This window comes from Primulina tabacum, chromosome 6, assembly GCF_025594145.1.
Source record: "Primulina tabacum isolate GXHZ01 chromosome 6, ASM2559414v2, whole genome shotgun sequence".
Lineage (NCBI taxonomy): Eukaryota > Viridiplantae > Streptophyta > Magnoliopsida > Lamiales > Gesneriaceae > Primulina > Primulina tabacum.
This window is the reverse complement of record NC_134555.1, coordinates 34,515,914-34,660,092: the sequence shown is the minus strand read 5'-3', so window position 1 is coordinate 34,660,092 and position 144,179 is coordinate 34,515,914. Positions and strand designations below refer to the sequence as shown.

The following is a 144,179-nucleotide window of genomic DNA, read 5'->3' as shown; positions in this document are numbered from 1 at the left end:
AATGGCATGACCATAAACTCATAGTGCCCATATCTCGTACGAAATGATGTCTTGTGCATATCCGACTCTTTAACTTTCAATTGATGGTATCCAGATCGCAGATCAATCTTGGAAAATATCGATGTTCCTTGTAACTGGTCAAATAAATCTTCAATTTTTGGCAGTTGATACTTATTCTTGATAGTGACCCTATTAAACTCTCGATAATCAATGCAAAGACGCATACTACCATCCTTCTTTTTCACAAATAATACCGGTACGCCCCACGGAGAGTAACTAGGGCGAATAAAACATGTGCAGTAGTGACACATGCTAGAAAAGCTTGGCATCCATGCTTAATAAGTTTCCTCGCACATAGACAAGAGATGATGTGCGGCATTTGTTTGTTTCTCGCCGTCTCAAAGACAAAAGATTTACCACTAGGCGGTCGAATAGATACTGATCGCTGACTAAAATCAATCAAAGCTCCATTTGCTGATATCCAATCCATCCCAAGTATGATATCAAATTCGGGCATATGAAGCACAATAAGATCTGCCCGAACCACATCTTTGCGTAAACGAAGCTCAAGATTTTTGACAATTCTGGATGTGAGCATTTGATCATCGGAAGGAATAGAAACTTTGAAATCCAAACCCATATCTTGAGGAGTAATATTCAGTCTTTTGATGAAGGTTTCAGATAAGAATGAATGTGTAGCTCCTGAATCTAACAAAGCATAGGTAGCTACTCCTTGAATGAAAATCCTCCATGCGGCGAAAACGTCTTTTAAATCTTTTCGTGTTGAAGCTTAAGGATTTACTACCATTATTCTCCCAAAGTTAGATGAAGATTTCGTGTTGAACTTAAGCATTTTTCGAAAGTTTGCGTCTTAGGCCCTTAAATTTTCGATTTATTGCAATTTACCCCTTGTGTTTTTCAAAACTTTTACATTTTGGTCCCTTGATTTCGAAAATTTCATTTAGATCCTTTAATGATTTCGAACTCTTAACAACCCTTAAATTATGATTTTTCTTTAATTTTGGCCCTAAAGCTTTCATTGGAGATATTGCATCCTTCATATAAATCTAAGGCACAAAATTTTAATGCCAATTTCTATGGTTGCTAAAATCATATCTTAAATTCCAAATAAGGTAGAACATGCAACCTAATTTCCACTAGGTTAAAACATAATCCCAATTCAATTCTAATAACCAATTTAACATTTCATGCAATAATAAGCAATATAAAAATGTTAAATGACTAGCTTACCCGTGATAAGAGTAGTGTCTGCCTCCTCAGCTTCCTCTGCATTCATAGCATAAGCTCGTCCAACAGTAGGTGCATTCTTCTTTGAGCAATCAGCAGCTTTGTGTCCCTCTTCTTTGCATATGAAGCACTTAGTAGTACCCCACACGCACGGTCCATAATGTAGTAGGTTGCACTTCTTGCATGGTGGTGCCTCTGCAGGTTTTGGTGCTGCAAGTGGTGGCTTCTGCTGTCCTTGCTTCTTAACTTGACCTTGGGGCTTTTGAGGCCCTTGAGGTCTAGGAGGACCCGTATATGGCTTCTTATTAGGCTGATTATTATTCTGATTTTGCTGCCTCTTGCGTTGTAACTCAAACTTCATGTCCTTCAAGGATTGCTCAGACTGGTATGTATAAGTAACGGCAGTAGCATAATCCAAAGGACGCATCACCATAACATTATTCCATATGGTAGGTCGTAGACCATCCATGAAGTGTCTATCTAAGCTTTTCTTCAGCATCCCTGGCAATAAGGGGGACAAAGTGACAACCCCCATCAAACTTCTTCACAAAATCAGCAACAGTAGCGTCTCTCTGACGGAGAGTCATAAATTCCCTCTTTAATCGCCCTCTGACATCAGCATTAAAATATTTCTCATAGAATATCGTCTTGAATTGAGCCCAAGTGAGTGTAGCCAGGTTAAGACCATGCTCGGCTCCTTCCCACCACAAAGAAGCGTCATCCCTAAACAGATAAGTGGTGCACCTAACACGGTCAGCATCTCCCATATCCAGATAGCGAAAGTGTACCTCCAGTGAACGAATCCAACTCTCAGCAGCAAAAGGATCGGTAGTGCCAGAAAATTCCTTCGGCCCTAGCCTCCGGAACTGATCATATATATCATGATGTGGCCTAGGTGCCTGCTGCATCTACTGTAACAGTTGCTGTAAGTGCTGCTGCTGTAACTGTTGCTATTGTATCTGCTGTTGGAAGAGACGAGCCATCCCCTCTAAAGCACGAGTAGCAGCATCCCCTGGAGGAGGTGGTGGTGGTACATTCCCTTGACGATTCACGCTGTTCTCGGCTTGATTCTCATTAACAGGGGCACGTCTAGGAGGAATTTCATCTGAATGTTTTCCAAATTCCAACGTAACCAACATGCATTTAAATCTAGGTTTTCTAGCCATGTGACATATCCTTATTCATTTTAGCAATTTAAGCATGCAAAGCATAAATACTCAAAAAGCTAGTAAACATGTAATGTAAACATAATATTCATGTCATCATGTAGGTAACATCATATCAAATCATATAAAGCATGTAAAACTTACAGATTGAGGCTTGATGACTGATCTTTCTGGCGCTGATGGTAGAACAACCCTTTACAGGACCTTTGCTCTGATACCAACTGAAACGTCTGCTTATTCGTTTTCTTAAAAAGTACTAGAATTTTTTTTTAAAAAAAAACTCTCACATTTTTGGTCATTGCCTATACATATACATAAAAATACTTTCTGCACTATTTTAAAATAAAACATCCAACTAGTACTTGAACATCCAAATGGAATAGTCAAACATGAAATCGTAAAACGTTTTACCAAACCTAAAAAGCAATAAATGTTAAAAAGTATAGCACATAATAAACCTCTAAAAAATGTCTCAAAAGAATAAATAAATTGTCGTGAAAATCTTTAACGTAAAATCATAAACATAAATGCGAAAAATAGAAGCGCTGGTCCTCGGGTTATGTCCACCGACAGTCCAATAAACCACCCATCAAGGCCTCCAATATCATAGTTATTAATATCACCTGCATCATACACACCTAGTGAGTCTAAAAACTCAACACATCATATCCTTGATAACAAGTAATGCGTAATACAGTTCACATACAACAGTGAAAAATACTTGTACTAAAAAAATCATTTTCATAATAATGCATAAACTTTAAACTTAAACATTTTCATAAACAAAATCATATAAACATATTCATATTCATATTCATGTACATATTCGTATCCATATTCATATTCATATACATGTTCGTGTTTGTTGAATTCAGATCGTGATTGTGACTCGTATTCTTGATCGTATTGGGCGATGGATTCATCTACATAAAACCACAGTACTGGGCGGCAGGGGACACCAGCAACACTCTCACCGGTCAACTGGACCCTGGCCAACGTATTAACATATTCGTATTCGTATCCGTATCCAAGGAAACACGATCGTCGGGCTCCCACTGAGACCATAACCCTCACGATATTTCCAACATATCACATATTTAGTCACAATCCCTTCACGTCCTTCAACATGTCGTATTTCCATCACTTAATAAAAACATGCATATAATATCATTTTATTTTGAAATCAAGCACGTAACATATTTTTTAAATGTTCAATTTAAACCTTAATAATTCATGAACGTAAAAAATCATATTTCAACATATAAAAATTTCTAAACATGTGAAATAATCATATTATCATATAAAACAACAATTAGAGCAGTGCCATGATGTTTACTAATTTTCCGGTGTAAAAAGACCGTTTTACCACTGGACGTAACATTTATCATTTTTGACTTTTTCTTGATTTCTTTGACTCTAACATGCCCCCAAATAATTATTTAAGCTTAAATAAAATTTCCATAATTTTATTTAGTTTAAAAACTAGGCTTTTTAATTAATTCGTAATTAGACGTTTTGAAGGCGTTTTAATTCCGAAAAATCTCAAACTTTAATATAAAATTCCTCAATTCAAAATTTAGTCTTTTTATATTATTTTATCTCTCATGAACTACAACTCGACCCCCGTGAGCCGTTTTTCAATTTATTTAAGTTTAGAAACCCTAATATGACCTATAAACTTCGACCCCGAGCCATCTTTCGATTTTCTCGAGCCGCCATCGAACCATGTTGATCCAAACTCTGACCAACTCATTAGAGCACCCTACTGGACCCTTTTATCCCTTAGAAACCTCCCCAAATCAAAAACCGAAGACCCAGCCCCAACCCCATGCGTGGCCGAGAACCCTCATTGTTTTATGACTCTTTGTTCTAGTTTCCAGAACCATGCCAGCGAGCCCAACCTTTGAACCAACATGTTCTACACTCACTTAGGACCCTTGGGACGCACTCTAGCCCATCCTTTGAACCCCAGGCCAAGCCCCAGACCCCTGCGCAAGCGTTGAACCCTGCGCGCAACTCCCATACCTCTCGGGTAGGAGTCCTTGTTAGCAAGGATTCCTCCCAGCCCACTTAGCTCGAGTCCTAGCATGGCTAGGACTCTATCCTGGACTCACCTACGGACATGTCTAGCCCCTGGTCCCAGCCGAACCAAGCCCAGCCCTCAACACGCCCAAAATCGTGAGCCAAGAAGCACACCAGTCCAAGTATAATTCCAGTTTGATTGCACCATGCTTTATGACGTTTTTAGTGTGTTCCTGGACTCTATATTTTGTGTAGAACCATGCTTATTCATAACCTATATCATGGCAGTCCTTAAACCATACAAAAACATGATTTGGGAATCAAAAACTTTGCTTGAAATTTCATGAGACACACAAAAACGAAAATACAGAAAGTGTCACTTGTTTTCCATATTTTTTTCATGCATAAAAATATATTATGGTGTGATGATGAGTAAAAAAAGAATAGGGAGTGCCTTTGCTTTTTGAATGCACGATTATTCGTTGACGATTGGCGAAGAACGGAGCAAGACCTTGGCTTGAACTTCTACCTTGAGTTATCCTCGATTCTTTCTCCCAAATTTTTGTGTGTCTCTTTGTGTATTTGGTGGGGTTTTTGGGAGAGAATTTTAAAAGAGAGGCGTGTAGAAAGTCTAGGGTTTAGGGAGGGTTTACATAATATATAGTTAAATAATTTACTAACACGGCTTTAGGCCTATTAGGCATAATTTAGGCCCATTAAAGCTTAATTGGAATTTAATTAAAATATTTCAAATAGCCTTGTTTAAATAAGTTTGTGAGTTTATTAGCCGGGTTGCCAAAAAGTTCGTGTTTTTGTTGAAAAACCAACACCGATAAAATTTACGTCCCGATGTATAAAATCACCTCAAAACCCCTTATTTTCAAAAACATGAAAAACCATCAACCATATTTTAAACAATTAAAAATAATTATTTAATAAAAACATTTTACGTTTTTCCGCCCTCGATCTCCGTTCTTCGATCGTGACTTGAATAATCTTTAAAAATACAGTTTTATGCACAATGACAATAAAATCCTATTTAACATATAATCATGTATGTCACATAATCAATTAAGCAATTAAATCGATAAATTACTTATATTTCATATTTCTTAGATTTGCATGTAGTTGGGTTACGTCGTCTTAATTTTTGGACCTTACAGTTTGGTTGCGAGGGGGCTGTTGTGTGGCTTGCTGACAGGGTTCCTTTACTCGAGGGTAGGTTGTCTTCGGGTTGGTGACGAGCTGTAGGGGTGTACGCTAGAAACCGTGAAGGTAGCAAGGGGTTTTGTTTCGGTTTAAGGGAGATCGTGTACAGGGGTTGGGCCAGCAAACGCCAGGACCAATCCGAGCCACGTATCAGACCCTGGTGGATCTGAGACAAGGTTTGGAGGAGTTCAGCTTGTGCTGGAACCAGCCCAAGCGCGTTTGATCGAGGGTTGTAGGAGTTGGCTTCGGGTTGGCGTTTTGTGAGAATCATGATAGTGGGGGAGCTGCGGTTTGCATGGTGGGGCAGCCATGGGTTAGGTTGGTTCATGAGGGTCCAGTTGAGGTCTAGTAGGGTCTGGTAGAGCTCGGGGTTGGTCGGGTTTGGAGGGAGGCCGAGATATTTTGGCTTGAAAGTCAACTAGAGTTTCGAATTCTTGGTACAAAAATCCAGCAGCATACCAGCAAACTTTTAAGGGTTCAAAGTGGTTCGAATTGAGTGGATTTAGGTCTGGTATGGTGTTGTTAAGTCATGTTTTAAGATTGGTAAAATTTGGGGAAGTTTCGGTTCGATTCAGATTAAAACCAGGACCCCGATCCAAGTTTTAAAATGAATCATTTAAAGTTTTGTATTGGGCTCGAGTTTACATCTAGAAATGCTTATAAATATGTTTTGGGACATTTTAAGGAGTTTGATAAGTTTTGGGCCAATTTTAGAGGTCCAGGGGTGAAATGATAATTTTTGGGTTTCCAAGGGGAAAAATAGTCATTTTGCACCCGGGATGAGATTTTGGTCCTGGCAGCGCCCTGAGCACAAATTTACCATATTTTAAATATTTATGCATTATGTTCAAGATTTTTAAGATTTTATGAAATTATACGTTGCATGCTTGGATTTAAAGAAAAATGCATTTGTGCATGATTTTTATAAGTGATGTAAATGATGATGTTTTGAATGATGAGAATTAATTGTGGCTATCGAAGTATATGTAAATGTTTAAGATGTATATGTAAATACTGATGATGAGGCCTAGGCACAGTTGATGGGTAATCTTGTCACTGATGTCCGACAGCCGCCGGATACCGTGGTTCTATGTATGATGGATCCATAGTAAATGATGATGTACGATAGTCATCTATAATGAACTGAATTCACCAATGGAAATGATGAATGATGATTAACGATGAGCTGTTTTGACACGTCATGATTTTACACGACACATTCATATTAGGCTTTTAAACGTTCATGAAGGATATGTTTAGTATGTTATTTTTCACTGTTGGATGCCATGTATATGTATTTGTTATTTATGGTACATGTGTGTTGAGTCTTTAGACTCACTAGGCGTGTGTGATGCAGGTGAGTTCGATGTCGAGGGGACTGGAGGTGCTGGACTCTAAGTCGACAGACCTGGTGGGCAACACGACCCCAGGACCTTATGATTTTTTTTACACATTTATGATTTTATGTTATTGAGAGGATATGAGTATTTTATACGCTATTTATTTTGCTGCTTGATGTTAGGATTTTACTCTTTTTTTTTACTCCGCTATATTTTAGTGGTAATTGTTTATGATAATTTTTAAATGATGTTTTTAAGTAGGATTGCATGCATGCTATTTATTTAAATGTTTATTTCAAAATGAGAGCTTTAAAAAAAAATTCTGCACTTTTAAAACGATAGACGTTTCAACTGAACTGATGTAATCCCGAACTGATGCCACTTATTTTAGTTATTCAGCTTAAACACAAGCTAAAAGATTTAAACTGTTCAGTCTTCTTAAAGAAAGATTATTTCGAGTAACTTCCACTTGGTTTAAAAACCGAACTCGATTTAATTTATCGGTGTATTCATTCTTAAAACACAAGCTATTGAAGCTTATGGAGAACATTGTATTTGAAGCACTTTCATAGATGTCAAAATCGATCCTTCACTACTTTAGTTGATAATTCGACTAATGAATTCCAACATGGAATTAAGAAATTAGTCTTAATTTCTAGGCATCACAATTTGGTAAGTTTCTAAAGATCATATATCTAACTTCTATTTTTATTTTTATTTTTTTATTTAGATGTATTACACCTCAATTTTCAGAACATTTTTATTTAGATGTATTACACATCAATTTTCAGAACAAAATATAAGTACTTTATTTTGTAAGAATATTTAAACAATAATTTTCATATGGATTTCTTAATCATCATTTCACTAAAAGTTATTTAATGGTTTGAATGCGTTAGCTTGTCCTTGGTTGAATGTATTATTCATCCATATTTATGCAAGAAATCCATCGGTGTTTGTTAAGATTGGAACTTGAACCTAACTCAATCCCAAAAGCTAGTTCGATAAGGAAGAATTGTTCAAGCTCATATATACAATTCCCAGGTTATTTATCCAACTGATGTGAGACAATTAACACACCCCTCTCACGCTCAGGAATGAACATCTGGAGCGTGGAGTTTACAAAATGACCCAATTATGGGCAGAACGGGTTGCTTAATTATAGGCAGTCCAACACATAACGGTGGAACCCGTGCTCTGATACCATGTTAAGATTGGAACTTGGACCTAACTCAACCCCCAAAAGCTAGCTCAAGAAGGGAGGATTGCCCAAGCTCATATATACAACTCTGAGGTTATTTATCCAACCGATGTGGGACAATTAACGGTGTTCATTTAAATTGGTATATAATTTAAACCAAAATAGCAAAAAGTGGTAAAATTTAAAATAACCGATAATTTACTTTGAATCCCTGTTTTAGATACCACTTAATGATGAAGAAATATAATTCAATAAATTATATGATGTAATAATTTCACAAAAATCAAACAATCGGTCAAAGCCAAATTCTTTCGACAAAAATCCAACCTAACGTTCCCTTTAAATCTTCTTCTGTAAAGAACAATAAGTTTAATTTGCATTTGTTGATCACTCAGAGCTTTGAAAAATGGCAGCTGCTCGTGGAAACAAAATTATTCAAGCCAAGCTGGTGGGTATGTCTGAACTTTCTTGAATATTTACGTACTTCGATTTCTTCCTTTTATTATTGTTTACGAAGGGATCGAACTATTTGCCATTTTGATTGGTTGGCAAGATTTAATTTTGTTTTATTGGTGGACCTAGAGATTTATTTGGCTCTGGTATACGTAATCAATTAGCAAAAGTTCGATTCAAGGGAATTAAATTAGTACTATAAATCTGTATGCTTCGATTCGGTTATGTTAATTTTTTCTGCAGAAAAAAGAATTTGATTAGCTCTGGTTCACTTGCATCCTGTTATGATATTTTATTTTAAATTGACGCAGTCTATGAATTCAAAATACACGAACTTATAATTGAATTTTGTATAAGGTTCTTTTGGGAGACATGGGAACTGGGAAAACTAGTGTTGCACTAAGATTTGTGAAGGGTCAATTTTCTGAACACCAGGTAACTCTTCCAAACACTAACATGTTCATTTTCTTGCTACCTATGATGTCCAACATAAGATACATGAGTGCGTGTGTACGCGCGTGTGTTTGTATAGGAAGCAACGATAGGGGCAGCATTTTTCACTCAGATACTGTCCTTACCAGAAGCAACTGTCAAATTTGATATATGGGACACAGCGGGGCAGGAAAGGTACCACAGCTTAGCTCCAATGTACTACCGCGGTGCAGGGGCAGCGATAGTTGTTTACGATGTAACGAACATGGTATGCAATTTTGTTGTTCTCCAGTCTTACGTAGGTTGTCACTTCAAATGCACGAAATTTGAAAATAGCTGTTTGGTTACTGATTCATGTCATTTTTCGAGTTCAATTAGATATGTTGGTTTTGGTTTGTAATATGAATGTTTTATGTCTGTCTGAAATTCAGGACACTTTTATGAGAGCCAAAAAATGGGTCGAAGAGCTCAAAAGAAAAGGTGATTCTGTTATTTCCTGTATTGCAAGTTAAAAGTCAAAAAAGTAATGTGTTGTATGGTTTGGGGCTTTGTTAGTATCAACCCGGCCCGACTTGTTATACATGGGACATGAAACTGATGCATCGGATTTTATACGAGTGCAAAATATAGTATGCTTGAAAATAATATTTAGTCCAAATTCTCTTCCATTGTCACTCGTTTTTCAGCTTCTCCAAATCTGGTGATGGCTTTGGTGGCTAACAAATGTGACTTGGAATCAAGAAGAGAGGTCAAGAATGAAGTATGATTATCCCTTTTTTTCATCTTCTGAATCCGAAGTGCTGCCGCCTTTAACCTTTACTGTTTTATTTTTTTCTGCACGATCCTAAATCTGTTTATATGCTGTGCATTCACGAAAGCATGATTTTGCACCCTCTAAAACTTTTGAACTTCGAAGTTTTAATTTTGTCCCTTCATGCGAAAATCCTGGCTTTGCTAGCTGTTAAGTCTTAATCAAGTTAACATTCAACTGAACAGATTACAAGTTCTGATTCGGAACTAACTTTTGTTGTGGAGTTTCACGCAGGACGGGGAGAAATTTTCGGACGAAAATGGGATGTTCTTCATGGAGACATCCGCAAAAACTGCCTTCAACATCAACGAGCTCTTCTTTGAAACAGGTAGAGTTACTTAAATCAGGTAAAAAGTAACTTGAATATTTATATAACTTGTTCTTTCTTCCCCCCACTCTCCATGTGCAGCAAATAGACTGACAAAAGTTAGTCCCCCGCAACAAATTGGAATGAATTTGTCGAATGAAGGGCGAAGAACATTTTCGTGTTGTTTAGGATGAATGAATATACATTTGTATGTTACCAATGCTTAAGGTACAACAAAAAAAGAGACACGGTCCAAGTGAGAACTGAATGAACCGAACCACCTTTGATTTTAAAATACTGTCTCTGCATTTTATATTTTCTTTATGTGCCAATTAGATGGAATATTTATGCAATTGCTGTACAAAAGATCTAGTGGGAGCCAAGTACAAATGTGTGCTCACACAATATAAAAGAATGTCATTGTCCCACGAGCATAACGTGTCGGTAAAAACAAGTCGGGATAATGTAAGGGGGCGTTTGGTAGGGGTAATTAGGTGGGTTTATTTTTTTTAACCCACCTAATCACATGTTTGGTACGGGTGATTATTTAACCAAGTCTATCCCTCCTATGAATGATTAGGTTATATTAGGTATGTTAAAATAATACATCCTCACCGCCTAGGATTATTTATTCCACTCTTAATCCATCATATTTTTTCAATTTTACCCTTCTCCTAAATTCAGACTCACCACCACTTCCTTCCACCGACCGCCTACCGCCAACCCCTGCCGTGGGCCGACCGCCACCGCCGGCCGCCGCCGCCGCCTCCGACCGCCGCCTCCTCCTCCGGCCAACCGCCACCGTCGGCCGACCGACGGCCGCCGCCGCCGCCTCCGACCGCCGCCTCCTCCTCCGGCCAACCGCCGCCTCCGCCACTTCTGGCCGACCACCACCGTTGCCGCCGGCCGACCGCCGCCCCCCACCGACACACAATTAGAAGGGCAGTTTTGTCAATTCATCGAAAAATTATTAATTATCACATTCTTATCCATCATACCAAACATAATATTATTTTATCATTATATATTATATTTCTAATTCAATCATTTTTTTTATCATTTCTCTCTTAATCATTTCATTATCCTATCCTCCAAACCAAACGCAGCCTAAGAGTCACAAGTTTAAACCATGAGAGTCAGCTCCAAATATATATAAGCTACGATCGTATACGGATTTATTTAAGATACAAAATTGATCACTAATACTAAAAAAGAAAGGTGAAAAATACATGAAATATCACTTACTATAAACCTAAACTAATCAAACTGCTAGTTGGCGTTGATTAGTAGATCCAGCAGCGTCTTCATTATTACTAATCCCATAAAAATGGAGCTTATTATTATTATTATTATGATTATCATTCTCTGAAGAAGTAAGCCTTGGTGGTATATTCAATGGTGGGAATTGAAGCACCATTTCCCTCTGGAGAAAACAGCAATATGTGTGAAAAGTTGAGGGCGACACATTTAATTCGAATCCTAAACCGAACAAGAAATCCATTTCAAGAAGATTCATCTCCACTGTGTTTACTCCTCCTACTTTGGCATAGTAGGCATTGTTGTAGAATCTGTGAAATTCAGATTTAAAAACAAGGATGTCATGAATCATTCATACCAAATGGTGTACGCAATTTAATCCAACTTATACTATAAACATAAATCACATTACAGTTCCTAGCTCGATCGCTCATTCAAACCGTGTTAACTCTCAACAAGGTTAACGAAACGATACAATCACTCGAATTTGCTCCGGTCGCGATGTAGCTTAACACTAACCATTAGCTAACATAGAAACCAGGGTGAAAAAATGGGGCATTTCATTTCTCTATTGAGAATAAATATGTTCAAAGAATGTGTTCAGAAACATTTTGAGTATACTAATGAAGGATTTAATAAGTGGATTAATTATTTTGTTTTCTTGATTTCTAATTTGTTGAAAAGTCATTGTTTATTGTAGATTAGCGCAGGCAGAATGTTCCTACATTTTGTACTTAATATTATAGGAAATAGTAATTAGTTTGAATTTGTTAATTTATAAACAAGGGAAGTTCCTTTGGATGCACACAAAGGGACACCAAATCTTAGGTGGCTGTGTCTGTCATACATTAAGGATTTCACATGCTTAATTATTAATAGCTCTTACTCTATTTTTTTCCCTTTTTTTTTTAATACTTTACTTAAACTCATCATATATCAAGAAACTTTGGAACTTAAACATTGTATCTTGTCAAAAATAGAACATGGTATGAATTCTGCTTAGATCTTTGCTTTCAAATATAATTTTAATTTAAATTACGAGAATATTTTATTTTAAATTTTTTAAATAATATAAAAAATTTCAATAGCTATTAATTTGAGGATGGTCAAATGTCCGTTTCACCCCTTAGTGTACACCATGGATATCAATGGAATGGAGAAATTATTGCCTCACCAATAGCTCATTCCAAGAATAGTAACATTAGTTAACAACAAAGAAAAACACAATTAATTGAAGTTAAATTGTTTTTTTTTTTAAATACTGTTCTTTGAAGAAGAAGAAGAATAAAATATTTAATTTTCATAGCAAAGAAAACTGTGTGTGTGTGTGTGTATAATGATTCAAAAATCTTGATCATAACTGTTACATTTTAAGTCTAATAATTCATAAACAATGACCAATGACGTCTTATTCATAATATTTGTGGTGAGAATGCTGATATAAATAAGCTAAGCATCAAGATTCAAGAGATTAACTTACATGTCATCCATGAACTTTGCAGAAACCAACACACTGGCAATGAGCAGCCGATGCACATTGTAAGAATTAATCGGCAGAAACGGCTGCTTCATCGCGAATCGATCCAAATAAATATATGCCACGATGAAGCAACTAGGGCTGCAGTTTGCATACTTGAATATCCTCTCCAGGTAGCATTGTACCGAGATAGTTGGCCTAGTCAAGCCATGAAAAATCGATATTTTCTGCGTACTTAAATCCCAAAAGACGTCATTTGTCTCCGCGGCTCTTTGGATAAGGGAAGACAGGAACTTTATGACCTTTTGCATCACCTGAAAGCTCTCAAATTCTGCCATTGATAGAGTATTTGCGGAAACTTGATGGGTTTTTTTTTTGAGTAAATTTTTGCTTTATATATAAGTAATTAACTATTAATAGTGGGAATTAAATAAGTAAATGTAATGGTGTAGCTAGCTTCGTGTCTGAACATGATGAAGAAGTGAGGAGAGTGTTTGTGGTTTGGTGTTTATATAGTAAGAATATGTATATATGGGATTCACGCGGAAATAGGGTTGGAAATGAGCTGGTCTTGTTGACCAATTTAATCCACTGATGAACTTTTTTTAAATTTTTTTTACATCTTCTAATGAGGAAATAAAATGAAAAAAATATATATATATTTGGGATTCATTGTTCTAAAATTTTATTTTGTTTCATATAATTATAATATATATGTATATTTATTTTATATTTGAAGGACGTGTATAATTTATTTATATTTATGTGGTCTGTTATAGGTACGTTTTGATGTACCAACTGATAATTCGTCATTTTCTCGAATGGTTCTAATTAGTTCGGCTTTGATTTTTTAAAAATTTTGTTTTATTTAAGAATATAATCTTGTTAAACCATGTAATATAATGTTTATTTAACTTAACACCTTAATTACTAGCTAGGTTATTTTTACGAGTGGGAAAAAATATCTAATATTCGGTAAAATAATGATATGAAATTTGAAAATGTTTGGTATCTACGGGAGTACTGAAATAATATTTAAATTAAAAATAATATAATATTTTTAAATAATAAAGTTAAATTTTTAAAAAAATATAAGATATTTTTCGGTATAAAATAGTATATATCGATAACGTATTGAAATCTCGGTACACCGAAACGTTTCGATATAATCGTTATACTAATTAGACATATCGAAAAGTTTGGTATACCGAAATATTCGGTACTATATTGATATCGGTATAAATATTTTTAATACCATAATTTTCGGAATGCATTTTTTGATACGACATGATGTACCACCCTAATTTATTTTTACTGACTGCTCGTGTAATTGAAGCTTCCAAATCTTCAAACTTGTTCTATAAATGACCAAAACATTTCAAATATTCAACTCAAAGATAATACATTATGTTAACTAATAATAAAATTATTGAAAATGTTTTCATTTTCGCAAAGTAACTCAGAGTACTGAGTAGAATTAATGAGATTTTGTTTGAATTTGTTATCTTCTTGAGAAAAAGAAAGAGATAAATTAAACAATGGATCGACTCGTAGATATGATATAATAAATGATTTATAATATATACATATAGGGATGGTAAATAGAAATCTTGGGATAACCCAATTATTTTTAACTTCAATTGTTGTAGAATTTGAGTAAGATATTATTTGAAACAAGGCTATCACGAAATCTTATCATTCATACCAAATGTCGTCTTAATATCAGTTATGAAATATACAGATTATCATAATAATATGAAATTTTTTATTCACCTTTTTACAGTGGCGGAACCAGAAATATTGCTCTGTCCGGGCTAAAATTTTAAATTCTATAATGTTTTAATATTTTAAATTGATCTACCCGGACTAATATCACATTATTCCAAAATTATACAAAATTTACATATAAATTTTTTTTAAAAAAATTTGACCACCCGGAATGTGGCTCCGCCACTGCCTTTTTACAACTACATGAATTTTAAGTTGAAGAAAAATAATACCTAAAAGGGTGATATTAGTCCATATTAATGCAAGGTGAATTGGTCTATAATGGAATCAAAAAATTCCAAATTTTGTACATAATTTTTCTAAATTATAAATTTATGGTCCACTAAATTTTATCCATAGGAAATTATGGTTAACGTATTTATAATATAAAATAGATTTTGTCCTTGTGAATTTTTCAATACATCTACACATGGCTTAGCTTGGATTAGTTATCTAACAATGGTAACTTGTGCTTGCAACGAAGGGTTCAATAATGGCGACATGGTTATCAAACAATGATGCATGGGAAATGATTCGTCTACATATTGTCAAGGCATTAATCATGGTCTTGCTTAGGACATCACTCAAGAAATCAGAAACAAAATATATTGCTATGTGAAGTTGAAAAAATATAATCTTTTTTTTTAATATAACATTGAAGAGAATAATCTCATTAATTTTTATTATGTGTATTATTAAAAAAATATATGTATCATAAAAAAAAATTAAAAGAAATATGATCTGTCTAACAACAAACAATAATTTAATTTTTATGGGTTTTTGTATTGTGCGACTATCAACTTAATACATTATTGACTTCGGTCTCTCAATAGAGACCACAATATAAAATCGATCGCTATTTAGGAATCTCACTTTTGCCACTAGTCACAAAAAGCAAATAAATAACTTTTTAAAGAAAGTCAACCAGTTAGCGACCGACATTACTAAATTCGGTCTCAAATCAGAGACCGGTATTACTTTCGGTCTTGTAGTGATTAATCTTCTTCCATTAGTTGTCCCACTTTTAAAAAAAATTCTGAAATTTGCATTTATATATTCTTGTTTAAGATTTTTTATATAAATCCATTGGGACTATTGCTGCACCCAATGTGAGCCTCCAATAGAGGCATCTCAAATTCTACATAACAAATACTAAAAGCGTATAAAATATGGTCTTCCTTTCACATAATTAATGTCAATAATTTGAAAGACAAGATATGAACGTACCAATGAATTTTCCGGTGGGATATTTGATTTAATTTAGCACAAATTGTGAATTATGTCATCTATGTTTATTTATTTATTTTTTGCAATTTTAATAATTTATTTTATCAAAATTGAGTTTTAGTTAATGTATTTTTCAATTTTATATAATTTTGGACATTTTTCATCAACAGAGGTTATGTGAAACCGAATACATTAGCACCACATTGATGTCACATCAAAGTGAAGTCGAAAACTGAAATTTTCACAACGTCGGATACCAAATTTACTAAGATATAGATTTACATTACTTTAGAAGTTTAACTTTATTTTTATGGTGGATGTGTTAAGTGTTAAAAGGAGTATCATGCCAGCTGTCAGTTATTTGGATAGGTAGTTACGAGCTTACATATAAATAGGGGAGCTTGCACTGCCTTGTATAGTTTTTGAACTCTTTTTTTACTGAAATAAGATTCTTCATTTTTCTCTCTTCATTTCTTCGTGTGAAGTTCTGCACAATTCCATGGAGTATTGATGCAGGTTGAAGATTCTCTAACATGGTATCAGAGCTAAAATAGCTTCCGCAATTTTCACCGTCTTCGTTAATGGCGGCGAATCCTCTCAACATTAGCTTCAATGATCCTCTCTACTTGCATCCCTCGGATACTCCCGGAGTCTCTCTAGTGCTTGATCCGTTGATCGGTTTTGAAAATTACGGTGTATGGAGTCGCGCTATATTGCTTGCATTGCGTGCCAAAAACAAGCTTGGATTCATCACTGGATCTACTCAAAAACCAGCAGAAAATCATCCTACATTGCATCAATTGGAACGATGCAATGCTATCGTTTTATCCTGGATCATGAGCTCCGTTTCCAAGGAAATTTTCAGCGGTATCATATATTGTACAGAGGCTGCTGGTGTTTGGGCAGATTTGAAGGAGAGATTTGATAAAATTTGTGGATCTTGCATCGATACTCTTCATCGAGAGATTGCACTTTCTTCACAGAGTTCTTCCACCATTTCTGTATATTTTTCGCATCTGAAGAAGCTATGGGATGAATACGCTTCACTTGTTACTCTACCATCGTGCAGCTGTGACACTGCCAGAGCATATATTGAACATGATCAACACCAACACCTTCTTCAGTTTCTCATGGGATTGAATGAAAGCTATGGACACATTCGGAGTCAAATCCTGATGATGAATCCATTACCATCGGTCAATCAAGCCTATTCCATTCTCAGTCAAGAGGAATCACATAGACATGTTCTTTCCTCCTCATCGACTAGTAATGTGCCAACGGTAGCCTTTTACTCCTCATTGAGTAAAGGAAGTGATTCAATAAAATGTGAGAATTGCAATGTCCCTGGACACACGAAGGATCAGTGTTTTCGATTAATAAAATGTGAGAATTGCAATGTTCTTGGCCACACGAAGGATCAGTGCTTTTGCCTAATCGGTTATCCTCCTGGTCACAAGTTATACAAGAAATTTCCTCAAAATAAGAACCAAAAATTTAGCCATGTGTCACAGCAAAAACCTTTTAGGGCATCCGTGAACCACACTGATTCTACTACTGCAGCTAGTGGAGTGCCTCATGAATGCTCCAAGGGAGGCCCTAATATGGCTCATGCATTCACTGATAATCAATATCTTCAACTATTGCGGCTGCTGGATCATTTTCATGTGCCTACAGATCATGCAACCACCAATGGAGGTAACTTTACCAGTTTAATGACAAATGCTAAGTCTAATGAATGGATTTTGGATAGTGGTGCGAATGCTCACATTACAGGTACTTCAAGTGTTCTGCAAAATCCTAAGCATGCGGTTCATCTACTGATTCTGTCAGATTGCCAAATGGTAAAGCCATCAGCATCCTTTCTACTGGTTCTGTTCAGATCTCACCTTCTTGTGTCCTGCCAAATGTTTTACATGTCCCTGATTTTAGCTTCAATCTTATATCAATCTCTCAGTTCACCAAAGACCATCAATGCTTTGTTGTTTTCTACCCAAATTTTTGCTTATTTCAGGACCTCTTAACTGGGAAGATCATGTGGATTGGTAAAGAAAGGCATGGATTATACGATCTTGAACGAATTCCAACCATTCCAGTCACTTAGCCTCTGCTGATCACTCAATCATAAGGCCCTGTCTTAGCTTTTATAGTAATTCTTTTTTGTCAAACCCTTGTAGTCTTTCTACTTGTAAGAATGAAGATGTTGATATATGGCATAAGAGATTTGGTCATTTGTCTATCTCGCGTTTGCAATACTTACCTTTTATTAAGAACAAGTTTTTGAAGATGCACTGTCCCATTTGTCCACTAGCAAAACAAACCAGAAACCCCTTCCCTACTCATGAAAGATCAGCTTCTACTCGTATATTTCAGTTACTTCATGTTGATATATGGGGTCCTTATAGAACTCCAACTCACAATGGTGCAGGTTTTTTCCTTACCATGGTCGATGACTTCTCTAGGTGCACATGGGTTTTTCTCATGCAATTTAAATCTGATACACTGCAGATTTTAAAAAGCTTCATGGCTTTTGTTTCGACACAATTTAACAAGCAAGTTCAGATCCTTAGGACTGATAACGCATTAGACTTCTTTAACAATGATTGTAACTCCTTCCTTACATCCTTGGGAATCATTCATCAAAGCTCTTGCTTGTATACTCCCCAGCAAAATGGCTTAGTTGAGCGAAAACATCGCCATATTCTAAACATAGCTCGTGCCATCAAATTTCAAGCTTCAGTGTCTGATCCTTATTGGGGTGAGTGTGTTTTGCATGCTGCATATTTGATTAATCGAATTCCCACTCCGTTGATAGGTAATAGAACCCCTTTTGAGGTATTATTCAAAAAGCCTCCTTCATTTGGGCACCTCAAGATATTTGGATGTCTTTGTTATGCTACTAACCTTAAACCAATTAACAAGTTTGATACTCGTGCGAAGCCATGTGTCTTTCTTGGCTATCCCCTTCACCAAAAAGGATATAAGCTCTTGGATATATCGACCAAGCAGTTCATTGTGTCTCGAGATGTCATCTTCCATGAGGATATTTTCCCTTTTTCACTTGCACCTTCATCTCTCAGCAATGTTTCCCAATCTCTATTTTCTGATCATGAAGATTTGTTTATGCCTTCATCATCTAGCACTCCTAATGATATCGACCCTCCTTCTATTTTCATTCCATATTCAACTTCCCAAGTTGAAATTCCACCTTTAAGACAGTCCACTCGAATCAGAAAACCTCCCCTTTGGAGCAATGACTATGTCTGCTCCATTATCTCCTCGAACACACATTCTTCCACCGCTCATAGCATCTTTAACTATCTCTCTTACAAAAAGCTATCCCCGTCATACCAATCTTTCTTGACCTCTGTCTCCACTCTTACTGAACCACAATCCTACCATGAGGCTGCTTCTGATCCGAATTGGCGTGAAGCCATGGCTAAAGAGATTGCAGCCTTGGAGACCAACCATACATAGGAAGTAGTCCCTCTGCCCCCTGGAAAAAAACTGATTGGTTGTATATGGGTTTATAAAATTAAATACAAAGCCAATGGGAGCATCGAACGTTTTAAAGTCTGACTTGCTTCCAAAGGCTACACTCAACAATACGAAATTGATTATGAGGATACATTTTCCCCTGTGGCAAAGATTGTTACTGTTAAATGTCTTCTCACTGTGGCAGCAGCAAAACAGTGGGATTTGCATCAAATGGATGTGACAAATGCGTTTCTACAAGGTGATTTGGACGAAGAGATATACATGTCCATTCCTCAAGGATTTGTTAGAACGCGAGAGAATGTTACTTGCAAACTTCGTAAATCGCCAGGCAATGGAATTCAAAATTTTCTCAAGCACTGATCCACGGTGGTTTTAGCCAATCCATGCATGATAATCAACTCTTTGTTAAGCAGCAAGGGCAGTTGATCACTATACTTTTGGTTTATGTTGATGACATAGTCATTACTGGAAATGATGAGGATGCCATCAAAGACCTTAAAGGTTATCTCCATGTTACCTTTGACATCAAAGATCTTGGACCCCTGAAATTTTTTTGGGTATTGAGGTAGCTCGCTTTAAAGCTGGAATTTGTATAAATCAGCGCAAGTATGCTTTGGAATTGTTGTCAGATGTAGGCATGGTTGGATGCAAGCCTTTTGACACGCCTATGGAGCACAAATTGACCAAACTTGAGTTTGATCAATCTATAAACTCTGCGGGATCTTCGTCTGAATCTGATCCACTACTATCTAATCCCTCGAGTTATCAGCGCTTAATTGGTTGCCTCATCTACCTCACCATCACTAGACCTGATATTTGTTATGATGTGCAAGTTCTTAGTCAGTTTATGCACTCACCGAAGATGTCTCATTTAACTGCTGCCTATTGCATTGTTGGCTATATAAAGAAGACCCCTGGTTTTGGCCTTTTCCTATCCTCCACGAATGATCTTCAATTATCTTCATTTTGTGATTCTAATTGGGCTTCTTGTCCTATCAGCCGCAAATCCACTACTGGCTATGTTGTCAAACTTGGATCTTCCATTGTTTCTTGGAAGACAAAGAAGCAACACACGGTTTCCCGTTCATCAGCTGAAGCGGAGTATCGATCCATGGCCATGACAACATGCGAAATTATTTGGCTTCGAGGCCTTCTTGGTGACTTTGGCATTTCCCTTGACGCAGCCACACCTCTTCATTGTGACAACCAATCTGCTCTCCATCTTGCTGCAAACCCAATATTTCATGAAAGATCAAAGCATATTGAAGTTGATTGTCACTTCATTCGGGAAAAGATCAAGACTAACGTGATTCGTATTGCTCACATCTCCACATGAGTTCAGCCGGCTGATGTCTTTACCAAAGCATTGGCCTCCGACCAGCATCAATTTTTAATCTCCAAGCTTGAGGGGGGCTGTTAAGTGTTAAGTGTTGAAAGGAGTGTCATGCCAGCTGTCAGTTAATTGGATAGGTAGTTACGAGCATACATATAAATAGGGGAGATTGCACTGCCTTGTATAGTTTTTGAACTCTTTTTTACTAAAATAAGATTCTTCATTTTTCTCTCTTCATTTCTTCGTGTGAAGTTCTTCACAATTCCATGGAGTATTGATGCATGTTGAAGATTATCTAACATGATGCAAAATAATAATGTTTAGAATGTCTAATATTCGTTTTCCCATTTGACGGCAAGTGTACCAGTGAACGGTCACAATCATATGGCTCAACCGATAACAGAAAAAGTCTCGTTGCTCATGAGATAATGATTTTCATATATTTGAAATTCATATTATATCCATTTATACTTTATGATACTCACGGAAAATTTAGGGTCCGATTCCAGCAAGTTTCACTAGTCCAGACGCAGGCTTTGAAATTATCCTGAGCCTGAAATCACAAATAAGATCGTTAGGAGGGGGCCAGGAGGGTGTCCTGGCGTAGCCCCTCCGACGCTCAAGTCAGAGACTGAGGATATATTGGGAGAGCAGCTAAGGGTGCTGCCGAAAACAGTATAGTGAATGCATAATCATACGCTCAAACCTGATATTTATAGGAGAATACATGGGCTTGTCATGGGCCATTCACCTGTAGGCCTTAGAGATGGTCCGGGAGTTTGGGCCCGATCTTGATGGGTTCATCTCTGGGGTATCACCAGTCTCCCCCTCCCGAGTCGAACTGAATCGTAGGTTCAAAGTTCGATTAATTGCGTTGTTCTCGGTTTACAACACGTGAGTTGTGTGTCCTTCTCGCCATTTGTCAGTCTCCAAAAATTTGAAAACAAATCAAGTCGCAATCCTGCAGCGTCGCCCCCTCCCCAAGCTCGCCCACGCTTGCCCCAAGCCTCGCCTGGTCGCCCACGCCGAGCCCTCGCCGTGCGCGTCTACTCGCCTAGCCGAGCACACACTCGAGATCTCACCTGCTTGCCCGCGCCGTGTACCGCGCTCGCCCCTCGCCTGAGTGCTCGCCCCACGCCGTGTGCTCGCCAACGCCGTGCCACGCTCGCCCCTCGCCGTATGACGTGCTCGTCCGAGCGCCCGAGTGCTCGACCCTCGCCTGATCGCCCACGCCGTGCCACGCTCGCCCCTCGCCCGAGCGCCCGAGTGCTCGCCCCACGCCATGCCACGCTCGCCCGAGCGCCCCGAGCGCCACGCTCACCCCTCGCCTGCTTGCCCGAGCGCCCGAGTGCTCGACCCTCGCCTGCTCGTCCACGCCGTGCCACGCTCGCCCCTCGCTCGAGCCCTCGCATCGCTCATCCTCGTCCAGTATGTTGAAAATTTTGATATATTCTCCGTAATTTTCGCAACGGCAAACATCGTTCGTTATTGATAAACCGAATAAATTTTTCTAACACGGAATGTCCTCGACGCCTCCATCTTCAAGGACCTCTACTAAGCTTTTTAAGGAAAATGATTTCCACTTCCCCGCACCGTTAACTCATCTGCTAAAATAGTCCTTAGCAGAAAAAGATAAAAATTCTCCACCCTCACACTCTAACTCCTCTGCTAGGTGAAGTCCTAGCAGGAAAATAAAAATTCTTCAACCTCACCTTCTAACTCCTCTGTTAGGCGAGGCCTTAGCAGGGAAATAAAAATTTCACCTCGTCACCCTCTAACTCCTATGCTAGGCGACACCTTAGCAGGAAAATTAAAATTTCACCTCGTCACCCTCTAACTCCTATGCCAGACGATGCCTTAGCAGGAAAATAAAAATTATCCACAATCACCCTCTAACTCCTCTGCTAGACGACGCCTTAGCAGGAAAATAAAAATTTCACCTCGTCACCCTCTAACTCCTCTGCCAGACGACGCCTTAGCAGGAAAATAAAAATTCTCCACCCTCACCCTCTAACTCCTCTGCTAGGCGACACCTTAGCAGGAAAATAAAAATTTCACCTTGTCACCCTCTAACTCCTCTGCTAGACGACGCCTTAGCAGGAAAATAAATATTTTCCACCCTCACCCTCTAACTCCTCTGCCAGGCGACACCTTAGCAGGAAAATAAAGACTCTCCACCCTCACCCTTTACCTCCTCTGCTAGGCGACGCCTTAGCAGGAAAATAAAGATTATACACCCTCACCTTCTAACTCCTCTGCTAGGTGACGCCTTAGCAGGAAAATAAAAATTTCACCTCATCACCCTCTAACTCCTCTGCCATGCGACGCCTTAGCAGAAAAATAAAGATTCTCCACCCTCACCCTCTAACTCCTCTGCTAGGCGATGCCTTAGCAGGAAAATAAAATTTTTCTCCTTCCTCACTCTGCTCCTCTGCCAGGCGATGCCTTAGCAGGAAAATAGAATTTTTCTCCTCCCCACTCTGCTCCTCTGCTAGGAGATGCCATAGCAGGAAGATAAAATTTTTCTCCTCCCTAACTCTGCTCCTTTGCTAGGCGGTGCCTTAGCAGGAAAATAAATTTTTCTCTTTCCCAACTCTGCTCCTCTGCTAGGCGATGCTTTAGCAGGAAAATTAAGACTCTCCACCCTCACCCTCTAACTCCTCTGTTAGGCGATGCCATAGTAGGAAGATAAAATTTTTCTCCTCCCTAACTCTGCTCCTCTACTAGGCGATGCCTTAGTAGGAAAATAAAATTCTTCTCCTCCACTCTCCTCCTCTGCTAGGCGACGTCTTAGCAGGAAAATTTAATTTTTCTCCTGACAAATTCTGCTCCTCTACTAGGCGATGCCTTAGCAGGAAAATTTAATTCATTTTATCCTCACAATACAACAACATCCACGAACTTAATGTAAGAAGTTGGCTTTATTAAATTTCAACTGATAACATAAGACAAATTCAGAAACGAAATACAGCAAAATTTAAGTCAAGATTAATATTCTCTAAAGTGGTAATGTTCCCGAGCCTCTCTAGAGGTTTGCCCAGCGCATTCTCCAACTTTCATCTCTGCTCCTCTTGTACCTCCACAGGACAAATTTACCCACTTCTTCCTTTCCTAATCATGTTAAGCTCCACACACACTCTTTTTCCCTCCTCCCTCACTACCTCTTCAAAACACCGACGCACGATTTTTTGGTCTCCGCATAAGACTCCAACTCCTTTTCCCACATGAAACTTAAGCTTCTGATGATAAGTGGAAGCTATGGCTCTAAAATCCTTCAGGGCTGGCCGTCCTAGAATTCCATTATACGCTGAAAGGGTATCCACCACAATGAACTCTATCATTTTTGTTACCCGCCGAGGATCAGTCCCCAAGGATAGGGGAAGCACAATCTGACCCAAAGGCGGGATGACGTGTCCTGCAAACCCATACAGCGGGGTGGAGACCAGCTCAAACTCAAATCATTCCACCTTCATTTGATCCAACGTGCTCTTAAACAAGACATTCACAGAGCTTCCATTATCAATAAGTATCCTTGCCACATCATAATTGGCAATGGTGGCCGTCACCACCAGGGCATCGTTATGTGGAGTCACAACGCCTCGGAGGTCTTCCGGCCCAAAGCTGATGATAGGGTCTTGTGGTAAGTCTGCACCCCTAGATATCTCAAAGTTCTCCAACCTTCTCCCATGTGCTTTCCGAGCTCGCCCAGAGTCTTCATCAGTAGCACCGCCCGAGATCATATGAATCATTCCTCTCGCAGGGTGGTTATTCTCATTCGTTCCCCTCCTTGACTCGACGGGCTCCTGAAGGACAATTTGACCTCGACCTTCCCCTCTATGCTCCCCAACCCTCTGATTTATCCATGGAGGACCTTAACCACGCTTGGGGGACGGGCGAGACCTCGGTCGACTCCCGGATGCGGATCCTTCTCGTCTGTCCCGCGAAGGCAATTGAGCACCGCTCTCAACCCTTTGCGACTTCTCCCACCTTCCCTCGGGCTCCCTCACCTCCATCACCTTCTCACGACTCCTATCCAGGGGAACATGGGATGAGAATTGTTTTCTGTCCCTAGCTTTATCCTCCTCCTTCTCGCTCGCACCTCTCTTCCTACCTCCTCTTTCCGCTCCCTCAACTCTACTTCCCCCATGCCGCTGCTCCATCTTCTTCTGTCGCTGGGCATCTTTTAGATTTACATATTTTTCCATCCGAGATAACAGATCATCATAACTTGGTGGAGGTTTCTTGACCAATGATTTAAAGAACTCTCCTCCCCTCAGTCCTTGGGTAAAGGCACTTATCATGATGTCAGGGGAAGCATCCGGTATATCCAGCGCTGCATCGTTGAAACGCCGAATAAATTCTCGCAGAGTTTCAGTTTCTTGCTGCTTCATCACAAACAAGCTCAAATAATTTCTTTGGTGCCTCTTGCTGCTAGTGAATCTGTGCAAGAAAGCAACAGAAAAATCCTCGAAAGATCGTATAGAGTTGGGCTGCAAGGTGTTAAACTATTGCTGGGCTGACCTCACCAACGTGCCCAGAAACACCTTACACTTAACTCCACCTGAATACTGATGCAACAGAGCTGTGTTCTCAAACCTTCCCAAATGTTCTTCTGGGTCAGTACGACCATCGTACTCTCCCACATTTGATTGTCGGAAACTTGGAGGAAGCCCTTCCTCCAAAATGGCGGGGGAAAAAGGACTCTCCTTCTTGGACACTGGAGCTCTGTTTCCCAATTGTTGCCTCAACATTCTTATCTCCTTCCATATCTCCTCTATCTCGGGATTCTCCCCACCTTGGAGGGGTTGCATCTCTTCAACCCTGCTCTGATAACCCTCAGCATTCTCCTCTCGCTCCTGGCGAGTGGCTTGTCCTTCAGCAAACATAGACTCTTTATTCCTCTTCATGGCCTCGTTCACTGTCCGGGTAATAAATTGACCCAACTGCTCCAGGGTCAAGTTCCCCACATTTTCATTAGGACGGGGTTGCTCGACCCTGTTCTCTTGACGAGGTTGTTCTGTTCCCGCCTCCTGATGGGGTCGTTCCTGCCTTGCCCCAGCATGAGACTGTTCGGGTCCCCTCTGAGGATGCAATGATGCTGAGGTAGCTCTTCTACTTCCTCTCTTCCCTACCATCTCTACGTCTCAACTCAAATATTCCCACAGACGGCGCCAAGTGATACTCACGAAAAATTTAGGGTCCGATTCCAGCAAGTGTCACTAGTCCAGACGCAGGCTTTGAAATTATCCTGAGCCTGAAATCACAAATAAGATCGTTAGGGGGGCCAGGAGGGTGTCCTGGCGTAGCCCCTCTGACGCTCAAGTCAGAGACTGAGGATATATGGGGGGAGCAGCTAAGGGTGCTGCCAAACAATATAGTGAATGCATAATCATACGCTCAAACCTGGTATTTATAGGAGAATACCTAGGCTTGTCATGGGCCATTCACTTGTGGGCTTTAGAGATGGGCCGGGAGTTTAGGCTGGATCTTCATGGGTTTATCCCTGGGATATCACTTTATATTAAATTAAATACATTCCACCCACATTGTATAAATTTTTATCGGCTAATATATATATTGTAAAATATGAATAATGATCGGACACATATCTGTTATTTCATGGAGTAATTTATTAATTAATTGTGAACACAAATGGTGGTGAAGATGTTTCTTGAATTGGTGGTGCACACGTTGGTGAGGTATGGGAACCTCTTTGATACTACATGGAAGGGGATTATATGTCTTGGTTGTTAAATATTTGAGATGAGATTATTTTGGTATGCTGAAAATTTTAAAGAAATTGTAATTAATGGTATATCCATTACATGTTTTTTTTGAAATATGTCTCTAATATTTTATTATAATGAGCGCACGTCTTACGTGAAATATTTGGAGCATCGCCTATCTCGATCTAATCACAGATTTGCTGTGAGGAGTCTTCACTTCATTCATTTGAGTATCCGAGGATTCTATACACATGACTCGATTTCGACCATGGCTCTGATACCACTTGTTGTACAATGAAACTCACATATCTCCACAATGATATGATATTGTCCGCTCTGGACATAAACTCTCGTGGATTTGTTTTTGAACTTTATCTAGAAAACCTCATATCCATTTCGGTCATTTTTATAAAAATAATGTAATTAAATTACTAATATTACCGTTAAATTTTTATGATTAGATGGTTAGAAAATTTATCTATGACATGCACATATGTTTAACAATATAATTATAAAAATTTAACAATAATATTACCCATTTAATTTTATAATTATGAGGAGAACGATAAATTGATTATCGTGACATAGTCAAGGGACAATAATTGTTTCAACAAAAAATAAAATATCACAACACGAAAAATTTATATTTTTCCTTATCAATAACTTACTATATTTCTTAAAGAAAAATGTGAAATAAAATTAATTTACTGCGTATTTTCTTATTTAATTTAAGAATCCAATATTTTCCTTCGAGGTCTGGGCACATAAACCATTCAAGTTAAGCCCAAGGCCCAAACACTAGTAATTCTCTAAACTTCCTTGGGTCTTTGATATGATGAGCTATTATTGTAAGTATCTATGTGAGCATCGATTGAGATGATACTCGTTTATTGATTGTACATGACCTCATCTCAATAGTGCTCATATAAATGTTCATGGTGAGTGTTAACTATATCAAAACTATATATAGAATTTTGATATGTTATCCACTAACCGTGTGTGGATATATAATTTTGATATGATTTATCGTGTCCAATAAGTGAGTGTCACATCAACGATGAATACAGATTTGTACACAGTTACTGAACAACATATCAAAATTACGTATATATAATTTCTTGCATATGAGTCTTTCTGGTAGTAAACACTTCTTTATGGCATACACGGGTACATAATACAAGACCAATAAATATGACTTATTTTATTAAGTGATCCATAATATAGATACATATAATTTATAGTTAGGCCATGGTATTCAAAGTAAAAGATACTCCGTCCTATCATTCCTTATTTAGCCATCAGCCATGTTTATTTTTGCCGTTGGGAAGCGATGTTGAATGGTGATCATGGTCATCAGAGCCTCTACTTCCACCGCCAGCACCGCCCCCATTTCCACCGGAACCCCCACCACTCCTGTGACCACCCCCAAGAGCTCCACCGCTTCCATAGCCATACCCAAACCCCGTCCCAGTCCCATAACCAAACCCAGAACCCGAACCCTTCCCAAATCCATTAGGCGACTTGCCCGAACCCGACCCGTAACCCCATCCAGATGTTGGGCTCGAGCCCCACCCCCAACTATAGTCCCAATTCGGACCATGGGCTGACCCGCTACCGCCATCAGGCTTATCTATCACGGCGCTAGGCATCGTGGGCTCCTTTGAAGCACCCATCCTCCACGCACCACCACCTCCGCCATGGAGCTTAACCGCCGCCGAACCGATGGCAATCAAGAAAACAAGAACAAGAGTGCACTGGATAGCCAAAGACCTCATTTTTTCAAGTATGTATACTACAAAGAGTTGATAGTTCAAATAGCAAGAGGTGGCTATCTAGACTTTTGGTGAACTCCATATATATAGTGGTGGGAAGTTATCCCTCGTTTCTTATAGTTAATATTTATTCAATGTTCCTTGTGGTAATATTTAAAGAATATAAGTTAATTAAGTAGTAAGGAGTTTAATGTTGACACTAAAGACCTTAGGGTGCACTTTTCGGGAATTGGGTGATTTTTCCCCACAATGCGCATCTCCACCACCACCTTACCCAAAATCTACTTCACAAACTATGATTGGGTTTAAAATTGATGTCAACTTTAATCATTTGCACAAGACAAAAACTTGTGTGAGACGGATCTCTTATTTGGGTTATCAATGAAAAAGTATTATTTTTTATGCTAAGAATATTACTTTTTATTGTGAATATCGGTAGGGTTGACCCGTCTCACAGATAAAGATTTGTGAGACCGTCTCACAAGAGACTTACTCTTTGCACAATTATATGATATATATGTTCTATAAATATCATCTTTGTTAATGGAACACTACCATATTAGCTCCTACTAGTCATTGTTTTCATTATTTAATTTCACTCAACACAATTAAAATTAGATTAATAAACTATGGCAAATCGCATCAGTAATCGTGTAATTCAAAAGGCGAAAAAACTATGTTTAAAATTAATCGATATCAAAATATTACCATCAACACAAATAAATTATTAATATCAGCATCAATTAATCTAATAATACAACAATAAATAAACACAACTCACACTTGGTGGGACTAGAGCCCAAGACCATGTGGTTTTGTGGTAAGGTTTTTGTGAGACAGTCTCACCGATTTTTTATTCGTGAGACATGTCAACTATGTTCATATTTATAATATTAAGTAATATTTTTTATATAAAAAGTAATAATTTTTTATTATTGACTCAAATAAGAAATTTGTCTCATAAAATTAAATCTTGAGACCGCCTCACACAAATTTTGTGATGATTTTTGGAAATTTCACCTTTGGTTACTGCAAGGCCAATGGATCCTTGACCCAAAATTATTGATATTGAGACCAGAGTGAGGGGAGATATGTGGTATTAGTCCATTATTCCATACATTTTGGGGTGGTTGTGAACTTTCAATTTTCGGTCTGATATTTTTCCTTAGACCCTTGTTTGTTTTTCAAGAGTAAGTCTCTTGTGAGATGGTCTCACGAATATTTATATGTGAGACGGGTAAACCCTACCTATATTTACAATAAAAAGTAATACTCTTAGCATAAAAATTAATACTTTTTTCATGGAGGACCCAAATAAGAGTTCTGTCTCACAAAATACAACCTGTGAGACCGTCTCACAAAAATTTTTGCCGCTTTTTAAAATTTTTTATTTGGAAAAAAAATCATTTTAGCTACATTATATATATTCATTTATGCAAATTACATTTACACAAGACCTGACAAATAAATCTAGATAAATAAATTAAGAAAACTACTCGCAATCAGTGATATTCGAACATGAGATCAACAAGTCTCGAGACCTCAAAATTAACCATTGAGTCAAGGTCTCATCGTCAAAATAACTTAATTCTTGTAAAGTGTGAAATATGAATTTCACTAATATTAATATTTCAACTAAATCGAACTTCGAACCAAGTTCGATCGAGCCGCTCGACGGAGTTGCGCCCGTTGCCACCCAAAAATTTGTCGTATATTTCTCCCAAAAAAGGGGTGAAAACATTTGTTCCTATTTTTTCAATGGCTACATTATTAATTTCATACTTTTTAAAGAACGAAATGCAAAAATAAAATACGCGTTGGGAACACTAGTGAATTAGTGTTACAAGCAATAAACAATGGTTAAAGCGGACATCTTACATGTAACTGGGCCTTGGTTGAGTAGGATCCAACCATTATGGGCCCATTAACCCAATTATCCAAAATAAATTCTTACGTAATCGAAGATATTAGCGAAATTTCTATTTAAAAAAAAAAAAAAACCAATAGAAACGATTGAAGGTGATTCTAATTAGTTCGGCTATGTTTTTTTTTTTTAAAAAAAAAAGGAAAAAGAAAAGAGTTCGGCTTTATTATTTCAGTTTCTAAAACTCAATGAATTAGGTTTTTATAATCTCTTTTTTGTTTGGATTATTTTTAGATCATTATTTGAAATCTTTAAAAAATTAAAATAGATTTTAATCAAAAGAATATATTCATAAGCTCTATGTTTGAGTATTTTTAAATCAATTCTTTTAAAGTCAGGGAATAACTCAATCAAAATGCAATCTCAAGGTTCATTTTTCCATTACAACAGGGACAGTCAAATCCATTGCATTTATTTGTTGAAAATTAAGGTATGAAATTTAAAATACAAATATCTTTTGATCCATGTGTTTGAGGTGCGTTTAAAAATTAATAGAAATCAACTCTCAGTTACTCAGACCTTGTCATTAATTTCAATTATCTTGTTATTTTAAACACTATGGTTTCAAAGATCACACTAGAAGAAAAACGCTTTATCCGTTGTCTTTTAGGCTGAACAACTGATATTGTAGCCACTGTTGTTACAAACTAGTCCAACGATATCGGATAAAAACAGTTGTCTTAGGTGGACAGACAATGGTTTTGCAACGTTTAAAAAACATTGTGTTATGTGTGCTACGACAACTGTTTTGCAACGCTTAAAAAACGTTGCGTTATTTGAGCTACTACAACGGTTTTGCAACAAATTAAAAACGTTGTTTTTTTCAAGTTACAACAACATTTTAACAACGGATAAAAACATTGTTGTTTGTAGTTTACAACAACATTTAAGCAACGAATAAAAACCGTCGTTGTAAGCAGAAGACAATTTTAAGAACATGTAAAAACCGATGTCTTTGGCCTTGTTTACAATTCAGTTTTGCATCATTTTATAACCGAAAATTGATTTTACAAATCATTTTCTTTTATATGATGTCATTTCAGGAATAATTTTATAAAAAACACCAATTAAAAATTCCTGAAATGACAACTAATAAAAACTAAAAGACATACAATCATTCTCAAACAATTAAACTCAAAAATAAAAATAAAATGATGCCCACATAAATGTGCCATAATCTAGAATACAACACCAAAACTCAAGTTATAACTAGACATGCATATTTTTTCCAAGCTTTCTTTCTTCGTCGATCGAATGTGTCAAGTGCTTATCATTTTCTAACATATCCTGCTTTGTAAAACAAAAACCATGGTTATATTTTTTCGAATATTTAGTTGAGCTCAAAAAAAAAAAAAACACCAAAATAACCATGCATCAAAGCTACAATGGAGAGAGAACTGAAAATAACTCGAACAAAATCAAGAAGTATCAGTAAAACCAGCTCCAAATTCTTACCACTGTTAACATCAATTTAACTGTGAGGGCATCTTATTACCGTGTAGTGACCAAATAAACACGATTTGTTAGCGTCGACATCAAAAACGAATTAAAATTTCTGTTTGGGGCTCCAGAAATTTCGGCATGACCTCCCCATAAATAATACATCCCAAAAAAATCGAAACCACATAACAATTGTATACTAGAAAATAAATTCCATTGATTCAAACAGAAAAAATCGCATGCAGAGCCGGCCAAGCTCGATCACTCCAAATAAAATCTATCAATCAAGTGTAACACCATACAAATACACGGGGTATCTCCTCGGAAAATGATTCAAGATGTAGTTATTTAGTACTTATCAATAAAAATATCTTAAATGTCTCAATAGCGCAACAGCAGCAATTCCATGGGAATGGAGGATTTATACTTTTGAAACTTTGCAAATGTTCCTTCACTATTCACTTAAGATATCAAAACATCCAAATCACAATATTAACACTTTTGTCTGGAAAATAAACACTCCTTAGGACAAGGAAAACTGGAAAAACAATTGAATTGAAAGATTTCACCCCGTTAAACTTTTTCTTAGACGTGCTTGCTCCTTCCTAGGGATAATAAAGTAGAGATATCACACAATTGTGAAATGAAAAAGAGAAACATAGAATTATGGAAGGAAGCATTCCATACCTACACATAAATATAATATTGTATATATTATGCCAACTCAGAACGCACCTCATCAATGTCTTCCCGAGAGTACTCCGATTTTGTGAACTGTGAACACACACACAAATCATGTTACTAAAAAAAACAATCATTACTGAATTTGCAAAATGTTAAAATCGATCATGTAATTATTTTAAAGAAACAATATAATATTACTATTGATCGTAGTGAATCTCTCTCGATAGTTGCAATTTCTTCAATAATTTGTCTCGTAAATCTCATCACATATTTAAACACATTGTTTTGCATCTGGTTGTCGAGGAGCCTATGGTAATTAGAGACAAACTGTTAATTAAAAATATACGTATTAAAGTTGTTGTTAAACATAATTACACATATCTTTACCACTTCCCACAAAGCATTTTTCTGTCTTTTATCCCCTTGTTTGAATTAAACAATCTCAAGGCCCTTCATACATTAATAATAATTGATATATGCTTTTTTTTTATTGACTAAATTAAATTCTTAATAAAAAAAAGAATATTAACTCACATTTCCAATACATATTTCCAGTCCTTTTCGCGAATGCGATGATATAGGGAATCCAACAAATAAATAACCTCCTTGTAAGGTTCAATGACAGTAAGAATCCAATGAAAACTACATACAAACGCATAATCAGTGCATAAAATTCAACAAGTTGTCGAAATGAAGCAATTGAAAGTGATATTGTAATTTTTACTCACCCGACATTACACGGCACAAAAACTAATTGATCCACTGATGCACCACTAAGCCTATCTGCTAAAACACTTGTATTTTGGTTCAACCTTTCAACTTTACCTATTTTGTCTTGTGAATTTTTTGACACATATGGAATGCTACGTGGATTGACAAATCTGAATTTCTCCATTTTTTTTTATCTTTCAACAGTTTTTTTGTAAAGATGCTTGCCATTGCAAACATAATTAGCATACTAAACAATAATGTGAACAAAACAGAATGGTGGCACATAATTTTCTGTTATAACAAATCAAATTCTGGGTTCATTATAATGGCAGTAAAACAGAATTTTGGCAAAATAATTTGAAGCAATAACTGAAATCAAATTACTTACCTTATGTAGCCAACTACACAATTGGCGGAAATTGGCTCCAAATGATACAAAAGAATGATGTCCTCAAGGTGCAGGATAAGTTTATAATCATCGTCAAATACATCATGATCTAAAATCATTGATATGTATCTTCCTTCATCAAGAGCACGCTAACTATAACAATACATAATATGTAATGATCTTGGGACACTTGCTGACAAATGATGTTTCTTTATTGACTGTTCAATTTTCTTCCTTTCGGCCTTCTAATAATTGAAAATGTAAACATTTTAGATAGAATGGATAAGGAATTTTTTTGACAATTTAATTTGCAATATAATATCACATGTACCTCATCTGGCTTCATTGTCCAATGTTCTGGCCAAGCCACAAGTGTTGCTACGGCATCACCAATAGTTTCACATTAACTAGGAATTGGAACTGGCAAAGGTGTTGATTTGTCCACTGCTTCATCAATGGAGACCCGTATGCAGTTATGGGGTAACGGAACACCATGAATCAATTTATCTTGTCCATTGACACAAACAACTGTACCATATGCAACAATATTTCTGCTACCTTCCAAAGTCAATGCAACTTGTTTACCCTAAAATAAAAGTAGGCATGTTAATAAATTTTACTTACTCTATGTTACGTTATTATTACTTTAAATACAACTACTGTTATACCTGTAAAACATCAAATTTTCTAACAATCTGCAGCTCAAAATCATTATTTTTCATGTTGTTTTCATTCATTTGATTTAACTTCACTGAGCAACTGTCTTTGTCACCGATCGACATGTCACATGCACCACTTTTATACACAATTGCTTCAAGTATTTTTATACGTGTATCTTGTTCCGAAATTTTCTTCTTTGCTTCAATAAACTCTCTTTTATGCTCAGTGATTACATCTTTCGCAACATCAGAACCCTTCCATTTTCTACCAACATTGAAATAGATCGTTGGAGTGATATGACCTCCAATACCTCTCACACGCCCAGCATGTTCTTCAGTCTGAAATGCTTTTGTAAGTATACCATCTTTTGTCCCTTCAATTTTCAGCTTACCCTCTTGCTTTTCTTGTATATAAACATTCTGTAATGCACATTGAAAATAGTACAATTGCAATAAAATTATTGGTTATGACTTATTTTCATTTTGCTTATAATCTTGTCTTCTGTTTTCGTCAAATCCTCGTCTTCAAAGCTCTCTTCTTTGTTGAGTCATCATTTTTTTCAAACAATAGCCCTATTGGTCTCATCATCATCACATAGTTCAACATCCTACAACAAGAACAATCCAGCAAATAGAACACATTATTTAATGTGAATAAATTGGAGTGTTCATATGGAAATATACTAAAAAGATTGCTTACTATTTCTTCGATAAAGCATGCATATCCTTTACGTGCAAGCCTATGAAGATATATATTCTGCTTTTTTCTCTCTTTTTGTTGATCGCTTAGTTTCTAGTTATTTCAATATAAATAATGAATTATGGTAGACTAATTTTGAAAGAATAAATTAAGAATCTTACAGTGAAGTCATCTGACATGCTATTAATAAGAAAAGAACTCCAATCATTTTTGGTAATTCATAACCAGTAGGTGGCTCATTCAACTCTTCTGGCTTGTGAAGCTTGCTAAAAATAAATATTTGAGTGAGAGGAGTTTTGTATTGACGCCACTTGTTATTTGCTGATTTCAAATAGCCAATCTTCCATGTTGTGTCAACATTTTACATCAACTATAAATAAAAAATTGGAAATAAGTTTAAAGGATAAACTAATAATATTAAATATATCATATAATCTAAATATTATAGCTGTAAAAACATTATAACTTACTTACATTAGCCGGTTTCCATATCAATTCTTTAACATCAATTGGAACCCGCTTCAATTGTTGTAACTAATTTTAACCTTTTCTCTAGAAAGTACGTCAATATAACTTTAGATTTCATCAACAGTTTCTCCTATTGACTGTCTCAGTTTATTGAATATAACATCCTTTCTAATTCCTTGAACCCTTTGTCTAACAAGCTTATCCATATGTGTCCGACCTATAGAAGTTCTTGTGGTTTCGATATCTATAGATTCCAAATTTGTGTTGCATTCCAAGCTCTATCTGTAACGTACCGTAATTTGAAATACTTGAAATTTGCGAAAAAATAAAAAATTTCTTAAATGCAAAATAAACATTCAAATTTGCATTAAAATATCTTGCTCGTCTAAAAACATTTATAATAAAAACATCCAAAACAAAGTTTGTCAAAAGTAATAGTCGATTAAACATCATAAACCACTTCATGAAATCAGAGTATTAAAAATCGTCATGCATAAAATCTTAAAACATGGACGGTCCACGGGTTTAGCCTCCTGCTCAGTCCAAGTCGGCTCATTGGTCCCCACCCCTCGTCTCCTCATAGTCATCATCACATGCACCGATCAAGTCTAGTGAGTCTAAAGACTCAACATGTATGAACTATAAATAACAAGTAATACGTAATAAAACCACATGCATCTTTAAAATAGAGCGTACATACTTGAAACTTGAACGTAATAGCATAAACATACTTGAAACTTGAACGTAGTAGCATAAACGTAGACGTGCCATCATCATAAAACTTTACATAAACATGCTTGCTTCATACATACTTGAACATGCATAAACTTCATCATTTTGCGTAGAGATATGTTTCAAAGCAAGTGACCCATACATAAAAGTGCCTGATCAGACTAAACCACAGTACTGGGCTGGCAGGAAAAGTCCACTACCACATACATGAGATCCCCGTTCATGCTTTAACGGGTGGATTGGTCCCTGGTCATGCTTTACCGTTTTCCAATCCTAATCTAAACCTGGTCATGCTTTACCGGGGTGAAGAGGTCCTCGGCCACGTTCACCGACTTCCAAACCAATTCATAATTTGGTCACAAGACATTTAGCATACCTCAAAAACTTAAAAATATTTTCTTTTTGGACGTCGAACATACTTACATGGCGTCGAGTCCTTGCTGCACATGCTAACGCGCTACCATGAACCTTAACTTCCACAATTTAATCATGCCCATCGAATGCATCACCCATTGACTTACTAACTTATGACCTTTTGGAAATGCTCGGGACCTTACCGTGATAAACAACATGATAACCCCCGACTCGACCCCGAAACAAATCTTGTCAGGAAGTATGAATTTCCCCAAACAATAGAAGGCGCAGACCTTGCTTAAAACATAGTTCAACGTTTTTCCAATCAAACTTCATAACATCTAAATTAAATTTTAGTATACTAGGACCTAACGACTTAATAGTACCCAAAAGAAGCAAGAGCACCTAAATTCGAAGCCTAAAATTCGTCTGAAGCAGCGCTGCAAGGCGCTTCCTGTGCGTACCAGCAGCGCTGCGGTGCTTCTCCGCAGCGCCTAGGCGCTTCTGGGTACGTACTGGCAGCGCTGCGGCGCTCGCAGTGCGGCGCTAGTTCTGCGCGAATCAACACAAAAATCTGCACAAGAGTTCCCTTTGACTTCTAATGCCTGCACAACCTCACCAACCCGAGATAACACTCCAAAATTCACATGATCACCCCATTGGACACTCCTAAACACAACAAGGAACACTCAGCGATTTCCAACGAAGCCTGCAACACAAGAAACTCAAGAACATGTCAAGAACACAATTTCATAAAATCATAGTTTGAGCAGTCCCACGAAAACGATCATAACTCACTCATTTCTTATCCAAATATTTCTAGTTTACTTTCAAATTAAATGTATCGAAAACTTCTACGTTTTATATGTTGAAAGTTTTTCCAGAAAGTCGTCCGAAAGGTCGCAGAATTTAAAATGACAGCAAATTTCGAGTTTTCAGATCTAAAATCGTTTCAAAACCGATCCAACAAATTTTTGCTCAAATGTTTTACAACATACATGTATGTTTACGTATAATAAACATAATAACATATAATACAACAAGATCGATGCAGAAACAAAAGATTATACATGCCTTTTGATGTTTAAAACTCACGATACGGCGATACCGAAGCAGAAACTGTGCAAGGGTTGATCCGAGACGATCGTGGAACGATTTTCTTGAAGAAAACTCAACTAAAATATGCTGGAAAACTGAAGAGGGAGGGGCGGCTTCACTCTTGTTCTAAGAACCCTAATTATCTCTTCAAAAAAAATATGAAAAATGAAATGAAGATGTGTGTGTGTGTTGTGTGTCGTGTAATGTGTGTGACTGTGTGTGTGCGTGTGTTTGGGTTAATTAGGGGGAATAAATTGCTTAATTAAATAATTAACATAATAATAAGATGCTAACCCACCTATACTTTACTAACACAACATTGATAAATTTTAAAGGTTTTAAATTCTTAAATCACCAACTAAATAAATTTTGGATTTAAAATGCTAAGAACTAATAATTCATTTAAAATGCCCATTTCTAAATTAAAATAAAATACCACATTTTAAAATCGCCAAAAATCGTCGTCGGTCTCTTTTCCTCGATCCCGCATCGAATAATCGCCTGGAACATGAAACTCAAGACAACATTTAACGTGTATCACATAAACATAAATAATTTAAAATAATACATTTAAATAAATCATGCATCACTAGAAATCATTTTAAACTTAATTAAATAATTTAACAATTAAATAAATGCATGGGTTTTACGTGTACTGAATTTGGGCTCTACAGTTCCTCCCCCACTTATATAAATTTCGTCATCGAAATTAAATCTTACCAAACAGTTCTGGATAGCGGTTCCTCATCTCTGCCTCGGTCTCCCAAGTGGCTTCCTCCACCAATTGATTCATCCACTGGACCTTGACCAACTTGGTTACTTTGTTCCGAAGTCTCCGCTCTTGTCTGTCTAGGATTTGCACGGATCTTTCCTCATATGACAGATCTGGAGCAAGCTGCAACGGCTCATAACTCAAAATGTGCGAGGGATTTGCTAGGTACTTCCTCAGCATCGAGACGTGGAACACATTGTGTACACCGGCCAGATTCGGCGGTTGGGCTACACGATAAGCTAGTGTCGCAACTCTGTCAAGAATCTCGAACGGTCCAATAAATCTCGGACTAAGCTTGCCTCTCTTCCTAAATCTCATAACACCCTTCATAGGTGCTATCTTTACGAAAACGTGATCACCTATGGAAAACTCAAGATCCCTTCTCCTCTTGTCAGCATAACTCTTTTGATGACTCTGGACGGTCTTCATCCTGTCTCGGATCATGACCACCACGTCTGCTGAACAATCTCTGGACCAAGTTCTGATCTCTCACCGACTTCATCCCAATGAATCGGCGATCTGCACTTCCTCCTATACCAAGCCTCGTAGGGAGCCATACCTACAGATGATTGAAAACTGTTGTTGTAGGTAAACTCCACTAGAGGTAGCTTAGATTCCCAATTCCCATGGAAATCGATCATACAGGCTCGCAAAAAATCCTCCAAAATCTGAATCACTCGCTCAGACTGGCCATCTGTCTGAGGGTGGAAAGCTGTACTGAATAGCAACTTCTTCCCCATGGCTGCGTGCAAACTCTTCCAAAAGGACGATGTGAACCTCGGGTCCCTGTCAGACACAACAGAAACTGGGATTTCATGCAATCGAACTATCTCCCTGATATAGAGCTCCGCATACTGCGTCATGGAGAAAGTCGTCTTCACTGGCAAGAAGTGTGCCGACTTAGTCAGTCGATCCATTATAACCCAAATGACATTGGATCCTCTGACTGACCTCGGCAAACCAACAATGAAGTCCATGCTGATATTCTCCCACTTTGACTCGGGGATAGGGAGTGGCTTAAGCATCCCTGCTAGCCTCTGATGCTCTGCCTTCACCTGCTGACAAGTGAGACATTCAGACACAAATCGACGGATATCTCGCTTCGTACCTGGCCACCAATACATGATCTGCAAATCCTTGTACATCTTTGTACCTCCTGGATGAATGAAATACGGAGATGCATGTGCCTCTGTCAGAATATCCTCTCTGACCGAATCAACACTAGGCACCCACATCCTTCCTCTGTATTTTACAATACCATCTGACACTGTATAGAGTACACTGCCATTGGCCTCATCCTTCAGTCTCCATTTTTGTAACTGCTCATCCGAAGTCTGACCTCTACGGATTCGGTCTATCAAAAAAGACTGGACTGTCAGGTTAGACAGCTTTGGAGCTATGCCTTTAAGATAAACCTCTAACCCAAAACTCTGAATCTCTGACTGAAGAGATCCCTGTACTGACAGTTGTGCTACGACTGCAAGTTTTCTACTCAAAGCATCTGCCACTACATTAGCTTTCCTCGGATGGTAGCTAATCTCGCAATCGTAGTCTTTCACTAACTCTAACCACCGTCTCTGTCTCATATTCAGTTCTATCTACGTGAAGAGATATTTGAGACTCTTGTGATCAGTAAATATCTGGCATTTCTCGCCGTACAAGTAGTGTCTCCAAATCTTCAACGCACAACAACAGCTAACTCAAGATCATGAGTCGGGTAGTTCTTCTCATGCACCTTCAACTGTCTGGAGGCATAAGCTATGACCCGACCATGCTGCATCAAAATTGCTCCTAACCCAAGCTTAGAAGCATCGGTGTAAAGCACAAAATTGCCTTGCCCGGCTGGCATGGCTAACAATGGCGCTGAAATAAGAGCTTTCTTCAAAGTATCGAAGCTCTTCTGACATTCTTCACTCCATATGAATTTAGCATTCTTTTTAGTCAACGAAGTGAGTGGCACTGCTATCGAAGAAAATCCCTGAATGAATTTTCTGTAGTAGCCTGCTAAGCCTAGAAAACTGCGGATCTGTAATGCATTCTTCGGCTCAACCCATTCCTTAACCGCTGCTACCTTAACTGGATCCACCTCAATGCCACTGCTAGAAATTACATGACCGAAAAATGCTACATTCTCCAACCAAAATTCATACTTACTGAATTTTGCAAACAACTTGCGATTCTGCAAGACCTGCAAAACTGTACCCAAATGGTGACTGTGCTCCTCATGGCTCTTCGAGTAGGATAAGAATGTCGTCAATGAATACTATGACGAACTGATCTAGGTAGGGATGAAATACTCGATTCATGAGGTCCATAAATATCGCTGGATCATTCGTCAGTCCAAACGGCATCACTAAGAACTCGTAATGCCCATATCTGGTTCTGAAGGCCGTCTTATGAATATCTGCATCTTTTACCTTCAGTTGATGATACCCTGATCGAAGATCTATCTTAGAAAACACTGTAGCTCCCTGCAACTGATCGAACAAGTCCTTGATCCTTGGAAGTGGGTATTTATTCTTGATCGTTACCTTGTTCAGTTCTCGGTAATCGATACATAGCCTCATGCTCCCATCTTTCTTCTTTACAAAGAGCACTGGTGTGCCCCATGGTGAGAAACTAGGGCGAATGAATTCTTTGTCAAGAAGCTCCTGAATATGCTGCTTGAGCTCTAACATCTCCGCTGGAGCTAGTTGGTACGATGTCTTAGAGATTGGCACAGTGCCTGGCACAAGATCAATAGAGAACTCCACCTCTCTCTCTGGTGGAAGACCTGTGGCGTCATCTGGAAAAACGTCAAGGAAATCTCTGACCACTGGTACATCAGATACAGATGGAGTGGGCACATCAGGTGCGGAAATAATACTGGCCAAGAAAGCCTGACATCCCTTGTGAATAAGTTTTGTGCCTGCATGCAAGAGTCTCCATCTATCCGGTTCAAAGAGAAACTGCTCCATGCCCAACGGTCTAACCAATACTGACCTTTTCTGAAAATCAATAAGGACTCTATTCTTTGTCAACCAGTCCATTCCCAAGATAATATCAAATTCTGGCATCGGTAGCACAATTAGATCGGCGTACACTAGGTGGCCCTGCAGTTCAAGATCGATGTCTCTGACCACTCTAGTAGCTGATAGCTCTTCCCCTGATGGGACTGTCACTGAATAACTCACGTCGAGCCCAATGGATTTGACGTCCAAATGATTAGCGAATGTCTCCGAGATAAAAGAGTGGGTGGCCCCTGAATCTATCAGGGCCTTCGTGGTTACTCTCTTTATGAAAATATTCCCGGTCAATAATGTCGTGTCTGGGTTCGCCTCCTGAGCATGCATAGCGAACACTCTTCCCTGGGTCGGCTGCATCCACTGTGGGCAATCCTTTAACATGTGGTCACTTGCTCCGCATTTGAAGCATTTGGCTGATCTATATAAACACTGCCCCGGATGTTGGCGGTGACACTTCGGGCACACTGGGTAACCACCGGGCTTCTGTGGAGCCTTCTGTTGAGGGATAGGACCCTTACCTTTCGGCGGTCCCTAAAATGGCTTCTTCCCTTGATGACCCTGGAAAGGTCTCTTAAACTGAGGTTGCTGCTGATGTTGTTGCTGCCGGTGCCTGATAGGGCCTCTAGCCTTACCTGTCGTTCTCAATGTCCTTTTGGTCCTGCTCTGCCGACAAGGCTCTAGATACTGCAACGACATAAGTAGTTGGACTAGTAACCCTCACATCGCGGCGCAAGATTGGCCGCAACCCATCAATAAAATGCCTCAACTTCCCCCGGGCATCATTACCTATCAGGGGCACAAAGTGACACCCCCTTTCAAATTTCCTGTCAAACTTTGCAACACTGCTGTCTCCCTGTCGCAGCGTCATGAATTCCCTGGTCAGTCTGGATCGTACTTCCTCACTGAAGTACTTGGAGTATAATACCTCCTTATACCCATTCCACGTCAGTGTTTGCAAGTTCACTGACACTGTCAGTGTTTGCAAGTTCACTGACACTGATGCACTTTCCCACCACAGTCTGGCGTCCACTGTCAGAAGGAATGTGGCACACCTGACCCTATCTGCATCTTGCAACTTCATAAATGCAAAAATCACCTTGATGGATTTAATCCATCCCTTGGCTATCATCGGGTCAGTGGTCCCCGAAAACTCCTTTGGGTCCATCCTCCCGAACCTCTCATACACAGCCTCGGGTCTGGGCCTCGCCCGTGTATCCACTGCAGCCTGGTTCTCCGCAAACTGTGCGAAGAACTGAGTCATACCTGCAAGCATTTGTGCCTGCATATCATGAGGTGGGCGAGGGGGAGTGACTCTCTCTTCATCTCAAGCCTCTCTGTCCTCCTCCCTTGCTTCACGGTTAACCATACGTCTAGGTCTAGGAGGCATACTGTTCCAAAATTTACCCAACACGTAAACCCAACATGCATGAACATAATACTAATATCATAAGATGCACGTAAATTGAACTCAAACATGCACATGCTGAAATCATGACTCGATACATATTACATGAATGGATTTAAAAATTTAAAACTTACAGACTTGAGGTGTGACTTCGTGAGCTTCTCGCAACTTGAAGTAGGCATAACCCTTTACAAGAACCTGGCTCTGATACCAACCGTAACGTACCGTAATTTGAACTACTTGAAATTTGCGGAAAAATAAAAAATTTCTTAAATGCAAAATAAACTTTAAAATTTGTATTAAAATATCTTGCTAGTCAAAAAACATTTGCAATAAAAACATCCAAAACAAAGTTTGCCAAAAGTAATAATCGATTAAACATCATAAACCACTTCATGAAATCAGAGTATTAAAAATCGTCATGCATAAAATCTTAAAACATGGACGGTCCTCGGGTTTAGCCTCATGCTCAGTCCAAGTCGGCTCATTGGTCCCCACCCCTCGTGTCCTCATAGACATCATCACCTGCACCGATCATGTCTAGTGAGTCTAAAGACTCAACATGTATAAACTGAAAATAACAAGTAATACGTAATAAAACCACATGCATCTTTAAAATAGAGCGTACATAATCGAAACTTGAACGTAATAGCATAAACATATTTGAAACTTGAACGTAGTAGCATAAACGTAGACGTGCCATCATCATAAAACTTTTCATAAACATGCTTGCTTCATACATACTTGAACATGCATAAACTTCATCATTTTGCGTAGAGATATGTTTCAAAGCAAGTGACCCATACATAAAAGTGCCTGATCAGACTAAACCACAGTACTGGGCTGGCAGGAAAAGTCCACTACCACATACATGAGATCCCCGTTCATGCTTTAACGGGTGGATTGGTCCCTGGTCATGCTTTACCGTTTTCCAATCCTAATCTAAACCTGGTCATGCTTTACCAGGGTGGAGAGGTCCTCGGCCACGTTCACTGACTTCCAAACCAATTCATAATTTGGTCACAAGACATTTAGCATACCTCAAAAACTTAAAAATATTTTCTTTTTGCACGTCGAACATACTTACATGGTGTTGAGGGATTCGTTGGATATTGCTCGAGTCCTTGCTACACATGCTAACGCGCTACCATGAACCTCTACTTCCACAATTTAATCATGCCTATCGAATGCATCACCCATTGACTTACTAACTTATGACCTTTTGGAAATGCTCGGGACCTTACTGTGATAAACAACATGATAACCCCCGACTCGACCCCGAAACAAATCTTGTCAAGAAGTATGAATTTCCCCAAACAATAGAAGGCGCACACCTTGTTCAACGTTTTTCCAATCAAACTTCATAACATCTAAATTAAATTTTAGTATACTACGACCTAACGACTTAATAGTACCCAAAAGAAGCAAGATCACCTAAATTTGAAGCCTAAAATTCATCTGAAGCAGCGCCAAAGCGCTGCAGCGCCAGACTGGCGCCTAGGCGCGATAGCGCTGCCTGTGCGTACCAACAGCGCTGCGACGCTGCTCTGCAGCACCTAGGCGCTTCTGGGTGTGTACTTGCAGCGTTGCGGCGCTCGCAGTGCGGCTATAGTTTTGCGCGAATCAACCCAAAATTCTGCACAAGAGTTCCCTTTGACTTCTAATGCCTGCACAACCTCACCAACCCGAGATAACACTCCAAAATTCACATGATCACCCCATTGGACACTCCTAAACACAGCAAGGAACACTCGGCGATTTCCAACGAAGCCTGCAACACAAGAAACTCAATAACATGTCAAGAACACATTTTCATAAAATCACAGTTTGAGCAGTCCAACGAAAACGATCATAACTCACTCATTTATTATCCAAATATTTCGAATTTACTGTCAAATCGAAGGTATCGAAAAGTTTTACGTTTTATATGTTGAAAGTTTTTTCATAAAATCGACCGAAAGGTCGCAGTATTTAAAATGACAGCAAATTTCGAGTTTTCAGATCTAAAATCGTTTTAAAACCGATCCAACAAATTTTTGCACAAGCTTTTTACAACATACATGTATTTTTACGTATAATAAACATATAATATAACAAGATCGATGTAGAAACAAAAGATTATACATGCCTTTTAATGTTTAAAACTCACGATACGGCGATACCGAAGCGGAAACTGTGCGAGGGCTGATCCGGGACGATCGTGGAACGATTTTCTTGAAGAAAACTCAACTAAAATATGCTGGAAAACTGAAGAGGGAGGGCGGCTGCACTCTTGTTCTAAGAACCCTAATCATCTCTTCAAAAAAATATGAAAAATGAAATGAAGATGTGTGTGTGTGTTGTGTGTCGTGTAATTGTGTGTGTGAGTGTGTGTGTGGGTGTGTTTGGGTTAATTAGGGGGAATAAATTGCTTAAATAAATAATTAACATACTAATAAGATGCTAACCCACCTATACTTTACTAACAAATTCAAATTGAAATTTAAAACACAACATTGATAAATTTTAAAGGTTTTAAATTCCTAAATCACCAACTAAATAAATTTTGGATTTAAAATGCTAAGAACTAATAATTCATTTAAAATGCCCCTTTCTAACTTAAAATAAAATACCACATTTTAAAATCGTCAAAAATCGTCGTTGTCTCTTTTCCTCGATCCCGCATCGAATAATCGCCTGGAACATGAAACTCAAGACAACATTTAACGTGCATCATATAAACATAAATAATTTAAAATAATACATTTAAATAAATCGTGCCTCACTAGAAATCATTTTAAACTTAATTAAATAATTTAACAATTAAATAAATGCATGTGTTTTACGTGTACTGAATTTAGGCTCTACATTCTCCCGTGCCAGCAAACGTAATTTTTTTTTTACCATTCCCAATACTTGCATGTTGTCTTAATCTCTTACTGTTTCCAACCATGTCATCACAATTAGAACATATTTTAAGCTTGATATTGGATGTCATAAAATCCACAAATATGTTGATAAAAAAATTTTGTAATTAACAATTGATATATACAATAGAATTTATAGGCAGAATTTTGAAAAATAATATGCTTACTATGGAAGCCAGAAAATTGAAAACTTCAAAAACACATTGCACCATTGTTCCACAACAAAGAATCTATACAACTCTTATATTGCAATACTAAAGGAACAAGTATAACATATAGTATATTGAACAGATGCTGATAAATATGCAATCAATTGATGGCCAAACAACAAAATGAGAACCCACAACAACACGATAAAAAGGTAGACAATATATCAATGTTGTCCACAAAATCATATTTAAAAGTAGTACAACAAATCAATATTTTCCACAAAATCATCTTCAAAAGCAAGATAACAAATCATATTGTTACCCAAGTCCCATCACAGTCTTCACGAACGCACGGTGGTTCTTCTCCGTCAACATCCATTGATGGCAACCCTCAGCTAAAACATTGGTAGTGGAGAATAGTGTCTTCACACTCGTCACCCTTCATGTGTTCAAAATACTCCTACTCGGTGTTGCAAGTACAACACTCCATAAAGGATCTTCAATGTAAAATACTTGCTTTGCTTGACTAGCCAAGATAAAAGAGTCATATTTGAATCTAATTCTATTGAGGTTTACCAACGTGAACCCAAGATCATCTATGGTAATACCACCATTATTCTCCACCCACTTACATTTCAACATTGGAATTTGAAATTTGTGTTAAACAAGTAAACATATTTCCTCTATAACTCCATAAAAAATCATATTTGTCACAATAGGATTTTTATTATTTGCACTAGCAACTTGTATTGTCTTTGCATCTAAGGTAACTCCAGAGTTTTGAACAACTCGTATATCATCACGCTCTTTTGTGGCATAAGTAACCCCATCAATCAAATAATCAGAGTAATTTAAGACTTGCTTGCTAGGTCTGCGTTCTATCCAATTCAATCTTTCTAATACTTGATTTGTTGAATGGTCAACTACATGTGCAACCTATATTTTTGTATGTGATAAATTATTTGTCATGCGTAAATCCAGCCGAAGAATGTATGCAAATACGTAATATATAAGGAACTTACACGATCACGCAACCAAATAATAAACGTTCGGTCATGCTCATCTTGTAACCACTTCTTGCACTTAGCCCTATGAGGAAATCTTGCAATCAAATACTCCATGTGTTCCCTAATGAAATTATTATTAAATAATAAATAACAAATAGAATGTAAGTAAAGCGCATAAAAGTATTATTAATTTGGAGAAATTACTTGATATAAAGATCAATCTCAACATCATTTGCCAATGCATAACGATGTGCTTTCTGCAAGTCATCATGACAAGCGGAGTGCACTACTGCACCCGATAAAGGCTTTGTAAGTTCTATTTGTCGATGACTTGATGGGATCCCAATCGTGTGCACACTAGACAGATAGTCTGAGCAAAATTCAATAGCCTCTTCAGCACATCACGCTATTGAATTTTTTGAACACACGATCACGCTATTGAATTTTGCTCAGACTATCTGTCTAGTGTGCACACAATTGGGATCCCATCAAGTCATCGACAAATAGAACTTACAAAGCCTTTATCGGGTGCAGTAGTGCACTCCGCTTGTCACGATGAGTTGCAGCAAGCACATCGTTATGTATTGGCAAATGATGTTGAGATTGATCTTTATATCAAGTAATTTCTCCAAATTAATAATACTTTTATGCGCTTTGCTTACATTCTATTTGTTATTTATTATTTAATAATAATTTCATTAGGGAACACATGAAGTATTTGATTGCACGATTTCCTCATAGGGCAAAGTCCAAGAAGTGGTTACAAGATGAGCATGACCGAACGTTTATTATTTGGTTGCGTGATCGTGTAAGTTCCTTATATATTACGTATTTGCATACATTCTTCTGTTGGATTTACGCATGACAAATAATTTATCACATACAAAAATATAGGTTGCACATGTAGTTGACCATTCAACACATCAAGTATCAAAAAGATTGAATTGGATAAAGCGCAGACCTGGCAAGCAAGTCTTAAGGTACTCTGATTATTTGATTGATGGGGTTACTTATGCTACAAAAGAGCGTGATGATATATGAGTTGTTCAAAACTCTGGAGTTAGCTTAGTCGCAAAGACAATACAAGTTGCTAGTGCAAAGGATAAAAATCCTATTGCGACAGATATGGTTTTTTATGGAGTTATGGAGGAAATATGGTTACTTGATTACCACAAATTTTAAATTCCAATATTTAAATGTAAGTGGGTGGAGAATAATGGTGGTATTACCATAGATGATCTTGGGTTCACATTGGTAAACCTCAATAGAATTGGATTCAAATCTGACTCTTTCATCTTGGCTAGTCAAGCAAATAAAATATTTTACATTGAAGATCCTGAAGATCCTTTATGGAGTGTTGTACTTGAAACACCAGGTAGGAAATATTTTGAATACATAAAGAGTGACGAGGGTGAAGACACTATTCTCCACTATCAATGTTTTAGCAGAGGGTTGCCATCAATGGATGTTGACAGAGCATATAATAATGAACCACCATGCATTCGTGAAGACTGTGATGGGACTTGGGTTAACAACATTAAACTAATGATTTGTTATCTTGTTTTTAAAGATGATTTTGTGGAAAATATTGATTTGTTATACTACTTTTAATTATGATTTTGTGGACAATAAGGATATATTGTCTTCTTTTTTATCGTGTTGTTGTGGGTTCTCAATTTTTGTTTTGTCATCAATTGATTGTATATTTATCAACATCAGTTCAATATAATATATGTTATACATGTTCCTTTAGTGTTGCAATATAAGAGTTGCATAGATTCTTTGTTGTGGAACAATGGTGCAATGTGTTTTTGAAGTTTTCAATGCTCTAGCTTCCATAGTAAGCATATTATTTTTCAAAATTTTGCCCGTAAATTCTGCCTGTAAATTCTGTTGTACATGTCATTTGTTAACTACAAATTTTGTTTATTAACAGATTTGTGGACTTTATGACATCCAATATCAAGCTTAAAATAGGTTCTCATGGTGATGACATGGCTGGAAACAGTAAGAGATTAAGACAACATGCAAGTATTGGGAAGGGTAAAGAAAAAATTACGTCCACTGGCATGGGAGAGAGCTTGGAATGCAGCACAAATTTGGAATCTATATATACCAAAACCACAAGAACTTCTAGAGGTCGGACACATATGGATAAGCTTGCTAGACAAATTGTTCAAAGAGTTAGAAAGGTAAATAAACTGGGAAGCCAATAGGAGAAGCTGCTTTTGAAATGCAAAGTTCTTTTGGCGTACTTTCTCGAGAAAAGGTTAAGATTAGTTACAAAAATTGGAAGCGGGTTCCAAGTGATGTTAAAGAATTGATATCGGAATCGGTTAATGTAAGTAAGTTATCATGTTTTTACATCTATAATATTTAGATTATATGATATATTTAATGTTATCAGTTTATTTTTTGAACTTATTTAAAATTTTTTATTTATAGTTGACGTAAAATGTTGACACAACATGGAAGAAGGGTTGTTTGAAATCAGCAAATAACAAGTGGCGTCAATACAAAAACTCATCTCACTCGAACATTTATTTTTAGCAAGCTTCACAAGCCAAAAGAGTTGAATGAGCCACCTACTGGCTATGGAATTACCAAAGATGATTGGAGTTCTTTTGTCATTAGTCGCATGTCAGGCGACTTCACTGTAAGATTCTTAATTTATTCTTTCAAAATTATTCTACCATAATTCAATATTTATATTGAAATTTGATTGTGGAATTTCTGAAATAACTAGAAACTAAGCGATTCCTGATTCGGTCGTGGCTTCTTCTTCTTCCTTCTTTCTGGTTTGCTGGCCTCAAGGGGGCTCTTCAAGGACTTACTTCGACCTCCTGTCTACCGCCTTGGCTTTCCCTATCCGTACCCTTAATACGAAATATGAAGAATAGAAGACACTTATGAATTGGAAGACTCTTTTTATTGAAGACTTAAATAATTTACAGAGGTTTTTTGTTCTAAGAACAAGATTGTTTTCTTAGCCTAGCCTTCTAGTGAGAGAAATAAGTGTATTTTGATTTCTTTTCTCTTTTCGAAGTATTAATTACATGTTTCAAATTCTAGGGACAAGAAATTTAAGAATTTTTCTTAAAAAACTAGATCTAGCATCTGAAATGAAACCACATTGTGGGGTGCTGATGCCAACCATAGCATCAAAACCAAACAATGAAAACTTTAATGTTTTCTAAAAAAGGGCATATCGCCTTGAATACCTTCATGGTATCAAAAAGATATATAGGCTGGACTCTTCCAACCGACGAATTTCCCCATACTTTGGGAGACACAAGTCAACCGGAACCCCAACGCCACGTATCTATGATACTCTCGGGTATCAAGAAAATATGTTCAAGGATCATAACCTTGCACGAATTAAGTAGTTTATGCTTAAAATATTTTATTTTTGCATACCCTACCCCTTCTCCGCTAGATGATATCTTCTAAGTGTGCTAATGCGACCCTTATATAGATGGGAAGCAGATACAACCACCGCTGGATAACAGACGCGTGGCACAATCCTATGAATCCACAGTTTTTCCACTTTCGTGGTAGTGATAAAGGGATTCGTACAATTATTGCTAAAAAACAAAATGTACATGGACCTTAAAGTGGTCCTGAAATGGTGAGTGGGCAGTGCACTCAACACATACCTGCCTTTCTTCTTTCAGGGATCACATGGGTGTGTCTCCTGATGTGATGCTTTCCGCATCTTTGGCTTGGACTCCATTGTATTCCTTGCAGCAGTTTCCTTCGTGGTTTTCCTTGAAGGCCTTTTTGAGGATGGAGCAGAAACTCTTGGCTTCTTCAATCTCTTTTGTTAAGGTTCCTTTGAAAAAAGGCTGCATGAACTCCAGAAGGCTTCGTGCATCTTTTTCTTTCAACTCTTTCGAGCTTTTTGAGGTGATGATCAGTCGGGGAAGATGATCATTGACCACTATTTTTGAAGAAGAGTTGAAATTCTTCAGTTTATCCATGAGTGCCTTCATCCTGTGAAGTCTCAAGTTTTTTATTAATTGGTCAGAGCCAATTAATTCTTCTGTAATCACCGTCGATGGGTCAAAGGTGATTTCCTTGCTGGCTACTCCAATTTCCATATGGATAAATGGAGGTTCCATTTCAGAATCTTCTCTCCAGGTGGGAATGGTAGAATGTACCTGCAAGAAGAGAGTTCTTTCTTTTTCTTTCATTACCTTATTCTTGAAATGAATAAGGGTGTTTTTAATCTGTTTGGGGAAGAATTTTACTTCTTCAAAATTTTGTCCCAAATAGATTGTTTTTGTTAGACCCAGACAAGTAGTCATGAATACTAACATTGGGTCCGTACCAATGCAAAAATTGTATTGGCTTAGTGTTTTACCATCGCTGGAAAAATATTTTTCTTCCTCTAAAGTTTCTTGGATTTGATTTAATTTTTCAATTAGATCTTTGTTCTGAGATTCAATTTTTTCAGCAAGATTTTTTAGGTCTTGAACTCTTTCTCATAAACACAAACTTATATTTAACAATTGAAAAATTGTTAGAAGAAGTTTGCTCAGAAAATCCTTTAGACCCTGAAAAGTCTAAACAATGGATGAAAGCTGAAATAAAGCTCATAAATCCAAAGGCAATTATAAAGGTTCGACCTATGCAATATAGCCCTGAGGACAGAGCTGAATTTGCAGCACAAATCAAAGAATTACTGGAAATGAAAATAATCATTCCCAGTAAATAACCACACATGTCACCTGCTTTCCTTGTCAACAAAGAAGCAGAAAAAAGACGTGGTAAGAAGAGAATGGTTGTTAACTACAAAGCCATCAATGAGGCTACTGTAGGAGACTCCCATAATCTCCCAAACAGAGATGAACTTGTCTCACTACTCCGAGGGAAGACCATCTTCTCATCATTCGACTGTAAGTCAGGATTCTGGCAAGTCCTCTTGGATCCCGAATCTCAAAAGCTTACAGCTTTCACTTGTCCATAGGGACATTATCAATGGCTTGTAGTACCCTTTGGACTCAAGCAAACACCTTCAATACTCCAAAGGCATATGCAAAATGCCCTAAGAGAATTTGAAGAATTCTGTACTGTATACGTCGATCGATGATATACTCATCTTTAGCAATACAGAAAAAGAACATTATCACCATGTGATAAAAGTTCTAAACAAATGCAAAGAATTATGAATAATTCTGAGCAAAAAGAAATGTCAACTCTTTAAGGAAAAGATTAATTTCTTAGGCCTTGAGATTGATAGAGGAAGTCATACTCCTCAGAATCATATCCTTGATCACATTCACAAATTTCCGAATGAGATTCAGGATAAGAAACAAATGCAAAGGTTTCTGGGAATCCTAACATACGCAGAATGTTATATCCCAAAACTAGCAGAAAAGAGGAAGCCTTTACAGGCTAAACTCAAGGAAGGAATCTCATGAAAATGGGAACCTTCAGATACATAATATGTATCTAAACTCAAGAAGGATCTTATAAGCTTTCCCAAGCTTTATATGCCTTCACCCAATGATAAAATGATCATTGAAACAGACGCTTCAGACGAATTCTGGGGTGGAATCTTGAAAGCTAGAAATAGCAATCAAGAAAAACTAATTTGCAGGTACACATCCGGAAGCTTCAAGGCAGCCGAGGTAAACTACCACAGCAATGAAAAAGAGATCCTCGCGGTAATACGAGTGATCAAAAAATTTTCTATTTATTTGACCCCGGTTAAATTTTTAATTAGGTCAGATAATAAGAATTTTACATATTTCTTGCGAACCAAAATTGCAGGAGATTATAAACAAGGCCGTTTGGTCAGATGGCAAATGTGGCTCGATCGATATCAATTCGATACGGAACACATAGCCGGAAATAAGAATATATTTGCGGATTTCCTAACCCGTGAATTTCATTCTTAGCAGGTCATGGAACCATTAAGGGAGGAACTCCTCCTAAAAAACCAAATTTTGGAGATGGAGCTGGCAACAGCAAATCTCAAAATAAAGCTGCTGGAAACACAGCTTGCTACGAAGTCTGGAATTTCAGCCCAGGCAAAGGCCTACGCGCCTAAAGAAAAGGCTATTGAGCCCAAACAAAAAGAGACCCCAAGGTCCAGTACTATGGCTAAGCCCATAGAAAAAGAGGCCCAAGTGCCCATAAGTATAGCCCAGACTACACTCACAACAGAACACTCTAGTTCTGGAGAGGCTTCGGCCCAAAAACTAGACTCTAGTCCAGAGTCACAGGCCTCTGGTAAAGACAAATCAACTCCTGTTGAACCTGTCAGTTTGGTAAAAACTGAGAATGAGGTACAGACCTCCTCGGGGCTTCGGCCTTTAACCCAAGATTCGGATCTTTTCCCCGAATCATCAAAGGCTCCCAATAGCCCAAAACTGTTTGTTGTTTTCAACGGACCAAGCCCAGGAATTTATTTCGATAAAGCCCAAGCCGAAAAACACAACAAACACCCAAATGCCTTCTTTAGAGGTTTCCAAACCCTACAAGAAGCCCAAAATGCTGCAGCAGGCTACAGCCTACTGTACAAAAGCCCAGAGATTAAGGTCATACCAAGACCCTCAATCCTTGAGCCCAAATTATTTGGATTTCAACCCCTAAAAAAGACAAAGGAAAAATGAAAGTACTAGGCACCCTTCCTAAAGCCCCAGTACCTTCAGTACCAAAAGGAATAGAGGCTAATTTCTCAAAAGCCCAATTCCTCAAAGCCTACTCTAAAGCCCGAGTCTCCGGACCACAAACTTTAGAGGAAGAAAAATATTTTACCAGCGATGGTAAAACACTAAGCCAATACAATTTTTGCATTGGTACGGACCCAATGTTAGTATTCATGACTACTTGTCTGGGTCTAACAAAAACAATCTATTTGGGACTAAATTTTGAAGAAGTAAAATTCTTCCCCAAACAGATTAAAAACACCCTTATTCATTTCAAGAATAAGGTAATAAAAGAAAATGAAAGAACTCTCTTCTTGCAGGTACATTCTACCATTCCCACCTGGAGAGAAGATTCTGAAATGGAACCTCCATTTATCCATATGGAAATTGGAGTAGCCAGCAAGGAAATCACCTTTGACCCACCGATGGTGATTACAGAAGAATTAATTGGCTCTGACCAATTAATAAAAAACTTGAGACTTCACAGGATGAAGGCACTCATGGATAAACTGAAGAATTTCAACTCTTCTTCAAAAATACTGGTCAATGATCATCTTCCCCGACTGATCATCACCTCAAAAGGCTCGAAAGAGTTGAAAGAAAAAGATGCACGAAGCCTTCTGGATTTCAGGCAGCCTTTTTTCAAAGGAACCTTAACAAAGAAGATTGAAGAAGCCAAGAGTTTCTGCTCCATCCTCAAAAAGGCCTTCAAGGAAAACCCCAAAGGAAACTGCTGCAGGGACAACAATGGAGTCCAAGCCAAAGATGCGGAAAGCATCACATCAGGAGACACACCCATGTGATCCCTGAAAAAAGAAAGGCAGGTATGTGTTGAGTGCACTGCCCACTCACCATTTCAGGACCACTTTAAGGTCCATGTACATTTTGTTTTTTAGCAATAATTGTACGAATCCCTTTATCACTACCACGAAAGTGGAAAAACTGTGGATTCATAGGATTGTGCCACGCGTCTGTTATCCAGCGGTTGTTGTATCTGCTTCCCATTAGCACACTTAGAAGGCACTTCGAAAAAAGAGAAGAAAACAATCTTGTTCTTTGAACAAGAAACCTCTGTAAATTATTTAAGTCTTCAATAAAAAGAGTCTTCCGATTCATAAGTGTCTTCTATTCTTCATATTTCTGTATTAAGGGTACGGATAGGGAAAGCCAAGGCGGTAGACAGGAGGTCGAAGTAAGTCCTTGAAGAGCCCCCTTGAGGCCAGCAAACCAGAAAGAAGGAAGAAGAAGAAGCCACGACCGAATCAGGTATAAGAACTCTTTGAGAAGTATTAATTACATGTTTCAAATTCTAGGGACAAGAAATTTAAGAATTTTTCTTAAAAAACCAGATTTAGCATCCGAAATGAAACCACATTGTGGGGTGCTGATGCCAACAATAGCATCAAAACCAAACAATGAAAACTTTAATGTTTTCTAAAAAAGGGCATATCGCCTTGACTACCTTCATGGTATCAAAAAGATATATAGGCTGGACTCTTCCAACCGACGAAGTTCCCCATACTTTGGGAGACACAAGTCAACCGGAACCCCAACGCCACGTATCTATGATACTCTCGGGTATTAAGAAAATATGTTCAAGGATCATAACCTTGCACGAATTAAGTAGTTTATGCTTAAAATATTTTATTTTTGCATACCCTACCCCTTTCTCCGCTCCTTGGTATCAGAGCCTAAGGTTTAATCCTATGGCAAAGATTACTCTTTGGAACAAAACTGATCATGGAATCAGTAAAATGTCTGTGTACGTTTTATACACAGATATGACCAATTTTCAATATCCTCGAAATTGGTTCAATCTCTATTCTAGAAACATCAGTTTCAGAATAGATCTATTCAGAGCTTCAATCAAGCATCTGAATAAACTCCTCAAATCAGGAAATCTCAAGCCTGATGAGAGACAACAGTGTATGCAAAATCTCGCATACACAAAAAGTAAGTTGTTAAAGGCAGAAAAAACTAAATCATCCATGATCTGTTAAAAATGCCCGGAACAACTATACAGTTCGAAATTGAAATAATCTCCACAGAGATTACTCAATCAGAACAAGAAATCAACCGATGCACAAGCTTCACTGATTTCAGAATCAAAAGTATGCGTCAATCAGCTTTAAAAATCCGAAAAACCATACTTGAAAATCAACTAAGACGAAGAAATTCGCTTGGTTCATAAATGGATCTGTATAACCAACAGATTCCAGAATGTGAAAATGATGAAATAACTTTTCAGGAAACTGAAAAAGGATTTCACTCAGAAATCACCATCCATCAAGATCAACTCTTGAAGATAGGCAAAACAAGCCTAAATCTAAGAGATGATCAAATCTTCAATCTGCCGAAAGCACTAAGTTCACTCATGAACAAAGTTCTTAGCAGAAAATACGAAATCATATACTGCGTCTCATACGATGAACTTTCCGTAGACATCTCATATGTTAAAGGAACAGTATATCTTCCTCTGTTAACCCGAAAGGAAGTTAACAGAAGACTCTCAAAAATTCCTGATGATATCAGAAAGAAAATCTCTATGGTACACATCGGTGCCGTAGAAATCCTAATCAAAGCTCAGTTCCGAAATGGAATTGACACACCAATCAAAATGGCATTAATCGATAACCGAATTAATGATCGAAAAAGTTAAATACTAGGAGCAGCCAGAGGCAACCTTCCCTATGGCAAATTCAAATTCACTGTTTATCCAAAGTTCGGACTTAGTTTAAACACGAAGAACCTAGACCAGGTTCTTAGCTTTATTCACGAATTCGAGAAATCGGATTTAATGAATAAAGGTGATAAAATCTTCAGTGTAACCTACAGAGTAGGCTATGCACTATCCAATAGTCATCATTCGATTGACTATAAATCCAAACCAAATATCGAGATAGATGATATCTTATCAGATATTGGAACAATAGAGGAAAGTCCCTTCGAGGACATAACCCCTATTGACAACTCTTGGGCAATAGACATTGCCAAAGGGAAAAGATATCTGGACCAATCATCCAGAATATCTCAAAGAGGAACAACACTCCATCTTGGGGAATCCTCAAATCATAGAAGCACCCTTGCTTCTATATCAAAACCAATAGATCAACAATCTGATCTTATTCAAAGACTTTTTGAATCATGAGTGATTTAACATCCCTCATATATTCAAAAAAGGAAAGATCGTAAAGATCAAAACAGCAAGTCCAATAGACGGAAAGACTTACATCTTCCGAATAGGAACTGCTAGCATAGTCAGAAATGCTCACTCCCTGAACAACATCAATGAAGTTCTAGGAAGAGTATACATGACTACTCATAAGATTGCCAGCTCACTTGGCATATCAAAAGATCCAGTAGAAAAAGTTTCAAAAAAAACATCTACATGGATGAAAACTCTCAAACTTTTAAAAGGGGGGGAGTTATAACAGCAAAGACCTAAAAAATCTTGCTGAAAAAATTGAATCTCAGAACAAAGATCTAATTGAAAAATTAAATCAAATCCAAGATTCAATAAACAAAGATCTGAAACAGCAAACTGAAGCTGTGGAAGATTTCAAAAAAGAGTTAATCTCCATAAAAGATAAACTCACAAAAATTCTCGGTGAATAATGGCTTCCATTGTTACCGTAGACAAAAAATTGGATGAAATCCTTGAAAGACTTTCGAAAGCTGAAAAACAATTGAAAGAATTAAAGGAAAATCCAACAAATAGAAGCGCTAATCAAGATAATCTCACCGATTATATTGATAAAGCAGCAGCAAAAATAATCACGGACATATCCAATAAAATGGATAAATGTGATTGCAACAAGAAAATCCTAGAAGCAATTAACCAATTGCCAAAGGATAAAGGCAAACAGCCTGAACAAACTGGTGAACCTGAAAAGGAACCAGAAAAACCAAAATCCAAATACAGGTATACTCCTCCGTATGATTACGTAGGAAATCCAGAATTTGGTAAGAACAAAATATATCCCGAATGGAAACGGCCTCCAACTGGCTAAATGAACCTTCGAGATAAAATCGATAAGTGCTTCTGGACTGCCCTTGAGCACGATGAGGTATTCATCAACAATCAAAAAATTGATATCCTAGATCAAACAATAAGACTTCTAGCCCTATCTGACCAGGAAATCAAAACAGAACTTGATAACAATCATGAATTAAAATTAATTTATGATAAACAAGAAGAAACCATCTTCGTTGCAGAAGATGAAACAAAAACAGAAGACTTTGAGTTTTCTGATTCTGAGGAAGAAATTCCTCAAGAAAGAATCACTGCTTCAACAACTGAACGTGGTGAAAATCCTGGTGTCAATCAGGAGGCTGCTACCAGAAGTCCGATGAAGGAGTTCTTTGTTCCCAAAGAACTAACTTCTAAAGGAAAACTTCCTTCAAACATTCTAAACATAGATTGTGAAAAAGGAAAGAAAGATCTCATAGATCGATGGATAGCTGATCTCAGCCTCAACGTCCAAACCAATCCACAAGGATTCACTAACAGTGACCTTGTACTACTATTAGCTGAACACCTCAGTTCAGGAGTAGCACAACAATTCATAAAGTCTGCAACATGGAATACCTCGGTAAATCCAACAGACTTTGGAAACGTGCTAAGCAACAGCCTATATACTATGTTCTTAGGCATAGATATGATGGCAAATGCTCAAGCCGAAAAAGACAAGGCAATTTTCCTTGCAAGAACAAAGCTGACCAATCTCCAGCTTTGTGACATTTGTTTCCTCGATTCATTTTTCTGTGAATATGAGAAAACAATGTACAAAATTCCCATTATCGAATTTCTAGAAAGGATACTCATGTATCTTGATAAAATACCGATAGTCGGAGAAAAAGCTCTTAGTCGATTCAAAACTGAGAAAAATCAAGTAACTTCTTACTCACTAGCTTATGCAAATAAGATAGTAAAGGAAGAAATTACAAAGGTCTGTGAAAAGACCAAGACAGCAAAAATGTTAAAGAAATTTAACAAAACATGCTGTACAAACATTTCCGAAGGGCCAATAATGTTTGGATGCAAACCATCCAAATCAAAAAAGAAGTACAAGAAATTATACAAACAAAAGAAATATAAATGGAAGAAAAAGTATAAAAAATACAAACCTTCCAAATATTTCCGAAAGGCCAAGCCTTTCAGAAAAGGTTCAACCCAGAACCAAAAACAGAAATTTTGCCCAAAAGGCAAAAAATCTTGCAGATGTTGGATCTGTCAAGAAGAAGGACACTATGCAAATGAGTGCCCGAACAAATCGAGTTTCCCACAGAAACTCAAAATCCTTGAAATAGGCGTAGCCAATCACTACGAACCTATTGAAGAACAATTTCCCAATCAGGAATTGGTCTATGAATTAGAGTTCTTCAGTGAAACTAATTCAGAGGATGAATCTGGAACAGAGACAAGCTCTGATCCAGAGAATTCACAAGAATCTTCAAGTGATTGAAGAAGACTGGGACGATGTTCCAGAAATTATTAACAACTGTGAAGAAATTCACACTGTTAATAAAACAAATCCAAATTCTATTTATATCAGAGGATATCTAAAATTCCAAGGATATAAAAGAATGGAAATTCATTGTTATGTGGATACTGGTGCAAGCTTATGCATTGCCAGTAAACATATAATTCCCGATGAACACTGGGAAATTCTCCCAGAGAAATCAAGGCATCAATTGCCAATGGTAATAAAATTACCATAAACAAAGTATGCAGAAATCTGGATATCCAACTCTCGGATAACATATTTCACATACCAACTCTATACCAGCAAGATTCTGGTATAGACCTAATCTTGGGGAACAACTTCCTACAACTGTATGGGCCTTTCACCCAATACACAGATAGGATTGCACTCCATCTCAACAATGAGCAGATCTTAATCCAAAAGATCTCCAAAGCATTCAGAGTAGGCTCTCCTGAGTACCTCACTCGAATGAAAAAAGGTTCGAAAAAACCAATCGAACCAATAAACATCACTCCTCAACAAATTTTAATTTTTAAAGAGGGGGATAGTGAGGAAGAACTCTTTCTCATAAACACAAACTTATATTTAACAATTGAAAAATTGTTAGAAGAAGTTTGCTCAGAAAATCCTTTAGACCCTGAAAAGTCTAAACAATGGATGAAAGGTGAAATAAAGCTCATAAATCCAAAGGCAATAATAAAGGTTCGACCTATGCAATATAGCCCTGAGGACAGAGCTGAATTTGCAGCACAAATCAAAGAATTACTGGAAATGAAAATAATCATACCCAGTAAATCACCACACATGTCACCTACTTTCCTTGTCAACAAAGAAGCAGAAAAAAGACGTGGTAAGAAGAGAATGGTTGTTAACTACAAAGCCATCAATGAGGCTACTGTAGGAGACTCCCATAATCTCCCAAACAGAGACGAACTTGTCTCACTACTCCGAGGGAAGACCATCTTCTCCTCGTTCGACTGTAAGTCAGGATTCTGGCAAGTACTCTTAGATCCCGAATCTCAAAAGCTTACAGCTTTCACTTGTCCACAGGGACATTATCAATGGCTTGTAGTACCCTTTGGACTCAAGCAAGCACCTTCAATATTCCAAAGGCATATGCAAAATGCTCTAAGAGAATTTGAAGAATTCTGTACTGTATACGTCGATGATATACTCATCTTCAGCAATACAGAAAAAGAACATTATCACCATGTGATAAAAGTTCTAAACAAATGCAAAGAATTAGGAATAATTCTGAGCAAAAAGAAATGTCAACTCTTTAAGGAAAAGATTAATTTCTTAGGCCTTGAGATTGATAGAGGAAGTCATACTCCTCAGAATCATATCCTTGATCACATTCACAAATTTCCGAATGAGATTCAGGATAAGAAACAAATGCAAAGGTTTCTGGGAATCCTAACATATGCAGAATGTTATATCCCAAAACTAGCAGAAAAGTGGAAGCCTTTACAGGCTAAACTCAAGGAAGGAATCTCATGGAAATGGGAACCTTCAGATACGTTATATGTATCTAAACTCAAGAAGGATCTTATAAGCTTTCCCAAGCTTTATATGCCTATACCCAATGATCAAATGATCATTGAAACAGACGCTTGAGACGAATTTTGGGGTGGAATCTTGAAAGCTAGAAATAGCAATCAAGAAGAACTAATTTGCAGGTACACATCCGGAAGCTTCAAGGCAGCCGAGGTAAACTACCACAGCAATGAAAAAGAGATCCTCGCGGTAATACGAGTGATCAAAAAATTTTCTATTTATTTGACCCCAGTTAAATTTTTAATTAGGTCAGATAATAAGAATTTTACATATTTCTTGCGAACCAAAATTGCAGGAGATTATAAACAAGGCCGTTTGGTCAGATGGAAAATGTGGCTCAATCGATATCAATTCGATACGAAACACATAGCCGGAAATAAGAATATATTTGCGGATTTCCTAACCCGTGAATTTCATTCTTAGCAGGTCATGGAACCAACAAGGGAGGAACTCCTCCTAAAAAACCAAATTTTGGAGATGGAGCTGGCAACAGCAAATCTCAAAATAAAGCTGCTGGAAACACAGCTTGCTACGAAGTCTAGAATTTCAGCCCAGGCAAAGGCCTACGCGCCTAAAGAAAAGGCTATTGAGCCCAAACAAAAAGAGACCCCAAGGTCCAGTACTATGGCTAAGCCCATAGAAAAAGAGGCCCAAGTGCCCATAAGTATAGCCCAGACTACACTCACAACAGAACACTCTAGTTCTGGAGAGGCTTCGGCCCAAAAACTAGAGTCTAGTCCAGAGTCACAGGCCTCTGGTAAAGACAAATCAACTCCTGTTGAACCTGTCAGTTTGGTAAAAACTGAGAATGAGGTACAGACCTCCTCGGGGCTTCGGCCTTTAACCCAAGATTCGGATCTTTTCCCCGAATCATCAAAGGCTCCCAAAAGCCCAAAACTGTTTGTTGTTTTCAACGGACCAAGCCCAGGAATTTATTCCGATAAAGCCCAAGCCGAAAAACACAACAAACACCCAAATGCCTTCTTTAGAGGTTTCCAAACCCTACAAGAAGCCCAAAATGCTGCAGCAGGCTACAGCCTACTGTACAAAAGCCCAGAGATTAAGGTCATACCAAGACCCTCAATCCTTGAGCCCAAATTATTTGGATTTCAACCCCTAAAAAAGACAAAGGAAAAATAAAAGTACTAGGCACCCTTCCTAAAGCCCCAGTACCTTCAGTACCAAAAGGAATAGAGGCTAATTTCTCAAAAGCCCAATTCCTCAAAGCCTACTCTAAAGCCCGAGTCTCCGGACCACAAACTTTAGAGGAAGAAAAATATTTTACCAGCGATGGTAAAACACTAAGCCAATACAATTTTTGCATTGGTACGGACCCAATGTTAGTATTCATGACTACTTGTCTGGGTCTAACAAAAACAATCTATTTGGGACTAAATTTTGAAGAAGTAAAATTCTTCCCCAAACAGATTAAAAACACCCTTATTCATTTCAAGAATAAGGTAATAAAAGAAAAAGAAAGAACTCTCTTCTTGCAGGTACATTCTACCATTCCCACCTGGAGAGAAGATTCTGAAATGGAACCTCCATTTATCCATATGGAAATTGGAGTAGCCAGCAAGGAAATCACCTTTGACCCACCGATGGTGATTACAGAAGAATTAATTGGCTCTGACCAATTAATAAAAAACTTGAGACTTCACAGGATGAAGGCACTCATGGATAAACTGAAGAATTTCAACTCTTCTTCAAAAATACTGGTCAATGATCATCTTCCCCGACTGATCATCACCTCAAAAAGCTCGAAAGAGTTGAAAGAAAAAGATGCACGAAGCCTTCTGGATTTCAGGCAGCCTTTTTTCAAAGGAACCTTAACAAAGAAGATTGAAGAAGCCAAGAGTTTCTGCTCCATCCTCAAAAAGGCCTTCAAGGAAAACCCCAAAGGAAACTGCTGCAGGGACAACAATGGAGTCCAAGCCAAAGATGCGGAAAGCATCACATCAGGAGACACACCCATGTGATCCCTGAAAAAAGAAAGGCAGGTATGTGTTGAGTGCACTGCCCACTCACCATTTCAGGACCACTTTAAGGTCCATGTACATTTTGTTTTTTTGCAATAATTGTACGAATCCCTTTATCACTACCACGTAAGTGGAAAAACTGTGGATTCATAGGATTGTGCCACGCGTCTGTTATCCAGCGGTTGTTGTATCTGCTTCCCATCTATATAAGGGTCGCATTAGCACACTTAGAAGGCACTTCGAAAAGAGAAAAAAAATCAACATACACCGATTTCTCTCACTAGAAGGCTAGGCTAAGAAAACAATCTTGTTCTTAGAACAAGAAACCTCTGTAAATTATTTAAGTCTTCAATAAAAAGTGTCTTCCTTTTCATAAGTATCTTCTATTCTTCATATTTCTGTATTAAGGGTACGGATATGGAAAGCCAAGGCGGTAGACAGGAGGTCGAAGTAAGTCCTTGAAGAGCCCCCTTGAGGCCAGCAAACCAGAAAGAAGGAAGAAGAAGAAGCCACGACCGAATCAGGTATAAGAACTCTTTGAGAAGCATTAATTACATGTTTCAAATTCTAGGGACAAGAAATTTAAGAATTTTTCTTAAAAAACCAGATTTAGCATCTGAAATGAAACCACATTGTTGGGTGCTGATGCCAACCATAGCATCAAAACCAAACAATGAAAACTTTAATGTTTTCTAAAAAAGGGCATATCGCCTTGAATACCTTCATGGTATCAAAAAGATATATAGGCTGGACTCTTCCAACAGACGAAGTTCCCCATACTTTGGGAGACACAAGTCAACCGGAACCCCAACGCCACGTATCTATGATACTCTCGGGTATCAAGAAAATATGTTCAAGGATCATAACCTTGCATGAATTAAGTAGTTTATGCTTAAAATATTTTATTTTTGCATACCCTAAGACAAAGGAAAAATGAAAGTACTAGGCACCCTTCCTAAAGCCCCAGTACCTTCAGTACCAAAAGGAATAGAGGCTAATTTCTCAAAAGCCCAATTCCTCAAAGCCTACTCTAAAGCCCGAGTCTCCGGACCACAAACTTTAGAGGAAGAAAAATATTTTACCAGCGATGGTAAAACACTAAGCCAATACAATTTTTGCATTGGTACGGACCCAATGTTAGTATTCATGACTACTTGTCTGGGTCTAACAAAAACAATCTATTTGGGACTAAATTTTGAAGAAGTAAAATTCTTCTCCAAACAGATTAAAAACACCCTTATTCATTTCAAGAATAAGGTAATAAAAGAAAAAGAAAGAACTCTCTTCTTGCAGGTACATTCTACCATTCCCACCTGGAGAGAAGATTCTGAAATAGAACCTCCATTTATCCATATGGAAATTGGAGTAGCCAGCAAGGAAATCACCTTTGACCCACCGATGGTGATTACAGAAGAATTAATTGGCTCTGACCAATTAATAAAAAACTTGAGACTTCACAGGATGAAGGCACTCGTGGATAAACTGAAGAATTTCAACTCTTCTTCAAAAATACTGGTCAATGATCATCTTCCCCGACTGATCATCACCTCAAAAAGCTCGAAAGAGTTGAAAGAAAAAGATGCACGAAGCCTTCTGGAGTTCATGCAGCCTTTTTTCAAAGGAACCTTAACAAAGGAGATTGAAGAAGCCAAGAGTTTCTGCTCCATCCTCAAAAAGGCCTTCAAGGAAAACCACGAAGAAAACTGCTGCAAGGACAACAATGGAGTCCAAGCCAAAGATGCGGAAAGCATCACATCAGGAGACACACCCATGTGATCCCTGAAAAAAGAAAGGCAGGTATGTGTTGAGTGCACTGCCCACTCACCATTTCAGGACCACTTTAAGGTCCATGTACATTTTGTTTTTTAGCAATAATTGTACGAATCCCTTTATCACTACCACGAAAGTGGAAAACCTGTGGATTCATAGGATTGTGCCACGCGTCTGTTATCCAGCGGTGGTTGTATCTGCTTCCCATCTATATAAGGGTCGCATTAGCACACTTAGAAGGCACTTCGAAAAGAGAAAAGAAATCAACATACACTGATTTCTTTCACTAGAAGGCTAGGCTAAGAAAACAATCTTTTTCTTAGAACAAGAAACCTCTATAAAATATTTAAGTCTTCAATAAAAAGAGTCTTCCGATTCATAAGTGTCTTCTATTGTTCATATTTCTGTATTAAGGGTACGGATATGGAAAGCCAAGGCGGTAGACAGGAGGTCGAAGTAAGTCCTTGAAGAGCCCCCTTGAGGCCAGCAAACCAGAAAGAAGGAAGAAGAAGAAGCCACGACCGAATCAGGTTTAAGAACTCTTTGAGAAGCATTAATTACATGTTTCAAATTCTAGGGACAAGAAATTTAAGAATTTTTCTTAAAAAACCAGATCTAGCATCTGAAATGAAACCACATTGTGGGGTGCTGATGCCAACCATAGCATCAAAACCAAACAATGAAAACTTTAATGTTTTCTAAAAAAGGGCATATCGCCTTGAATACCTTCATGATATCAAAAAGATATATAGGCTGGACTCTTCCAACCGACGAAGTTCCCCATACTTTGGGAGACACAAGTCAACCGGAACCCCAACGCCACGTATCTATGATACTCTCGGGTATCAAGAAAATATGTTCAAGGATCATAACCTTGCATGAATTAAGTAGTTTATGCTTAAAATATTTTATTTTTGCATACCCTACCCCTTCTCCGCTCCTTGGTATCAGAGCCTAAGGTTTAATCCTATGGCAAAGATTACTCTTTGGAACAAAACTGATCATGGAATCAGTAAAATGTCTGTGTACGTTTTATACACAGATTTGACCAATTTTCGATATCTGTGAAATTGGTTCAATCTCTATTCTAGAAACATCAGTTTCAGAATAGATCTATTCACAGCTTCAATCAAGCATCTGAATAAACTCCTCAAATCAGGAAATCTCAACCCTGATGAGAGACAACAGTGTATGCAAAATCTCGCATACACAAAAAGTAAGTTGTTAAAGGCAGAAAAAACTAGATCATCCCTGATCTGTTAAAAATGCCCGGAACAACTATACAGTTCGAAATTGAAATAATCTCCACAGAGATTACTCAATCAGAACAAGAAATCAACCGAAGCACAAGCTTCACTGATTTCAGAATCAAAAGTATGCGTCTATCAGCTTTAAAAAGCCGAAAAACCATACTTGAAAATCAACTAAGACGAAGAAATTCGCTTGGTTCATAAATGGATCTGTATAACCAACAGATTCCAGAATGTGAAAATGATGAAATAACTTTTCAGGAAACTGAAAAAGGATTTCACTCAGAAATCACCATCCATCAAGATCAACTCTTGAAGATAGGCAAAACAAGCCTAAATCTAAGAGAAGATCAAATCTTCAATCTGCCGAAAGCACTAAGTTCACTCATGAACAAAGTTCTTAGCAGAAAAAACGAAATCATATACTGCGTCTCATACGATGAACTTTCCGTAGACATCTCTGATGTTAAAGGAACAGTATATCTTCCTCTGTTAACCCGAAAGGAAGTTAACAGAAGACTCTCAAAAATTCCTGATGATATCAGAAAGAAAATCTCTATGGTACACATCGGTGCCGTAGAAATCCTAATCAAAGCTCAGTTCCGAAATGGAATTGACACACCAATCAAAATGGCATTAATCGATAACCGAATTAATGATCGAAAAAGCTAAATACTAGGAGCAGCCAGAGGCAACCTTCCCTATGGCAAATTCAAATTCACTGTTTATCCAAAGTTCGGACTTAGTTTAAACACGAAGAACCTAGACCAGGTTCTTAGCTTTATTCACGAATTCGAGAAATCGGATTTAATGAATAAAGGTGATAAAATCTTCAGTGTAACCTACAGAGTAGGCTATGCACTATCCAATAGTCATCATTCGATTGACTATAAATCCAAACCAAATATCGAGATAGATGATATCTTCTCAGATATTGGAACAATAGAGGAAAGTCCCTTCGAGGACATAACCCCTATTGACAACTCTTGGGCAATAGACATTGCCAAAGGAAAAAGATATCTGGACCAATCATCCAGAATATCTCAAAGAGGAACAACACTCCATCTTGGGGAATTCTCAAATCATAGAAGCACCCTTGCTTCTATATCAAAACGAATAGATCAACAATCTGATCTTATTCAAAGACTTTTTGAATCATGAGTGATTTAACATCACCTCATATATTCAAAAAAGGAAAGATCGTAAAGATCAAAACAGCAAGTCCAATAGACGGAAAGACTTACATCTTCCGAATAGGAACTGCTAGCATAGTCAGAAATGCTCACTCCCTGAACAACATCAATGAAGTTCTAGAAAGAGTATACATGACTACTCATAAGATTGCCAGCTCACTTGGCATATCAAAAGATCCAGTAGAAAAAGTTTCAAAAGAAACATCTACATGGATGAAAACTCTCAAACTTTTAAAAGGGGGGGAGTTATAACAGCAAAGACCTAAAAAATCTTGCTGAAAAAATTGAATCTCATAACAAAGATCTAATTGAAAAATTAAATCAAATCCAAGATTCAATAAACAAAGATCTGAAACAGCAAACTGAAGCTGTGGAAGATTTCAAAAAAGAGTTAATCTCCATAAAAGATAAACTCACAAAAATTCTCGGTGAATAATGGCTTCCATTGTTACCGTAGACAAAAAATTGGATGAAATCCTTGAAAGACTTTCGAAAGCTGAAAAACAATTGAAAGAATTAAAGGAAAATCCAACAAATAGCAGCGCTAATCAAGATAATCTCACCGATTATATTGATAAAGCAGCAGCAAAAATAATCACGGACATATCCAATAAAATGGATAAATGTGATTGCAACAAGAAAATCCTAGAAGCAATTAACCAATTGCCAAAGGATAAAGGCAAACAGCTTGAACAAACTGGTGAACCTGAAAAGGAACCAGAAAAACCAAAATCCAAATACAGGTATACTCCTCCGTATGATTACATAGGAAATCCAGAATTTGGTAAGAGCAAAATATATCCCGAATGGAAATGGCCTCCAACTGGCTAAATGAACTTCGAGATAAAATCGATAAGTACTTCTGGACTGCCCTTGAGCACGATGAGGTATTCATCAACAATCAAAAAATTGATATCATAGATCAAACAATAAGACTTCTAGCCCTATCTGACCAGGAAATCAAAACAGAACTTGATAACAATCATGAATTAAAATTAATTTATGATAATAATCAAGAAGAAACCATCTTCGTTGCAGAAGATGAAACAAAAACAGAAGACTTTGATTTTTCTGATTCTGAGGAAGAAATTCTTCAAGAAAGGATCACTACTTCAACAACTGAACGTGGTGAAAATTCTGGTGTCAATTAGGAGGCTGCAACCAGAAGTCCGATGAAGGAGTTATTTGTTCCCGAAGAACTAACTTCCAAAGGAAAACTTCCTTCAAACATTCTAAACATAGATTGTGATAAAGGAAGGAAAGATCTCATAGATCGATGGATAGCTGAGCTCAGCCTCAACGTCCAAACCAATCCACAAGGATTCGCTAACAGTGACCTTGTACTACTATTAGCTGAACACCTCAGTTCAGGAGTAGCACAACAATTCATAAAGTCAGCAACATGGAATACCTCGGTAAATCCAGCAAACTTTGTAAATGTGCTAAGCAACAGCCTATATACTATGTTCTTAGGCATAGATATGATGACAAATGCTCAAGCCGAAAAAGACAAGGCAATTTCCCTTGCAAGAACAAAGCTGACCAATCTCCAGCTTTGTGACATTTGTTTCCTCGATTCATTTTTCTGTGAATATGAGAAAACAATGTACAAAATTCCCATTATCGAATTTCCAGAAAAGATACTCATGTATCTTGAGAAAATTCCGATAGTCGGAGAAAAAGATCTCAGTCGATTCAAAACTGAGAAAAATCAAGTAACTTCTTACTCACTAGCTTATGCAAATAAGATAGTAAAGGAAGAAATTACAAATGTCTGTGAAAAGACCAAGACAACAAAAATGTTAAAGAAATTTAACAAAACATGCTGTACAAACCTTTCCGAAGGGCCAATAATGTTTGGATGCAAACCATCCAAATCAAAAAAGAAGTACAAGAAATTGTACAAACAATAAAATATAAATGGAAGAAAAAGTATAAAAAATACAAACCTTCCAAATATTTCCGAAAGGCCAAGCCTTTCAAAAAAGGTTCAACCCAGAACCAAAAACAGAAGTTTTGCCCAAAAGGCAAAAAATCTTGCAGATGTTGGATCTGTCAAGAAGAAGGACACTATGCAAATGAGTGCCCGAACAAATCGAGTTTCCCACAGAAACTCAAAATCCTTGAAATAGGCGTAGCCAATCACTACGAACCTATTGAAGAACAATTCCCCAATCAGGAATTGGTCTATGAATTAGAGTTCTTCAGTGAAACTAATTCAGAGGATGAATCTGGAACAGAGACAAGCTCTGATTCAGAGAATTCACAAGAATCTTCAAGTGATTGAAGAAGACTGGGACGATGTTCCAGAAATTATTAACAACTGTGAAGAAATTCACACTGTTAATAAAACAAATCCAAATTCTATTTATATCAGAGGATATCTAAAATTCCAAGGATATAAAAGAATGGAAATTCATTGTTATGTGGATATTGGTGCAAGCTTATGCATTGCCAGTAAACATATAATTCCGGATGAACACTGGGAAATTCTCCCAGAGAAATCAAGGCATCAATTGCCAATGGTAATAAAATTACCATAAACAAAGTATGCAGAAATCTGGATATCCAACTCTCGGATAACATATTTCACATACCAACTCTATACCAGCAAGATTCTGGTATAGACCTAATCTTGGGGAACAACTTCCTACATCTGTATGGGCCTTTCACCCAATACACAGATAGGATTGCACTCCATCTCAACAATGAGCAGATCTTAATCCAAAAGATCTCCAAAGCATTCAGAGTAGGCTCTCCTGAGTACCTCACTCGAATGAAAAAAGGTTCGAAAAAACCAATCGAACCAATAAACATCACTCCTCAAAAAATTTTAATTTTTAAAGAGGGGGATAGTGAGGAAGAACTCTTTCTCATAAACACAAACTTATATTTAACAATTGAAAAATTGTTAGAAGAAGTTTGCTCAGAAAATCCTTTAGACCCTGAAAAGTCTAAACAATGGATGAAAGCTGAAATAAAGCTCATAAATCCAAAGGCAATTATAAAGGTTCGACCTATGCAATATAGCCCTGAGGACAGAGCTGAATTTGCAGCACAAATCAAAGAATTACTGGAAATGAAAATAATCATACCCAGTAAATCACCACACATGTCACCTGCTTTCCTTGTCAACAAAGAAGCAGAAAAAAGACGTGGTAAGAAGAGAATGGTTGTTAACTACAAAGTCATCAATGAGGCTGCTGTAGGAGACTCCCATAATCTCCCAAACAGAGACAAACTTGTCTTACTACTCCGAGGGAAGACCATCTTCTCCTCATTCGACTGTAAGTCAGGATTCTGGCAAGTCCCCTTGGATCCCGAATCTCAAAAGCTTACAGCTTTCACTTGTCCACAGGGACATTATCAATGGCTTGTAGGAAGTACCCTTTGGACTCAAGCAAACACCTTCAATACTCCAAAGGCATATGCAAAATGCCCTAAGAGAATTTGAAGAATTCTGTACTGTATACGTCGATGATATACTCATCTTTAGCAATACAGAAAAAGAACATTATCACCATGTGATAAAAGTTCTAAACAAATGCAAAGAATTATGAATAATTCTGAGCAAAAAGAAATGTCAACTCTTTAAGGAAAAGATTAATTTCTTAGGCCTTGAGATTGATAGAGGAAGTCATACTCCTCAGAATCATATCCTTGATCACATTCACAAATTTCCGAATGAGATTCAGGATAAGAAACAAATGCAAAGGTTTCTGGGAATCCTAACATACGCAGAATGTTATATCCCAAAACTAGCAGAAAAGAGGAAGCCTTTACAGGCTAAACTCAAGGAAGGAATCTCATGGAAATGGGAACCTTCAGATACATTATATGTATCTAAACTCAAGAAGGATCTTATAAGCTTTCCCAAGCTTTATATGCCTTCACCCAATGATCAAATGATCATTGAAACAAACGCTTCAGACGAATTCTGGGGTGGAATCTTGAAAGCTAGAAATAGCAATCAAGAAGAACTAATTTGCAGGTACACATCCGGAAGCTTCAAGGCAGCCGAGGTAAACTACCACAGCAATGAAAAAGAGATCCTCGCGGTAATAAGAATGATCAAAAAATTTTCTATTTATTTGACCCCGATTAAATTTTTAATTAGGTCAGATAATAAGAATTTTACATATTTCTTGCGAACCAAAATTGCAGGAGATTATAAACAAGGCCGTTTGGTCAGATGGCAAATGTGGCTCAATCGATATCAATTCGATACGGAACACATAGCCGGAAATAAGAATATATTTGCGGATTTCCTAACCCGTGAATTTCTTTCTTAGCAGGTCATGGAACCAACAAGGGAGGAACTCCTCCTAAAAAACCAAATTTTGGAGATGGAGCTGGCAACAGCAAATCTCAAAATAAAGCTGCTGGAAACACAGCTTGCCACGAAGTCTGGAATTTAAGCCCAGGCAAAGGCCTACGCGCCTAAAGAAAAGGCTATTGAGCCCAAACAAAAAGAGACCCCAAGGTCCAGTACTATGGCTAAGCCCATAGAAAAAAAGGCCCAAGTGCCCATAAGTATAGCCCAGACTATACTCACAACAGAACACTCTAGTTCTGGAGAGGCTTCGGCCCAAAAACTAGAGTCTAGTCCAGAGTCACAGGCCTCTGGTAAAGACAAATCAACTCCTGTTGAACCTGTCAGTTTGGTAAAAACTGAGAATGAGGTACAGACCTCCTCGGAGCTTCGGCCTTTAACCCAAGATTCGGATCTTTTCCCCGAATCATCAAAGGCTCCCAAAAGCCCAAAACTGTTTGTTGTTTTCAACGGACCAAGCCCAGGAATTTATTCCGATAAAGCCCAAGCCGAAAAACACAACAAACACCCAAATGCCTTCTTTAGAGGTTTCCAAACCCTACAAGAAGCCCAAAATGCTGCAGCAGGCTACAGCCTACTGTACAAAAGCCCAGAGATTAAGGTCATACCAAGACCCTCAATCCTTGAGCCCAAATTATTTGGATTTCAACCCCTAAAAAAGACAAAGGAAAAATGAAAGTACTATGCACCCTTCCTAAAGCCCCATTACCTTCAGTACCAAAAGGAATAGAGGCTAATTTCTCAAAAGCCCAATTCCTCAAAGCCTACTCTAAAGCCTGAGTCTCCGGACCACAAACTTTAGAGGAAGAAAAATATTTTACCAGCGATGGTAAAACACTAAGCCAATACAATTTTTGCATTGGTACGGACCCAATGTTAGTATTCATGACTACTTGTCTGGGTCTAACAAAAACAATCTATTTGGGACAAAATTTTGAAGAAGTAAAATTCTTCCCCAAACAGATTAAAAAAACCCTTATTCATTTCAAGAATAAGGTAATAAAAGAAAAAGAAAGAACTCTCTTCTTGCAGGTACATTCTACCATTCCCACCTGGAGAGAAGATTATGAAATGGAACCTCCATTTATCCATATGGAAATTGGAGTAGCCAGCAAGGAAATCACCTTTGACCCACCGTTGGTGATTACAGAAGAATTCATTGGCTCTGACCAATTAATAAAAAACTTAAGACTTCACAGGATGAAGGCACTCGTGGATAAACTGTAGAATTTCAACTCTTCTTCAAAAATACTGGTCAATGATCATCTTCCCCGACTGATCATCACCTCAAAAAGCTCGAAAGAGTTGAAAGAAAAAGATGCACGAAGAGGAACCTTAACAAAGGAGATTGAAGAAGCCAAGAGTTTCTGTTCCATCCTCAAAAAGGCCTTCAAGGAAAACCACGAAGGAAACTGCTGCAAGGACACAACAATGGAGTCCAAGCCAAAGATGCGGAAAGCATCACATCAGGAGACACACCCATGTGATCCCTGAAAAAAGAAAGGCAGGTATGTGTTGAGTGCACTGCCTACTCACCATTTCAGGACCACTTTAAGGTCCATGTACATTTTTTTTTTAGCAATAATTGTACGAATCCCTTTATCACTACCACGAAAGTGGAAAACTGTGGATTCATAGGATTGTGCCACGCGTATGTTATCCAGCAGTGGTTGTATCTGCTTCCCATCTATATAAGGGTCGCATTAGCACACTTAGAAGGCACTTCGAAAAGAGAAAAAAAATCAACATACACCGATTTCTCTCACTAGAAGGCTAGGCTAAGAAAACAATCTTGTGGTTTCTGTAAATTATTTAAGTCTTCAATAAAAAGTGTCTTCCTTTTCATAAGTGTCTTCTATTCTTCATATTTCTGTATTAAGGGTACGGATATGGAAAGCCAAGGCGGTAGACAGGAGGTCGAAGTAAGTCCTTGAAGAGCCCCCTTGAGGCCAGCAAACCAGAAAGAAGGAAGAAGAAGAAGCCACGACCGAATCAGGTATAAGAACTCTTTGAGAAGCATTAATTACATGTTTCAAATTCTAGGGACAAGAAATTTAAGAATTTTTCTTAAAAAACCAGATCTAGCATCTGAAATGAAACCACATTGTGGGGTGCTGATGTCAACCATAGCATCAAAACCAAACAATGAAAACTTTAATGTTTTCTAAAAAAGGGCATATCGCCTTGAATACCTTCATGGTATCAAAAAGATATATAGGCTGGACTCTTCCAACAGACGAAGTTCCCCATACTTTGGGAGACACAAGTCAACCGGAACCCCAACGCCACGTATCTATGATACTCTCGGGTATCAAGAAAATATGTTCAAGGATCATAACCTTGCATGAATTAAGTAGTTTATGCTTAAAATATTTTATTTTTGCATACCCTACCCCTTCTCCGCTCCTTGGTATCAGAGCCTAAGGTTTAATCCTATGGCAAAGATTACTCTTTGGAACAAAACTGATCATGGAATCAGTAAAATGTCTGTGTACGTTTTATACACAGATATGACCAATTTTCGATATCCTCGAAATTGGTTCAATCTCTATTCTAGAAACATCAGTTTCAGAATAGATCTATTCACAGCTTCAATCAAGCATCTGAATAAACTCCTCAAATCAGGAAATATCAACCCTGATGAGAGACAACAGTGTATGCAAAATCTCGCATACACAAAAAGTAAGTTGTTAAAGGCAGAAAAAACTAGATCATCCCTGATCTGTTAAAAATGCCCGGAACAACTATACAGTTCGAAATTGAAATAATCTCCACAGAGATTACTCAATCAGAACAAGAAATCAACCGAAGCACAAGCTTCACTGATTTCAGAATCAAAAGTATGCGTCTATCAGCTTTAAAAAGCCGAAAAACAATACTTGAAAATCAACTAAGACGAAGAAATTCGCTTGGTTCATAAATGGATCTGTATAACCAACAGATTCCAGAAGGTGAAAATGATGAAATAACTTTTCCGGAAATTGAAAAAGGATTTCACTCAGAAATCACCATCCATCAAGATCAACTCTTGAAGATAGGCAAAACAAGCCTAAATCTAAGAGAAGATCAAATCTTCAATCTGCCGAAAGCACTAAGTTCACTCATGAACAAATTTCTTAGCAGAAAAAACGAAATCATATACTGCGTCTCATACGACGAACTTTCCGTAGACATCTCTGATGTTAAAGGAACAGTATATCTTCCTCTGTTAACCCGAAAGGAAGTTAACAGAAGACTCTCAAAAATTCCTGATGATATCAGAAAGAAAATCTCTATTGTACACATCGGTGCCGTAGAAATCCTAATCAAAGCTCAGTTCCGAAATGGAATTGACACACCAATCAAAATGGCATCAATCGATAACCGAATTAATGACCGTAAAAGCTCAATACTAGGAGCAGCCAGAGGCAACCTTGCCTATGGAAAATTCAAATTCACTGTTTATCCTAAGTTTGGACTTAGTTTAAACACGAAGAACCTAGACCAGGTTCTTAGCTTTATTCACGAATTCGAGAAATCGGATTTAATGAATAAAGGTGATAAAATCTTCAGTGTAACCTACAGAGTAGGCTATGCACTATCCAATAGTCATAATTCGATTGACTATAAATCCAAACCAAATATCGAGATAGATGATATCTTCTCAGATATTGGAACAATAGAGGAAAGTCCCTTCGAGGACATAACCCCTATTGACAACTCCTGGGCAATAGACATTGCCAAAGGGAAAAAATATCTGGACCAATCATCCAGAATATCTCAAAGAGGAACAACACTCCTCCGTCTTGGGGAATCCTCAAATCATAGAAGCACCCTTGCTTCTATATCAAAACGAATAGATGACTTTTTGAATCATGAGTGATTTAACATCACCTCATATATTCAAAAAAGGAAAGATCGTAAAGATCAAAACAGCAAGTCCAATAGACGGAAAGACTTACATCTTCCGAATAGGAACTGCTAGCATAGTCAGAAATGCTCACTCCCTGAACAACATCAATGAAGTTCTAGGAAGAGTATACGTGACTACTCACAAGATTGCCAGCTCACTTGGCATATCAAAAGATCCAGTAGAAAAAGTTTCAAAAGAAACATCTACATGGATGAAAACTCTCAAACTTTTAAAAGGGTGGAGTAATAACAGCAAAGACCTAAAAAATCTTGCTGAAAAAATTGAATCTCAGAACAAAGATCTAATTGAAAAATTAAATCAAATCCAAGATTCAATAAACAAAGATCTGAAACAGCAAACTGAAGCTGTGGAAGATTTCAAAAAAGAGTTAATCTCCATAAAAGATAAACTCACAAAAATTCTCAGTGAATAATGGCTTCCATTGTTACCGTAGACAAAAAATTGGATGAAATCCTTGAAAGACTTTCGAAAGCTGAAAAAAAATTGAAAGAATTAAAGGAAAATCCAACAAATAGCAGCGCTAATCAAGATAATCTCACCGATTATATTGATAAAGCAGCAGCAAAAATAATCACGGACATATCCAATAAAATGGATAAATGTGATTGCAACAAGAAAATCCTAGAAGCAATTAACCAATTGCCAAAGGATAAAGGCAAACAGCCTGAACAAACTGGTGAACTTGAAAAGGAACCAGAAAAACCAAAATCCAAATACAGGTATACTCCTCCGTATGATTACGTAGGAAATCCAGAATTTGGTAAGAACAAAATATATCACGAATGGAAATGGCCTCCAACTGGCTAAATGAACCTTCGAGATAAAATCGATAAGTACTTCTGGACTACCCTTGAGCACGATGAGGTATTCATCAACAATCAAAAAATTGATATCCTAGATCAAACAATAAGACTTCTAGCCCTATCTGACCAGGAAATCAAAACAGAACTTGATAACAATCATGAATTAAAATTAATTTATGATAATCAAGAAGAAACCATCTTCGTTGCAGAAGATGAAACAAAAACAGAAGACTTTGAGTTTTCTGATTCTGAGGAAGAAATTCCTCAAGAAAGAATCACTGCTTCAACAACTGAACGTGGTGAAAATTCTGGTGTCAAGCAGGAGGCTGCTACCAGAAGTCCGATGAAGGAGTTCTTTGTTCCCAAAGAACTAACTTCCAAAGGAAAATTTCCTTCAAACATTCTAAACATAGATTGTGAAAAAGGAAGGAAAGATCTCATAGATCGATGGATAGCTGAGCTCAGCCTCAACGTCCAAACCAATCCACAAGGATTCACTAACAGTGACCTTGTACTACTATTAGCTGAACACCTCAGTTCAGGAGTAGCACAACAATTCATAAAGTCCGCAACATGGAATACCTCGGTAAATCCAGCAGACTTTGTAAACGAGCTAAGCAACAGCCTATATACTATGTTCTTAGGCATAGATATGATGGCAAATACTCAAGCCGAAAAAGACAAGGCAATTTCCCTTGCAAGAACAAAGCTGACTAATCTCCAGCTTTGTGACATTTGTTTCCTCGATTCATTTTTCTGTGAATATGAGAAAACAATGTACAAAATTCCCATTATCGAATTTCCAGAAAAGATACTCATGTATCTTGAGAAAATTCCAATAGTCGGAGAAAAAGCTCTCAGTCGATTCAAAACTGAGAAAAATCAAGCAACTTCTTACTCACTAGCTTATGCAAATAAGATAGTAGAGGAAGAAATTACAAAGGTCTGTGAAAAGACCAAGACAGCAAAAATGTTAAAAAAATTTAACAAAACATGCTGTACAAACCTTTCCGAAGGGCCAATAATGTTTGGATGCAAACCATCCAAATCAAAAAAGAAGTACAAGAAATTGTACAAACAAAAGAAATATAAATGGAACAAAAAGTATAAAAAATACAAATCTTCCAAATATTTCTGAAAGGCCAAGCCTTTCAAAAAAGGTTCAACCCAGAACCAAAAACAGAAGTTTTGCCCAAAAGGCAAAAAATCTTGCAGATGTTGGATCTGTCAAGAAGAAGGACACTATGCAAATGAGTGCCCGAACAAATCGAGTTTCCCACAGAAACTCAAAATCCTTGAAATAGGCGTAGCCAATCACTACGAACCTATTGAAGAACAATTCTTCAATCAGGAATTGGTCTATAAATTAGAGTTCTTCAGTGAAACTAATTCAGAGGATGAATCTGGAACAGAGACAAGCTCTGATTCAGAGAATTCACAAGAATCTTCAAGTGATTGAAGAAGACTGGGACGATGTTCCAGAAATTATTAACAACTGTGAAGAAATTCACTGTTAATAAAACAAATCCAAATTTTATTTATATCAGAGGATATCTAAAATTCCAAGGATATAAAAGAATGGAAATTCATTGTTATGTGGATACTGGTGCAAGCTTATGCATTGCCAGTAAACATATAATTCCCGATGAACACTGGGAAAATTATCCCAGAGAAATCAAGGCATCAATTGCCAATGGTAATAAAATTACCATAAACAAAGTATGCAGAAATCTGGATATCCAACTCTCGGATAACATATTTCACATACCAACTCTATACCAGCAAGATTCTGGTATAGACCTAATCTTGGGGAACAACTTCCTACAACTGTATGGGCCTTTCACCCAATACACAGATAGGATTGCACTCCATCTCAACAATGAGCAGATCTTAATCCAAAAGATCTCCAAAGCATTCAGAGTAGGCTCTCCTGAGTACCTCACTCGAATGAAAAAAGGTTCGAAAAAACCAATCGAACCAATAAACATCACTCCTCAAAAAATTTTAATTTTTAAAGAGGGGGATAGTGAAAAAGAACTCTTTCTCGTAAACACAAACTTATATTTAACAATTGGAAAATTGTTAGAAGAAGTTTGCTCAGAAAATCCTTTAGACCCTGAAAAGTCTAAACAATGGATGAAAGCTGAAATAAAGCTCATAAATCCAAAGGAAATTATAAAGGTTCTGTAACGCTCTGACCCGTTTTAGTAAAATAACAGCGGAATTTAAAATTTTCTTGAAGAAGGAAGTGTAAAAGTTCTTGACATAAAAATCTTTACAAACAAAGTAAATACATGATCAATGAAATGATAAAACCAAAATCCAAAATATCATTTTTATGATCATGTCCAAAATGCCATCAAAATATCTTCTTCCTTCCATCTTTGGTATGCATATGACTCCGGCCCACAATCAACGTCCCGGCCCGTCGCTCTTATCTGCATCACATGAAATAACTGAAATGAGTATAAAACTCAGCAAGTGGAACTCTTACATAACAATGGATACATAGCATACTCTGTAAAACATGGCTTTGAAAACATTAAAAACCATCAACTCTGAAACATGAATATTCTGAAACATGAATATCATAGCAATAATAACAATAACGATGGTATTTATCTTTACTCTGGTTGGATTGATATCTAAATAGTATCTCTGTCTCTGTACCTATATCCCATCGATATAAATCGATAACTCTAAGGGATATAAGCCTATGGTCGTTGATCAACTAATTGCATGCAATCTCTGACTATGTATCTATCAATCCATAAAACATTTGAACTCTCTCTTGGGCATTTTAACAAACACTTTGCATACTCTATCTCTTGTATTCCCTTTTACCAATCGAGACATTCAATTGCCTCTAATATACAACAAGGTATATCTATACATAATATGAATCAAATGGAAGGGAATAACATGTTAAAACATTGTAACACAATACATATATTATCATGTGAGCACAAGGAAATGAATTCCACTTACTAACAACAAGAACACCTTCAATCTAAACCCTTGGTTGAATTCCTACAACAATAAACCATATATAATACCATCAATATCTCAATAATCAAAAACCCATATCAATTAATCCATAAACCAACACCATCAACAAACCCATATCATCTCCAACACCAAAAACTAAGAATAAACTAGACCAAAAGCTAGGAAGGAAATGAAAGGAAAAGGAACCCTAGCTTCCTTGCTCTGAAGAAACCGAGAGAATGGGAAAGAAATGAGAGAAAAGTGAAGTCTCCACCTATTTTATACCTTAAAACACCAAAAACACGACTTTACTGTTCACAGACCGCGGGTGCGCTAGCCCATGCACCGCGGGTGCGCTATGCCTTCGGCAACTCATCCAAAAATTTGAAACAGTAGACCGCGGGTGCGGTCATCTTTTAGAGCGCGGGTGCGCTCTCCACTCTGCGCACAGCTTCTCCAAAGATCGCCTCCGAAACGCCTCTTCCCGTCATAATTTGGAAAAATGGTAAACTACAAAATTGTAGCTCTATGTCTTTTCTTGAACCTCTCAAAATTTCAGATGATTTGAAGTTCAGAGTAAAAAGTTATGCTAGATCTCCCAACATGTGTCACTGGAGGAACGTCGAAACACAGGACACACTTCGGGGCACTTTTGGCTTAACTTCCACAATGATTTGAACAAAACTCAAAATAAGAAAGTTACACCTCTATGTCTTATCTAACCACTCCAATTGACCTCATACCAATTGGCTCAACATACGAATTATCATGAATTTAATCGTAATGACGCTACAATCAAACTACACAACATCTATCATCAACAATACTATAAATCATAAATCGCCATCCTTAACATCAAAACTATACTTAAACTTACCCAAATAGCCAATAATCATGCGAAATCTTAAACCATACCGTTCACCAGGCTTGGCTATTATAGGTTCGACCTATGCAATATAGCCCTGAGGACAGAGCTGAATTTGCAGCACAAATCAAAGAATTACTGGAAATGAAAATAATCATACCCAGTAAATCACCACACATGCTTTCCTTGTCAACAAAAAAGCAGAAAAAAGACGTGGTAAGAAGAGAATGGTTGTTAACTACAAAGCCATCAATGAGGCTACTGTAGGAGACTCCCATAATCTCCCAAACAGAGACGAACTTGTCTCACTACTCCGAGGGAAGACCATCTTCTCCTCATTCGACTGTAAGTCAGGATTCTGGCAAGTCCTCTTGGATCCCGAATCTCAAAAGCTTACAGCTTTCACTTGTCCACAAGGACATTATCAATGGTTTGTAGTACCCTTTGGACTCAAGCAAACACCTTCAATATTCCAAAGGCATATGCAAAATGCCCTAAGAGAATTTGAAGAATTCTGTACTGTATACGTCGATGATATGCTCATCTTCAACAATACAGAAAAAGAACATTATCACCATGTGATAAAAGTTCTAAACAAATGCAAAGAATTAGGAATAATTCTGAGCAAAAAGAAATGTCAACTCTTTAAGGAAAAGATTAATTTCTTAGGCCTTGAGATTGATAGAGGAAGTCATACTCCTCAGAATCATATCCTTGATCACATTCACAAATTTCCGAATGAGATTCAGGATAAAAAACAAATGCAAAGGTTTCTAGGAATCCTAACATACGCAGAATGTTATATCCCAAAACTAGCAGAAAAGATGAAGCCTTTACAGGCTAAACTCAAGGAAGGAATCTCATGGAAATGGAACCTTCAGATACATTATATGTATCTAAACTCAAGAAGGATCTTATAAGCTTTCCCAAGCTTTATATGCCTTCACCCAATGTTCAAATGATCATTGAAACAGACGCTTCAGACGAATTCTGGGGTGGAATCTTGAAAGCTAGAAATAGCAATCAAGAAGAACTAATTTGCAGGTACACATCCGGAAGCTTCAAGGCAGCCGAGGTAAACTACCACAGCAATGAAAAAGAGATCCTCGCAGTAATACGAGTGATCAAAAAATTTTCTATTTATTTGACCCCGGTTAATTTTTAATTAGGTCAGATAATAAGAATTTTACATATTTCTTGCGAACCAAAATTGCAGGAGATTATAAACAAGGCCGTTTGGTCAGATGGCAAATGTGGCTCAATCGATATCAATTCGATACGGAACACAGCCGGAAATAAGAATATATTTGCGGATTTCCTAACCCGTGAATTTCATTCTTAGCAGGTCATGGAACCAACAAGGGAGGAACTCCTCCTAAAAAACCAAATTTTGGAGATGGAGCTGGCAACAGCAAATCTCAAAATAAAGCTGCTGGAAACATAGCTTGCTACGAATTCTGGAATTTCAGCCCAGGCAAAGGCCTACGCGCCTAAAGAAAAGGCTATTGAGCCCAAACAAAAAGAGACCCCAAGGTCCAGTACTATGGCTAAGCCCATAGAAAAAGAGGCCCAAATGCCCATAAGTATAGCCCAGACTATACTCACAACAGAACACTCTAGTTCTGGAGAGGCTTCGGCCCAAAAACTAGAGTCTAGTCCAGAGTCACAGGCCTCTGGTAAAGACAAATCAACTCCTGTTGAACCTGTCAGTTTGGTAAAAACTGAGAATGAGGTACAGACCTCCTTGGGGCTTCGGCCTTTAACCCAAGATTCGGATCTTTTCTCCGAATCATCAAAGGCTCCCAAAAGCCCAAAACTGTTTGTTGTTTTCAACGGACCAAGCCCAGGAATTTATTCCGATAAAGCCCAAGCCGAAAAACACAACAAACACCCAAATGTCTTCTTTAGAGGTTTCCAAACCCTACAAGAAGCCCAAAATGCTGCAGCAGGCTACAGCCTACTGTACAAAAGCCCAGAGATTAAGGTCATACCAAGATCCTCAATCCTTGAGCCCAACTTTTCTTGGATTTCAACCCCTAGAAAAGACGTACTAGGCACCCTTCCTAAAGCCCCAGTACCTTCAGTACCAAAAGGAATAGAGGCTAATTTCTCAAAAGCCCAATTCCTCAAAGCCTACTCTAAAGCCCGAGTCTCCGGACCACAAACTTTAGAGGAAGAAAAATATTTTACCAGCGATGGTAAAACACTAAGCCAATACAATTTTTGCATTGGTACGGACCCAATGTTAGTATTCATGACTACTTGTCTGGGTCTAACAAAAACAATATATTTGGGAAAAAATTTTGAAGAAGTAAAATTCTTCCCCAAACAGATTAAAAACACCCTTATTCATTTCAAGAATAAGGTAATAAAAGAAAAAGAAAGAACTCTCTTCTTGCAGGTACATTCTACCATTCTCACCTGGAGAGAGATTCTGAAATGGAACCTCCATTTATCCATATGGAAATTGGAGTAGCCAGCAAAGAAATCACCTTTGACCCACCGATGGTGATTACAGAAGAATTAATTGGCTCTGACCAATTAATAAAAAACTTGAGACTTCACAGGATGAAGGCACTCGTGGATAAACTGAAGAATTTCAATTCTTCTTCAAAAATAGTGGTCAATGATCATCTTCCCCGACTGATCATCACCTCAAAAAGCTCGAAAGAGTTGAAAGAAAAAGATGCACAAAGCCTTCTGGAGTTCATGCAGCCTTTTTTCAAAGGAACCTTAACAAAGGAGATTGAAGAAGCCAAAGTTTCTGCTCCATCCTCAAAAAGGCCTTCAAGGAAAACCACGAAGGAAACTGCTGCAAGGACAACAATGGAGTCCAAGCCAAAGATGCGGAAAGCAACACATCAGGAGACACACCCATGTGATCCCTGAAAAAAGAAAGGCAGGTATGTGTTGAGTGCACTGCCCACTCACCATTTCAGGACCACTTTAAGGTGCATGTACATTTTGTTTTTTAGCAATAATTGTACGAATCCCTTTATCACTACAACGAAAGTGAAAAAACTGTGGATTCATAGGATTCATAGGGTCGCATTAGCACACTTAGAAGGCACTTCGAAAAGAGAGAAGAAAAATCAACATACACTGATTTCTCTCACTAGAATGCTAGGCTAAGAAAACAATCTTGTTCTTAGAACAAGAAACCTCTGTAAATTATTTAAATCTTCAATAAAAAGAGTCTTCCGATTCATAAGTGTCTTCTATTCTTCATCTTTCTGTATTAAGGGTACGGATAGGGAAAGACTTTTCAGGAAACTGAAAAAGGATTTCACTCAGAAATCACCATCCATCAAGATCAACTCTTGAAGATAGGCAAAACAAGCCTAAATCTAAGAGAATATCAAATCTTCAATCTGCCGAAAGCACTAAGTTCACTTATGAACAAAGTTCTTAGCAGAAAAAACGAAATCATATACTGCGTCTCATACGACGAACTTTCCGTAGACATCTCGGATGTTAAAGGAACAGTATATCTTCCTCTGTTAACCCGAAAGGAAGTTAACAGAAGACTCTCAAAAATTTCTGATGATATCAGAAAAAAAAATCTCTATGGTACACATCGGTGCCGTAGAAATCCTAATCAAAGCTCAGTTCCGAAATGGAATTGACACACCAATCAAAATGGCATTAATCGATAACCGAATTAATGACCGAAAAAGCTCAATACTAGGAGCAGCCAGAGGCAACCTTGCCTATGGAAAATTCAAATTCACTGTTTATCCTAAGTTTGGACTAAGTTTAAACACGAAGAACCTAGACCAGGTTCTTAGCTTTATTCACGAATTCGAGAAATCGGATTTAATGAATAAAGGTGATAAAATCTTCAGTGTAACCTACAGAGTAGGCTATGCACTATCCAATAGTCATCATTCGATTGACTATAAATCCAAACCAAATATCGAGATAGATGATATCTTCTCAGATATTGGAACAATAGAGGAAAGTCCCTTCGAGGACATAACCCCTATTGACAACTCCTGGGCAATAGACATTGCCAAAGAGAAAAGATATCTGGACCAATCATCCAGAATATCTTAAAGAGGAACAACAATCTGATCTTATTCAAAGACTTTTTGAATCATGAGTGATTTAACATCGGGAATTATATGTTTACTGGCAATGCATAAGCTTGCACCAGTATCCACATAACAATGAATTTCCATTCTTTTATATCCTTGGAATTTTAGATATCCTCTGATATAAATAGAATTTGGATTTGTTTTATTAACAGTGTGAATTTCTTCACAGTTGTTAATAATTTCTGGAACATCGTCCCAGTCTTCTTCAATCACTTGAAGATTCTTGTGAATTCTCTGAATCAGAGCTTGTCTCTGTTCCAGACTCATCCTCTGAATTAGTTTCACTGAAGAACTCTAATTCATAGACCAATTCCTGATTGGGGAATTGTTCTTCAATAGGTTCGTAGTGATTGGCTACGCCTATTTCAAGGATTTTGAGTTTCTGTGGGAAACTCGATTTGTTCGGGCACTCATTTGCATAGTGTTCTTCTTCTTGACAGATCCAACATCTGCAAGATTTTTTGCCTTTTGGGCAAAACTTCTGTTTTTGGTTCTGGATTGAACCTTTTTTGAAAGGCTTGGCCTTTCGGAAATATTTGGAAGGTTTGTATTTTTTATACTTTTTCTTCCATTTATATTTCTTTTGTTTGTACAATTTCTTGTACTTCTTTTTTGATTTGGATGGTTTGCATCCAAACATTATTGGCCCTTCGGAAAGGTTTGTACAGCATGTTTTGTTAAATTTCTTTAACATTTTTGCTGTCTTGGTCTTTTCACAGACATTTGTAATTTCTTCATTTACTATCTTATTTGCATAAGCTAGTGAGTAAGAAGTTACTTGATTTTTCTCAGTTTTGAATCGACTGAGATCTTTTTCTCCGACTATCGGAATTTTCTCAAGATACATTAGTATCTTTTCTGGAAATTCGATAATGGGAATTTTGTACATTGTTTTCTCATATTCACAGAAAAATGAATCGAGGAAACAAATGTCACAAAGCTGGAGATTGGTCAGCTTTGTTCTTGCAAGGGAAATTGCCTTGTCTTTTTCGGCTTGAGCATTTGCCATCATATCTATGCCTAAGAACATAGTATATAGGATGTTGCTTAGCTCGTTTACAAAGTCTACTGGATTTACCGAGGTATTCCATGTTGCGGACTTTATTAATTGTTGTGCTACTCCTGAACTGAGGTGTTCAGCTAATAGTAGTACAAGGTCACTGTTAGTGAATCCTTGTGGATTGGTTTGGACGTTGAGGCTGAGCTCAGCTATCCATCGATCTATGAGATCTTTCCTTCCTTTTTCACAATCTATGTTTAGAATATTTGAAGGAAGTTTTCCTTTGGAAGTTAGTTCTTTGGGAACAAAGAACTCCTTCATCGGACTTCTGGTAGCAGCCTCCTGCTTGACACCAGAATTTTCACCACGTTCAGTTGTTGAAGCAGTGATTCTTTCTTGAGGAATTTCTTTCTCAGAATCAGAAAACTCAAAGTCTTCTGTTTTTGTTTCATCTTCTGCAACGAAGATGGTTTCTTCTTGATTATCATAAATTAATTTTAATTCATGATTGTTATCAAGTTCTGCTTTGATTTCCTGGTCAGATAGGGCTAGAAGTCTTATTATTTGATCTAGGATATCAATTTTTTGATTGTTGCTCAACGGCAGTCCAGAAGTACTTATCGATTTTATCTCAAAGGTTCATTTAGCCAGTTGGAGGCCATTTCCATTCGGGATATATTTTGTTCTTACCAAATTCTGGATTTCCTACGTAATCATACGGAGGAGTATACCTGTATTTGGATTTTGGTTTTTCTGGTTCCTTTTCAGGTTCACCAGTTTGTTCAGGCTGTTTGCCTTTATCCTTTGGCAATTGGTTAATTGCTTCTAGGATTTTCTTGTTGCAATCACATTTATCCATTTTATTGGATATGTCCGTGATTATTTTTGCTGCTGCTTTATCAATATAATCGGTGAGATTATCTTGATTAGCGCTGCTATTTGTTGGATTTTCCTTTAATTCTTTCAATTGTTTTTCAGCTTTCGAAAGTCTTTCAAGGATTTCATCCAATTTTTTGTCTACGGTAACAATGGAAGCCATTATTCACCGAGAATTTTTGTGAGTTTATCTTTTATTTTTGCATACCCTACCCCTTCTCCGCTCCTTGGTATCAGAGCCTAAGTTTAATCCTATGGCAAAGATTACTCTTTGGAACAAAACTGATCATGGAATCAGTAAAATGTCTGTGTACGTTTTATACACAGATATGACCAATTTTCGATATCCTCGAAATTGGTTCAATCTCTATTCTAGAAACATCAGTTTCAGAATAGATCTATTCAGAGCTTCAATCAAGCATCTGAATAAACTCCTCAAATCAGGAAATCTCAACCCTGATGAGAGACAACAGTGTATGCAAAATCTCGCATACACAAAAAGTAAGTTGTTAAAGGCAGAAAAAACTAGATCATCCCTGATCTGTTAAAAATGCCCGGAACAACTATACAGTTCGAAATTGAAATAATCTCCACAGAGATTACTCAATCAGAACAAGAAATCAACCGAAGCACAAGCTTCACTGATTTCAGAATCAAAAGTATGCGTCTATCAGCTTTAAAAAGCCGAAAAACCATACTTGAAAATCAACAAAAAGAGAGAAGAAAGCAGAATATATACCTTCTTAGGCTTGCACGTAAAGGATATGCATGCTTTACCGAAGAAATAGTAAGTATTTTTTTTAGTATATTTCCCTATGAACACTCCAATTTATTCACATTAAATAATTTGTAGATTGAATACACAGTTAAATGAATTAGAATTACATGAAGAAAATATTAAATAAAATTTTTAATCTTTTAAATGATTCTTCTAACTCTTATGATTCAGAATTTGAAAAATTTTCTAATAAATACAAAGATGAAAATGAATATTTACAAATAGATGAATTAATTACATCTAGTAACGAATCAGAAAAAAATTAATATGCTTTCAAAAGATCAACAATTCCTTCTTGATTTTCTAAAAAACATAAACGATCTCAATATTCAAAAAGAATATCTTGATAAAATTTTAAAATCTCTCAAAGAAAACGATTATGAAAGAATTCTAAAAAATTTATTTGATCCATGCAGGAAAATGACATCATCAAGCAAAATAAATTACTCCCAACAGAAATCTCCCACAAAATTAATTTCTTTTGGAGATATCAATCTCCCTGTTTATCCATAAAACTCACAAAAATGTTTCAAGACTTCAAGACCTTTTCATCTGAAAAAAATCCCAAAAACCTTTATCAAATTCAATATGGAATATCCAACCAAACGATTTCAATCAAAAAGTCACAGTCTTAAATATCTTGACATATTATTTCAATCAAATAAATCTTTCTTTCCAACCAACACATGAAGCCGATTCAGAAAACTTATTATGTAGTTTACCAAGGGAATGTGATAGGAATCTACCAAAAGATGCAAGCACGACAACGACAAATGCTATTCAAAGATTATAAAAGGAAGACAAGTCTTCCAAGAGAATGCAAATTTTATTTTCAAGTTTTTATTCAATCACTCTCTCTCTCTCTTTCTCTTCTCTTTCTTACTTTTTCTATTTTCTCCACGAACATTCATAGTGTTCTTATCCTTCAAGCCTTATGTTCTTAAAGAATTTGTAAATGCTTTGAAGATTAATATTGAACTTATTATTTTGATTCCAAGTTGTGCTTTATTTATGTGTTAAATACTTGTACATATATTATATTATATATTATATGGTCGGTTAAACTGCCTAAATATATATAAATTCATATATATATATCTTTGAAGATTTTGTATGTTCTTTGCAAAAAGTATGCTCTACATACAATCCTTTAAAGATTGTATACAATTAGAAACTGGAGGAGTATCAAATATTTAAAGATATTTAAATTTCTGTATTTAAATTACTACTTTGAAATTCTCTATTTATATATATATTACACATAATAAATGGCTGGTTAAATTGCCTACTTTATTTATTGATGCTGCATTTTCTTTTAATAATTGCTAATAATTATTATTTTTTATGAATGTTTCAATTGGTGTCCAATTATCCCCTTAGTATAATTGGTAGTCTTTGAAATATTCATAAAAAATAATAATATTAACCAATTAATAAAAAATGCAGCAACAATAAATAAATTAGGCGGTTTAATCATCCATATATTATGTATAATATATATATATATATATATATATATATATATATATATATATATATATAAATGAAGAATTTAAAAGCAAGAATTTAAATACATGAATTTAAATATCTTTAAAGATTTGATGTTCCTTCAGTTTCTGATTGCATACAATCTTTAAAGGATTGTATGCAGAGCATACTCTTGTAAACAACATCACAAAATCTTCAAAGATATATATATGTATATATATACTTAGGCGATTTAACCCGGCCATATAATATATATACAAGTATTTAACACATAAATAAAACACACATTGGAATCAAAATAAGAACTTCAATGTGAATATTCAAAAGATTTACAAAGTCATTAAGAACTATAAGGCTTGAAGGATAAGAATACAATGAAAGTAGGAAAAGGTAAGAAAGAGAAGAAAGAAAGAGATAAGAGAGAAAGTGATGGAATAAAAACTTGCATTCCCTTGAAGGATTCGTCTTTCTTTTATAGATATCTTCGAGGATATTTTCGAAATCTTTGAATAGCATTTGTTGTTGTCATTCTTGTATCATTTTTTAACACGAATTTTACAATCAATATACATAATTTACGATTCAATAATAATTATGTGTCTAAATTATGCATTCCTTCTTCATCGAGTAAATCTTCAAGGTTAATATCTTCCTCTGAGAAGTGGAAGATTTTTTCTGTCTTCTGGTCTTCTAATTCTTCCAAGAATCTATTGTACATTCTAGTATAAAAATAAAAAACTTTGGGTGCATCTGTATAGAATCTGGAAAATGATCAATGCATGGAGATGATCTCATTATGTAGATTTTGTAAATTTGGTTCATAAAATATAATATGTAGTCTTCATTTCTCTTTTCGATGGATTTATGCTTGAAGACTAATGTTTATAATATCTGGTGTTTTATTTGTTTTTGGATTAATGGTTGGATGATGGATTTCGGGTTCCACTTTTTGTTTTCTCCATTTATAAAAGGGCTTGACCCAAATTCTGTGAACTGCAGGTTCTAAATCTGTTCTAATCCATTCTGAGCATGTTGATCTTATTTCTAGTTTCGCTTCATTATTTCCGGTATAAAATAGATATTGGATTGCAATTTTAAGGGCAATATTGTTCAGACTGTTAATGTCATCTTTATCTGTAAGATCGAGTGCTTACCGCTTTACCAAAATCTATAGCTGGTGGTAATGGTGCAACTCATATCTTTTAAACCGCACAGCAGCTCAAGCACCACGATTCGATCGCTCTACCAAGCAGGGACAATTATAGCACCCAACAATCTCCCTCCTAATAATTGCACTCCTTGCAATCAATGGGAATCGAACCCGTGACCTTGGCTCTGATAGCAATTGTAGGACCGAGTGCTTACCGCTTTACCAAAAGCTATAGCTTGTAGTAATGGTGCAACTCAAATCTTTTAAACCGCACAACAGCTCAAGCACCACGATTCTATCGCTCTATCAAGCAGGGACAACTATTGCACCCAACATTATCTGTAATGATGATTTTTGAAACTAATCCTAAATCTAATAAGGAATTTATACTTATTCTTTCTTTCTTTTATTTTTATCTGAAAGAAAAAATTTCTGAAGGACGAAAAGTATATTTGAATAGAAAAGATGTATAATTAAATTGACAAGAGTTATTGTCTATGTCTAAAGTTTCTTTTTGACAATCAATTTATGTTTGACATTTTCTTTTATATCTTTTAAAGAAATAATTTTTATGTTATCGAGTTTTAAGAAAATAATTTTTTGGATCATTTGGAATTTTTGGTAGAAATTTTCTTTGACTTTTGAGAAAATAATGTCATTTATTTGGGTAGGTAATATGCTTAATTCTGTAAGTGATCTAAAGAAAAATCTCGTTGGGCTCAGTTTTTTACTGGTATTAAATATATTATGTCTGTCTAATAAATTGAGTTTGTCTATTTTCAAAATCTTGAATCTTTTTCAGAAGGTCCAAGTTAATAATGTTTATCTTAAGGACTGCTTCTGTTTCTTGTAATTTTTCCTTCAATTTATCAGACATTAATGATTTCAAATCATTTAGTCTTTTAAAAAAATTTACCATTGTCCCACAATGATTACAAAATTAAATATCAGTTTTTAAATCTTTTCTAGGAATTTCATAAAAACTTTTTTTTGGAAAACTATTTCAATTGGCTATTTGTTTACCATAACTCTTTTATATATTTATTTCTTTTCTGACTGGATAATCAATAAAGTAATTTGGACAAATATAACAGTTGGCTGATTCTAGAGCTTCTTGAATGGTTTTAAAACTTTCATAAAAAGAATTTTGTTCATTTTTAATTACTTTAACCACTCGGGTCCAGTGATTGTAGATTCTTGTCACCTTCTCTTAGTAAACAACATAAAATAATAATCTTTCTGAATCGTTTTCATGTGTTGGTTTGGAAAAAAGATTTATTTGACTGTAATAATAGGTCAAGGCATTTAGGACAATGACTTCTTGATTGAAATCGTTTAGTTGGACGTTCCATGTTCAATTTAATAAAGTTTTTTGACTTTTTGATTAGGATCATTTAGTTGGACGTTCCATATTCAATTTAATAAAGTTTTTTGAGATTTTTCCAGATGAAAAAGACCTTGAAGTGTTGAAACATTTTTGTGACTTTTGTGGATAAACATGGCGATTGATATCTCGAAAAAAAATTAATTCTGTGAGGAATTTCTGTTTAAATAATTAAATTTGATTGATGATGTCATTTTACTGCATCGATCAAATAAATTTTTTAGAATTCTTTCATAATCATTTTTATACCCATAAGTTTCTATTCTTTTTTAAAATATTATTCTAAAGATTTTTAGATGAAATTTTTTTCCTTAGATTAGTACATTAATATTATTTTCATATATAGAATATGCTTTTATTATACTGAGATTTTTTGCACGGGGTTTTTCTAAGAATTAAAATTCTAATTTATTCTAATTTTTTGTGATTAAATTTAAAGGAAATAAATTATTATTTACTTTATATGGAGTAATTAATCATATAAAAGGTGTTCATAGAATTAGGTATAGTTTGGTACACTGGATAACAGAGGGATTGATAAATAATCATCCTTATCTCACGCTTGGTACATTTTTAGAAAACCCATTATAATATCATGGGCCCATAATAAATAATTTTATACAAGGATAAAATATTCATTTTATGATATATGATAATTTTAATTTAATGATAAAAAACACCACAAATGACTTAATTGCCCTCAATATATAAAATTCCGAAACTCTATCAAATATTTTTTATTTATTTATATATATTATCAATATAATAGTGTTTTGAACTCGAGATAATTTTATAAATAATTGTTATAAATATTTAAAGTTTCCTCTTGTAAAAAGCTCTTGCCTTTCGACCTTAGTATAAAATTAAAATCAAATAAATATTTTTATTTATTTTTATATATTATATAATATGATAATTATATAAATAAATTCGAGATAATTATATAAATGATTTTTATAATCTCAATAGAATTATTAATATCACTTGATTAACCTTAAAAATTGATATCTGACTTGACTCACAAAATCAATGATTCAATTATCATATTTATATAATATATAAAATTAGGTAAAAATAAATAAATCATGCAAGTACTGTCGGCTCATGAACAGATAAGAAATATGAACTCGAGCAATAACTTTGAAATTATAAAATTTATTATGATAATGTTAATTTTGTATTACAATCTAATATTTAAATTTAATCTCTTATAAAAATCATGACAAACATTAAATATAATATATTTCATCTTATTTATCCTTAACTTGTCATTATATTATATATCACATTTTAATCCTATTATGTGTACCAAACTATGCTTGCAATATAATATATATCATTAACTATAACAAATGTAGTTTTAATAAAAACCCCATTGTTTAATATTGATGTTTCTGTTTTTGAATTTATATTTAACTTAGAATTGTTAACAGCCGAAAGTTTTTCATTAGTTTTTTCTTGAAATTTGTTAGGTACTATCCCTGATTTTATACAATTTAAATCAGCATAAAATTTTCTGAAAATACTAGATTTATTTTAGTATGTATTTTCTAGAGATTATTTCTCTTAATACAAAAAGAAAGTCATCTGGAATTTTTTCAAGGTTTTGAATGTTTGTAATTTCATTATATTCAGATTCTTCGAAATTTTGAATATTAATATTATGCAACATTCCTTTGATTATTTCAGAATCTTGTTTTTGTTTTTCTTTTAATTCTTTTAGTTCTAGTTTTATTCTTTTATCTTTTTTTGTATATATTGGATTGTTTTCTTTTTATTTTTTATTTTCTTTCTTTTTTAAAAATATTAGTTAGGACGTAAGTATTTTTAAAATTATTTGATAAAGTAATATATTTTATTTCTGTTTTTTCTTCTTTATTTTCTTTGAAAGATTTTAAAAATTTATCAAGATATTTTTTTTAATATTGAGATCATTTATGTTTTTTAGAATATCAAGAAATAATTGTTGATATAAAGTATATTAATTTGTTTTTCAGATTCGTAATAGATGTAATTAATTCATCTATTTATAAAGATTCATTTTTATCTTTGGATTTAGAAGAAAAGTTTTCAAATTCTGAATCATAAGACTCAGAAGAATCATTTAAAAGATTAGAAATTTTATTTAATATTTTTTCATTTAATTCTACTTCATTTAACTGTGGTATTCAATCTACAATAATTATCAGTATATCCTTTTTTATGACATTTATAACATTCAATATCTTTAAAGGATTTTTTAAGATATTGTTTCAAATTTTTAATTTTCTTATAAAGTTTCTTGTAAAATTCTTCTTTTGATTTAGAATTTTTCTTATTTTATTTAAAAAAATTTCGATATGATTTTTCTTAAGATTCACTGCAGTTTCCTAGGCATTTAGAAGGAGAAAGTTTATTATGATTTATATCGAATTGTTGACAGAAAATTTCTAATTCTTTTTTTGTTCTTTTCATTTCCTATTTTAAATGTTTTTGTAATTTTAGATCTTGACATATTTTTAAAGTTCTTGTTGAGTTAGACTAATTATTTGACCATAAGTAAATTCATTATAAGTAATTATTGGTTTTCCACATGATTTCTTAATTTATTTCTAACATTTTCTCCTAAAAGAGTTGGTAATCTTGCTAAGATTTTTCTTTCCAAAATGGTTGATTAGAGGCTTTCTTAAGCATGACTCTGGTTAAAAAAGTATTTTTATACCTGTTAGACTTAATTAAATTGTGGTGATGAGAGTCAAAATCAGTAGACAGTATGATTAGCAGAAGCCCTCGTATCGCTTTAACAGAAGCAGTACTTTTCGAAGTACTTATCGACTTATAAAAGCAGAAGCAGAACTCGACTTATAAAAGCGAAATCAGAACTTAAAAAAGCAGAAGCAGAACTTAACGTCTTTTGCTTGATCGTTACAGTCATAAATGTTACCGTTACTTTACCTATTACTAAGCATTAATGTACAAAGACATTTAACGATCCTTACTAGTTTTGGTATGAAACAAGACTGATTACTCTGAAGCTTTCTGCAGGACACTTTTTAGGTGATAAAACTGATTCTACTCACAAGTCACAGAAGCCGTTTTTGATTATAGAAGTTGGATTCAAACTTTTCTATATATAAGGGTCAATCCTTTAGAAAACAAGATCATTATTATTATCATCGCAACGATCATTCCAACGTTAGTTTGAGCTATCAACAACTACTACTTATCTTCAAGCTCAACATACAGAAAAGCAGCACACGCTTTATAATATACATCTGATCTTTTAAGATCATTTTGTGATGCTGTTTCTTCACCTCTTCACAAGTTGTACACTTTACTACATCTTGTTGAGAAGATTCTGTAATCTGGGAAAGAGTCTTTTCCAAAACTTTACTATATTCATTACATTGTGTTGTGTGAAGCTAAAAGTTTCAGTAGGCTAAGGGTAAGTCCTACTGAAGTGGTTTGTACAAAAGTTGTATTGTAAAAGCCAAAGTCTTTTAGTGATACATTCTGGAAACAGAAGAAAGGGAGACGTAGGAGATTTCATCTTCGAACTTTCAGAAACAACCATTGTCTACTGCCTACTATTTTACTGTTTTCACCCTCATATCATCAGATCGTTTCCGCACTTATTATTGTGATCTGCTGAATATTTATTCGAATTCTCTAACGGAATTCTAGCATCCTTTGCAAAAACGCCCAACAAAAGAACGAGTTTATTCACCCCTTTCTAAACTCGATATCGATCCCCAACAATACCATTGAAAATCACTTAATTTTTTACATTTAAGATTTGATAATAATTCAGCATTTTTATCTTTAAAACGTGAAGGATAACCTATAAAGTGTAAAGAAATTGTTAATATTAAAGTAGTTATAACATCTTTTTAGGGATTTACATCTTCATCTAAAAGTGGTATCCATCTTCATCAGTTTTTATAGAATTTCTTCTTGTTGTTGATTTGTAAGATAATAGTCCCACCAACCATAGTTGTAAAAAGCGCGAGCGAGGCGATGTGAGGCGCTGTAGTTGCGCTTCAAGAGAAACTGAAACGCATCAGGTTTAGAAAGCCCACGCCTCACTGCGCTTCAATTTTGTTTGTTGGGCGAACGCTTGTGCGCTTCAAAGAAGCTGCAGGCTTTTATATTTTTTAAGGCAGTCCATGTCCAAAATCCAATTTTAAGCCCAGCCCAATTGTAAAATAAAATTGTCTAAGAAATAAGAACAGCCATGCGTAATCGGTAATTCTCTGCCTCTGCCCAAGTCCAGTCTCCAGTGGTCTGCATCTATTTGACGATGCGTCTCTTCGTCGCCAACGCCGCCGCCGCCGCCGCCTCTTTCCCTTTTCTTTTGCTGTTCAAATATTGGTAAACCCTAAGTTTAGGAAATTTTGTAAAAAAATTTAAATTGTGTTTTTTTATTTTTAATAATTTAATATGTGATTTATATTTATATTTCAGTATTTAATCATGTCAAACACAACGATTCCATCAAATCGAAAAGATATTGCTTGGAATTATGCAACACTTTCGGATCCTAAAAATCCAAATATTGTATGCTGTTGTTTTTGTGCCAAAATAACAAATGGTGGGATTTATCGGCACAAGCTACATTTAGTTGGAGGCAATAGAAATGTGAAAGCTTGTCCGAAGTGTTCGGAGCATGTTAAAGAAGAAATTAAAAAGTTCATGCAAAAAAAGAATGTTTTGAAGAATCAAATGGATGATATTCCTCATTTAGATGATATTGTTGATTTGGAAGAAGATGAAGATGAGGATGATATACAAACTAAAATGAAAGGGAAACGACCAATGTCCGGCCCTACGGTGCAGGGTAAAAAGTGTAAACAAGTAGGGCCTATTGATCTTTATTTTGCGAAAGATGTAGAAGAAATTGTCAGACAGATACGTGCGAAAAATAAAGGCCAGTTTGATGAAAATAAGAAGAAATTAAGAGAAGATGCGGTTCAGAAATTTGCTAGTTGGATGTATGATGCCAGAATTCCTTTTAATGCTGTTAAATACGATTCTTTGCAACCCTGTATTGATGCTATTGGGACTTTTGGAGTGGGAATGAAACCTCCATCATATCATGAAGTAAGAGTAAAGTATTTGAAGAAGGAGTTGACAAATACGAACCTGTTGCTCAAATCCCACGAAGAAGATCATGCTAGGTATGGTTGTACAATCATGGCAGATGGGTGGACGGATAAAAAAGTAGAACTCTTATAAATTTTTTGGTAAATGGTCATAAAAGAACTATATTTGTTGAATCGGTGGATGCTTCAAGTTATTCTCACACTGCTGATAAGATGCATAAGTTACTTTCAAAATTTGTGAATAGAATTGGAGAACAGAATGTGGTTCAGGTTGTAACAGATAATGCAAGCTGCAATGTTAGAGCAGGTAATATTTTAAATTGCAAATTGAATTTAAAATCTGATTTTTCGATTTTTAAAGTAAATTTACTTTATTTTTTCAGGTCGTCTTTTGGAAAACAATTTTTCACACTTGTATTGGACTCTATGTGCAGCTCATTGCTTAGATTTGATGCTTGAGGAAATATTCAAAATTCCAAACCTCAAAAAATTGCATGAACGGTTATATTTACAATATACCACAATTGTTGAGCATGATGAGAGAGTTTACTGGACAGAGAGACATGGTAAGAACTGCAAAGACTCGTTTCGCAACCGCTTTTTTGACTTTAAAGCGGTTTCAAGTTCAACAAGCAAATCTGAGAAAGATGTTTACATCTGAAAAGTGGGCAAAAAGTCGATATTTTAGAGAGACGGCTGGAAAACGTGTTGCATAAGTGATATTGATGCCTTCTTTTTGGAAAACTACAGTTTTTGCATTTAAAGTTGGCGGCCCATTGCTGAAAGTATTGCGGCTAGTAGACGGTGAAAAAAGGTCACCAATGGGTTACATCTATGAAGCCATGGACAGAGCCAAAGAAGCTATCGCTGCATCATTTAATAATAATGAAGAGAAATATCGTGGTATTTTTGAAATCATCGACAAAAGATGGAACGTTCAACTCCATCATCCTTTGCATGCGGTTGGATATTTCTTTAATTCTGAGTTTTTTTACTCAAATCGTGACATAGAAAATGACGAAGAAGTGTTGGAGGGTCTGTACAAATGCATAACTAGATTGGTGCGAGGAGAAGATTTATAAGATAAGATTACAAATCAATTGGATAAATACAAAAAGCCGAAGGACTTTTTGATTTACCCATGGCTATTAGACAAAGAGCTTCAAAATCACCAGGTAAATAATATTTAGTGCAATATTAATTTATTTCTCAAACATTACTTATAGTATAGATACAAACTTTGAATAATAAGAAATTTAATCTTATATTTTTTTGTATTTCAACTTTCAAGCTGATTGGTGGGCTTCTTATGGTGCATCAACACCTAAATTAAAAAACATTTGCAATGAAGATTTTGTACCTCACATGCTCTTCTTCAGATTGTGAACGTAATTGGAGTGTATTTGAACATGTAAGTTAGAAGTTTTTTTTACATATTAAATGTTATATTATGGAGTATGAACCTAACTTCTTACTTTCTATTTTTTTGGCAGATACATTCTAAAAAAAGAAATAGGTTGTCTCAACAACGATTGAATGATTTGGTATATATGAGCGTTGAGGCGAAGATATGCCATGCGAGATAAGATTGATCCTATTTCTTTGTCAGAAATAGATGATAGTAATGAACAGTGTTTTAAAAAGCCCGCTTAAGCTCCACTTAAGCGCGCTTAAGCTCGAAGCTCGACAAAAACGCCCCGCTTTGGAGAAAAGCGGAAAAATCGGTTAAACAGTAATTTGACCGAATTAAGCATAATTAAGGCATTTAATTAAGTGTGCTTAAGCACAATTAAACACATCTATTTATTTTTAAAATTTTCTTTTAATTTTAAAATAATAAATTAGGTTTATAATATATATGTTTATTTTTTAATTTTAATTATGATTAAGACAGTATGATAATGATTTGACAAATATTTAGCATTTTTTAATATGGTCTAGTTGCAAAAAAAAATAAAGATTACAATTTTGAAATTTTTATGCTTTTATAAATATGAGAATTAACGGATCAGACTTAAATTTATCATATTTATGTAGTATTTTATCTGTTTATTAGTTTGAGATAATTACAATTACACTAAAAATAAAAAACGTTTTTTCACGCTTAAGCCTGTGCTAATCTCGCTTACGCTTGAAAAGCTTGGAGCTCGACATCCGCGCTTCGGGGCGCTTCACGCTTTTTAGAACCTGAGTAACGAATGGTTGTTGGGAAAGTTGGATGATAGTGATAACGAGAATGCTGATAACGATTTGGTCTTTGAAGGTGATGATTTGCGTTGGAGTGATGTAGCAGAAGCGGTTGGGGTTGGTGAAAGTGCATATGACTTTCAATCTCGAAATGCATCTACTTCAAAAAGAGCATCATCATCCACTTCAGCAAAAAGAAAGCGATCTTCAGCTCGAACTAGTCTTGTGGATGAAGTGGATGAAGAAGAGATCAACATTGATGATGAAACTGAAGAAGAAAAAGATACCGATGGATACAAATCAAGTGATGGGGCCAATGACGTAGATTTGGAAGATGAAGATGACGATTAAAATGACATTTGATATTTCAACTATCACATTTTGAAAGACTTTTTATTTTATTTTGATTTTTTTGATAATATTTTGTTTATTGTGGCGTGACGTAGATTTGGAAGATGAAGATGACGATTATAATGACATTTGATATTTCATCTATCACATTTTCAAAGACTATTTATTTTTTTTTATTATTGCGCTTTTTTCCGTAAAGCGAGCGCTTCGCTTTGCGCTTGAAGCCCCAAGACACTTGAGCGCTTTTTTGCGCCTCGTGCTTTTGACAACTATGCCACCAACCCTTAATTTGGCCAGAAATACCGGTTATAAGGAGTTCGGCTATGGTTTTATCTTTTGTATTTGTTAGAGTTTTATAGGCATTTGCTGCCATAGTTATTGTTGTAAAATACTAAGAATATTATGTTCAGTCATTTCATCTATGTTCCAATCAGAAACGGAAAAAACATTAAAACAAGATTGTGTTATGGGTTTTATTATTCCTAAATCTGGAGTATGAATAATTTGTAACTTTTGTCAAGATTGATTTCAATCTATTTTATTGATTTTATTATTTGTAGGATTTTGGAATTGTTCTAAAGCTTCACTAATATATGAATCATGATTTAATGTATTTATTCTAAGATTAGAGGTTGGTGTTTCAGGAGCAGTTTGATTTATGGGTTGATTTGAACTACTGGTGGTTGTTATCATTTTACTTAATTTATCTTGTATTATTTTTATAAATTCAAAATTATTCTTTTTAATGTTTTTTAACATTATTTTCAGTTATTTGATATGGTTTAAAATTTGGGTTTTTGAGTTTACTATCTGTATTCAAGGTTTCTATAATATTCGTGGGTTGTTTTGTATTTTTTCTACATCCTATTTAATTGTTTTCCTATGTATTTGTATTTGTAAAATTATTTTGTGTTATGATGTTTTTTATATTAATTTTATCATTATCTCATGGATTTTTTTATAAGAATTGCTTCAATTTGTTGATTCATACAAGTATTTTAATTCCTTGTAAAGGATGATGATTAAATTAAATTTTCTAGAATCAGTAATGGTTTTCCATTCTGGTGATTCATTTCTCATTGTAATAAGATTTACAGAGTTTGAAAATTGGTATTCTAAGGAATTTTTGAGAGGAATATATTTCAAACCAATAGAAGAATAAAATGTGAATTTTATAATTATTTATAAATTCATAGAATTTTTCTTAAATATATTTTTTGCTATCTGTAAATTTTTTTAAAAAAACATAATCTTTTTTCTTTATTATGCATATCATAAAAATCCTGATGTAGAAAGTTTTTATCTACTTGAAATTCTTTTTCTATAACATTTAGTTCATTAATTATATTTTTTGTTCTTGAGGAAAAAGTTGGACTAGTTGGATCTTGTTCTGATTCAAATTGTTGTTCTGGAATACGTAATTGTCATCCTATCCTATTTTGGTATATATATGTTTAGGTATTTCTGATGTATAATCTACATTTCTTATTACAGAATTGAGTATATCTGAAGTAGAATATCTAGGTTGAGTTTTATAAGGAGAGTTTATTTGTGATATTCTTCCTAGATCTATTGTATCTGAAGTAGAAATCATCAAATCTACTATTATGACAATTTGTTCTGTCAAAAGAAATTTTAACTCTTCCATCTAAATATTGAGTTATTTCTTTTAATTGGTTGTTGGGTTCTTCTTGATATATTAGTTCTGGTTTGAATATACATTCTAAAATCTATTCTTCTGGAAGCATTATATCTTTCCATTGAATAGATTTAGGAATTATTGTATTAGATTTTCTTAAATCTGTTTATAATAAAAGATTTTCTCTTTTTTTACCTTTTACTATTACAAGTGCCTTCTATCACAAGGCCTTTTACTATATAGCTCAAATCTATTTAATTAAAGATTTACAACTCATATTGGGAGGGAAAACTAGAGATTATTTTGAAACAATCCTAGTAAAAACTGGTTCAGTTGAAATACAACAAATGGATCGAAACAGAGATTTTGCATTTTCTAAAATGATTATAAAGAAAATTATCCCAGCAACTAATTGGGGCTTACCTCTTGGTCAAGCTAGGCAATTAAACACTTTTCAGGCAATGCCAAATATGTTTAATTATCATGATTATATCATGGCCTGGGATACAACTCTTATATACGAGAATTCTCAACGTAAACATTCTTGGTGGATAAAATTCCAACTAGATGATATTCATCAATTTCTTCCTACTTGGTTTAAAACTTTCTTCTTTTCATGGGGGGTAATGCCCTCTATTCTTCCTAAAAATGTTAAAAACATATGGATTAAATTTCAACAAGCAAATACACAATTTGACGGATTGATAGCCATGATCCAATTTGCCATAAATTATAATGTTCCCTGGATCATACAATGGATATATGGACTCCAAGAAATGGTTAAAGAAAAGTTCGAAATCAAATTCGCCCCTACTATCTTAATCAGAAAAATTTTAATAAAATGGTGGGGAAAAGAGGACTTTTTTGCAGAAGAAAAAGTCTATGATCGGCAAGGGGTAATTGCTCTTGGACCAGCCAAAGAGACCATGAAAAATTTGAATCATGACATTCCAAACCAGACTACATTACTTAAAGAACTTTTCCAACATTTGGATAAAAATACCATTACTTCTATGTTTTTTGAAATATTCGGTGAAAAATCAAATTTATCAATCAAGCATCTACCTCAACCTCTTCAAAAGGAAAAGAAAAGACTGAAGAAGACACTCCGATGACGGAACAGGAACATGATGATCAAGATCAAGATGCACAGGACCCTTATGGTGGGACGATATTTTCGCATTATTGAATACATAAGTTCATTGGAGTATGAGCTGGATCCAATGACTAAAAGGTCCTTAGATTGAATTATTGAATATTATTGAGTCTGTAATCTTATCGTGTCTATCTTATCTTTTATCTTTTACGTGTCATATTTTTAGAGGTAGTAAGTGGAACTACTGTTTATGTTTTTAGTCTATTTAAAGAAGTGGTCTCTCTTTGTGAACCACACTGAAAATCATACTACTTCTTTCATATTAATAAAAGTTTCCGAAGTTTTCTCTCTATTTGTCTACATCTTTCCAGCATCAAGAATTAAGTAAGTATATGTCTTACGATTATATTTATGATCCACCCTTTGATTATATTATGTCATCTGCTAATTATCTTTTAATATTAAAAAAGAAAATTAAATTAATAAAAACTCAAATTGAGAGTCTTGAAAATCGATTAGAAGATCCAGAAATCAATCCTATTTACAAACAGTGGTTTATACATCCACATTTAAAAAGATTTAAACTGACCTTAAAGGCATACGAGAAGCAGGGTTCACAACTCGCTGCTTAAAGCTAGAAGATTTGCAGGTCAATATTAATTTTGAACCTTTATTAAGGTTGTTTATTGTAAAAAGCCTTAAAGTCACTTGTAATAGTAAAAGGCCTTGTAATAGCAGATTTCAAAGAGAAGAAAACCACCAAAACTACTAAATTTTTATCTTAAACCTGCATATTTTCTAAGAACTTCGAGCACAATCGAACTTTCAATCTCAAGCTGCTCGCTAAGCACACTCTTATCAATTTATATTATATTATCTATTGTCATTTTGAGCTACACAAATAACTCAAGTCGTCAAGACTGACCATTGTGTTATTGTATTGTTTTATGGTAAACCGATGGTTCGTAAAATATAGATTTGTAAAGTGATAACTACGAGTTTCGGCTTAGTTAGTGATAAGTCTTAACAGAAATGGGTTGTTATTAAACGTTGTAAAACAAAAGTGTTTTAGTGAAAACCTTCATGAGTGGAAACAAAGGGTGATGTGAGAGTTCTATATCAGAATATCTAAAAAAATACTTATGTTGTTTCATTTCGCCTTTTACATTCTTGCAAATCATTTTTCAAGTCATTTCTTGTTAAACTGTAAAACTGCTTTATATAGTTTAACACTAGTCAAGCCAGACTGTTTTCATACTTACTCATTTTTCAGTGGTCCAGCATCACTAGTCGTTCAAGAATATTTCTTAATATCCTAAAAAATATTAAGAACGATTCAAAGTTTATAAATTTTTAAAAGATTTTATTCACCTCAATCTAAACTCTAATATGATCTCAAAAAGTGGTATCAGATAGGATTTTTCTTGAACTCTAATAACTATATTTTAAAATGACATTTTTTACCAAGATTATGATGCTTTCCAAAGAAAACTATGATGATTGAAAAATATGTATGCATGCAAGTTTAGCAGCCCAAGATGGTCGAGAAGCACCCGTCAAAATTGACAAAAGATGACAAAAGGAAAGCAACCTTGACAACACGTGTCCAAGAACATCTTTTACAAGACCATGGAAAAGAATACGTTTAGCAAAATCAAAACTTGTTCAACATCTAAAGAAATATGGAAGAAATTGACCCAACTTTGCAAGAGCAATGATCAAACCAAGGAGAACAAGCTCATCATTGCAATCCAGAAGTTCGATAATGCCAAGATGAAGTCTGGCGAGACTCTTAGTGAGTTTGATGAATGATTTAATAGTATAATTATTGAATTGACTCCTCTTTGTAAAGAATATTCTAATAGCAAAATTTCTTTGAGGGTTATTAGAGCACTGCTAAGAAAATGAGATGTAAAGATGGTGGCTATGAAAGAGCCCAAGGACTTCAACTAACTCGAGTTTCACGACTTGTTTGTTGTCTTAAAGCCTATGGGTTTCAGCGGGGGATCCGGACAAAAGATGAGTCGTCCAATTCACAACCTACTAAAGCTCTAGCCACCACAACCTCAATTCCAACCGCCAAGCTTCTTGCAGAAAATCTGCTGACCAGATAAGCAATTATGCTATGTCTTTATTTGTTCAATAAATTGGAAAATTTATGAGAAGAACTAGGCTAAATTTCATTCTTATCGTAAAAAATATTAAGCTGATGATAATCAAACTTGTTTTAACTGTGGAAAGTAAGACCATTTCATTGCATATTGCAACAGGCCAAAGAAAGACGACAAGAAGTCATTTGAGAAGACGGTCCAAATACGAGAAAAGATCTTACACGAAAAAGGACCAGAAAGTGTTGACCGTTAAAGATAGTAAGAGCATTTGTGCTAATTCAGACTCAGAACGATCAAGTTCATCGACATCTACCAACGAGAGTAATGATGAGAAGGTACAATGTCTCATGACAGATATCGAGCCGGAGACCACGTAAGTCAAGCCGGATACTGCCGATGACATGATATTGATTTTGACTCTAATAAATTTACACGAGAGGATCTTGTCACGATACTGTATGATATGGTAGATAAGTATAAAATACTTTCGTTATTATTTGATGAAGCTAAAGCAAAAAGCAAAAAAAACAAACAACTTTAGTTGTTCGCGGCAAAACGAAGTTGACGGTTTGAAAGTAAAAAATAAATATGCTAACGGATGAAAATGATGATATGTGAAGAGTGTTTCAAGCAGCTTTAAATGAAAATAAACGATTTGACATTTTTAGTCAATTCTTGGAACAAGTCTTCTATCTCCATTGAGAAGATACACGAGTTGCAAAAATCGGTCATTTATAGAACTGAGATAGGTTCGGCAACAGTATTTGTAGTACTTCCGAGGTAAATGCTTAATCGTGTCTAGACAAAAGCAAGTCTAAGATGATAAACTTTGTCAGATTTACCACTATATATAAACGTGATTAGCCAAAAGTTCAACATAAACGTAATGTAAATTTTGAACACGGGCAAGCACCTTGTTTTATGTTATATAGAACCATAGAGTTATACGTCCAACATGACATGGTTAAAAACACACAAATTCAAGCTGGTCACAACGGCTCGAATTGGTCTCGCAAAACCAAGTCCAACTGGACATTACTCTGAGGGAAAGTCCAGTTGTTACTACAACTATAGACCTATTACAAAGAGATATAGATTGGATGAGAGGAATGAACGACCTAAACAACATTCAATGAGAGAGAGAACACATCCACAACATCATTGATTTATGCACAGGATCACACTCTTTTGAAGACACACACTAGTAAGATGGTTAGGCTAATTCAAATGTTAGTAACGAAAGATTATTTCATTCAGGGCCCAATTAGATTTGGGTACCAAAATCTTATTTCAATTATTGCAAGTCTGACTTCTGAACAGTGGATGCTCCAGGCACATGACTGGTGACATCAAACTATTATCCTAAGTAATTAACAATAAAGGTCTAAGAATCACATTCGATGATAATTCTAAGAATAAAGCCGTTGGTAAGGGTAACATTATACCTGGCAAGGAAATCATTAAAAATATTTTATTGGTTGAAAATATGTGTTACAATTTGATTAGAACTAGCCAATTTTGTGAAAATGGTTACTCTGTTGAATTTCATAAACGCATTTGCACTGTTAAATTTGCAAATTGTGACATTATGATAACCGAACTAAGAGAACAAATCACCTATAAAGTTATCCGAAATGATGAAAACTTGAATGCTCCTACATGTTTTGTTCTCTTGCATGAAAATAATAACTTGTCACAACTAGCTTAATCATTTGAATTTCAAATCAATTGTCAATCTTTTTGGGCAGAAGTTATCAACACTGAATGCTATACATGAAACAGATCAATGATTAACAAGAATTATGGAAAGACACCCTATGTGATCTGGACAAGCAAACAACAAGAAATATCATATTCCGCATACTTGGTTGTAAGTGTTTCATTCACAATAATGATAACACATCTAATCATTTTTATGCTAAATCTGATGCTTGTGTGTTCTTAGCTTATTTTTTGGTTAGTATAGATTATAAGTTGTATAATTATATTAATATAACCGTTGAAGAATTTGTGCATGTAGTATTTGATGATCTTTTATTTGTCATGATAATAGTAGTACAATGTACATGATTTGAGCAACAGATTGCATGTTACTAACCTTTATTTTAGCAATGATCATCATATAAATTTGTGGAATCATCCCTGAAGCAAGTCTGGTCGTCCATGAAAAACCTGGACAAAATTAAACCGCTAAAGATTGATCACCAACTCGAAATACATCAAGAAGATTATGAAGCTGAAACTAATGGAGATCCAACAGTTCAACAGGCATATCCAAATCCATGTGGACCAAGCCTCCGGTGGAATAAGAATTATCCACTCGATCTGATAATCGGTAGTCCGACCGCTCCTCTTAGAACTAGAAAAAAATGATAGATGAGTTCATGCATGTTTCCTTTGTATCACAACTTGAATCAATTTGAATGAAACAAGATTTGGCAACCAGCTCCCCAACCGCCCAATCTACATGTTATAAGAATTAGATGAATATTTACGAATAAAATGGATGAGAGTAGATCAGTTGTAACAAAAAAAGCTAGACTTGTAAGCTCAAGATTATGGACATGAATAATGCATAGATTTTGATGAATCATTTGCTCCTGTAGCTAGACTCCGACCATTAAAATATTTCTTACATTTGTTGCACTAAAAATATTCAAAGTCTATCAAATGAATGTTAATTCAAAATTTATTAACGGTTTGTTAGATGAAGAAGTATATGTTGTTAAACATATACATACAAGTTATGTTTATAAACTTGATAAGACATTTTTGGTTTAAAATAAACTCATCGTGCATGGTATGATATATTGATTAAATTCTTGTTTAAACATGACACTGTAATTGGAACTGTTGATAAAACTCTGTTTAGAGCCACTAAAGATGATCATTTATTGTTTGTGCAAATTTATGTCAATGATATAGTAATAGGTTCTAATAACTCTAAACTCTGTGTGAAATTCTCTAAAATTATGTAGAAACGATTTGAGATGATCATGACGAGAGAATTAACCTTTTTAATTGGATTAGAAGTAAAAGCAAGAAATAGACATTTAATCAATCATGCCAAAATATATCAATGATTAAAGTTTGGCATGGAAAATTGTGTCGTGGTTGTCACTCTAATGAGTTCATCAATAGAAAAAGATAAAAGAAAAATCTCAATAGAAATAACCATGTACATAGAGTTAATAGATCACTCCTATATCTGATTGATAGCAATCCAGATATAATATTTGTTATTTTTTTGTGCTCGCTTTCATGCTATTCTTAAACAATCTCATTATACAACTGTTAACCACATTCCCAAATATCTTAAAAGAATTCCATGTGTGTGAGTCTTTGATATTCTAGAGACTCATGTTTTAACTTTATTGGTATTCAAATATAGATTTTGGATATATACATGGATTTGTCATATCTTGTAACTCCTCAAATTTTGGCCTAATTCATTTAATTTTCAAATTTTAGTAAGTTAAGGTGAATTGAAGCAAAACCAAATAAATATGTGAACTCCAACTTAAATTTTATAAGGATAAAAAATTCAAAATTATTATTACTTGTATGTTATTGTCGTATTATTTATAGGCATTGGATTTGTGGGACTATACATGAATATTATAGTAAATATCTAACCTAAATATCGGAGAAAGAGAAAAAGGATAAAAATAAACTACTAAATTATTCTACGTCAGTGAAATCTTGATGGCCATTTCTCGGGGCTAATTAAAAAAGTAGAATGAGACAGAAAATATTTAAAAAACAAGGACTCTGACTTTTTTTTAAGAAACAAGGAGTTGACTTTTGATTATTATATTAACTGCAATTAAACTTTTTTACTTAATTAATTCTCTTCTTCTCTTTCTTCTCGGTCAATTAAGTTGGTCGAGGGTCAACTAAGATTAATTTTCTTGGTCGACCAAAAAAATTTCATAATTACCTGGTGTGTCACGTTTGTTTTTTTTTAATTAATTTTTGTATATTCTCATTCTCTTATTTTTTTTGTTGAATTTTGTAAGATATACCTTTGGGTCGGCCCAAAAGCAAAGCAACAAAGGTCGACTCAAAGTTTCAGCCTTTGTGTCGCCCCAAAAACAACAAGGTCCTTGGTCGACCCTTGTTTGCTACATAAATGCTACTTTATGTCGACCCAGCTAAATATGTGATTCATATGTTAAAACATGTAATATTATATAACATACTTGTGAAATTGTGATTCATATGTTAAAACAACATGTAACATAGTTGTGAAATTGTGATTCATATGTCAAAACATGTAACATAATTGTGAAATTGTTATTCATATGTCAAAACATGTAACATATTTATGAAATTGTGATTCTTAGATTAAAATGAAATTGTGGCTCATATGTCAAAATACATGTAACATAAGTGAAATTATGACTCATATGTCATAACATGTAACATAATCATATAACATTGTGGAACATACTTGTGAAATTATGTAATTCATATGTTAAAAACATGCAAAATTAGTCAAAATTGTTTAAATATCCGTCAAAATTAAGTAATTATCGGTCATATTTGTCAAATCCATGGATTCATGCGTTAGAAAAAGGGTCGACCCAAAATCAACATGGGTCGACCCAGACATGGATCAACAGGGTCGACCCAGAAGCAACATGATCGTCCCATAAATCACCATGGTCGCCCAATCTACCAAGCGCTGGGTTCGACCAAAAAACATTGGGTCGACCCAAGTCTTGGTTGGTAGACCTCAAGTCTTGGTTGGTATTCAACGGTCTACCAACCAAGACTTGGGTCTACCAAGCGTGGGTCGACCAAGCTACCAAACGCTTGGATAGACCAAAATCGAGCAAAAAACATTGGTTCGACCAAGCTCTTGGGTAGCTTGTGTTGACCCTTTCTTCTTCAAAGGAGTCGAAGAAACAGAAGCAATAAATCGAAATAAACTTTAACATTAACAGATTTTTGTCAGCCATTGGTCCGATTGAGTTTGCTTTGATTGGAAGGATATACATGGAGAATTGCCGTGGAAAGAAAGACGATTCGCATTGAGAATCGTCGCCGGAAAGAAAATGGAAAGGGGTCGACTGAAGAGAAACTTAGTTTGGAGTCGACTGAATGAGATGGATGGATTTAATGTTAAAGAGATTAAGTTAATGATGTATTTACATTTAAAATAGAAACATTTAAGTAAATTGACTTTTGGATTTTTTTTTTAAATAAGTCACAGTCGAGTCCCATTTCCCTAAATTTCCATCATTTCTCGTCACAAAAGTTTCGATTCCAGACTCTCGAGAGTTTGGAATGCCTAAAGTGTTTGTATTCGACCAGTTTTCAAATTCATGAATTTCAATTATAATTTTATTATTGACAATTAAACAACAAATACAACTTAAATTCGTGCTATATTATTTTCACATTAGTTACAAATTTTGCGATTTACAGTAACAAAAATAGTTTGAAATATATGTATTTGATTCTCCCTCGTGGTCATCATCAGAATAATGTTTTCCTTTTCATCCACAGTCACACTGTGTCCATAGGTGTCCTAAGATTTATTCAAATCACTCATCACTTGACGACCCAAATGCTAAATATTTATTTTCTGTTATATATTTAAAAAAAAAATTAGTGATTCAGTAGCAATACTTGCATCACTAGAGATCTGATCTCTCAGCCCAAGTGTTGGAAATTTAAACCATTGCTTCAACCTCATCGATGCTACACCAAAAACAAATCGAAGATCCAAAAGAAACAAAATTAATCGGGGAAAATCGATTTGCTCAGAATTGGAAAGTTTAATTATTTGGTTCGATTCTGCCAGCAAATCATCCTCAATGAATCTTCAGAAGAGGGAGCTTTTAATCCTCAGCGCAATAAGTTTTCGCCAAAAAATAAACATAAATTGCTCATAAAATCACTAACGAATAATTGAATGAAAAATAACGAGAATCGCTCGGTTCAGCGGGGTATTCGACATGCAAGAAAAAATCTCCGAGGAGAAAATACCTGCAATCCGGTCTGTTGAGCTTGAATTCAGAAGTCGTCATCGCGATAACATTGAAACAAAATCAAAATGATCGAAAAATTCGTTGATTATGATGAACAAAAAAATTGGAAACAGAGAAGAAAATAATTCGGAAGAAAATTGAGGTTGAAAAGCTACAAGAATGAAACAATGGCAGCTGCGATGGAGAAATAGCGGTTCATATAAAGGACTCGTTTTTAGGGTTTAGTGATCTCAGTCGTGGGCTTCGCTACCCCTCTCCAGCGGCCCATTTTCAGATCGAACAATCAGAGCCCAACAAATTACACGGCCCACCTAGTTTGGATCATGGAATTGAATTTTTTGTAATTAACAAAATTAGCAATTACAACGTAAATATATAAATTAGATACAGCTTTGCAGATTATTTAACCTTAAAAAAACCATTAGAGATGTTAATTTGGGTTTGTTTTCCGTGGGCCAACCCAATCCGTCATAATGAAGGTGGATTCGGGTTAAGGTTTAGCAACCGATTTGAAGTGGGTCAAAATGAGTTAATTCGTTTGTGTTATGGGTCATCTTAGTCCATCATTTATATTATTTACTTAGTTGAAATATTATGTTATTTTAGTTTTTAAATGTATGTGTCTTTGTGTATTTTATAATTTATATGTAGATACAAAAAATAATCCAAATAAAAAAAAAATTCCAATGAAAGATCAAATATTATGGAGATTGATGAGGAATAAAAAAAGAGCGTAAGAATAATTTTATATTATTTATTTTTAGACACTCTTAAATAGACTGGACTGACAAATGTAGACAATAGTATAGTTATTGACCAATCTGAATCACTATTCCCATAAAATAAATTGCAGACTTAACGTAACAACAACAATAATATATATATATGTGTGTGTGTGACGAAACATAGAAAAATTGCACAAATAATATGTGAGTGTCACCTTATTGATACTTACTTAAATGTGGATGATGAGTGTATATTATATCAAATTATATATATATATATATATATATATATATATATATATATATTATATTTCATGGAATCAATCTGATACTCACTAAATTTGAAAGTCCTTATCTGAGATCCGAATTCAACCCGAGCCCAAAGCTTCAAGTCAAAAGGGAAACTGAAACCACAAAAAGAGTGTTAGAGGGTGTCGGGAAGGTATCCGACGTAGCCTTCCGATGCTCACGTCGAGACGCAAATAAGTAAAGAGAAGAGTTAGGGTGTTCTTCTAAATGAAAGTAATTAATTTAAAATGAAATAAGAAAATTCGGTATTTCTAGGAAGAAATGCAAATGACCATACATATTTAGTAGGAGACCACGGGAATGTAACTCAAGTGCTTCTCCGCAAATGGTTTGCCCTACTAGGGCAAGCGCCTAGGGGCTCGCCCTCCATGGGCTTGACTCATGCTTCGCCAATGCTTCCCATGTACATTACGAGATCACTCGGAGTCTCTCTTGATAGCACTTCTCGAGATCATATGAATCGTACATTTCATAGGATTGTTAGACTCGTCCATCCTTCTCCTTCGTTGATCAGGTCCTTGAGGATGACCCGGACCTTCCACCTCCCTTATCACCCTTCCTATAAGTGGAGGTAACTTAGGGTCTTCCTCAATCCTTTGCGATCTTTCATGTCTTCGCCCTCTTTCATCCACCTCCATCACATGATCCTGACATGGCGCCGAAGGTAAATAAGATGAAATTTTCCCCTTACCTCGAGCTAGGTCATCTTCCCTCTCTCCCACTCTCCGCCCCCGCTTCCTACCTCCCCTATCTATCCCTTCGACCTTATTACCTCCTTACGTTTGCTTGGTTCTCTTATGTCATTGGGCATCTTCTAGGTTCCCATATTTTCCTGTCCAATCCAAAAGATCATTGTAGCTCAACGGAGGTTTCTTGACTGGTGACTCCAACAATTCTCCTACTTTTAATCTTTGGGTAAAGGAACTTATTATATTGTCAAGTGTGGCTGCTGGTAGTTCTAGCGCTGCGTTGTTGAAGCGTTAGATAAACTCTCACAAATTTTCACTAGCTTGCTACTTCATTACAAACAAGCTTATATAATTTTTTAGGTATCTGTTGCTACTAGAAAAACGGTGGAAGAAAGCCATGGAAAAATCTTACAAAGACTTTATGGAGCTGAGTTGTAGCGTATTAAACTATTGTTTAGATGATTTCACCAACGTACCTAAGAATGCCCTGCAGCTAACCCCATCCAAGTATTGATATAACAACGCCACATTCTCAAATCTTCCCAAGTTTTCCTAAGGGTCGATACGTCCATCATTCTCTCTTTTGCTTGATTGTCTAGAGCTTGGTGAAAATGTTATTCTAAGATGGCAAAGGAAAATGGACTTTCGTTTTTGGCACTGGTGACCCTCAACATTCTCATCATGTTCTTGCCCTTGATCATGATCTTCGGAAAATGTGGATTCCTGATTCTTTTCCATGGCCTCTTCTACTCTTACGATAATGATTTGGGCTAACTGCTGCATGTAAGTTCCCTCGTGGTCCCATCTGGAGGAGGTTGTTCATGCCTCAAACCGAGTCCAACCTGAGCCCAAAGGTTCAAGTCAAAAAGGTACCTCAAACCACACAAAGAGTGTTATAGGGGGTCGAGAGTGTATCTCGATGTAGACTCTCCGATGCTCAAGTCAAAGATGTGATTAAGTAAAGAAAAAGGGCTAGGGTACCCATTGAAATGAAAGTAATGAATTACAAATGAAATGAGCAAACTCAATATTTATAGGAAGAAAATATGATACCACACATATTTAGTAGGGGACTAGATGCGTGTAACTCACACGCTTATGTGCAAATGGCTCGCCTTTGGGGTGAGGCTCAGGCTAGGGGCTCGCCCTTCGTGGGTGAGCTCCTCACCCATGCTCCTACTCCTCTTCTCACCTTCTCGGCTCATCCCTAGCTCCTTGTCACTTTTTTAGCTCCTTAACACATTGACCGATGACTTCGGTTGTGAATAATTCTAGCAAGCAAACTAGGATAAATAATAGTAATTTGATGATGATTCCAAGTATCGTACACACATAGATCAACGTTTAAATATTAAAATATAAATTATTTTCTTAATTTATGCCAATCAAATTCGAGTGAGATAAGATAAATTAATCAAAACTAAATTTAACAATTAAAATAAATTAACTAAAGCAAAAATCCAAACTATAGATGAGGCAATATTAAATTTAGACGAAAATTCAATTTCTTAAAAACGACTAAGGCGCACAATAGTACTGAGACAAGTTTTATATCAACATGTCAAATTCAAATTCAATAAATTAATCACTTAATTCACGAATAAATTCTCAAGATTATTTATTAAACGATTTCTTGAATTAATAAACCTAATTAAATCTAAAAGTTCAATTTTTTTTAATTGAATTTAATTAGATTCAACCGCATTAAGTCGATGTGGAATTTCAGTTTTTTAACCTAAAGTCGTACATTTAAACTGAATATTATTTCTAGTCGGTTTATAATTTGTTGATTGATGCAATGAAGTAAATATTAATCTATCGCCTTCCAGATTTAGATTAACCAACAAATATGCAATTTAATTGATCAGATTAAAAGACCACATGATAAACGACATCAATCAATGAATCAAAAGAAATAATAAAATCGAATCAAACTCAAAACATAAAAAATAACTTGTCTCAACCCTATCGTGATTTTAATATATAAAAGTCAATTCCATAAATTCAAAACAAAAGCAAAACTTATGTTTAAATTCATAGGAGAATTATGAAAAATATTCACCAAAACATACCGAAAATTAATTAATATAAGAAGTTTAACTTTGATAATAACAATGCACACCACAACCAACTATTGTACAATAACGAAATCGAGAGTTATTGTGTTTGTGAAAAACACAAAAAATATTTACGTGTGAATTTACCAATTCTTTAATAACTAGTAGTTGTACATACGTGATATGTGTGATTTACCAAAAATGAGAAGAAACGATTTTTTTTTAAAAAATTAAAGTTATCTATTTTTGAAATTAAAATTATAGGAGAAAGAGATATGATGACGAAAATATCTTTGTAAAATGTGGAATTAAGTGGTTAAAGATAATTTGGAATCATGAAAAATATTCACCAATATACAAAAAATTAGTTTCGTTGGAATAATTTTTCATCAACATTAAGCTTTATGTTTATGTAATTAGATTTAATTTTTCAAAAAAATAAAGATATCGTGTAATATGGGGTGTTTTTGCAAAGAAATTGTTATATTTTAAAACTAAATACAGTTATTTAAATAACATTTTAAAAAAAGATGAAATTCCAAGGTCAAATATTTAGTATTACCATGGTTTTGATATTTTTTTTTACATTTGAAATTTAATTGATACTCACGGGAAATTTAGGGTCCGCTCCCAGCAAGTGTCACTAATACAGACGCAGGGTTTTGAAATTGTCCTGAGCCTGAAATCACGAAAAAGACCGTTAAAGAGGGCCAGGAGGGTGTCCTGGCGTAGCCCCTCCGACGCTCAAGTCAGTGACTGAGGATATATGGGGGGAGCAGCTAAGGGTGCTGCTGAAAACAATATATTGAATGAATAATCATATGCTCAAATCTGATATTTATAGGAGAATACCTGGGCCCTTGATGGGCTTGTTTTCCACTTGGGCTATGGATGTGCCAGGGATAATAGGGCCATTGATGGGGTTGTCTTCCATGGGGTATCACCAGTCTCCCCCTCCCAAGTCGAACTGAATCGTAGGTTCAAAGTTCGATTAGTTGTGTTTGTCCTTGTTTATCGAGGATGAGATCGTACCGTACTAGAAAAATCTACTTCGTTTGCCATTAATGAACGATGTTCACCGCTGCGAAATAAGCACTCGCAAGCAGGGATCGACCTGCCCGGTCAGGTCGTGGGGGTGTGGGGGCAACGCCCCCATAAATTTTTTTTAGAAATAAGCACTCGCAAGCGCCTCCTCGCCCGAGCACAGCCCAAGCGCGCCTCACCTCCTTGCGCGTTCGGCCGTCTGCCGCACGCTCGCCCAGCGCGCCACGCTGCCCTCGCCTTCGCCGAGCTCGCCCACCAGCCCAGCGCCTCGCCTTCGCTCCTCCTCGCCCAAGTGCCTAGCCTCGCCCAGACATCCTCGCCCTTCCTCGCCTAGCCAGCGCCTCGCCCAAGCCCAGACAGCCTCGCCTAGCCAGCGCCTCGCCCTCGCCCCTTCTCGCCCGAGCCCAGACAGCCTCGCCTACGCTCGCCGCCCCTGCCTGCTCGCCCCTCGCCACGCTGCCCTAGCCTTCAGTGAGCTCGCCCACCAGCCCAGCGCCTCACCTTCGCTCCTCCTCGCCCAGGTGCCTAGCCTCGCCCAGACATCCTCGCCCTTCCTCACCTAGCCAGCGCCTCGCCCTCGCCCCTCCTCGCCTTAGCCCAGACAGCCTCGCCTAGCCAGCGCCTCACCCTCGCCCCTTCTCGCCCGAGCCCAGACAGCCTCGCCTACGCTCGCCGCCCCTGCCTGCTCGCCCCTCGCCACGCTGCCCTCGCCTTCGCTGAGCTCGCCCACCAGCCCAGCGCCTCACCTTCGCTCCTCCTCGCCCAGGTGCCTAGCCTCGCCCAGACATCCTCGCCCTTCCTAGCCTAGCCAGCGCCTCGCCCTCGCCCCTCCTCGCCCAAGCCCAGACAGCCTCGCCTAGCCAGCGCCTCACCCTCGCCCCTTCTCGCCCGAGCCCAGACAGCCTCGCCTACGCTAGCCGCCCCTGCCTGCTCGCCCCTCGCCACGCTGCCCTCGCCTTCGCCGAGCTCGCCCACCAGCCCAGCGCCTCGCCTTCGCCCCTCCTCGCCAAAGCCCAGACAGCCTCGCCTAGCCAGCGCCTCACCCTCGCCCCTTCTCGCCCGAGCCCAGATAGCCTCGCCTACGCTCGCCGCCGCTGCCTGCTCGCCCCTCGCCACGACCCACCATCCTCGCCCAACCACATCGCTGCCCCTGCCCCGCTCGCCGCGCGCCCATACCTGCCGCTCGCCTTGCCCCCCCCCCCCCCCTGCCTAGCTCGCCCCTCGCCCCTCTGCCTAGCTCGCCCCTCTGCCCAGCTCGCCCCTCGCCCCTCGCCTCACAGCCCCGCACGGCGCGCTGCCTCTCGCGCCTCGCCTCTCGCCCCTCTGCCTAGCTCGTCCCTCGCCCCTCTGCCCAGCTCGCCTCGCTGCCCTTGCCCCGCTCGCAGCGCGCCCATACCTGCCGCTCGCCTCACCCCAGCCGAGCGCGCCCACAGCACGCTCGCCCGAGCCCCTCCGCACGCTCGTCATAGCTCCTCCGCACGCTCGCCCAACCCCAGCCGAGCGCTCGCACTCCCGCCTCGGGTTCCCCACTTGTTCGTTCTCGCGGTTCTGTCCTTTAAGTATTTTGCATTTGAATTTACTGCTTCTCACGAGTTTATCTTTGATGTCATTAAACCACCAGGGCTAATAAAATATCCAACTCTCCTTCTCTTCTACTAGGCGATGTTCTAACAGGAAAATAAAGATTCAACACCTCCACCCTCTAACTCCTCTGCTAGGTGATACCTTAGCAGGAAAATAAAGATTCAACACCTCCACCCTCTAACTCCTCTGCTAGGTGATACCTTAGCAGGAAAATAAAGATTTCTTTTCTCCTTCCTGATTCGGCTCCTCTGCTAGGCGATGCCTTAGCAGAAAAATTTAATTTTGTCTCTACTCCACTCTGCTCCTCTACTAGGCGATGCCTTAGTAGGAGAAATAAAATTTAATTCTCCTCCTCCACTCTGCTCCTCTGCTAGACGATGCCTTAGCAGAAAAATTTAATTTTGTCTCTACTCCACTCTGCTCCTCTACTAGGCGATGCCTTAGTCGAAAAAATAAAATTTAATTCTCCTCCTCCACTCTGCTCCTCTGCTAGGCGATGCCATAGCAGGAAAATTTAATTTTGTCTCTACTCCACTTTGCTCTTCTACTAAGCTTTTGAAGGAAAATAATTCTCACTTCCCCGTGTTCTTGATTTCTTTGTTAAAATAGTCCTTAGCAAGAAAAATAAAACTTCACCCTCCCCACCCTCTAACTCCACTGCTAGGCGTTGCCTTAACAGGAAAATAAAACTCTCACCTCATCATCTCGTAACTCCTCTGCTAAGCCGGGCCTTAGCAGGAAAATAAAAATTCAACATATTCACCCTCTGACTCCTCTTCTAGGTGATACCTTAGCAGAAAAATAAAAATTCCCCACCTCCACCCTCTAACACCTCTGCTAGGTGATACCTTAGCAGGAAAATAAAAATTCCCCACCTCAACCCTTTAACTCCTCTGCTAGGTCGGGCCTTAGCAGGAAAATAGAAATTTACCACCCCCGCCCTCTAACTCCTCTACAAGGCGATGCCTTAGCAGGAAAATAAAAATTCACCACCTCCACCCTCTAACTCCTCTGCTAAGCCGGGCCTTAGCAGGAAAATAAAAATTCAACACCTCCACCCTCTAACTCCTCTGCTAGGTCGGAAAAATAAAAATTCAACACCTTCACCCTCTAACTCCTCTGCTAGGTCGGGCCTTAGCAGGAAAATAAAAATTCAACACATCCGCCCTCTAACTCCTCTGCTAGGCGATGCCTTAGCAGGAAAATAAAAATTCACCACCTCCACCCTCTAACTCCTCTGCTAAGCCGGGCCTTAGCAGGAAAATAAAAATTCAACATCCCCACCCTCTAACTCCTCTGCTAGGCGATACCTTAGCAGGAAAATAAAAATTCAACATCCCCACCCCCTAACTCCTAATCCTTTAACTCCTCTGCTAGGCGATGCCTTAGCAGGAAAATAAAAATTCAACGTCTCCACCCTATAACTCCTCTGCTAGGTGATACCTTAGCAGGAAAATAAAAATTCAACATCCCCATCCTCTAACTCCTCTGCTAGGCGATACCTTAGCAGGAAAATAAAAATTCAACATCCTCACTCCCTAACTCCTCACCCTCTAACTCCTCTGCTAGGTGATACCTTAGCAGGAAAATAAAAATTCATCCCCACCCTCTAACTCCTCTGCTAGATGATACATTAGCAGAAAATAAAAATTCAACATCCTCACCCTCTAACTCCTCTGCTAGGGGATACCTTAGTAGGAAAATTAAATTTTTCTTCTACACGCTCCTCCTCTACTAGGCGATGCCTTAGTAGGAAAATAAAATTTCTCTTCCACCCCAACTCTGGTCCTCTGCTAGGCGATGCCTTAGCAGGAAAATAAAATTTCTCTTCCACCCCAACTCTGCTCCTCTGCTAGGCGATGCCTGAGCAGGAAAATAAAATCTTTCTTCCACCCCAACTCTGCTCCTCTGCTAGACGATGCCTTAGCACGAAAATAAAATTTTTCTCCTCCCCAACTCTGCTAGGCGATTCCTTAGCAAGAAAATAAAATTTATCTCCTCCCCAACTCTGCTCCTCTGCTAGACGATGCCTTAGCAGGAAAATAAAATTTATATCCTCCCCAACTCTGCTCCTCTGCTAGACGATGTCTTAGCAGAAAAATAAAATTTTTCTCCTCCCTAACTCTGCTAGGCGATGCCTTAGCAGAAAAATAAAATTTATTTCATCTTCACAATACAACAACATCCATGAACTTAATATAAGACAGATTCAGAAATGAAATACAGCAAAATTCAAGTCAAGATCAATATTCTCTAAGATGATAAGTGCTCCCTGGCCTCTTTAGAGCATTAACCAGCGCATTCTCCAACTTTCTTCTCTGCTCCTCTTGTATCTCCACAGAACAAAGTTACCCACTTAGAAGCTTCTGCGAATGACTCTACAACTGTAAGACTGAGCTCAAGCTTCCATGCGAATGCTCGCGACCTCTCTTTTCTTCTTCCTTCACGATTCTTTCATAACAACGACGTGCGACTTTTTGGTCCCCGCACAAGACTCCAACTCCTTTTCCCACAGGAAACTTAAGCTTTTGATGATAAGTGGAAGCTACGACTCTAAAATCCTTTAAGGCTGGCCGCCCCAGGATTCCATTATACGATGAGGGAGTATTCACTACAGTAAATGTTATAATTTTTGTCACCCGCCGAGAGTCACGTCCCAAAGATAGGGGAAGAGTAATCTGACCCAGCGGCGGGATGGCATGTCCTGCAAACCCATACAGCGGGGTGGAGACCGGCTCAAACTCAAATTCTTCCACCTTCATTTGATCCAACGTGCTCTTGAACAAGACGTTCACGGAGCTTCCATTATCAATAAATATCCTTGCCACATCATAATTGGCAATGGTGGCCGTCACCACCAAGGCATCGTTATGTGGAGTCACAACGCCTCGGAGGTCTTCCGGCCCAAAGCTGATGACGGGGTATTGTGGTAAGTCTGCACCACTATATATCTCAAAGTTCTCCAATCTTCTCCCATGTGCTTTCCGAGCTCGCCCATAGCCTCCATTGGTAGCACCACCCGAGATCATATGAATCATTCCTCTCGTAGGGTGATTATCCTCATTCGTTCCCCTCCTCGGTTCGACGGGCTCCTGAAGGACATCTTGACCTCGACCTTTCCCTCTCTGCTCCCCAACCCCTGATTTATCCATGGAGGGCCTTGACCACGTCTAGGGGACGGGTGAGACCTCGGTCGACTCCCGGATGCGGATCCTTCTCGTCTGTCCCGCGAAGGAAATCTAGCACTGCACTCAACCCTTCGTGACTTTTCCCACCTCCTCGCGGGCTCCCTCACCTCCATCACCTCGTCACGACTCCTATCCAGGGGAACATGTGATGAGAATTTTCCTCTACTTCTAGTTATGTCTTCCTTTCTTTCTCCCGCACCCCTCTTCCTTCCTCCTTTCTCCACTCCCTCAACTCTACTTCCTCCGTGCCGGTTCTCCATCCTTCTGTACCGTTGGGCATCTTCCAAGTTTACATATTTCTCAGCTCGAGCCAACAGTTCATCATAGCTTGATGGGGGCTTCTTGACCAGCGACTTGAAAAACTCCTCTCCCCTCAATCCTTGTGTGAAGGCACTTATCATGATGTCAGGAGTAGCCGATGGTATTTCCAGCACTGCACTGTTGAAATGCTGGACAAATTCTCGTAAAGTTTCATTCTCTTGCTGCTTCATCACGAATAGGCTCAAATAATTTTTTTGGTGTCTCTTGCTGCTAGCAAATCGGTGCAAGAAGGCAGCTGAGAAGTCCTCAAAAGAACGTATAGAGTTGGGCTGCAAAGTGTTAAACCACTGCTGGGCTGACCTCACCAACGTGCCCAGAAAAACCCTACACCTGACTCCATCTGAATATTGGTGCAACAGAGCCGCATTCTCAAATCTCCCCAAATGCTCTTCGGGGTCGGTATGTCCATCATATTCTCCAACATTCGGTTGTTGGAAACTCGGGGGAAGTCCTTCTTTCAGAATGGCAAGCGAAAAAGGACTTCCTTTCTTAGGGGCCGGCGCTCTACTTCCCACCTGTTGTCTCAACATCTGTATTTCCTTCCACATCTCTCCAATCACTGCATTCCCTTCGCTTGGGAGGGGCTGGGTCTCTTCAATTCTGCTTTGCTGGCCCTCAACATTTTCCTCTCGCTCCTGGCGAGTGGCCTGCTCTTCAATGAACACAAGTCCGAATGATAAATTGACCCAACTGCTCCAGGGTCAAGTTCCCCACATTTTCATTAGGACTGGGTTGCTCGACCCTGGTCTCTTGACGATGTTGTTCAGTTCTTGTCTCCTGATGGGGTGGTTCCTGCCTCGCCTCAGCATGAGACTGTTCGGGTCCCCTCTGAGGACGCGATGACGCTGAGTTAACTCTTCTACTCCCTCTTCTCCCTACCTTCTCTACGTCTCAACTCAAATATTTCCCACAGACGGCGCCAAGTGATACTCACGGGAAATTTAGGGTCCGCTCCCAGCAAGTGTCACTAATACAGACGCAGGGTTTTGAAATTGTCCTGAGCCTGAAATCACGAAAAAGACCGTTAAAGGGGGCCAGGAGGGTGTCCTGGCGTAGCCCCTCCGACGCTCAAGTCAGTGACTGAGGATATATGGGGGGAGCAGCTAAGGGTGCTGCTGAAAACAATATATTGAATGAATAATCATATGCTCAAACCTGATATTTATAGGAGAATACCTGGGCCTTTGATGTGCTTGTTTTCCACTTGGGCTATGGATGTGCCAGGGATAATAGGGCCCTTGATGGGCTTGTCGGGGTATCATTAATGATATAAGATGATTTATAGATTATATGACATCAATGTTTTAAATTTGAGACAAGATATTTGATTTAGATTTTTTTTTTAAAGATATTTGATTTAGGTTATAATCATAACAAACATTTCTCCCAACTAAAAAATATATATAATGCCACAAGACTCTTGGCTTAATAACATGTCGTATTCTTAAAATGAGACAAATCGAGTTCCAGTCCCAATAAAATATCGGTAAATTTCAGAACAATGCCTCAGTCAATGTTTGAATTTAGATTCAGTACTTAGCCATAATTTTTTAAGAATCAGTACATGACAATATTATACTTTTAGTTTTAACTCTCTACAAACTCAAATTTACATTTTTACCTTTTATTATTTAGATAAATATATTATTTTATCTACAAAAATTACATGTATCTTTCCCAATTAAAATATAATTTTAAAAAAATATTGTTTCTCAATATCATGGAATAAAAGTAAATACTTATTTTGACAAACAAAGTACATATTACGGCGTTTCAGATACTTGATTTCGCTATTTGAATACTCCAAATATATGAGAAAATACTATATTTTCGAGCAATCACCATAAATTCAGTCATTGTTGGCCTTTTCATGAAAAATGCATTACGATGACTTATTCATGTCATTTTATTTTTAAAAGAAATATAGGTCATTAATCATCATGAAATAAGATTAAGTATTTATTTTGATCTACAAAATACCTATTTTAGAGTACCAAATGCTGATTTGACTCTTTAATTACTCCAAATGTGTAAGAAAATATTGAATCTTCGAGCTATCACAATAAATTCAATAATTTTTTGTCTTTTAATTGAAAATACGTTAAGATGACTTATTCATATCATCTAATTTTTGAAAAAACACAGTTTCTCGCTCATTGTGGAATTAGAAAAAATACTTATTTTGACCGATAAAATACCTATTTTAGGCTCCAAATATATGATTTGATATCTGACTACTTCAAATGTGTAATACAATACTTGAGTTTCAAGTAATATTAAGTGACTTTTGATTGTGTCATTTGTTAAGTTAAAAAGTGATACCTAAATTGGTACAAAGAGTATCTAATTAGAGTTTACAAATACATGATTTTACTCCCTAGATATTCATATCCAATTATTTGGAGATGCCAAAATATAGTTGAAGTTAATAATAATGATGACATTCGTGAAGTAAAAATGTAATACCTAAATGAATATAAGTAATACATAATTTGAGTCCACAAATACTTGATTTTATCATTTAAATACTCAAATTCGATTGAGTATGTCAAAATATATAGTTTGAAATTAATATCGAGTGTTATTTGATAATGAGATTTGTGAATAAAAAATGTTCTAACTAAATTGGTACAAATAGTACCTAATTTGATTTCACATATACTTGAATTTCCCTTTTAAGACTCAATTTTGATTATTTTGGGATATAAAAATATAATTTCAAATAATATTTAGTGACTTTTGATGTGTCATTTGTGAAGTTAAAATATGATACCTAAATTAGTACAAAGTATCTAATTTGAGTCTACCAACACTTTATTTTACTCCTTAAATAATAAAAATCAATTTAATTTTTTTCGTCAAAGTGGTCTTTGATGATGATATTCGTCAAGTAAAAATGTGATACCTAAATTAATACAAATAATATCTATTTCGAGTCCAGAAATATTTGATTTTATCCTTTAAAAACTCAAATTTGATTATTTGATGATGTAAAGAAAATATATTTTGAATTTAATTTTTTCTATTGTGTCATTCGTGAAGTTAAAATGTGATACATAAATTGTACAAGGAAACCCTAATTCGAGTTACAAATAGTTGATTTTACCCCATAAATACCCATATCCGATTATTTGGGGATGTCACATTAAATATTTTTAATGTCAAATTTTTTAGGTATATATCACATTTGTAATTCACGGATGTCATTATCAAATAAGTAATATGTCATATTTTTAGGTATCACATTTTGTTGGAACATTTCATGTTCGCAATCTTGATTTTGATGTTAACAAAACTTGTTATTGTGTTTCTAACATATTTACTCAAATGTGAAGTTATTAAAACAAGAAGCAAGCTGAAACTGAATTTCTGGCAAGTTTCGGTATTTTGATGATATCTCTCAACTGGATGATTCAAATGACAATCCGCCAACTTGACTGATCATAAAACTCAATTTGGAACAAGTCGTATTTCAGGTCAGCTGGGTAAAATCGGATGTTATCGACGGATCGCTGAATAACCAAACGGATTGCACGAAAACAGCAATCAATTGGGTATGAACAGTTGAGGTATTTGGTCATATCTCTCAGCTAGGTTATTAGAATGAAGCGATTCAGTATGCGTTGGAAATATAAGCCGATGATCTACAAATCATCTTCAGAAGTCAAAGTCTGAATCGAAACTTAAAATGCTGATAAATGACGATAAAGCTACTGGTTCTGCACAAACGGAAATCAGCTAAGCTGATTTCAGCTGACCAGCTGAACTGAAACTAAACCAGACCAGCTGAAGACCAGTTGAACTGAACCAGCTGAAACTGAACAAGACCAGCTGAAGACCAGTTGAACCAGACCAGTTGAACTGAACCAACTGAAACTGAACCAGACCAGCGGAAGACCAATTGAACCACACCAGTTGAACTGAACCAGACCAGTTGAAAACCAGTTGAACTGACTCAGTTGACCAGTTGAAATAAATCAGTTGACCACTGCAAATTTGACCGTTGCAATTTCAGAAACAGTACAGAAACTTTCCAAACGGTCATATTCTTGTGTCTAATGTATATATCATTGTTGGGGCCTACAAATACAACATCTAGAAGATCAAACAAGAGCTTTTGAAGAGGATTCAAAGCATGGACATTTAGCATGAAGAAATCAGCTAGTTGAGAGCACAAGCCCTTGTGTGAGGATACATTTGAGATGTACACTGTAAAGGATAAATTTATCACACACAATCACTCACACATATACAAGAGAGTTGAACTTCAAATATTAGTTGAGTAAGTCTTCACACAAAGACGTAAAACAATGTGTTTGTAGCCTTTGCATATGAGACATTAAACAATATGTTGGTTATGAGATGATGCCTGCAATCTTCATTGCTAGGAGTTCTAGTTGGGTGCTGCCCTTGCGGAGTGAGTTTGTACAAAGAGTTGTATAAATCAAAGTCTTCTAGCGAATCCTTCCCAATGTGGAAGAATGAGTGACGTAGGAGTATTTGAAGTCTCCGAACATCCATAAACAAATTCGTGTTTATTTGTTTATTGCATTTACTTATCATTTCCATTGTTTTAATGATGCACTATTGAAGCATTTTATGTGTTCTTCAAATACAAAATTGCTGCATACCAAATATTTGATAAAATGCTTCAACCAAAATATTTTTTACTCTTTCAACTTGCATATATTTTAAATGCTTTACAAAATATTTATTTTGTTTCTACGAATGATATTTCGAGTGTTTTCCGCTTGGTTTGAAAACCAAACTCTATTTAATTCATCGGTGTTCAATATTTTAAGAACTGAGCTATTGTAGCTCAACGATGATCCCCCTACTCGATCCTAACACATTTTGACTTCACGAATGTAAAAAGAATATAGTTTGAAGTTAATAGATTTTGTTGGTGCCATTACCAAAGGCCACTCGATAATATCCATGGAGTCGAACTATGTACTGTTATTATTAAATTAGGTATCATTTTTTTACTTCATGAATGTCATTATCAAATACTGTTGCGTGTTTTCACTACCGCAAGTGTACGGTGTCAAGTTTTAGTACTGGTTAGAGTACAGATATCGATCCCACGAGGAGTGTGTATAAAAATGTATATCAGTGCTCGTAATTAAAATAGTCTCAACTTTATCTAGAAAATTCGAAAGAGAATTGGTTTGTTAAAAACAATTAAAAAGCGACTAAACAATAAATCGATTTACCGACTGGAGAAATATCAGTGATAGAAATTATCTAGAGGACTGACTTCACTAAGTTTCTACAATGATTCTCCTGGTTGCATTTAAATTCCTGAATTCCTATTATTTAATGGCCAAGAACACTTAAGTATTTTATTCCCCCTTTCCCAAGTGACGAATAAATGTATCAATCAAACTTCGATTCAATTATTCCTAATACAAATCTAAGTTTAATTGATAAATGCAATCAATGTTCTTACCTAAGCCTCGCAAAAGTTATACGCCTTCCGAACGATATAAACATTCTACGATGTGCCTCTAGTGATCTATAATCCTAGTCCCTCTCCCGAGTTGTAGAATTAATCAAAACATACAATTTATGGCCAGTAAATTGCAATGAAATAAGAGTAGAGAACACAATTAAATAACACGGAATCCAATCATAAAAATATCCACGTCAAATCATTGTAAAGACAAAGCTACGTCAACCTCTAGAATGGAAATTTAGTTCATCACGAAATCCAAGAGAAAACAAGACATGTTTGTGATTCTAGACATTGCTACGCAATAAAATAAAGAAACAAAGGAAAAGATAACAAATCCGAAGTGTCGTCTCTGTCCCCAGATCCGTCGTTCTTCGTATTTGTGACTGTTCTTCACACTCTGAATCTTCGTCTCGTGTATGCTCTCCGTTTCTCCCTTCTTTTCCGTCCCAAGATGGTGTATTTTTCGTGTGATTTCTCCCCACAGCGGCTCCCCTCGAGTATGACCTAATTCGCGCAATATATAATATTCTGGACGCACGGCGCGCGCGGTGGCGCGCGGGCTTCTGCTTGTTGGCTCGTACTTGCGCGCGCGCGGTTGCGCGTGATGTGGCGCGGCCGCGCGCGTCTCTCGGGTCTTCTGCTGCTTCCGTGTGCGCGCGACTGCGCGTGATCTCGCGCGGGCGCGCGCGAGGTTCTTTCCGAGTGCTTCATTTCATGCGCGCGCGGTAGCGCGAGATGCTGCGCGGTGGCGCGCGCCTCTCTGGTCGGTGACTTGAGTGTATGTGCGCGCGACTGCGCGTGAAGTGGCGCGGTCGCGCGCACACCACTGGCCGTGGGTGAGCTCTCGGTTGTGCAGTCCGTCGTTTTCTTAGTCCACTTGGTTTCGTGTCCACTATTTTCTCCACTCCTGGAATGACAACAAAAACAAACCAAAAACACATAATTCTGTTCGAAACAAGCATAATTCAAAATGGATTCTAATATAAATTAAGTGCAAATCTTGCACTTATCAAACCCCTCAAACTTGAACTTTTTCTAGTCCCGAGCAAAATAGAATAAAAACCGGAAGTCAATTAACAAGTAATGAAACTCTTAACAGCCATGGATTCGCAAAAAGTGATATTGGCCTCAGACTTATCTATTTTAATGTAATTCATGATTTCCCAAGAGTCACGTGTGTGTGTAATATGTCAATGTTCGTTTACTTCATCGAGTGCTCAAATAGAGTCATAATGCCCATTCGCCTTACAGAATCAAGAAATCCTCAGTTTAGTTCAACTCACACTTCATCAAAATACAAATTCACATTCATAGATCACATAGGACTTTATTGGTGATTAATTGGCTCAATGAATATTCAACGGAATTATACCAAAGATGAAATCACACAACGAGATGCTTGCAAGCAAGAGATTAAAGTTTATACTTGATGACTATGTTTTTCAGGTATCCATAGGCTTGACTTGAACAACTTCTCTCCACTAGTATATTGGATAAATGTGACAAGGTTAATAGGTTTTGTAGGCTTGTAACGTTAGGCCACGGCTCACGGCTACAATAAAGGTATGGAAATCAAAATTTGAGAGAAATATTTGAACTTCATCAACTTCACTCATTTTCATTTTCTTTTCAACCACCACCCACTTTATTGTTTTCTTTTCATTCATATCCTCCATTTCCCATATTTTCTTTTTTGTTCACCACTTTTGATTCATTCTTTTTCTTCTTCTTTTCTTTGCCAACTCCTTTTTGCACACTTTAAATTTTTTTTTTTTCAAGGAGCATTTGAATCATTACAACACCAATGAATTCATTTCTCTCAAAATCAGGTAGGAAGTTAAGTGTATAAGCTTCATTTGGTAGTTGTTGTGGGATATAGAATAGATACAAGTGGGGGCTAGTTGTATGTCATTGACATACGCCACTTGATTTTTAATAGGCTCAAAATGGGACACTAGGGATACTTCATGTTCAGTTGGTAGGCTCGAAGGCTCAAAACGGCTCCAAAAATCGCCTAAATCATTCCTATGTCACATATCATCCGTATTTCGCCTCGAAAAGTGTTCAAACAAGTTCTAGACTTCCGTCAATTCATTAGTCAAATCATACAAACCAGTCACATGCAATTTTCAATCAAAATGATATATGAAATAGGTGCACGAAGAAAAAGTAAGCATCCCAATTAACTTGAAGCTCAAAGGGCTACAACTGACAGTAAACAAAGAACACAGGCCCAAGGATATTGTGAAAGACTGCCTAGATCATTTCTATGTTTGTGAAAGCGTCAATCAATGTCATGCAAGAATTACCAAGAATCAGATATCCATCGTCTATTTAGCATCACAGGCATGCAACTTGTCTCTAAGCAGTGATAGTATCAACAAACACGACAGTGCAGAATAATTGTGACTCCTAAGTTATCATGAACACATATAAACTTCAGGACCATAATTCAATTTTCATCATCGGCCACACATTTTACTTATCCATGACTCTACCTAACAAGTTCTGACATGCAATAAAAAATCAAATTAACTAATACTACGCAATAAAAAAAACTAACTAACAAAGCAATCAAAGCAATTGCACCCCCCAAACTTAAATTATGCATTGTCCTCAATGTATAGAAATGAAGAACATGACAACACATACCTCGCTCCCAAGTGTCAGAACTCGGGGCTCGAGTCATCGGTCGAAGCCTCTTCATCATCATCATCCATGGGCTGCGGTGGTGATAGAACTGGTGGTGGGTACTGTGGTGGCCAGACTGGATGTGGTGGATAGGGAACATCCGCGGGTCCAGTAGGCGGGAAACGCTGGGCAAGCACTGATGTGAAGTCCATCATAAAAGACATGAAGGTAGTAGTAGTGCGTCGGTGTTCAGCTTGCTCTTGTCGTTCGACCCGCATATCCTGTTCCAGTCGGAACATCCTGTCTCGCAAACTGGATCGAGGGATCGGTGGTGGTGGTGGTGGTGGATTGCGTGCTCTGGCCCTCTGGTTGTACTCTGCCCTGACCTCTTGTCGTTCTATTTCGTATGCAAAGCGTGAACGGCCTACTTCATATACTGTGATTGGGCCCTTGGCTTTCAAAACCTGTTCATCGGCGCCCCATTGCACACCGGCATGAAGACATAGGGCAGTGATAGTATGTGCACAAGGAAGGCTGACGGTCATGAGTCCCGTGCCAGCACGTATGATATAACTGTTAATGAGCTTCCCAAGATCGACGGTTTTCCCAGTCATGATGGCGTAAATCAACGCCACTTTAGCCTTTGTAATTTTAGTCTGATGGGAGGAGGGCATGATCCGTGAGAGAATAAAAGATGCCCAGCGGTGTGGGTCACGGCGTAAATCAGATTTCTTCAGCGTAACCGGGGAGCCCTGATTCAATCGCCACTCTGCACCCTCGATGCATAAGGTCCTGATAATCTGATCGTAGTTCACATCCCCAGTGATCAACTCAGTGTACCCGTCATTTTCAAAATCCGGCAGATTGTAAATTGCATTAATGGTGGCCGAATCAAAATAGACGAGTTGCCCTCGCACCAAAACTCCGTATTCCTCATGTTTGATTCTCAAATTTGCATAAAATTCACGGACTACGGATATCACTGCGTCTGGCGGAGATTGTGCTATATCTACCCATCCCTTTCGCACAACTTCCTCAATTATATTACAGTCAAGGTGGCTCATATCTAGCCCTCTTTCATTAATGATAGATCGAGACATGGTGCTCTCATATACCCGAAAGGCTTCCTCGTTCCAAAATTTGTGAGCATAATAGGAACGAGACGAGGAAGCCCCATCTTTTGATCTTTTTCTCGGCGGCATAATTTTCAATTTGTATCCACCCCAATAATTAACAAATATAGAGCACAAACCCCAATAATTGCCTCCCTCACAGCGCTTGGTTTAACGTCATCAGCCCGACTACCAGTCCTGTTCAATTGGGTTCACCCAGACTAAGATTATCAATATTCCTCTCTTCAGTTCCATAGTATGTCTTAACCCGCTGTCCATTGACCTTGAAATTTCGTCCATCACTGCACTTCAACTCGATAGCCCCATGAGGATATACTGTTTCCACTACAAATGGCCCTGACCAACGTGATTTCAGTTTACCAGGAAACAATTTCAGACGAGAGTTGAATAGTAGTACTTGTTGTCCTGGTTTGAGCTCTCTTCGGACAATGATTTTGTCATGCCACTTCTTAGTTTGCTCCTTGTAGATCTTGGCATTCTCATATGCGTCATTTCGGAATTCGTCCATCTCACTTAACTGCAGTTTTCTGACATAGCCAGAAGCTTTCAGGTCGAAGCTCAACTTTTTAACTGCCCAAAATGCTCGGTGCTCCAGTTCTAGTGGCAAGTGGCATGCTTTCCCAAATACTAGCCTATAGGGAGACATCCCAATAGGCGTCTTGAATGCGGTCCGATAAGCCCATAACGCATCATCCAACTTCATATCCCAATCCCTCCGGTTGGTGTTGACAGTCTTTTCCAGTATTTGCTTAAATTCTCGGTTGGATACTTCAGCTTGTCCATTCGACTGAGGATGATATGCTAGTGCCACTTTGTGCTTCACATTGTATTTAGCCAAAAGTGAGTTAAAAATTCTATTGCAAAAATGCGTACCTTCGTCACTTATGATGGCTCTTGGCGTTCCAAACCTGGTGAAGATGTTTTTATGCACAAATTTCACTACAACATGAGAGTCATTAGTATTGGTCGCAATTGCTTCCACCCATTTCGACACATAATCAACAGCTAATAGAATGTAAGAATTACCAAAAGAAGGAGGAAAAGGTCCCATGAAATCTATACCCCAAACGTCAAAAAGTTCCACTTCCAAAACATTTGTCAGTGGTAATTCGTGACGCCTAGATATGTTTCCTAACCTCTGGCATCTATCACATGATTTTACTAAGGTATAACTATCTTTAAACAAACTAGGCCAATAGAAACCATATTGCAATACCTTAGCTGCTGTTCGTGACGCTCCAAAGTGTCCACCATATGGTGAAGAATGACACTTCTCCAAAATTTGTTGGGCTTCGAGACCCTCCACGCATCTCCTAATCACTTGGTCAGCACATCTATTGTACACAAATGGGTCATCCCAATAATAAAACTTGATATCATGGACAAACTTCTTCTTCTGATGATAGCTCAAATCTGGAGGAAGGGTACCACAGGACAAAAAATTTGCAATATCAGCAAACCAAGGAATTACAGTGTTTACCTCAAAGAGTTGCTCATCCGGAAAAGTTTCCTGTATAGCTCCCTCTTCTTTCTTCTCCTCCAACTCAAGCCTCGACAAATGATCAGCTACCTTTGTGCCAATCAAATAAGGCCTGAATTTGTCGAAAGCAAATACTACTGCAAGCATCTCCTTCTCGGTCGTAGTGTAATTCTGCTGAGCAGTGCGTAGTAAATCGCCCTAAACATCTTGTCCCTTCTTTGGCCTAAGACAGCGCCCACTGCATAATCACTTGCATCACACATTAGCTCAAAGGACTCCTTCCAATCCGGCACTATCATGATCGGTGCAGTCACTAATGCCATTTTGATCTTCTCAAATGCCTGCAAACAATCATCATCAAATATAAAATTCGATTCTTTTCCATTACATAGGGGTTTAGTGATCTTAGAAAAATCTTTAATAAATCTACGATAAAAACCCGCATGTCCGAGAAAGCTCCTTATTCCTTTGATGTTCTTTGGTGGGGGAAGTTTTTCAATTGCAACGACTTTAGCTCGGTCCACCTCTAATCCCTTGGACGACACTTTATGTCCAAGAATAATACCCTCTTGGACCATAAAGTGACACTTCTCCCAATTAAGAACTAAGTTCTTATCCTGGCATCTCTGTAAAACAAGGGATATGTTATGTAAACAATGATCAAACGACGAACCAAATACCGAAAAGTCATCCATGAAGACTTCCATAATTTCCTCCACCATATCTGCGAAAATGGCCATCATGCACCTCTGGAAAGTGGCAGGTGCGTTGCATAGCCCAAACGGCATTCTCCGAAAAGCAAACGTGCCATAGGGACATGTGCAAGTAGTCTTTTCCTGATCTTTTGGCGCTATAGCAATTTGGTTATAACCTGAATAACCATCTAAAAAACAATAATGACAATAGCCAGCAAGTCTGTCAAGCATTTGATCAATAAAAGGCAGTGGAAAATGATCTTTACGTGTGGCATTATTTAACTTTCTATAATCAATACATACCCGCCAGCCAGTTACAGTGCGAGTAGAAATCAGTTCATCATTTTCGTTTTTAACCACGGTTATTCCACCCTTTTTCGGTACAACTTGTACAGGAGACACCCAACTACTATCAGAAATGACATAAATCACACCAGCATTTAGTAATTTCAGTACCTCGTTTTTCACAACCTCTTTCATTGCTGGGTTCAACCTCCTCTGGTGGTCCACATAAGGAGTATACGACTCCTCCATCAAAATTTTATGCATGCATATAGTGGGGCTAATTCCCCTAATATCAGAAATCGACCATCCTAAAGCAGCTTTAAATTTCCTCAATACTCTCAATAATTTATCTTTTTCAGTACAAGTAAGGGAGGAAGAGATGATTACCGGATATGTCGACTTGTCACCTAAAAATGCATAACATAAGTGGCTTGGCAGTTCCTTCAAGTCAGGCGAAGGTGCTTTTACCTCGATTATCTCATTTATATCCAACTCTTCAGGCGGTGCATCTTTCCTCCTGTCCTTCTGCAGTGCTTCAAGAGCCACTCGTTGCTCTTTCACTTCCCAAGTTTCTTCATCCGCAGTTCCAGCAGCCAAACAGCTCTCCAAAGGATCCCTAGTTTCCGCACAATCAAGAGACATACATGAGTCTAAAATATCAATGCTTTTACAGGTGCTTACCTCATTTGACTCCTTCATGGCGTGGTAGATATTGAAGATGACAGCTTCTCCGCCAACTCTCAGGGTGAGTTCACCCTTGTGCACATCTATCAAAGCCCTTCCAGTTGCCAGAAACGGTCTCCCAAAGATTAGTGGAGCATCATGATCCTCTTCCATATCTAAAATCACAAAATCAGCAGGAAAAATAAATTTATCCACTTTTATCAATACATCTTCGATGATCCCACGTGGATACGTGAGACTTCTGTCCGCAAGCTGCAACGTGATAGTGGTTGGTTTTACCTCTCCAAGCTCCAATTCCCTGTAAATAGAAACTGGAATTAAGTTAATACTTGCTCCTAAATCACATAAGGCTTTACTACATTTAGAACCACCAATAAAGCAAGAAATAGTGAAACTCCCTGGATCTTTTAATTTTTGTGGTAACTTCTTCTGCAGTATGGCGCTACACTCTTCAGTAAGGTTCACAGTCTCAAACTCCTGCAGCTTCCTCTTCTTAGACATCACATCTTTGATAAACTTTGCATAATTCGGCATTTGCTCCAAAGCATCAGCAAATGGTATGTTGATGTGTATCTTCTTAAAAATCTCCAAAAATTTTGCAAACTGATCATCCAATTTCTTCTTTTTGAATCTCTGAGGGTATGGAAGGGTCGGTTTATATACTGGAGGTTGTTCAACTTCCACTTCTGTCTTGGATTCCTCATTTTTGCTTTCTTCAACTGTCTTCTCACTTTCCACTCTATCTTTAGGAATTTGTACCTCCAATTCCTTTCCACTTCTCAAGGTGACTGCCTTGCACTGCTCTTTCGGGTTAACTTCGGTGTTACTAGGAAATTGACCCCTATTCTGATCTCTCAATGCGGTAGCCAACTATCCAATTTGATTTTCCAAAGATTTCATTGTGGCACCCATATTTCCCATGTGAGTTTCCATATTGTCAAGGCGAGATTCAGTCCGTGCCATCCTCTTGCCGGACTCAGCAACAAATGTTCCTACTAAATCCTCAAACGAAGGTTTTCCTTCCCCCTTTGATGTATTAAACCCCGGTGGAGGATTCAACACATTCTTATTATTTGCATAAGAAAAATTTTCATGATTTCTTAATCCTGGATGATAAGTATTAGGGGGAGGGTTACCTCGATATCCTCCAAATCCTCCAAAATTTCTGTTGTTGATGTACTGAGCTTCTTCAGGAATAGATTGTTCTTTAGCAACAGTTGATGGACTCTCAGTTTCTGATTTGCTCACTTTGTTCATAGCTGCGAGTTGTGTGGTCAGTGCTGATACCTGTGCAGTGAGTGACGTAATGGGATCCACAACATAAACTCCAGCTGTCCTTTTTACTTCTGCCCTTTCAGACGGCCACTGGTAGCTATTTATTGTCATCTGTTCAAGCAAGTCATAAGCTTGCTCGGGAGATTTAGCAAATATCGTGCCACCAGCTGCAGCATCTATTGTTCCTCTTGTTTGCCCATTTAGACCGTTGTAGAATAATTCGATCTGCACCCAGTCTTCGAAGCCATGGTTTGGGCACTTTCTCAACAGCTCCTTGTATCTTTCCCATGCCTCATACAATTGTTCAAAATCAGTCTGCCTGAACGTGCTAATCTCAATCTTCAACTGTGCAGACTTTGCAGGGGGAAAGTATTTTGCCAGAAATTTTGTCGTCAGCTCCTGCCAAGTAGTGATACTTCCTAAGGGAAGCGATGGAAGCCATCCTCGTGCTTGATCCCTGAGAGAAAACGGAAACAAACGCAGTCTAATAATATCATCAGTCACATTATTAATCTTTACCATATCCGTTATCTCCAAAAAGGTTCTCAGGTGAACGTGAGGATCAGAGGTGGCCGTTCCAGCGAACTGGTTTTGCTGAACCATATTGATTATAGCAGGCTTCAATTCAAAATTATTGGCGTTGATTGTCCCTCTTGCAATACCAGAGTAATGATTGTTGATCACTGGTCGGAAGTGATCTTTTATAGGAATCGCCTCTGGCTGGGCGTGTCTGTAATTCTCTCTGTTCTCAGCCATTGCTTGGATCTCTTCTCTTCTTGCTTTTCTTAATCTTCTAGCAGTTCTTTCGATCACCGAATCAAAAATAAGCCAGTCAGGGCTTTGCGATCTTAGCATACACTGTCAAGCAGAAAAAATGAAAAACTCAATCAATATAAAATAAAATAAAAATAAAGGCTCTAAATTAAAATCTAGACTAATTGGTAACAATACTGATATAAATTTAAATTTGACACTCCCCGGCAGCGGCGCCAAAAACTTGTTGCATGTTTTCACTACCGCAAGTGTACGGTGTCAAGTTTTAGTACTGGTTAGAGTACAGATATCGATCCCACGAGGAGTGTGTGTAAAAATGTATATCAGTGCTCGTAATTAAAATAGTCTCAACTTTATCTAGAAAATTCGAAAGAGAATTGGTTTGTTAAAAATAATTAAAAAGCTACTAAACAATAAATCGATTTACCGACTGGAGAAATATCAGTGATAGAAATTATCTAGAGGACTGACTTCAGTAAGTTTCTACAATGATTCTCCTGGTTGCATTTAAATTCCTGAATTCCTATTATTTAATGGCCAAGAACACTTAAGTATTTTATTCCCCTTTCCCAAGTGACGAATAAATGTATCAATCAAACTTCGATTCAATTATTCCTAATACAAATCTAAGTTTAATTGATAAATGCAATCAATGTTCTTACCTAATCCTCGCAAAAGTTATACGCCTTCCGAACGATATAAACATTCTACGATGTGCCTCTAGTGATCTATAATCCTAGTCCCTCTCCCGAGTTGTAGAATTAATCAAAACATACAATTTATGGCCAGTAAATTGCAATGAAATAAGAGTAGAGAACACAATTAAATAACACGGAATCCAATCATAAAAATATCCACGTCAAATCATTGTAAAGACAAAGATACGTCAACCTCTAGAATGAAAATTTAGTTCATCACGAAATCCAAGAGAAAACAAGACATGTTTGTGATTCTAGACATTGATACGCAATAAAATAAAGAAACAAAGGAAAAGATAACAAATCCGAAGTGTCGTCTCTGTCCCCAGATCCGTCGTTCTTCGTATTTGTGACTGTTCTTCACACTCTGAATCTTCGTCTCGTGTATGCGCTCCGTTTCTCCCTTCTTTTCCGTCCCAAGATGGTGTATTTTTCGTGTGATTTCTCCCCACGGCGGCTCCCCTCGAGTATGACCTAATTCGCGCAATATATAATATTCTGGACGCACGGCGCGCGCAAGGGCGCACGGGCTTCTGCTTGTTGGCTCGTACTTGCGCGCGCGCGGTTGCGCGTGATGTCGCGCGGCCGCGCGCGTCTCTCGGGTCTTCTGCTGCTTCCGTGTGCGCGCGGCTGCGCGTGATCTCGCGCGGGCGCGCGCGAGGTTCTGTCCGAGTGCTTCATTTCATGCGCGCGCGGTAGCGCGAGATGCTGCGCGGTGGCGCGCGCCTCTCTGGTCGGTGACTTGAGTGTATGTGCGCGCGACTGCGCGTGAAGTGGCGCTGTCGCGCGCACACCACTGGCCGTGGGTGAGCTCTTGGTTGTGCAGTCCGTCGTTTTCTTAGTCCACTTGGTTTCATGTTCATTATTTTCTCCACTCCTGGAATGACAACAAAAACATGCCAAAAACGCATAATTCTGTTCGAAACAAGCATAATTCAAAATGGATTCTAATATAAATTAAGTGCAAATCTTGCACTTATCAAATACCACTCAATAATAACTTCAAACTATATATTTTGACACCCCCAAATAATCAAATATGAGTATTTAGATGATAAAATCAACTATTTGTAACTTGAATTAGGTTTTCCTTGTACCAATTCAGGTATCACATTTTTACTTCACGAATGACACCATAGAAAATACTAACTTCAAGCTATATTTTTTGACATCATCAAATAATCAAATTTGAGTCTTTAAAGGGTAAAATCAAGTATTTCTGGACTCGAATTATGTATTATTTGTATTAATTTAGGTATCACATTTTTACTTTACGAATGTCATCATCAAAAGCACTCAATATTACCTTCAAACTATATATTTTGACATAAAAAATTAATTGAATTTTAGTATTTAAGGAATAAAATCAAGTATTTATAGATTCGAATTAGATACTTTTTATATCAATTTAGGTATCACTGTTAAAAAAATTACCTAAGTGTTTTGGTGATTGACAAAATCAAGACAACCCTTAACTGTTTCAGGAAACAGCTGCAATCTTTTGTGTATAACAGGAACCAGCTCAACCGCTTGAATTTCAGACCACTTAACATTCAATCGCCTAAACAAGAAAAATCTAGAAAGGAACCAGCTCAACCGCTTGAATTTCAAACCGTCGAGTCTTCAACTGCTTGAATTTCAGACCGTGTAACATTTAACCGTTTGAAGAAAAAGAAGCTCAAATTTCCCAACCGGCTCGAAGACTTTATGTCGAGTCATTAAAAGAGCTACTTATTACTCACTTAATGAAAGACATTCTATGACCGGTTCAGAACATTCAAATGGTTTTTCACTACTACAAATCAACCATGTTCTGTACCAGTCCCAATATTGATATGAATTTATGTCACTATCGCATAAAAGAAAGATTACTTATATCCTACAAGTTCTAATGGTGGAAACAGTTGCTATAAAATGATACTCAGAAGTAGTTCTTTGAGGAACGGGATTCAAAGTCATGCTAAGCAAAAAGAACATTAAATGTATTGCTGAAAAACATTTAATGTATTTGCAGCTGATAGTGACACATGATTCCAAGGTTACATGTTTTCCGACCGTTGGAATGATAGTTTATATAAGCAGAGCTGGATGTATGCAAGTACTCACGCGAGATATCAACGAGATACATAATCATCAAGCTTTCACAACGTGATTAATTCAAGTCTGCATACCTAAGAGTTTGAGCGCAATCAAAGATCATATACTTCATCGCTCATCAAGCACGCACTCAGCAGAAAGATATCCGATCATTCGAGATCATTTTCGTGCTACTAAATCATATTGTTTTACTTGCATCAGTAACCTGTTGGTTATTTGATTAATAGTGGTGTCTGGTGAACCGATGGTTCTTAAAATCCATAAATGTAAAGTGATCACTAAGAGTTTTAAAACAGACAGTGTGATAAGTCCTGATTGAAGTGGGTTGTTGCAAAGAACCTTGTAAAGCCAAAATCTTTTAGTTTTACTGCAGAGGAAGAAGGGGTGACGTATGAGTGTTTTCTCCGAACATCCATAAAAAACCATGTGCCTTTACTTTTCGCAAGCTCTTACATTTCTAACCTTATATTGTTGATTAGAGTGCCAACCGGTTGAAACTATCATTACAAATATTGAATCGTTTTCCGTACTTTTCAAGTAGTTCATATTTCTAACCGTTTCAGAAAAACATTCAACCGCCTAACAAAGGTTGAAAACAAATTTAAAAATCAAATATTTTCAAAAAGTTTATTTACCCCCTCTAAACTCTTTCCCGATCCCAACAATCACATTTTAACTTCACAAATTACGCATCAAAAGTCACTCAATATTACTCGAATCGATATTTTTTTATATTCTAAAATAATCAAAATTGTGTCTTAAAAGGGTAAAATCAAATATATATGAGATTGAATTAGGTGCTATTTTGAAACGTCTATCCTTTTAATTGCTTTAAAAGTACTAGAAATTTTTTTTTCCACTCCTAATTTCGGCCATGTACATATACTACATAAAAATATTTTTTATAAAATATTTTACCCATCAGAATAAAACATCAACCCACTAGTATTTTAAAAGTCGAGTGAAATAGTCATAAAATGAAATCGTCAAATGTTTTATCAAACCGAAAAAACAATAAGTTTGAAAAGTATAGCCCATACTAAACCTCTCAAAATTTCTCAATAGCATAAATAAATAGTCTTAAAATCTTTAACGTAAATCATGAATCATAAATCGTCAATGCGGAAAAAGTAGAAGCGCTGGTCCCCGGGTTGCGTGCACCTTCAGTCCAGTCAGGTCAACAATCAAGACCTCCATCACTCTCACCTGCATCCATCACACCTAATGAGTCTAAAGACTCAACGCACCATAATCTTTATAACAAATAATACGTATAAAATCATAAGCAACAGTGAAATACTTACGTAAAAATAACATTTTCATGACATGCATACATAAACCTTAACTTTTTTCTTTTTCCTCAACATGACATAACATAAAACCTTTTAACATGATCATAAATATTTTCCCTTTTCCTTTATTGAATTCATATTGTTAATTGTGACTTTACTCAAACCTCAAAAGTCGATGGAGCCATCTACATGAAATCGCAGTACTGGGCGGTGGGGGTTACCAACAACACTCTCATCGGTCAACTAGGCCCTGGCTTATCCTCATCGAATAGAATACAATCGTCGGAGCTCCCTCTGGGCTTTTTCCCATAAATGGGCTCCCTCTGGGGCCTCCTCCCCTCACGATATTCCCCTTCTTACCTCAAACCTCATAACCTCAATAATCACAATTACTTCACTTCCTTCAATGTTTTAAATTATCATTACTTTATAAAATCATGCATAACATAGTCTTTTTTGTTTTTGAAACCAATCATGCAACATGTCTTTTTAAATGTCTTCCTTAAATCATAAAAAATCAAATAGACATTTAAACTCATAATTTCATCATGTAAAATTTCATAAAAATTTACAAATATTCATAATATCATAAAAACAGCATTTCGAGCACTGCCATGACGTTTACTATTTTTCAGTATAAAAAGACTGTTTTACCCCTAGACGTGACATTTTACGTTTTGACTTTTTTCATGATTTCATTGACTCTAACATGTCCCAAATAATTATTTAAGCTTAAATTAAAATTCCCATAATTTTATTTAGCCTAAAAACTAGGATTTTTAATTAATTCGTGATTAATCGTTTTGACGGTGTTTTAATCCCGAAAAATCCCAAACTTTAATATATAATTCCTAAATTCAAAACTTAGTCTTTATATATTATTTTAGCCCTTGTGAACTACGACTCGATCCCCGTGAGCCGTTTTTCAATTTATTTTAGCTATTAAAACCCTAACTTGACCCTTATTGGTTAGCACCGAGCCATCTTTCAATTTTCTCGAGCCACCCTCGAACCATGTTGAACCAAACCCTGACCAACACCCTTAGACACCCTAATGGACCTTAAGGAACCCCTAGAAACCAGCCCCAAACCAAAAACGTGACCCCCTTACCAATACCATGCAGTGGCCGAGAGATGCAATTTGTGTGGACTCTAGTAGTGTGGACTTAGGAACCTAGCCGACGCCCCAGCATCTGAACCAACCTCTAGTGCACCTACCTAGGATCCTAAAGACTTGTCCTAGCCCAGCCCCTGAGCCCTGGACCCAGCCCTTGCTTCCCTGCAAGCCGTGCATCCCCTGCGCAAAAACTGCACAAGGTTCTCGGGTAGTAGTCCTTGTGTGCAAGGACTCCTCCCAGTCCTCTAACCAAGCTAGGACTCTACCCTAGACTCAACCAAGACCCTGGCCAGCCCTGAACCCATGCCAAGACCAAACCATTCCCTTGACAAGAAAATCGAAACCAAAAACCCACCCATGACAGCAGAAAAACAATTTTCCAGTGTGTGCTCGTGGTGCAGCGTGTTTGCTGTGTTTAGGACCCTTTTAAAACTTGAAAAAGCAACTCTTGATCATAACCTAACATCATGGCAGCCTCTTACATGTATAGAACAAGTTATTGGAACACAATTCATGGATTAGATACATGCATGTGCAATAATCCGAAAATAAACAAAGCAACTTCATGGTTTTCATGCACACAATTTTTAAAACGATATTATGACGTGATAGATGAGAAAAGGAGATGTATGGCGTGCCTTTGCGTTTTAAACGCACGAATAAACGTTGACGTCGAAGAACGAGGCAAGACCTTAGCTTGACACTACCTTGAAAGCTTCGAAATCTCCTTCACTTTGCCGTGTGTGTTGTGTGTTTTTGGGGTGAAAATTCAGAAAAAGAGGCGTGAGTTATTGTGACAAAGTGGAAGGGTTTAAACACTTTAAATACTAAATTAGGCACTAACAAGGCTTAGGTCCATTAAGCCCTCCAATTAAGCCTACTAGTGCTTGATTATGAATTAAATAAAATATTATCATAGTTTTGTTTAAATAAATTTGTGAATTTATTATCCGGGTTGCCAAAAAGTTCGTATTTTTGTTGAAAAACCAACACCGATAAAATTTACGTCCCGGCGTATAAAATCACTTCAAAACCCCTTATTTTCAAAATATGAAAAACCATCAAAAATATTTTAAACAATTAAAAATAATTATTTAATAAAAACATTTTGCGTTTTTCAGCCCTCGGTCTCCGTTCCTCGATCGCAACTTGGATGATCCTTAAAAATACAGTTTCATGCATAATGATAATAAAGTCCTATTTAACATATCAGAATGATGTCACATAATCAATTAGCAATTAAAATCAATTAATTAGCCATTTTTTCATATTCCCTAGATCTGCATGCAGTTGGATTACGTCGTCTTAATTTTGGACCTTACAATTCCACCCCCCCTAAATAAAATTTCGTTCTCGAAATTATAACTTATCGAATAGTTCTGGGTAGCGACTCTTCAAGTCTCTCTCGATTTCTCAAGTAGCTTCCTCTTCTGAGTGATTCAGCCACTTGACCTTGACCATTGGAATGACTTTGTTTCGAAATCTTCTTTCTTGCCTTGCCAAGATCTGGACAAGTCTTTCTTCATAGGTCATATTTGGAGTTAATTGAAGAGGTTCATAATTTAGTACATATGACGGATTCGACATGTACTTCCGCAGCATTGAAATATGGAACACATTGTGAACTCCTGAAAGCGCTGGTGGCATTGCCACTCTATAAGCTAGTGTCCCAACCCTCTCCAAAATCTCAAACGGATCAATAAATCTTGGACTAAGCTTGCCTTTCTTGCCAAAATGCATAACACCCTTCATAGTTGCTATTTTCACAAATACATGGTCGCCCACTTCAAACTCTAAGTCCCTTCGTCTTTTGTTCGCATAACTCTTTTGTCGGCTTTGTGCAGTCTTCATTCTCTCACGAATTTTTACTACAAGCTCGGCAGTCTCTTCAACCACATCTGGACCAATATCTCTTCTTTCCCCAACCTCGTCCCAATGAATAGGAGATCTAAATTTCCTTCCATAAAGTGCTTGAAACGGAGCCATCCCGATTGATGATTGGAAACTATTATTGTAGATGAACTCCACTAGAGGTAATTTTGGTTCCCAACTGCCTTGGAAATCAATAACACATGCTCGCAGTAGATATTCCAAAATCTGTATAACTCTTTTTGACTGACCATCGGTTTGAGGATGGAATGCTGTACTGAATAATAACTTGGTCCCCATCACGGCATACAGAATTTTCCAAAAAGATGACGTGAATCTCGGATCTGTCAGAAACAATAGACACTGGAATCCCATGTAGACGAACTATCTCCCGAATATATAACTCTGCATACTGAATCATGGTGAATGTCGTCTTAATAGGTAGAAAATGCGCTGATTTCGTAAGACGATCCACTATCACCCAAATGGCATTTAATCCCTTAACAGTCTTTGGCAATCCCACAACAAAGTCCATTGTGATATTTTCCCATTTGTACTCGGGAATGGGAAGTGTTTTCAATTTTCCCGCTGGTCTTTGATGCTCTGCTTTAACTTGCTGACAAGTCAAACACTCGGATACAAATCTCAAAATGTCCCTCTTCGTCCCTGGCCACCAATATAACAACTGCAAATCTTTGTACATCTTCGTGCTTCCCGGATGAATGGAGTATGGTGTATCATGGGCTTTCTTCATAATAAGATCCCTCAAAAAATCGTCACTAGGAACCCATAATCGATCTCGGTAGCAAACTATACCATCCACCTCTGTATATAATTTCCGACCCTTGGCTTCATCTCTAGCTCTCCACTTTTACAATTGCTCATCAATAGACTGCCCATCACGAATTATGTCCCTCAAAGTCGACTATACTGATAATGTGGCAAGATTAGGGGCCTTACCCCTAGCGTATATTGTAAGCTCAAACCGTTGTATCTCGGACTGCAACGGTCTTTGGAGTGATAATTGAGTGATAACTGCTGCTTTTCTACTCAACGCGTCTGCCACTACATTAGCTTTTTCCGGATGGTAGCTAATGTCACAATCATAATCCTTTACCAATTCAAGCCATCTGCGCTGTCTCATATTCAACTCCTTTTGGGTGAAGAAGTATTTCAAACTTTTATGGTCGGTGAATATTTTGCACTTCTCCCCATATAAATAGTGTCTCCAAATTTTTAGTGCAAAGACTACTGCTGCAAGCTCAAGATCATGAGTAGGGTAGTTCTTTTCGTGAATTTTCAGCTGTCTCGACGCATAGGCGATAACTCGATCATTTTGCATCAGAACTGCGCCCAAACCAAGTTTAGAAGTGTCGGTATAAAGAACATACTCCCCTTGCCCCGATGTCATGGATAACACTGGTGCTGATATCAAGGCTTGCTTCAACTTGTCAAAACTGTCTTGACACTCGGGTCCCCAAACAAACTTTGCATTTTTCTTTGTCAAGGCGGTCATAGATACCGCTATAGATGAGAACCCCTGAATAAACTTGCGATAATAGCCAGCTAGTCCCAAGAAACTGCGAATCTTGGTAACACTCTTTGGTGCTGGCCACTCCTTCACTGCTTCAACTTTACTTATATCAACTTCAAGGCCGTCACAAGAAATGATGTGGCCTAAGAATGCCACTCTATCAAGCCAAAACTTGCACTTACTGAATTTGCATATAGCTTCCTATCTTGCAGTACTTGCAGTGCTGTCCTCGAATGACGGCTATGCTCCTCTCTGCTCTTGGAATAGATCAATATGTCATCAATGAAGACTATAACAAACTGATCCAAATACGGTTGAAATACGCGATTCATGAGATCCATGAAGATCGCTGGCGCATTGGTCAACCCAAACGGCATGACCATAATCTCATAGTGCCCATATCTCGTGCGAAATGCCGTCTTGTGTACATCTGACTCTTTTACTTTCAATTGATGGTATCCAGATCGCAAATCAATCTTAGAAAATATCGATGCTCCTTGCAACTGATCAAACAAATCTTCAATTCTAGGTAGTGGATACTTATTTTTGATAGTGATCCTATTAAGCTCTCGATAATCGTTGCAAAGACGCATACTACCATTTTTTTTTTCACAAATAATACCGGTGCGCCCCATGGAGAGTAACTAGGGCGAATAAAACATTTGTCTATCAGTTCTTGGATTTGATCTTTTAGTTCTTTCATTTCGGCATGTGCTAGACGATAAGGCGCTTTAGATATAGGAACCATGCCCGGCATTAGATCAATAGAGAATTCCACTTCACGATCGGGTGGAATACCAGAAATGTCCTCGGAAAAGACGCTAGAAAAATCCATGACAATATCAACATCTTCTAACTCTTGACTGATAGATGCATGTGTGGTAGTGACACATGCTAGAAAAGCTTGACATCCCCGCTTAATAAGCTTCCTCGCACATAGATAAGAAATAATGTGCGGCCTTTGCTTGTTTCTCGCCGCCTCAAAGACAAAAAATTTGCCACTGGGCGGTCGAATAGACACTGTTCGCTGACGAAAATCAATCGGAGCTCCATTCGTTGATAACCAATTCATCCCGAGTATAATATCAAATTCGGGCATAGGAAGCACAATAAGGTCTTCCTGCACAACATCTTTGAATAAACGAAGCTCCAGATTCTTGACAATCTTAGACGTGAGCATTTGATCACCGGAAGGAATAGCAACTTTGAAACTCAAACCCATATCTTGAGGAGTAATATTCAATCTTTTGATGAAGGTTTCAGATATGAATGAATGTGTAGCCCCTGAATCTAGCAATGCATAGGTAGCTACACCTAGAATGATGATCCTCCCTGCGGCGAAAAATGTGTTTTAAATCTTTTCATGTTGATGCTTAAAGATTTACTATCACTAATTCCCAAAGTTATATGAAGATTACGCGTTGAACTTAAGCATATCGTGAAAAATTGCATTTTAGCCCTTCAATTTTTTTCCGAAATTGCACTTTAGTCCCCAAATTTACGAATTATTGCAATTAAATCCTTATATTTTACGAAAATTCTTATTTTAATCCCTTAAATTCCGAAAATTGGAACTATGGCTCTTAAGAATTCAGTAATTGCACTTGGTCCCTTATGTATCAAAAATTACCTTTTTGTCCTCAAATTTTCGAAAATTGCACATTTGACCCCAAGATTTCGAAGCCCCTATAAATCCCTTAGTTATGATTTTCTTTAAATTTTGGCCCTCAAACTTTTTATTTGGAATTAAGTCATCTTTTACATAAAATAAGGCACAAAATTAATATCATTTTCTATGGTTTCTAAAATCATAACTTAAGTCCAACTAAATAGAACACGCAACCTAACTTTCACTAGGTTAAGCTTGATCCCAATTTAATTCCAATAACCAATTTAACATTTCATGCAATAATAAGCAATATAAAAATGTTAAATGACTAGGTTACCCGTAATGAGTGTGGTGTCTGCCTCTTCCTCAGCTTCTTCAGCATTCATAACATAAGCTCGTGCCATAGTAGTTACTTTCCTCTTTGGGCAATCAGCAGCTTTGTGTCCAGCCTCCTTGCAGTAGAAACACTTAAATGATCCCCATTCACATTTGCCAAGATGTAAACGGTTTCACTCCTTGCATGGTTGCCTCTCAGCAGGTTTTGGTGCTCCAGGATTCTGTGGCTTTTGTGGTGCTTGTTTCTTGGCTTGACCTTGGGGCTTTTGAGGCCCTTGAGGTCTAGAAGGACCCGTGTATGGCTTTTTATTTGGCTGATTGTTGTTCTGAAAGTGTTGCCTCTTGCGCTGAATCTCTAAATCAATGTCCCTCAAAGACTGCTCAGACTGAAAAGCACAAGCAGTAGCGGTAGCTTAATCCAATGGACGCATCATTATAACATTGTTGCGAAGGTAGGTCGTAGGCCATCCATGAAATGCCTAAGCTTCACTGCAGGATCCCCGGAAATGAGGGGTACAAAATGACAACCCCTATCAAACTTCATCACAAATTCGGCAACAATCGCGTCCCCCTGGCGGAGGGTCATAAACTCCCTCATCAGTCGCCCTCTAACATCGGCA

General features: G+C 37.1%; 4 protein-coding genes and 3 non-coding genes across 12 annotated transcripts; 1 reads left to right on the top strand and 6 right to left on the bottom strand.

The window, feature by feature from the left end:
* The first annotated feature begins 8,453 nt into the window (after window positions 1-8,453).
* On the top strand, window positions 8,454-10,647 carry LOC142549273 (ras-related protein RHN1-like). Its single transcript, XM_075658129.1, has 7 exons — window positions 8,454-8,634; window positions 8,997-9,074; window positions 9,172-9,339; window positions 9,503-9,551; window positions 9,758-9,831; window positions 10,117-10,210; window positions 10,292-10,647. The coding sequence occupies exons 1-7, from the start codon at window positions 8,593-8,595 to the stop codon at window positions 10,381-10,383; spliced, it is 597 nt and encodes a 198-aa protein (XP_075514244.1). The 5' UTR covers window positions 8,454-8,592; the 3' UTR covers window positions 10,384-10,647.
* A 656-nt stretch (window positions 10,648-11,303) lies between these two features.
* Window positions 11,304-13,446, bottom strand: LOC142549271 (cyclin-U4-1-like). The gene is made up of 2 exons (XM_075658128.1): window positions 12,927-13,446; window positions 11,304-11,757 (listed from the first exon to the last, which is right to left on the bottom strand). The coding sequence occupies exons 1-2, from the start codon at window positions 13,259-13,261 to the stop codon at window positions 11,451-11,453; spliced, it is 642 nt and encodes a 213-aa protein (XP_075514243.1). The 5' UTR covers window positions 13,262-13,446; the 3' UTR covers window positions 11,304-11,450.
* A 14,108-nt stretch (window positions 13,447-27,554) lies between these two features.
* On the bottom strand, window positions 27,555-28,346 carry LOC142548148 (uncharacterized). Its single transcript, XM_075656480.1, has one exon. The coding sequence runs from the start codon at window positions 28,244-28,246 to the stop codon at window positions 27,770-27,772; it is 477 nt and encodes a 158-aa protein (XP_075512595.1). The 5' UTR covers window positions 28,247-28,346; the 3' UTR covers window positions 27,555-27,769.
* Window positions 28,347-32,002: 3,656 nt separating this feature from the next.
* On the bottom strand, window positions 32,003-108,859 carry LOC142549270 (uncharacterized). Of its 6 annotated transcripts, XM_075658124.1 has the most exons (9): window positions 108,674-108,859; window positions 104,935-105,139; window positions 104,775-104,848; window positions 33,020-34,657; window positions 32,826-32,933; window positions 32,679-32,741; window positions 32,490-32,598; window positions 32,295-32,381; window positions 32,003-32,212 (listed from the first exon to the last, which is right to left on the bottom strand). In XM_075658124.1, exons 4-8 carry the CDS (start codon window positions 33,184-33,186, stop codon window positions 32,322-32,324), a joined length of 507 nt encoding a protein of 168 aa, XP_075514239.1. In that variant the 5' UTR covers window positions 33,187-34,657; window positions 104,775-104,848; window positions 104,935-105,139; window positions 108,674-108,859; the 3' UTR covers window positions 32,003-32,212; window positions 32,295-32,321. The 6 variants fall into 6 exon arrangements, with proteins under 6 accessions (XP_075514239.1, XP_075514237.1, XP_075514240.1 ...); XM_075658122.1 differs by having other exon boundaries at window positions 32,003-32,381; window positions 104,935-105,035; XM_075658125.1 differs by having other exon boundaries at window positions 32,003-32,381; window positions 104,972-105,035.
* On the bottom strand, window positions 108,154-108,247 carry LOC142550399 (small nucleolar RNA snoR31/Z110/Z27). Its single transcript, XR_012821358.1, has one exon. It is a non-coding gene; the product is annotated as a small nucleolar RNA snoR31/Z110/Z27 (small nucleolar RNA).
* LOC142550355 (small nucleolar RNA R30/Z108) lies at window positions 108,444-108,546 on the bottom strand. The gene has a single exon (XR_012821319.1). It is a non-coding gene; the product is annotated as a small nucleolar RNA R30/Z108 (small nucleolar RNA).
* On the bottom strand, window positions 108,615-108,721 carry LOC142550400 (small nucleolar RNA Z107/R87). Its single transcript, XR_012821359.1, has one exon. It is a non-coding gene; the product is annotated as a small nucleolar RNA Z107/R87 (small nucleolar RNA).
* Window positions 108,860-144,179: the final 35,320 nt, after the last annotated feature.

Excerpts from the sequence above, each read along its gene's own strand:
- LOC142549273 (XM_075658129.1), top strand. The coding sequence starts at position 8,593 with ATGGCAGCTGCTCGTGGAAACAAAATTATTCAAGCCAAGCTG. Across the intron at positions 9,075-9,171 it reads GTCAATTTTCTGAACACCAG|GAAGCAACGATAGGGGCAGC; the intron begins GTAACTCTTCCA and ends GTGTTTGTATAG. Across the intron at positions 9,552-9,757 it reads CGAAGAGCTCAAAAGAAAAG|CTTCTCCAAATCTGGTGATG; the intron begins GTGATTCTGTTA and ends CTCGTTTTTCAG.
- LOC142549271 (XM_075658128.1), bottom strand. The coding sequence starts at position 13,261 with ATGGCAGAATTTGAGAGCTTTCAGGTGATGCAAAAGGTCATAAAGTTC. Across the intron at positions 11,758-12,926 it reads GCAAAGTTCATGGATGACAT|ATTCTACAACAATGCCTACT; the intron begins GTAAGTTAATCT and ends TGAATTTCACAG.
- LOC142548148 (XM_075656480.1), bottom strand. The coding sequence starts at position 28,246 with ATGAGGTCTTTGGCTATCCAGTGCACTCTTGTTCTTGTTTTCTTGATT.
- LOC142549270 (XM_075658124.1), bottom strand. The coding sequence starts at position 33,186 with ATGGAGAAATTCAGATTTGTCAATCCACGTAGCATTCCATATGTGTCA. Across the intron at positions 32,742-32,825 it reads TGGAAATATGTATTGGAAAT|GGCCTTGAGATTGTTTAATT; the intron begins GTGAGTTAATAT and ends TAATGTATGAAG. Across the intron at positions 32,382-32,489 it reads GAGATTCACTACGATCAATA|TTCACAAAATCGGAGTACTC; the intron begins GTAATATTATAT and ends GTGTGTTCACAG.